Source organism: Alligator mississippiensis, chromosome 1 (assembly GCF_030867095.1).
Source record: "Alligator mississippiensis isolate rAllMis1 chromosome 1, rAllMis1, whole genome shotgun sequence".
Classification (NCBI taxonomy): domain Eukaryota; kingdom Metazoa; phylum Chordata; order Crocodylia; family Alligatoridae; genus Alligator; species Alligator mississippiensis.
The window spans coordinates 216950843-217072738 of record NC_081824.1 but is presented as its reverse complement, the minus strand read 5'-3'; the positions used below and the strand labels follow the sequence as shown (position 1 = coordinate 217072738).

At 43.3% G+C, this 121896-nt stretch overlaps 1 protein-coding gene across 2 annotated transcripts; it reads left to right on the top strand.

Moving 5' to 3' along the window:
- Positions 1-24211: 24211 nt before the first annotated feature.
- On the top strand, positions 24212-67862 carry C1D (C1D nuclear receptor corepressor). Of its 2 annotated transcripts, none has more exons than XM_019500838.2 (5): positions 24212-24318; positions 37257-37403; positions 39050-39116; positions 39607-39662; positions 67606-67862. In XM_019500838.2, exons 2-5 carry the CDS (start codon positions 37257-37259, stop codon positions 67831-67833), a joined length of 498 nt encoding a protein of 165 aa, XP_019356383.1. In that variant the 5' UTR covers positions 24212-24318; the 3' UTR covers positions 67834-67862. The 2 variants fall into 2 exon arrangements, with proteins under 2 accessions (XP_019356383.1, XP_006260751.1); XM_006260689.4 differs by lacking the exon at positions 67606-67862 and adding an exon at positions 44009-44472 and having other exon boundaries at positions 24213-24318.
- Positions 67863-121896: the final 54034 nt, after the last annotated feature.

Below are 121896 nucleotides of genomic sequence, written 5' to 3'. Positions count from 1 at the left end.
GCTTTTGCAAGGTCCTGCAGCAAACATTGCATTTCCCCCTAGCAGTCCCTGGCACAATTGTGTCTGATCTGCCTTGCTTTTATTCCTGGGTCATTAGGACAGTATGAAACACTGGACACATCTACACAAGTGGCAGACTGCACAGTTGTTACTTCACAGCCATTTAGTACTTTCTTAACCAAGTCATTTAGTACTTGGTTGTTACTACTGTGCAGTAGTGTTGCTGTTATGGTTCGTGTCCGGCGACACTATGGTGCCATAGCCATGAGCTACAGTGCAGTAGCTTGTTGCTATGGCACCGTGGCATCTGGTGCAGACATGTCCCACTGATGCTCCATGCCTCAGGGGGATGTGAGGCAGGCTTAGCCAGAGATGACAGGAAGTGACTATCTGACTACGAGTGCCTGGTGTGAAATTGGTTTGGTGGGATCAGTTTAGTTCTTAGTAAACATTTGTGCTAGTAGCATTTGAATGATGCAGTGCGCAGTTACTCAGGCTTTGTGGACGTGGAGAGAATTTCACCTCATGTAGTATACAGGCTGGCTATGCTCCAGGAAGAAAGTTATATCCATGTAAAACCTTGCTTGGTATTTTGGAGCCAGAACTACTTTTGGGCCCCCAGTTAACAGCCCCCAGTTGAAATTACATCCTCCAAATGGCAGTTCAATGCTGATCTGGCCACCTAGACCATCTATATTTTTAGGGTTGGCAGCATGCCTCTCTTTTGTGCCTCCATACATGCCCTTCTCCAGCCTTCATATAACTTGAGGGCTCTGCGGTGTGAGACAGGGAATCATCAGTCATCAGGCCTAGAAAGGGGGGTAGGGTGGTACAAGCGCTAAGGTGTATGGTTAACAGCCCCAAGATTGCAATTTTAAGGCCGTAGCAGAATTGTTCATGGTACGGCCCTGCCAGATCCTAACATATCTGCAAATTCTGCTAAATAAGTTGTCACCAGGACAAGAAAAGGAAGTCCTAGAAAGGAGTTGATTGTAGTTTGAAATTGTTATCATGGCTGATATAGGAATCTTGCTATTATGGGAAGTGCAATGCAGTGCTGGAGGGAGGCAAATAACATCCAGTTAGGCCCATCTTCTTCCACAGGCTCAGCAATACCATTTCTCTTGGGACCCCAGATCCACAGAGTAGTGTATTTTTTCCTGTCCAGAATCTGTGGCCACTCCCCTGAGATTCCTTGGCACTCTGGTGTTTCTCAGTTAAATCATTTTACCTCAGGCCTCCCAGATGTTTAATTACTCTGGAAGGAAAGCAGAATATGTTTTTAATCACCATGAATAACTTGTAGGCAATATAAACAAAATGAGCACAAGCAGCCACCCCTATATCAGTTGTGTTAGGCTTATGAAACAACAGGCATTCTCTGAACCTAGACAGTGCATAGACAACATATCTTCCACAGGTTCCCAAGGACTGCACAGATTGTATGGATAATGTAGGAAGAACATTTTCTCTTTTAAATAGTAGTAGAGATTCAGAGAATGGTATTTCAGTCTGTTCACACCAGTAGGCTATTGCTGTTACCCCACTGTTTGACTGACTGGCTGTTTTAAGTATACCCCTAATGGAAGACCCAGAATGACTATTTATCAAGCTCTGATCTTTCCATCTCAGCGGGCACATCTACACATTCATGAATGCACCATAATTATGGTGCATTAAGTTTAGTACCTGTAATAACAGGTACTAAATGTGATGTAATTGGCACTACTGCACATTAGTGAAAATAAATGCATTTTGTGTGACATTTAATGCCCATTGGACTAATCTACTGAGCATTGGTGCATTAATATGGTTTTTGCCAGCCATGCTAATGCACATTAGAATTAGTCTAATGCGCATTAAGTGTCTTGTGTAGATGCACCCAGTTGCTGGTTAAGTTTTAAAAGCTATTTCCAGGTCTTTTCCCAGTAATTAGTAGTGGCCAATCTCATTAGAGTCCCACTGGGTGCATCTACACATGCACTTTAATGTGCAGTAGCCTATTTTACTGTGCATTGAAGTATCACATCAAAAACCATTCTTATAAGCTAATGCACAGTAAAAATAGGCTACTGTGCATTAAGCATCATTAAAAAAGCATGTGCTTTCACTACTGCACAGTAAGGCAACCTAATGTGGAAGTATTTAGTACTCCACATTGTGGTACTAAATTTAATGCACATAAGGAAAAACACATTAATGAACAAGTGGACACACCCATTGACAACTTCTGTATCCCAAAACTATTGAAAGTAGAGTGCCTGGTTCCTTTGTCTTGCCCTCTAGGCTGTAGACAGTGAACTTAACATGCTCCCTGATGGGGAATTTGCACTCATTTTACAGAGGGGATACTGGTAAATGAATATACGTGGGCCAAGACAGTGGAGAATCAGGTTCAGAGTCCTCATAATTCTACCCAAGTATACTCCTCCCTCTCTCTCTCCTCTCTCCATCAAACAGTGCTATATTAAACTCTTTCTTCGTGTATTACAGCATTTCCTTCCATTTGTCAATATCCACCATTTGTTTCTTGCTTTTTATTGTGTAAGTATTTGGGGCAGGGACTACTATTTTTTGAATGTTTATTCTTGTTGCCAAATGGCTGGGATTCCCAAGCACCATTCAATACAAATCATATATAATAATAGTAGTAGTTCAGTTCCATCCTATCCTAGACCTCCTATTAAATGTATCATCAAGTTTCCTGCCAATGCTGCAAAGTCACTTGTCCCTGTTAATTTCAAATAAAGATCTACAGGGTGTGATTTTGCTGACTCTGTTCTAGGCAGTACTCTGCAATGGCATAGATTTACACAACATTTTTGGATTTTTCTGTATTAAACCACTTTTTTCTGCCAATATTTGCATTTTCTTCTTTCCATCTCTTTCTCTTTCCATCTCTTCTTTCCATCTCATCGTGGAAGTCTGTGGCAGAGCCTAGCATGTATGGAACAGTAGCCTGAATGGCTATGTAGCTTTATTAATGCTCCTACTCCTAAACCACTTGGATGGTAAAGGTTTTCTGTAAGTAAGTTTTAAAACTGGGGCTTCTGGGGAAAGGTGCAGGCTGATGGTTCTTAGTCTTGTAATCAGCAGAGTTCCATTTTTCACCTGGAGGAGGAAGTGGTTTACCCAAGATGTGAGGGCAGATCTTGCATTTCTGTCTCAGTATCCAGCTTCAGAATGCAGCTGAGATGTGCCAGCTGCCTGTGTTTGTGCCTGAAGAATATTTGCAAGAATACTAAGAGAGTTTTAGTTGGTTTGGAACTATCATATTGGTGACATTCCACTAGGGAAAGTTACCTGTGCTCTTCTTGGATTTAGTGTATCTTTGCATTCCTCTAATTTGGAAGACTAAGGCCACTAGCTTCTCCTATGAAACCTATCGAAGTATTTATAAAAGCTTCTATTTGGTTGATATTTACCAATTTATTTCCTGCCATCATTATGTAATAATGCCAGAAAGGCTATTGTTTTACTGACTTATTTTTGTGTGTCACTAGTCAGTGCTACACTGATTTGTTGGCTGAGTATTCGTTCACAGTGATGAAGCTTACTTCCATGGGCTGAGTGGTAAAATGGCCTGTGAGCATTAAGTTTATCAGGCAAACAAAGTGAAAATGGTGTCTTGTGGTTTGATGAATACAGGTCCAAATAAATTACAGATCATTCCCATTCCCATTTGTCAGTTGTCTAGCAAATGACTGTTGTCAAATGCAAACATTCATAGCTTTTTTACACTGTTTTTAACTTTACACATAGTATAGGATTACAAAGTAGATGGAACAAACAGATAACATAAGAAAACACAGGTGTAAAATGATGTGGGAGTAAGGGTCACAGTCAGAAATCTCTTGGGTTTTTTTTGCACAGTTACATTTAAAGAGACTAAGACTGGAGTTCATTCTGCTTAATCTTTCAATTGCCTCCTGATGGTTTTCATATATATACCATCAGGAGGCAATTGAAAGATTAAGCAGAATGAATTCCAGTCTCCTAAGTATCATACATATATTTAGGAAATATATCTATATCTATATATCTATATATCTATATATATATATATATATTTATATCTACCTATTCCCTCCCCTACAGTGCACATATGAAAGAGCTTCGGAGCACTTTGTGTTAGAGCATTTGATGAAAACTCATCTAAAGCTAACAGAACAGACTTTACATTCACTACACTCAAATGCATTAGCTTACTTGGGATAGGAAAGGAGAGCAGTGAATTATATTGCCAGGGAAGAAACTTTATCAGAGCTGAACATCCTGCACATTTTTACACATTCCCAGTGCCCCACCAGTACAGATTACTAAGGCTTCTCCATATGTTTTCCAGAAACCAGCACACTCCCTGCTTCATCTTGTATAACTATTATGCTTCCTCCTGGGCTGACTGACCTAAGTGAAGCTTATACAAAGACCACTCAGTGTTGTCTGCCTACTGTTCATGGTTTCTACAGGCAAGAAAAAGCCTTGTTAGGTGAATCCTTTAGAAAAGACACACATCCAAAGAACCAAAGGGAAATGTGGGGACTCAGCCCTCTAGTGAATGGATGACATCCCTTCGTAGCAAGAGACCATATCATTTAATTTCTTACAGTGTTCACAATTGAATGGCCAAGCTTATTCCTTATGTCTGGATTGAAGTCTACTGTTGTTTGGGAAAGCAGACTCAGTCTCCACCAATGATCCCTGCCCCTGTGACCCAGAGAGTGCTGCACAAATAGGTTGTCTCTAGATGTGCAAGCACATGCGATTTGTGACACCATAAACCTTTGTGGCACCACAAACCACAAGTGTAGTACATTAAAACATGCCCCACCCTACAAATTTGCAGTGCGGGGGCAAAATTTGCTACTGGGGTTTCCCAGTAGCAAAAAGAAGCACTGGGAAAAAAGTGGCGCGGAGCACACAAAAATAGCATGCACTGGGACAAACACAGGCTTGGTCCTCCAGTGAGATTGTCTGGCTGCTGGCCAAAGCATCTCTATGCTCCATTTGTACCCCTGCTGCTCCAGCGTGCTGGGAGCCAGGAGAAACTGGGCATAGGCAGTTGCCCAAAGCAAGACAATGTGTCCCATAACAAAGTGCAAGTGCAGGGGCATGTGCTAAGGCACGAAGTAGCAATACAAATTTGTGCTGCTACTATTTGTGCCACTGCAAGCGCATGCCCCTGCACATCTAGATGCAGCCATAACTTTTGACACTCTCCTGTATTGGCCCTATCCTACTTGAAAACAAAGGTGAAGTCCTGGTCCCACTGAAATCAGTGGGAGTTGTGCCATTGACTTCACTGGAGCTAGGATTCCTCCTTAAGCGTGTTATTAAATTAGTAAAAAGAGGTAGTTAGCCATGTTAGTCTGAAGTTAAACAGAAGTCAGGGTAGGGTGGCACCTCGATGAACTCATTTGGAAATTCCTTTAAAAGAGGCCTTTTAAAAGGATCAGTATTGGAAATGGCATTTGTAATCCACACCCTAGTTTTAAATTAAATTAGTAGATTAAATGATATCAAGAAGATATTTGAAGCTTGGGAATCTCAATGCTCAATGATAAGGCATGTCCTATCACCCATTGCAGATCAGCTAAAAGTTTTCTGACATCCTGTAGGCTGACACTGATGGGTTAGAAATGTTATTGTCACTTAAGAGTCAAGTATTAAAGTGCCTTAAAGCAACTGAAAAAGAAACTTCTAAAAGGATCAGAACTGGAAATGACATCTGTGATCCACACCTTAATTTAACGTACTCCTAAACTTACCCTGGGCTTCATTTTTTATGGGCCTGGGAGCAGAGTCAAAGAATGAATTATGCTATACTACTAAGCTTATGCACAGGAGGTAGTAAGTGGGTACTTAGAATGCTGATTCATTTGGAAAATAATCCTGAGTTTCTAATGTAATTTATTTCCACAAAATCAGTAAGACAGACATCTATAAAAAATTACAGTGATACACTAATTGGGAGAAATGCAGTCTTGGAACATTGTCAGAGCAAACACTATAACCATTATAGATTGCTTTCAATTTATTTCTATAGTTTCCACATAGAGATGTATATAACCTATTAGAAGTATCTGCATTCAGCAAATAAGCCCATGTTCATAAAGTAACTGGATACAGTGCCCAGCACTTCACATCCTGTCATTTAATCTAGCTGACGTGTACAAGTTCTTTTGATCTATCCTAACTATCTTTATCTCAATGGAGATCTCAGCTTCCCTATCTGCTATTTCAAAAAAAGCTTTAATCAGAGAGTACGAGCTAGTCTTATTGAATTATATTATTTTCCCCTCTAAAACTAAACTACATAATGCCAGGGCTCCTTCTTTTCATGTACTTCTGCATCTATACTTTGATTAGAAATGTTATGTTTGTAAGAAGGAAGAGGCACTTTGTTTAGTAGGGTTAGAATCACTCTAATTTAATTTGTGTACTGAAAAAGCAGACATTTCCAAAGCATTTTAAATGAAAGGTGAGCGCAAGTTCACCTAGGCCCAAGCAGCTTGTACTCTGTATCCTGCAACCAAGTTAAATGTCAGTACTACTATACATAACAACAACCGTCTTGGAGGTTACACTTCCACCAGCCACAGTCTCACTGCTACAGTTTCTACAGCTTTTGATGACGTGAGAGAACTTGGAAAGCTTCCACCATAAATTTCAGTTCCATTTTTGCCTAAAGCAGCGGTTCCTGATCTGTGGTATGCGTATCACCAGTGGCATGCAGGCAACCTATCAGTGGTACACGTTAACAGAATTATTATAATTACTTTATATGACAGAAATTTGCTGCTGGTACCTAAGGCTGAACTGAAAAATTTTCTGGTGGTACTTAAAGTTTTATCGTTTTAAATTGGTGGTGCACAATGTGTCAGAGTTTGGGAACCGCTGGCCTAAAGCGTAAGACTGAGAGCCAGAAACCTGTTCTGGTCCTAGCTCTGCCACTGCTAATCTGTGTGATGTTGGACAAGTCACTTCTATCTTTATGCACCTCTGTCTCTCTTCCCACAACGTAGCAATTTAAATTGTGAGATTTTGGTGCAAACACTGGTTCTCACAATGTGGCTCTACACTGCACAGCAATGCCCTGATTCCAGTACTGCTACAATGCTGTTAGTAATAACTAGAATTGAACACACTGGGCCAGGAACTATATTCCCTGAGAAGCTCAATGCTATACTGGTTTAGAGTAATTCACTTTAAACCCAGGCTACAGAATGAATTTGGCTGCAGTGCAGTTTCTCCATGCAGTTAACTATAGTATGACTGTCTACAGTGACCTGAAAAACTTCATCTAAGTCTGTTGGCTTAAAACCATTTAGTGCAATTTGCTCTGTCTTTGGAGGTTTAAGATCAGGAGTATTAGAATAAAAGGAAATATTATCTCAGTTTAGGTGGTGTTTTTTTGTTTTTATAGTCTACTAGTGGATATCACAGAAAGGTATCATAGTTTCATAGTTGTTCGGGGCTAGAAGGGACCTTCCAGATCATCGGGTCCAGCCTCCCTGCACGTGGGCAGGAAAAACTGCTGGGATCAAATGATCCCAGCGAGATGGACGTCAAGACGTTTTTTGAAGATCGCTAGGGTGGATGACTGTGCCACTTCTGGGAGGAGCCTGTTCCAAAGCCTCCGTACTTGGCTCTTAAAGAAGTTTTTCCTTATGTCTAGCCTGAAACGATCTTCAATCAGCTTGTGCCCATTATTTCTTGTCCTCTCCTGGGGGACCTTGGTGTGTAGTTGCTCCCCCAAACCCTGATGTACTCCCCTGATATACTTCTAGGCTGCAACCAAGTCCCCCCTGAGTCTTCTCTTCTCCAGGCTGAACAGTTCTAAGTCCCTCAGCCTCTCCTCATACGTCTTGGTCTCCAGGCCTCTGATCATGTGTGTGGCCCACCTCTGGACTCTCTTGAGCTTCTCCACGTCCTTCTTGAAGTGCAGCACCCAGAACTGGACACAGTACTCCAGTTGCAGTCTCACCAAGGCTGAGTAGAGTGGGAGGATGGCATCCTTTACCTTGCCAGTGTTTGGTTAGCTCTACCAGCTATAGCATCGCATTGGTGGCTCATGTTCATTTTGTTGTCAGTCATGACTCCCAGGTCTCATTCAATTGTGGTGCTGGCAAGCAGAGCACTGCTGAGTCTGTAGGTGTGTTGTGGGTTATTTCTTCCCAGATGGAGCACTTTACATTTCTCTGTATTAAATGACATCAGGTTGAGGTCTGCCCACTTCACAAGCCTGTACAGATTGGCCTGTATAGCCAGCCTGTCTTCAAGTGTGATACTGCTCCCCCATGGCTTGGTGTGATCAGCAAACTTTGCCAGATTGCTTTACCTGAATCCAAATTGTTGATGAACATGTTGAAGAGCACTGGTCCAAGTACTAACTTCTGAGGGATGTCACTGGTCACTCTCCACCATAATGGCTCAGTTCCATCAATCAGTTCCTACCACAAGCCAGTTACCTAGCCACCAGACTGTGCAGTATTCAAAGCCACATTTTCCCAATTTGACCATGAGGGCATTATGGGAGACCAGGTCAAAGGCCTTTTTGAAGTCCAAGTATATGACATCAACCCCATTTCCTCTATCCAGGTGGCAAGTAACCCAATCGTAGAAGGAAATGAGGTTGGTCTGGCATGACCTGCCCATGATAAAGCCATGTTGGCTACCCTTCAGAATACTGCCTTCAGTTAGCCTGTTTGTGATGGTTTCTTTGATTATTTTCTCCAGGATTTTACTTGGGATTGAGATCAGACTGATTGGCCTGTAGTTTCTTGGGTCCTCCCTTCTCGTTTTCTAAAAGATAGGTATCACATTGGCTTTTTCCAGTCTTCTTGGACCTCTCCTGAGTGCCACGAGTCTTCAAATAACTTTGCCATCAGTTGTGCAATGACATCAGCCAGTTATTTTAGCGCTCTTGGGTGTAGTTCGTCCAGTCCAGCTAACTTATAGATATTTAGCCTTTGTATGTGCTCCCCCACAAGATCTATGCCAACAATGGGAGGGTGGTCACCTCCACCATGGTCATCCTGTATCCTGTCAGGCAGGCTAATATCCTTGGACTGGTGGAATACCAACATAAAGTATTTATTCAGGAATTCGGTTTTGTCCTGGGTGGTTAACAGACATCCCATTTCATTTATCAAGGGCCCTATACTTCCCTTGCTCCTTTTGTAACTTCCTATGTATTTAAAGAAGGACTTTTCGTTGTCCTTGATCCTGGTTGCCAATTTATATTCAGTTAGTACTTTTGCTGTCCTGATCTGCTCCCTACAGGTGTGGGCAGCTGCTGAATATTCCTCTTTGATAGTTGTTCCTGACTTCCATCCCTTGTAGGCTTCTCACTTTAATTTCAGGAGGTCCATGACTTCCCTGTTGAGCCAAGGGGGTCTCCCAGCTCTTTTGCTGCCTTTCTTGCAACAGGGAATAGACTTTCTTTGAGCTTTTAGGATTGCTTCCTTGAGTAAAGAGCACACCCTCCTCATTGGATCGTGGTCCTGCCGGGTCTCGCCAACCAATCTCCTGAGTTTATGGAAATCAGCTTTCCTAAAATCAGGGATTTCTACCCTACTGGCTGATTGTGGCTTGCAGTGAATTGAGAAAGTGATCATCTCATGGTTGGTGTCATCCAGTTTCCCTTCAATCTGCAGGTTGCTCACAGGTTGCTCTGCAGGATTATCCCCTTTGGCCAGAACTAAGTCTAGGAACGCCTTGCCCCTGTTTGGCTCATAGACTTCCTGAGTTAAAGCTCCTCAATGCAAGTGAGGAAGCTTTGTGAGTGATCAGATCTAGCTGAGTGCTCGTCCCACCAGGTGTCTGGGTGGTTGAAATCACCCATGATGACCATGCTCCATGAGTGTGCAGCCTCTGCCAGTTCTCTAGAGAATTTTTGGTCGGGCTGTTCCTCTTGGTTCAGAGGTCTGTAATAAACTCCTATGATCAATTCCTCTTCCCTGCGCTCTCCCCATATCTTGACCCGGAGGGTCACAAATCGCCCTTCTTTGTATCCAATTTTCACCTCAAGGAGGGTGTAATGTTCCTTTACATACAGAGCAACTCCTTCCTTCTTCCCAACACGATCCTTCCTGTACAGGTTGTATCTCCCTATGCCTGTGGTCCAGTCATAGGTGGAGTCCCACCAGGTGTTTGTGATCCATATAAGATTGTATTGCTTTTTGGTTAGTATGAGAGCTGGTTTTTCCTTTTCGTTTCCCATACTTCTGGCATTAGTGTACAGGCAACTAAGCTTGCCAGTGGACGTCCTAGGCTTTCTAATAAGTGGTGGAATAACATGTCCATTGGCTGGTGTTGGAGAAGGCTTCCTATTATACCCTGGGATGCTTATTTCATGGTTGCCATTTTTTGAGCTTGTGTTGGTGGTTGATGGCCTATCCCCTAACGATAGCAGTTTAAAGCCATGTCCAGGACGTCCGCCATTCTGGCTGAAAAAAGCTTCTTTCTCTTTGCTGTGAGGTGGATGCCATTTCTTCCCAAAAGGCTGCAGTCCCTGAGGTGCATGCCATGGTTGAAGAAGCCGTCGTGGTAGCACCGTTGCAGGAGTTTTCTGCTTACTTCTTCTATGCACCTATCCCTCCCATACCTGTGACCTGCAACCAGGAGGACTGAGAAGAAAACTACCTGTGCCCCTGACCACTTGAGCCCAGCCTCCAGAGCCCTGCAGTCTCTCATGACCCAGGCAGGGTTGTTTCTGGCCATGTCACTTAAGCCCATGTGGATGATTAACTTGGGGTAGTGGTCAGAGGGCCAGACCAGTTTTAGGATCCTCTTGGCCACATCCCGGATATGGGTTCCTGGACGGTAGCAGACCTCATGGGTTAGATAATCGGGGTGGCAGATCTCTCCCTCAGTCCCCACAGGAGGGAGTCACCCACCACGACCACCTTGCATCTCTTCTTGGGGGTGGTGGGGGCTGGCTGCCTTGCTTCTTCCAGAGTTGGTGCTTCCACTGATGACTCTGCTGGTGCTGTGACGGTTGCATACCTGTTTTGCAGTTCCAGGGGACAGGTAACCCTGGTGTGCACCTTGTGACCAGAGACAACCATCTTCCAGGCAACTACAGGATGGGACACTAGGTCAGTTTCATCGTTGTCCTTCATCTTGCTGATAGGCTTGTGTGCTCTTCCCTCTCCGTTCTTTAGGTGTAGGGCCTGGTAGTAATCATCAATCTCCTATTCATGGGCCCTGATGGTGCAAAGCCTTCTCATCTCTGCCTGAAGCTCCCTCATCTGGCATTCCAGAGACCTCAGAAGGGAGCATATCCCACAAACAGAGGTGCCACTTAGTTTGAATTACAGGATGTAGGGTGTACAACGTAGGGTGGTGCTCTTATATAGTCAAAGGCCAGGAGAACAATGGATGCTAGGAAATATACAAGCTTCTCTTTCTTCCTTAAATTAACTAGAGCTGCCTGATGCATTTATCCTTTGGTTCTGCCACACAGTTTTAGTAACAGATAAGCAGTAGTCTGTGACAACAACCATCTACTCCAGTGTGTCATAACCCAATGATTCTTAGTGCCTGGGCACATTGGAATTTTCCCGCCACATGGAGCTTTCTTTGCACGGTGGATTTCTCAGCTGCAGAGAGAAATCCCCGGTGCAAAAGAGTTCCCGCCACACGTATGCAAATTAGTGTCCCACTATTGGTCAATTCTAAATTATTCCTATGTGGCGGCTAGCAATTGGCTTGCTAGCTGTATAAAAGGTTTCTGCCCAAGTTGGAGGACTCCACAACCATCTCGTGGGGAACTCTGAGCGCGCTGTGGAGCCTAGCAAACTCCGCGTGTGTCTTGGAGGAGGACATAGAGGCCTGATCAGCTCTTAGCCACTCCCCGTCATAGTGGAAATTTGACGTATCCCCCGTGTGAAGCGCTCGTGGAGTCGTACATCGACGACTCATCTCGGTTTGGTGTGGTTCGGAAGAGATCTCACTTGTGTTTGTTTGTGTGCAACTGCAACTCAAGCAAGTTTCCTCCCTGCACTGTGACCATCGGCAGTGTAAGTAAAGCTTTCTTTATAAAACCAATACGCTTCCGTGCCTAACTCTATTCCGTCGTGGAAAAACCCCACCTGACGGTCCGGGCTACTGGCCATAGCCTCAGACCGACCCTCAGTCCCGACATGGCGTCATGAACAAGATGCGGGGAAGACACGATGGAGTTAGAGTTAGTGAAAAACTGCCCTTGGCGCAGTGGAAAACGGCATGTAACAGATGCCAAAGAATTAGAGGCGCATATTGCTTACCATCAGGCGGGCGGAACGGGTGAAAGGCCCATCAGCGGCTACTTTTCGCTGAAGGGAGAAGAGAAGGAAGCACATCTTCACCCCGGAGCTTTCGGGTGTGTGATGGGTGGAGAGCGGGTCCTATTTAGATCCCGAGAGGAAGGGGGCATCGTATCCTCAGCCCGAGTGAAACCGGTGGGCGCAGTAGACCGGACCTTCGACCCAAAGTATACCCGCTGCCTGTGATATGTGCAGGAGACAGAAGACCAGTTTACTCCCCAAGCGGTGTTGTCTAGATTGAGGAGCCGTGAGCTCCCGTCCAATCTCCGTGGGAGTTTGGAGATGGAGGGACGTGCCTCAGCTGAAGGGGCAGCCCCGAAGTGCGACAGGGGAAAAATGTTAAGTGCAATGGTCCATGCTATGACAACTCTCATACGGGAAAATGCAAGTTTGAAAGCCCAGCTGCTCGCAACCGTTCAGGCGGCTAAAGATGTGGCTGTGAAAGAGGATCCTGAGACGCCATTTCAAGATGGCACCGAGCAAGAAGGGAGCCACGCGGAGGAGCCGGAAAAGATGGGCGGAGCTTCAAAAGAATGAGCGAGAATCTGTCCAGCGGTCCCACCCACTGAAGTGACGTCGCGTCCGGCGGCCCTGCCTTCTTGCCACGGGGAGGGAGCATCGAGTGGAGGAGAGCATCTGCCCCTCCTACCAGAATCAATAACGGCTCTAGCAGCAGTTCGCCCTGTGACAACGACCTGCCAGACGACTGATCCATCAAGTGCAGCTTGTACTACCACCTATCGTGCTCGTACTCGAACTGAGTTGCAGGAACTGTACGAGGAGTCAAAGATCAGACCTGAGGAGACCCTAGCCGTGTGGATGGGATGCCTAGTTGTGGAATTTGGGTCCGATCTTTTGGACCTAGAAGAAGCAAGCTTCCTGATCTGGCGGGCCTCGTGGAGTAGAGGGTATGCCATCGACGTCAATACAGTGACGTTCAACACTCATTGGCCCATTCTGCTTCCGGCACTTGCTGCAGGACAAGTCAGTCAGGAATCTCACGCATGGCATGACAGCCGGCTGGAGAAAGCCAGTGTGGAGCAGCTTTTGCTGGCCATGGTTGGGATCTCATACTGCTCCTGGAACCCCAGAGCAGGTGTACTGGGACTAACACCATCCCAGCAGAGAGGGCCATGGCCTCACCGCTATCTGTGAAATCCTAAAACGGTGCCAATAAAGCTGGACAGCGTAAGAGCCTGTGTTGAGGTCTATGGAGGAAAGAACATCGTCCTCCAGGTTTTCCTCAACCCAATGGTTGGTCAACCTGCAAGCAACCTTTTGCGTCAGCTTTCACGATTGCGCATCCTGATGAAGTCGAAAACACCTAGCGACTGGGAGCACTGATCTACTATATACCCGATCAAGGCTCAGGGCTCAAGCCACAGCGAAACTGATTATCAACCGTTGCCGCAGAGAACGCCCGAAGAGCGAATCATGTTTGGGTTCCTCATAAACCATTCTGGGTTCACCAAACGACAACTCCGAATCCTGGGAGACGCAGGCCAATGGCAACTGGCCTACGAACTGGGTTTTCAGTATCCAGACAAGCCAGAGGACGACTCCTCGACGATGTCATCGACGTTTTCGTCTTGCTGAGCGTGGATAGAACCTCGCGGTGTTTGCTATCCACTTCCGCGTTGGTTGTATCCACAAGCGTGCAGGAGAAAGATCGTCCAGAGCAGAGCCGTGTCCAAGCACCTGTATTGTGTGCTATAAAAAGCGGGGAGCGGCGATAAATCTTGCTGACTGCCTTATCGCGTGCGGTTCCCTGTAAATATTGTAATATAGGTTAATTTATTGTTTTGAGGATTTTCTTCTCACAGGTCCAGGACTCAAAGTGCGTGGTGGAAGGAAGTCCTGAGAGAGAGACGGAGAACATCATTAAATTAGCGAGGACTTGACTTGTCACTTCGCCATGACGCCTTCTGAAATCCTGATAGTTGAATTTCTGGTTATGAATATAATTATGTGTCCGTGTGTTAGTGCCGGCTATTATTTGATTCGGTCCTTAGAGGACAAACTTATTATGTTGTCTGAATTTGTGTTTAATCATTTGGCTTACGAACCAGCCGAGAGAGCTCATAACGACTCACACGACGCGCATGTGGTTTAAAATTCCAGCTGTGCCATCGGCAAGGGGACATGTCATAACCCAATGATTCTTAATGCCTTGGCACATTGGAATTTTCCCACCACATGGAGCTTTCTTTGCACAGTGGATTTCTTAGCTGCAGAGAGAAATCCCCGGTGCAAAAGAGTTCCCGCCACACATATGCAAATTAGTGTCCCACTATTGGTCAATTCTAAATTATTCCTACGTGGCAGCTAGCAATTGGCTCACTAGCCATATAAAAGGTTAGAGCAGTTTCCGCCCAAGTTGGAGGACTCCACAAGCATCTCGTGGGGAACTCTGAGCACGCTGTGGAGCCTAGCAAACTCCGCGTGTGTCTTGGAGGAGGACATAGAGGCCTGATCAGCTCTTAGCCACTCCCCGTCATAGTGGAAATTTGACGTATCCCCCGTGTGAAGTGCTCGTGGAGTTGTACATCGACGACTCATCTCGGTTTGGTGCGGTTCGGAAGAGATCTCACTTGTGTTTATTTGTGTGCAACTGCAACTCAAGCAAGTTTCCTCCCTGCACTGTGACCATCGGCAGTGTAAGTAAAGCTTTCTTTATAAAACCAATACACTTCCGTGCCTAACTCTACTCCGTCATGGAAAAACCCCACCTGACGGTCCGGGCTACTGGCCATAGCCTCAGACCGACCCTCGGTCCCGACACAATGGTGCTCAACCTTTTGACCCAGAGGGCCAGATGAGTGGCACAGGGCTGGTTCGCCAGCAAGATCAGGCTGAGCATACCAGGATCAGGCCTCAAGCTGCCTCTGTCTGGCCCTGCACACCCAGATCAGGCCCTGTGTAGACTTGACTGGTCCTTTTGTGCCAGGATTGAGCCCTGTGCACCAGTATCAGGCGCTACCCTTGCCCAGCCCCACATGCTGGGATTGGTCCCATGCACCAAAATTGGACTTTAGGGCTCCACACTGCCTTTACCTAGCCCTGCACACCCAGGTTGGGCCCCACAGCCTTGTTTGGCCTCCATGAACTGGGATATAGCTCCACACCATCCCTGCGCCCAGCTCCACATACCAGGACTGAGCCTTGCATGCCAGGATCAGGCCTCAGGCTGTCTTTGCCCAGCTTTGTATGCCCGGATTGGGCTCTGTGCAGCCTTGGCTGACCCACATGCACTGAGCTCGGATCTGGGTGCCCCAAATACTGGGATCAGGCCCTGTGCTGCCTCTGCCCAGCCCTGCATGCCAGGATCAGGCCTTGTGGACCAGGATTGGGCCTTGGGGCTCCCTACCTTGGCCTGCATGCCAGGATTGGGCCCCATGCTACTCCCATCCATCCCTATATGATGGGATTGGTCCCTGTGCTGCCTGGTTTGGACTCTGCATTAGCTCCACCTGGCTCCGCATGGTGGGATCAGGCCTTGTGCCAACCTGTGGGCCTGATTTAGCACACAGGTCCACACTGTCTGGCCAGCTGGGCTCCCTCCAGGTCTGGAAATTTGTCAGCAAGGGAGCAGAGCCACCACTCCCTGGCTGCCAAATATTAGGCCCATGGAGAACCCTGTGGGCTGGATGACATGATGCTGGGGGTCACATGTAGCCTCTGGGCTAGAGGATTGAGCACCCAGTCTACTCAGTTTTCAATAGTTCAATAAGTCTTTTTCCAGGTTACCTCTCAAGTGCTTTATATGCACTTCCAGTTTACATTAGCAAAACTAAGCCTACTGATTTCTTTAAGCAATCTTTTTTCTCTTTCATGGGCTGCAAAACCTCTTTCAATGGGTGCTGTTAATGCTTAGAAATACTAGGGGCTGGAATTACATTGTATGTGGGAGAAATGCATATTTCTTGCTCAAATGAGCTTTATACCATCTTTACAAGTAAGACTGACTGGAGTCAGCCTGGATTCTCCACTTCTCTGGGGTAGAAATAAATGTTGTGTGTTCTCTGGATGATCTTTCACCATCATCTTAGTAAGGCTGTAAATGCGTGGTGTGGGCTTTGTCTTGCATTTTCAGGGTTGGTAAGTTTATACAAGGATAAATGGATCTGTTGTTTATTGAGATAATAAATGTTTCATTCAGGGGAGGTAGGGTGTTGTATTTCATCCCAAAAAGTGGTTGTTAGATTCGTTCAAGAAGTCAGATCAAGTTCTTTGATGGTGAGGTAATGCCAGTGTCATTTGGAGTCTACAATTTTCCTTTGTTTACTTCATGAAGTACTTGGCCAGAATATGGTTCAAATATACTATTTTCATTAGTAGAAGATCTCAGTTTGGTGATGGACAAAATGGCCATGCATGTTCTGACTGATTATTTCTTATCTGTTGGCAGCCTTAAAGTTAATGATGAAATTTTGTTGAATGGACTAGTAAGTTATGGATTAATTGTTGACTCCACTGAGAACTCTGACAAGTTGAGTGGTTCCCTTCTGTCCTTTCTACCCTGAGGACTTGTGTATTTTATATGTGTAATCAAGTATGCTCTGTTTTGTGAAGCTTTGCATGGTTTTGTTTTACCACTCTATCCTACTCAACATACACAAAAAGCTAGCAAGAGATCTAATGTGAGGTGCCATTAAGCTATGTGGCACTAATTTTTTGTTCAAACTGATGATTCAATTTTTTGTTCAAATTGATGACACTGCAGTGTCTTTGCTTTTTAACAGCCTGACTTAGTAGGGGTTGGACAAGAGGGGGTTAAGAGCAAATGCAGTGTAGTAAAAAATTATGGTGATTGGGGAATGCAGCATGTTGATTATATATACTACAGTTATGGAAAAAGAGTTGTCTACCATTTGTCAATAAGGTTTAGGTTGTGTTACTTCTTGGCCACCAATTGCTTTTAGATGAGATCAATGCCTGAAAGTGCCTTTTCCTTTTTTAGTGGGGACTCCATCATTGGTTTTCTTAGATGTGCACTTGATATCCTTGTTACCCATTTCTTTTTGACCTCTAGGCTGAATTTCTGTAATGCATTTTACTAAGGGCTATCCTTGGAAACCACAACACGTGAAGAACTGTGGTGTTCCAAAGACTGTGTGTCAATTTACAAGATACTACTGGACTATTAAGTCCTGCATGGTTTGAATGCTAAGTATTTGAGTAACCACTTCTTTCCTATGCACTAAAAATAAAAAATGGGATCAGCTGATGAACTTTAGAACCACCCACTGGCCATTCTCTTTGTCCCTTTTAGACTGAAGACTGTTGTCTATCCAGCCTTAGTCTAAAATGTACCAATTTACTGAGACTTTGGTTGGAGGGGTTGATCACTGGGGCATGGTTAACTAATTTTTAGGATTGATTTCTCTAATTTTGTGTGACATCATTCACCTCATTTTGGATTGCTTTAAAGATAATTTGTAAAAAATGTGCCAAGGGGAAAGGTATGATAAATTTCTTTTTTTTTAAATCCAGTAGTGTCCTGTTAAAAGAAAATTCCAGTGGACATTAGTCAGCTTCATTGTCACTGGAATCTCAGCAGAGGGACAAGCCTTTAGTGGATGTGATGACTGGCTTATTCTCTCACAGAGAGCACATCTTTTTGGTAAACTGACATTTTATATAGTCCTTCTTCTTGCTATAACCAAACTTAAAATGGTGGTAGGAAGAGTCAATTTATATTTGCTCTGCATATATACAGTAGCCAGCATAATGAAGTTCTGGCATATAATTGTTTTCCTAGTCACTACCACAAGACAAACAATACATATTAATAATACTAATTGGCTGATGTACTGCATTCTCCTTGTAGACTCACTAATGTTCATTCAGCTAGCATCTGAGCTATTCATGTGTGAAAGAACAGGAGGAAATGACTCCCCAACTTCTGTCAATGAACATGCTAGAGCCGCCCATACCTACGTAATCCAAATGCTGCAAACAGCACATAGAACTGAATGGAATCCTCATGTTATATCATAGTTGAGTTTTAAATAAAGGAATCCTCAAAATTTTAAGCTTCTTATTATATGCCATCTTGTTATTTTGTCATGCACTTTTAAAGGACAGTGTTGTATTTAGGTTAAAGCAGGCTGAGAGCTGGGATATGAACATAGCTTGCACATAAAAATGCAAAGCAAAACTACTTGTGATAATAACTGATGAATGAGAAAAAGAAAGGTTCCAGAGAAATTATTTATCAGTTAAGAAACAAACACACAATTAATGTACAAACGTCTTATAAATGGATGGTTATCGGACAAGTGTTTTCAGAGTGAAGGCCAAATGCCCTCTACATCTAGACTGCATATAGAGAGTGAAGTTTGGAGTCAACTCTATTTCTGTTAGGTATTCTAGATCGACTATGACTATTACGCTTCATACTAGATTTGCTAGCATTTAAGGGCTGTTTTGATGAAACTAATGTAGTATATTAGTTAAAACATGCCAGTTTTTAAGCTTACCTCTCTGGTAAGTGTTTGAATGGTGATGCTTATAAAAGACTCAATCATGTTCATATTTAAGACAACAGCCAAATTCCAGTTGGCTTCAAAGAGAGTAAAGCAGCCTTGTAAACACCAGCAACAGTACACTTAATCCAATATAGTTGCACCAATATTAGCTAAATTTAAAACCAGTCACAACTGAAATCATGTTCTGTGCATAATTCAACACTGAATGATTCACACAAATAAAAATGAGCAATTTTAGTTCCATGGGTGAAGTCTTGACTCTCTCAGTCTATGACAAAATTTTCGTCGGCTCTATTTGAGCCAGGGTTTTACCCCGCTGCCCGTCCCTCCTTGGATCCACAATTCTTAAATTCCTGCATTAGGAATCTCTGGGGAATAGTGTTATTTGCACCGTAGGTGAAATGCAGCCCAGTACAGATGACTGGCACAAGGGCTGTGACCTTTAAATTGTATTTTGAGATGGACTTCAGTGATTCAAAGGTCTTGTGCTGGCTTGATGCACCGGAGTGAATTTCACTCAGTGGGAAGAGTGATGATTGTCCTGTCTTCAGCTGAGCATCCTCAGGACATGAAGCATCTTCCAGGCCCTATATTTGGGAAGTATGAGGTACAACAGTGATTTTGATTTACCAAATGAGAAGACAAAATGGAGGGTGAAATCCTGGCCTCGCTGAAGCCAAAGGCAAAACTTCCATTTGTCTGCTCAGAGGCACCCATTAGTTTAGGGACTGCAAAAACTAAAATGTTCTAGCACTAGCCATTGCTTAGTGCGTTAGGAATAGGAATTAAATCAAGGGTCTGTTCAGATTTACCTGAACTCCTGTAAGAAATTAAAATTCTTGCAGGTACACCAATGAATTGTAAAAACACAAAGATCTCTAAAGAGCTTTTAACTGATTAGTGGTGCATGACCCTGTTTGAAAGAGAAAAAATGCATACACACAAATATAACCATGTGTTAAATACCACATTTTGGGTATTATACTAGCAAGATTTTTTCTTACTCAAAAGTTAAACCTCTACTTGAATTTTATCTTAACAGGAATGTCAGATTGGATCCACCAAAAATCTTTTTTAAAATATCTCATCAATGTCATAACCCTTGATATCCTAAGTGCCCTTGTCTCTCACTTTCTAATATGATGAGAATGCTCACAATAGCTTTTTGTAAACACACCTAACAAACTTGGTCTGTTAATTTAGTTAAAATATAATTCATCATTCTTTATATATAAATTAAAGAGACTTGCCTGATAACAGAAATCTCTGCACCTGACTTGGCAAGGCAACGTGTTTAGGGTGCTCAGCATTTCACAGAATCAGGCCTTTAAATAGAACACTGCTAACATTTCAAGTGTTCCCCTATAAAGTAAGTTTACCTACCACACAGAAATTGAAGAGGCTTACTAACTACTAAATCCTTCCATATGCACACAGGCAAAATGCCCAGTTAGGTCAGGACTACATATAAGATTTGGCCAAAAAAAATTGTTGTAAAAAGAGCTAGCTTATGGGATTCAGCATTAAGTATCCATGATGAATAGACTCTACAGTAACTGTTATTTTTCAGTAATGAAGGTGTAATTATTTTCAACATGTTTGTTATGGCAAACATTTTTGGAGGAAATATTTAGGACAGTTTCCTAATCATTTTGGAAATCACAGAAAAAAAAATCAATAATCATTCCTAATCCTTCATCAAATAAAACACCTTTTATTTAGCACTGACATGCTTCATAGTTTTTCCAAGAATAGATTTCAGACAGATAAATACACCTGAAAACATAGACTAAAATATAATTTAAAGAACATGTCAGACAAAATAGTCACAGGATATGAACTCTGCATCAAATCAGATTTTTGTGAATGGTAAATCATTAACTTTTCATTTTCTAATCTTGGAAGCAAAATGTGCAAAATATATCATTGCAAGCAGAGAATAAATGTTTTTATATATAGATGGTACTACCTCTGGATAGGCTGCCTGCAGGGATAGGATCCAAAGCTGCCAGATCTAAAAAGTATGAACCTCTGTTACTCAAACTAAAAAAATCAAGTTCTATTAGCTTGGAGGCAGTAGCAAACCCATAATAAATCTCTACAAGTGTTCTAGCCACTAGAAGGAGACAAAGAGCTACACCTTTTTAGCACAGGTTACATGCAGCTGAAAAACAATACTAGTCTTTTACCAGTGAGAATTAGTTCAATTTGAATATTCACTTCCTTTGTTCTTTAAAGCACCTGATCTAGCTCTGGCACAAACACCCTGTATTAGTGTTGGCAAGTCAATCAACTCTGTCTCTAGATGTTCCCCTCTCTAATTATGGATAGTAAGGTAAAAAATAATGAACTAGTTACCATGTGTTCTTAGGTCTTTAGTTAGAAGTTAATTTTTGCAGTCCTTAAATGTTCTAGCAGGCAGGGTCAACTGTGGCACCTGAACAGAGTTTAAATTTAGGAATTAAAGTAAGAGCCTGTTCAGATGTTTCACTTGGGAAATGCAAGACAGTATTATGTTAAGATATTTGGCTCTTCTGTCTGTGGTTTTACTTTTCCACCTGCTTATTTTCTGGCAATCAGCTACCTTTTCATTCAGTGTAAAAATAGGATCTCTGGGAACTCCTTTGGAGACCATAATTAAGAAAGAAACAGTGAATCTGCATCTCTCTGAAAACTAAGAAACACTCAGTGAAACAAAAGAATTACCTAGTATTATTAACCCTTAGCTAACCTTATCTCCATCCCCCTCCCTAATGCCAGGCCTATTTGATGCATAGGATTAATGCTGGCTTGATGCAAGCAGAATAATGGCAGGGGGGAACGGGACGGGACTATATGTCAATTGATTTCAGGAGACAACTAAAGAGAAAACAGGGATGGGAGCAAGGTAATAAGTTCAAAATGAGTGTGCTGAGGGGGGACGTCAAGTGCCCACTGGCCCTCAAATGAGTCCAAGGAGCCACTGGAGACTGCCCAGTGAAATTCTGCCTGGAGATGTGAACAGACAAGGGACATGAAAATGGCTCCACAGTCTGCAGGAGTCCAGCTGGCCAGAGACTCCTTCCTAGTGCCTCCCATCCCAGGGCCTATGCTGCTGCCATGGGCCACCTTGCTACTGCTGACAGCCAATGACCCCTTTAAAGGAACTCTTGAGGAGTCCATCTTGCCTTGGCCAGGGGGTTAGACTAGATGACCTCTGGAGGTCCCTTTCAGCCTGACTTCTCTATGGCTCTACTACCATCCTTCTCTGGCCATGTCCAGCTCTGGACACCATCCTACCAGGGGACTTTGGTTACACCCACAAACCAGGGCATCTCCTAGGGCAGCTCTGCCTGGAAGAAAAGCAGCTGACACAAGACTAGCAATGGGATGATATTTAGCTCTGCTTGAGGGTGAAAGTGGGGGGAGAAAGCATGGATTCCCTGCCACACCCCAGCTCAGATGGGGGCTGTGAAGGGTGCAGGTTTTCCTTATCCGGGGGTCAGGCCTGGCTCTAGAGGGTGAAACACCTTTTTTGTTTTGTTTCTTCCCCTTCTCTGCACCCAGTCCTTTAGTGCCAGTCTCTCATGGAAATCATAAGAGAAGTAGGGCTGGAAGGGACCTCCACAGGTCATGTAGTCCAGTCAACTTTTGTTCATTTGCAGACCCCTAAAATAATTCAAACGAAGGTGCTGACCCTTTTGCATTGTAAGTATGGGTATTCACATACTTGTATCATCTTTTGTGGAGCCCTTAGGCATAGTCTGCAGACCCCAGGGGTCTGCAGACCACAGTATGAAAATGCTGATCTAGCCCAACCTCCTGCCTGAAGCAGGATCATCCCTATTATTATTATTCAATTTAGCTTATTTATTTTATTTAGAAAGCTTATTCTGGAGTACAATTATTCTGAAATAAAGTACTTCAAAATAGTTTCCTCATGAGGAGAAACTGGAATGAGACAAGCCTATGAGCTCCATTTCATCAACCTAGATGATACTAGATACTAGAGATCAGGGACTAAACACAGACATTGGATTTTTATACATTACAATCTGCCTGGCAACTGAATCCCCAGCCCAGCCCAGCCCCTGGCTTGTTTACTTTTCATTCCATCCAGGAAGAGCACACAGCAACTGCTGCAGCCTCCTTAGCCTGATGAAGGGTTTTTGAACCCGAAAGCTTGCTTAATAACTATTCTCCAACCATTTAGGTTGGTCTAATAAAAGATATCAAATTCACCCAAGGAACCTTGTCTGGAATGAGATCACTTTAGAGAAAAATTACTCCCTTCTGAAAAAAATGTCCGATTTTCAAAGAGAGCATCCATCTGCCCAGGAGAGCTGCTGTTCGTAGGTGCTGACTGTGTCTTTTCCCAGTGAGTACTTGGAGATGTAAAAAAACCCAACCCTGGTGTAAAACAGTGCCATGCATGCCCAGAAGAGACAATGAAAAACCTCATGCACGCCCAGAAGAGACAGCACATTACTTCAACCTGGCTCTTTGGTGTCTGTAAAGATCAGGTGCAGTAGTGGGCCTTTTTACCTAATAGCTGATTGAATTTGCTTTAGCTAAAAGCACCAAAGGGCACTATACCCTTGCTAATTAGAGCTGCTCTAATTAAAGTGCCTGCAGTGTCATGTGTATTCAGTGTCCTGTGCTTCAAAATGGGGGGGGGGGCGCTTTTACTAAAGCTCCCTCAAGGAGTTTTAAGGCACCTTGCTGCCAGAACTTGGGGACGCTGAATACACAATGCAGAGGCTGCTGGAGCATGCTCCAGCACACTGGGCATTTGTACACGTGCTCGCCATGCAGCACTGGGCACTTTTAAAAGCTGTTGAGGGTACTTTTAAAAGCGCCTGGCACTGCGGTGTATGCATTTGTATAAGCAGCTAAACGCGTGTCAGCTCTGAGAAAATGGTGGTAGTGCCCTTTTGAATTAAAACACATTGAAGGTGTTTTAGTTCAAAAGTGCACCATTTACTGAGTCTGCCGACGCACTGAATCTCCGGACTGAATAAACGCTCCACAACTAGAGTGCTAATGACGGCATGTCGGCACCCTCATGTATAGCTCCGTCATGCGTATAGGTGTCCCGAGAGCTGCTCTAATTAATGCACCCCCACCACCCTGAGCATGTGTATAGACCAGGGCTCGGCCAAAACCAGTGACAGCCTCCACCCGGAAGATGTTGGACTGCCGGGTGCCCGCTCCTCGTCGTGGTGGCACAGCCCTGGCCCCTTCTCCACCATCCGCCCCAAGGCGCGCGTGCCAGGCAAAATGCCTTTGCGTGCCACATGAACGACGCGCTGCTACTTCCACCAAAGCATTTTGTTTTAAATGGTCTTTAAATTAAAAAAAAAAAAATTAGCTCTGTGGAAGAGCTCGCCAGCCTCGTGGGACGCGCGCATCCCGCCCCCAGCACCGCGGCTCCGGGCCCCGCCCCAGGGCGCTTCTCGCGGGGACAGCGGCGCCCCCGCCCCGCCTCCCCCGGTAGTAGCAGCAGCGACAATAGGAGCAGGGCCTGCCGCGCCGAGGTAGCGGGCCGGGCCGGGGTGTGCGGGGGACGGCAGCGGGCGGACCCGGAGCACGTGGGCGAGCGCCCGGGGCAGGCTTCTAAAGTCTCGGTGCGGGGGGGCCTTCGCTCGGCAGTGCAGTGCGCAGGCGCAAACGGGGGGGGGGGGGGTCGTGTCTTTTGTTGCCCCTCAGCTCAGTGCTTGGCGCAGGCGGTTCTGGGGTTGTAGCGTTAGATGTTAGGGTGCAGGAGGTTCCCTCCATCTCAGAGGAGGGGAAGTGTATATCTCCAGCGAGTGAGAGCTCTGCACTGCCCTGCCAGGCCTCTTTCAGGGCAGCGAGGGGCACGGCCTCTGCAGCTGGGCTTCCTAGTCCCTACGTGCTGGAGGCTGTGAGTGGGAGAGGGCAAGGCTCCTCTCCCTCCCTCCCACCCCGGTCAGACTCTGCTCCCTCTCCCTTTTGGCCTCTGCTTACTGCCCCAGTGCCATGCGGCCTGCTGGATGTGCAGAAAGATTGTGGGCTTCCCTCATCGTGGAATAGTACAAGTCACCCTTAACAAGGGAGGTGGCTGGGGACCCATCAGCTCAATGTGTGGGACAAACATATGGAGACAAGAGGAAGGGGTGTGAGGTCATAGGTGAATCGTGAGGGATGGCAAGCAGAGCGCACGGGCTGGTTGCCTACTGAAGGGGTCAGGGGAACCTCTGGACAAGTGCAGTGTGGTGCAGGCCTGTTTGTTGTGTTGGGGAAACAAGTGCCTCGCTCCACCATGAACAACTATGTAAAAGGAGGCCACTGTGAATGCATGAGCAGGTTGCTTGGAATAATAAGAAAGAAAACAGGAAAGGAGGTGAGGTCACAGGTCCAAAACACAAGACTCAGAAGGAGATGCTGAGCAGAGCATTCAGCACCCAGTGCCCACTGAAGGAGTCGGGTGAGCCTGCGGATGCCAGCTGCTGAAGCTGCCTTTTGATGTGTGCAGAGGAGCGAGAGGAAGACAGCCAGGCCCACACACACCTGGGTTCCCCCTGGCCAGAGCTTCCTTCCTTCCTGATCAGGAGGCTGTGGCCAGTTTGGCCAGATCCAGGAGGTTCCAGGATTTGGTGGGCCAGGGACGGGGAGTGCTTAACAAAAACAGTGCAGGGAAGAGTACAGCCAAAACCTTGGCAACAGGGCTACAGCAGGCAAAAAAAGGGCTGCACCCCGGTGCACTCAAGGTAGGCATATGCCAAGGTCTTCCTCTGGTGGGAAAAGGCACAGGTGTCAGAGGTGTCTGTAAAGTGTGCCAAATACACACCCATGGAGGCAGCTCCCTGAATGAGCCGCCAGCTAAGGTCCCCTGTAGCTCTTGGGATTAGAGTGAAATACAGACTTGCCCACTGGGGACCCCTGCCCTCGACTGGGGTGTACCACCACTTCTCTGGAAGGGAGTGAGGACAGGCAAGATGGACCTTCTATCTGACCCAGTGAATGGCAGTAGGTAATGTTTAGTATAGTTTTCCATTGTACATTGGCATAGGTTATGTAGCAACTTCAGGAGCCCTGAAAACTTGAGGCTGGCTGCTGCAAGAAACAGCTTGACTTTAAGAAAGGGGGTGGCTTTAAGCTTGGCTTTAAGAAAGGGGGTGAAGTTTACAAGGAGAGGTCACAGGCTGGTAGTGCAAAGAATGAGATGTGTTAGCTTGGGTTGGTTTATTTTATTTAAATTTTTTTTTTTTGCCGGAAGGGTAAGCAATATTTTAATTTGCTAAGCTGATGTAGTAAACCCTGGATTACAACACGAGCCTCTCCTGCTGTTATAAAATGCACATTGAATTTTAGCTGGAAGACATTCCCTCTCTGCCCTTTATTACAGCCTTGCTATTGCAAATGGTGTTTTGCATTGGTAGAGCAGTTTAACTGGCAAAGTAGTCCTCAGTTCACATACTGGTTTATAATGTGCTTATAGAAATACAGAGACTTAGTTGATTATAATAAAAGCATGGAGGTGTTCCTAGGTTAACAGTTCCTAGGTTAAATAAATTGAAAAAAAGGCCTTAATCAAGGAAAAGATGAAGGATGTTACTGGATCCAGCAGTATAGGCAGGCCTTGGTAAAGAAAGCATAAACCAAGTAATACGGAAGTGTGCGTCCAGGAATAGGAGCAACTTTAGACATAAAAGTGCTTTCCAGAATTCACAAGTTTCCTATTGGAAGTGTTTTGAGTAATTTGCAGAAAGAATGCATAGCTGTTCATAAGGGTATTCCTCTTTTAAGTGGCCATAAGATGTTGAAAATCAATTCACTGCATGTCCATGACTGATTTGCTCATGTGAAATGAAGACCTCTGCTCAGTGTGCAGCTGCAATGAAAAAAGCTGACAAGATCTTAAGGTGCATAAGAAATGGAATACTGAATAATACAAAGAATATCATTAATTCCTTCAGATAAATCATTGGTGCAGTTGCATCTAGAATATTGGGCATAGTACTGTCCGGCATGTTTTGGAGAGGATATTGTGGAACTAGGGCTGGAAGAAGAGTCTCCGAAGGAGGAATGAGAATGATCAAGGGCATATGAAAGAGATGTTTGGAAATGAGAGACAGAAAAGAAACTAAAAACAGGGGGTTGCATACTTTGTAGTTTCTTTGCGTTGAACTCATTGCACAAAACAGGGGTTCCTTGCGTTCTTCATTTCAGTCCCTTCTACACCCCCCTCAGCTCCCCTTCACTCTTCTGGGGAGCTTTGCAACATTTTTATAGTGCTGTCTTCCATACTGGTGGCTCTTGTCTCCCTCACAAGGAATACTCTGTGGCCCACTATTCCTTCCTTTCCCCCTCAGGTTTCCTCATTACCCACTTCCCTCCATTCTCCATGAGCTTTTATTCTTTTTTCCTGATTTTCAAGGGTTCTGTGTGCCTCCACCACATCTTCCTCCAATTTCAGAATCTCTTATACTTTCTACCCCTACCCCAGTACCTTCATATCTCTATTCCCCTTTTTACTGCTTCCCATTATTCTGCCTTTCAGTCATGGTGGGGACTCTGCATTTTCCTTAATAGAGTTCATTATTTCCTTCCTTCTCCCTCTTCAGGAATTCTCTGTGTCTCTTCCATTTCCCCATCACGATAATTTATCTTCTTGCTGTCTAGAACAGGGGTGTCAAGCTCATCCATCCCCATGGGCTGGCTGAGGGGCACAGGGCTGATCTGTAGGCATCTCATGCAGCAAGCAAACTGGACCAGTCTGGAGCTCATGCGTGAAGCCAGTTCAGGGCACTTGCTGCATGAGGTGCCTGCTCCAGACCAGCCCTGAGCTCTGGTTCCAGTGTGTAAGACCAGTCTGTGGGCCTGATCTAGACTGACCCTGGAACAGTGCCTAGGGCCAGTCTGGCATGGGTGCTGCATGCAGCATGGCCCCCGGAGAAGCCCCCTGTGCCACATGCCATACTTGTAGTGCCAAGTTCATCCCCTCATGCCGCATGCAATGCATGGGGCCAAGGCTGGTGCTTGCCACATGCACTGGCAGATATAAGAGATTTTCCCCGTTTTAGTTTTCTCCAAAATCAATAGGATTCTGCCCGTTCCCTGGAGTGTTGGTGTTCAGACATGATTGTGTTACATCCAAACGCTGAAATCAAGATATGCCATCAAGTTGTGAAAGGCCTCAAAAGCATAGCCAGTTCACAAACGGTAAAAGGGAAGATCTGTCAGGAGCTTTTGTTCTCTGTGTTTCATAACACAAGAACAAGAGATGTTCAAGTAAATGAAAACATGGGAAATTCAGTACTGATTACAGAAAATAGTATTTCACACACTTTTTGATTAAACTGGAAGTGTTGCCACACAATGTTTTTGAAGCCAAGAACTTAATATAATTTAAAAAGAGGCTGGATAAAAGCCTGGACTTTTTTGATATCCATTCTATTGGTGATAAGTTTTGGAATGGAAAACTCTTTAGATCTGAAGCCTATCTGTAACCATGAGATACCATGCAAAAAACCTGTAGGGGGCAGGTTATCCCATTTTTTGTGCTTTAAAAGTTCCTGCATTGAAATACCTGATACTGCCTACCATCAGAGATAGGATATTGGGCCTGATCTGGTTTGGCAGTTAACGTGTTGTTGTATGTAAGCCAGAAATGTCACTGTGTGCACAAGAAGTTCCTATCGTTAGATTTTTCTATAAAGTACTACATAAAGTGACCTAAACTTGCTTTTGGTTTCAGAGTTTGAAATGCTTTGTAATCTGCCAGCCAAAAATGGTCTTAATTTTGGATCAAACTATATTAACACTGTTCAAGTGGAAGACTTAATTAAAATAATTGTATAGCCTCTTGAGGAAACATTGCAGACATGCATAAAGAAAGCTAGGTTTATCACTGTGCTTGCTGATGGATCCGCTGACAGGTCTGGAGCTGTGCAAGAGCCAGCGTATATTGGATTTGTTCAGGAGGGGAAACCTATTATGTCAGCAAAAAGAGCACAAGATGTGGAATCTAGGACAGCTGAAAATATTGCACAGGGAATAAAAACAGTTTTAGAAGTTATGGGGATCAGGCTGAAAAGTTCAAATTAGAACTAGCCAGTCTGAATGTAAATGGTCCAGCAGTGAAATTAGGCTCCTTAAGCCATGTTTAGACAATTTCATGCAGTGTCTTCTGCAGGCTCAGGCTTTTCACCTTTCAGTACAAGATGTTTGGTCTGATTATCTGTCCGTTTGAACTTATTGTCAGTCAGTCTTCATTTTTATTTAGTTCCAAAAAACTGAAGCAATTTTGATCCCATTAGTGTAGGCAAAAGCTTGATAATGACAAGATCTTTTGAAGGTATCCTTTGTGGATGTTGGGCTGCTTGGTTAAACCAGAGTTCAGAATGCAATGATGATTTTTTTATTGTTTGGCTATTCCCCATTGCAGCGAATTGCAGAAAGTGACTCAAGGGCTGAAATAGTTTGGGAGAACTCTTTAAGGAGATAAAGACAGAGAATGCTGTGAGCACTTAGTATTGTATGTAATTTACTGATTTTTATGATGGAAATCTTTTCTTGAGGAAAGGCATTATGGTTTTAGAAAAAGCTGGCAGGTGCTATTGATAATTGTATGTGCTTTCCAGTTCCACCATCCTGTTCTGAACTGGTTAGAAAGGCATTTAGAGAAAAATATATTTGTTGCAGCAATGACATTGAGCCATTAACAGCAGGTAGCATTATTTATTATCCTACAGTAATGTCTAGGAATCCCCTCCCCCTCCCCTGGATCAGGACCTGTTGTCCTAGGCACTGCATATACATATATCAAATCTAATTATTGGGGGATTGTCTTAAATTCAGGGTTGTCTTGGATTTGGGCAAATAGGGTATATTATCAAATGTCAAATTGTCAAAGGTGGCCCTTGGATAAATAATGAGGTAAATAGTGAAAATACAATAAAATGTTCGTGTGGTAGAATAAAGAGTTTTATTTTTTTTCTTTTCTATTTGAATGTTACATAGAAAGAACTCATAAATATTTTTAGGCAGAATCTTGTGGCTTTATTTCAGTGAAAAAGGAGAACTTATGAGCCAGCAAAATGAAATGTTAAGGGTTTTCTGTTTTTAGTGTGATGTGGGGTGGAAACATTCATGCATACTTGAGAGTGGAAATGCTGTAACTTTTGTTAATTAGTGTGGAGATAGTATGCTAGATGTCATACAGAAATATCCAATGCCTAATTATGTTTTTATCCTTTCACATTAGAAAGGAAACACTTTTTCTTAAGTTGGCCAGCAAGGATTTGTAGTTCCTCCTAAGCATTTACAAAAGCTGTCAAAGCACTTAGTATATTCAGGGAATAATCATAAAAGATATCTACATATTATATGCTTCCCCTTGCTGTTTACTTTTTGTGCATTAGTCCACATGAGCCTCAATTCATCTTGAAAGTCGTACCTGCAAAGTTCTCCTTGCTTCTCTAGAGGTTAATCAGATTCAACCTTGCCTGCACTTAAATTTGCATTTCTCAGATTATGCACAGAATCATACAATTTTTAAATTTTTTTAATATACAATCAAATCACAAGTCACTATGTCACCTAATATAGAAAGCTAATGTTTGGCAGCATTTAAACTGTAGCAGATGGCTGCTGATTATGACCTGTTCTTCCTTTTGTAGATAGTCCACAGAAGCTGAATTCTCCCTTCTTTCTCCCTCCATTTGTCTTTTCTGCTATGATTTCTTACATTTTCCTCATGCTCTCCAGTAGGCTAAATATAATGCATAATGTAATGTGGCTTTTTAATACTATCTAACTTTTTTTTTTGCTACGCAGCAATGCTTCATTGACTGGGAGATCAAGAAGTGTGTGACCTATTTTTTAAAGTTGGAGTTCTTAGATCTGCAGTGATGTTTTTTGCATAAATGAGAATAACCACCAGGCAGATTTATTTTAATGCACTTTTGTTGGTCATCTTACATATACAAATCTGTTTTCAAGGAGAAACTCTGCGCGCCTCAGTTCTGTGATAGCATGTATTTAGGGGAACTGGAGAGTTTTTTTCCCCATTGGCTCAAAACACCATGTTGCATTTATTCATTTCAATTAAGATTGATTCCCATTATGCTGTCGACTGCATATTAAGGTTAAAGTACTTATGTCACATTTTACATGTGTGATAATCATTTGCTTTAGTGTCCTTAGCTGAGATATTCCTTCTTATCACTGTGGTACAGAATCTCAGGTGTAAGTAGGGAACTTTCTTCTACCCCAGAAGAGGCTGTGTTCTCTAGCATTTTGGTGTTTTGGGACTGTCCGAGTTTAAAGGTGGTATAAATAAAAATCTTGTCATGAACACAGACACATTACCCTTTCAGTAATATTACAACCCCAGTGATTCAGTGCCTTATTCACCTGATATTCCATTTTACCCAAATCAGATCAGGGCAAGGGTAGCGTGGGCGCTAAGGTGCATGGTTGACAGCCCAGAGGTTGCAAGTTCAGGGCCATAGCAGAAGTGCTCATGGCACAGGCGTGTCAGATTCCAGTGAATCTGTGAATTCTGCTAAATACTTTGTCACAAGGATGTGAAAAGGAAGGAAGGACCCAAATCAGGTTTTCCCCAGTTATGAATCACTTGCCCAATGGTTCATTCTCTAAATTACTAGATCCTCATTTATCTGAATGTTTTTATTGCCCCCAAAATATATTTGAAAAATGGGCTTTCTGTGCTTAACAAACAAAGAAAATTAGTGAAAGTCTGAAACTCCACCAGACAAACCTCTGCTGTGAAAATCCCGGACAGGAACTGATCAAGGCTGAGATAAGTTTCTGCTTGTTCTAAAAGAGGTTTTCTGTGTGCTTTGCACTTTGAAGTTATCTTGTTTGTGATTTAATAACTGAAATATTTGGAGTGAGGACAGGATTGCCTCAAGGTATACAGCGTCATGTGGTCTTATTGCCCCCTACCCCCCCAACATTATATATGCATTCTTTAGGTGTGAATGTGCAGCCTGTTTGTTGTCTTTGGCAAAGCCCAGTTTTGTGAGGTATCTGGCATGCATGTTTTCTAATGTAGTGGACATTGTTTCTTGTTGATTGAATGTTATCAAAACCATTTTAAAGCTGTTAACTGTTGCCTTGTTGTTGGCATGTGCCAGCACTGTTACATATCCTGTGCAGAGATTAGTAATGTTGAAAAAACAGTCCAATGAAAAGAGAGAGGTCCCTGCACGGCAGGAGTAGGAACTTGCTAGTTCCTGTTTAAATGAGCCGAAAACACACAGGTTCAACAATCCATCCCCCTGGGGCAGGGAGAGCGCGCTTCTTTTTTCAATGGAGGGTACTGTACGTGGTGTGATACGCAGCTTTGTTCTGACATGACTTTTTTTTTCTTTCTTTTTTTTTTGCATTTTTTTAATTCCTTACCCAACAGGGGTCAGCAAAATTGCTAGTGGACCATATAATTCTGAGTAAATGGGATCCTGGTGTCAGGAAAAAAATATTTTTGGACTGTCCCTGTTCTCTTTTCCCATTTTTCTGCTCTTTAAACTGGGTTATGGAATAGTATGGATTTATGTGCTCTTGTAGATGACATGCTTTACCCATGGCAACTGCAATAAAATAATCCTAGCCAGTTTTGTTCATGAGTAGTACCCATGGGTAAAAGGCTCCTAGGGCAGGAGCTTGTCTGCATTTCCTCCGCACTTGTCAAGCTATTGGGAGAGAAGGTGGGTATGGAGGTGGGAGAGAAGGTGTAGGAGAGAGTTTCTCATTCTGTTAACATGTATCTGTCAAAGGAAGATCATAATATACAAGGACAGTATCTTCGGTGATAAATGCTATAGGATGATGGCTGGATTGCCATATATCCACCCACACAAACAAGCATGTGAAACTTGTGTTGATAGTCGCCTTCTAATCTGGGTTGCCTGTTTTAGCAAACAGTAAAATCTCATTTCCTTTGTAATGTTATATATTAATTGTGCTGCATTATATGACTACCTGCTAATGCTGCTCTAAAAACAGCAGTTCCTTTGTTGTTAACAAGATTTACTATAATGTAATTAGAATGGGAGAGGCTAGGACATAATCAAACACAAATATAATATTGTGGTTAATTGCATCCAGATAATTGTGTCTGATGCTGATGTTTTACCTTTCTGTGAGCAACATCCTGTTAGTCCTCTGTTTTGGAAGTGCTGCAGCTGACTGAAATGCCATGTAAATGTATGATATGATTCCCTTGGACTTGGAGGCTTGAGCATTTTCAGGGTTATGATGCAGTCTATCTTCAACTGCAAAATAGCTCAGAGGTGTGAATGACCATCATTCACCTGAAGGGGCATAACTCTGAAGCCTGCAGATGACAGTTCCAATGTCAGTGTTGTTAACTAACTCATGCGTGATGGTTTTAGCAGAAACACCCAGCTACAGCAGCAACCAGGGGTCTAGGCAGGACCTGAACAGAGTGCCACCACACCTACCTTCCCCCAGATCTCACTTTTACCTGAGCCCTTTAGGACATAAATAAAAGAAACCTGCCTCATAAACCACCCTCCTACCTGTAATCCTTCATCCAAAATAAACTGCAGGTGTTTGTTGTTACCTCACTTTTCATGCCGGCCTGGGTTTGCATTGGCAGATCAGATTTTTAAAGTACAGTTTCTGAAACTACGTGACCAATGCCATCACCAGTAATTAGATATCCAGGTTGTAGCTGTATTGGTCTAGAGGCAAAAGGAATCAGAACTCGTGATGGAGGTGTTATTGTTTATTAGACCAACTAGATCTTTTGCAAAAAAAAATCTTTAATTGCAAGCTTTCAGGCACAAACACCCTTCTTCAGGCATAGGAGAGAAGATTGTAAAAATTCTCCTGGGTAGAAATGAAATTCATATTTCATAGGAAAGTTGAAGGCATGGTAACATCTTCTGTTTGGAACAGTTAATTTTATATGCAGATTAGGCTCAGTAGTTGTTTTTCTAAGGTACTTCTTCTACCTCTTCTCTAAATCCCCCAAACAAATCCTCTTATCTTGATTTCCTAAATTTCACTTGTTTGTTGCTAAAATTGTTTGGCTTTTGTTACTTTTTTCTGAGGTACTTTTATTTTTATTGACCCATTAATGCTTCCCAGGTACTTATGCTCAAGTACAGTCCTGTGTTCCTGTGTGGGAAATGCAGCAAGACTCTTTCAAAGTCCCAGTGCCTCTGTCACCTCAGAAGCTAGTGACAAGCTCCATAGCCTAGGACAACCTTGAGGCATTCATGACAGTTGGTTATTTGGGGATCCCATTAGCACAGGGGTGGGCAAAATATGGCCTGCGAGTCAGATGCAGCCCGCCAGACCATCCCATCCGGCCCGCAGAGCCCTTAAAAAAATTTGAAAATTAATATTTATCTGCCCCTGGCTGCCTGTCATGCGGCCCTTGATGGCTTGCCAAAACTCAGTAAGTGGCCCTCTGCCAAAAATAATTGACCACCCCTGCATTAGAAGCTCTTTTATAGCCTGATCATGTCACAAAGCATCAGGGAGAGGGAATACCTTGCAAATGTCTGGAAAGCAAGGAGGTACTTCATAGGGCATTGCACATTGTGGCACTCCCTTATGAGGCAGATGTGAGGGTCCAAGGTCTTGAAACTGTCAGCGTGAAATTTGACTGGTTAGTCTGTTGCCCTCTTTTGTTGGGTGAGTGCTTAAGGTATGAATGAGGGTTGGGAACAAAAGAAGGGGTTGTCTGCAGGACCACTGCTTCATTTGCTGCAAAATTTGAATGAGGCAAGGAGTTGCAGAAAGAGAAAGGAGGGTCTTCCAGTTATGGAAGTTCTTTGATGCACTGAATAACTGGAATTTGTCTGCTTACTCCAGAGCAGTAGAAGCCAACCTTTTTGCAGGGATATATGTTGTAGCCATGTTGGTCTAAGGACGAGGTTCTTTGGGTAAATCTGATATCTTTTATTAAACCTGCTCAGATAGTTTGAAAAATTCTTCTATATAAGCTTTTGGGTATAAATACCCTTCGTCAGGCTGAGGAAGCATCTGCAGTTAGTGTGTCCTCTACCTGGATGGAACGAAATGTCAGAGGCTGCAATGCATGCAAGAAAACCAGTTAGTGAAGATGTAACCTTTTTTGCAGGCGTGCCACCAATTAAACCCCACCTCCTCTCCGAGTGCCATTCTGTTTCCTTTCCCCTCCTTGATCCGCTGCTCTGCTTTCTGTTCCCTGTGCTGTGTGCTCTGTCTGCTTTTGTGCTGCCTGTTCCTTCCCCAGTCTGCTGCAGGCCACACACAAAGGCTACCTGTGGCATGCATACTGCAGGTTGGCTACCCCTGTAGTAGAGTTCTGTGTGATGCTGGTTAAGTCACTTAAACCCAGCTTTTCAGAGGTCATCACTGATAATGAACTTTTCATTTTCTGGCTGTCTAAGAATCTAGAGTCCAAGAAGCAGAAGCATATCAAAGCACTCATGGCTCCAAAAGAACTTAATAGCACCTGTGCTTTGAAAATGTGGTGGCTGACATAGTGCTAAGGGGTCTGGCATATGAAGTCCCAGGTGTCTCAAAAATGTGGCACCTGGAAGTAGTAGATATTCTTGACTTTAATCTCTGGTTCAGCTTATACTCTCTGATGCCCCCTGGCATCAAGATGGTGTAAAAATAAATTCATTAATGTTTGTGAAGCACTTGGGGACTATGATGATGAATGTCCCAGAAAAGCCCATGTGGAAATGAATAATTCCATAGTCAGCCCAGGGGCTGAATAGTTTGCAGTAAGGAAGGCATGGGCCATGTGTTGAACAATGAGCTGAAAAGAAATTATTAAACAGCTGCACAGTGAGCAAGTACCATCCCTTGTGTGCACAGATCTCGGCAAAGGGTCTGCGAAAAAAGACTATCCTATTGCATAATCTCAGGAGGGCCAAGATAAGGTTATGTGTCAACCTCAGTTTTGGTATTTTCTTAACTTTGGGCTGCTTTGTTTTGTAACCTTAGTAATACCTCATATGATGCAGTGTGTATACACATTATGCAGCTGCAGAAGCAGCTTCTAGGAGCAGGCTATGCATAGCAACTTTATGAATTAATGACAAGTAGAAGATATGCTGCTGACTGCTGATGCCAGGGATTTTGTTGTCTCACTAGGAGTCAGAAAACCAATGCCTCCTTGTCCTGCGTGAATGCAAGGTAGGCCAGGCACATTCAAAATCAAGGTGATAATTCACATTTTTACTATAAAACCAACTGTTGCTGTGTAAAGGAGCGGGAGTAAATACTTCTCTGCTCCTTTGTGCTGGAGCTTTCAGTTTTGCATTCCTGTTCCTAGCTGGGATTTCTGTTAGATAGATGATCTCTGTAAATGAAAGAATCATTTTTTACTTGCAGTGCATGCAACTGCTCAAAACTAGGCAGAGAAAGAAGACTAGTTTGTTGGGTCTGTAGTATTAGCATAGGCATTCACAAAGAAGTTATATTGTGGAAACAGCACTTCAGTAGTGATTCCACATATCCTAATGCTTCCTCCTTCTGTATCAGGGCAGACTGGAACAGAGCTGTCATAGGGAGCTCTGTGTAAGAAAGCTGAAGCTACATGGATACTCCCAGGTCTCTCCTTGCAGCCCACCAGCTGTGCAGAAGACAGATGCACAGATTCTCCTTCTTTCCTCTCCCTATGTCCAAGAAATAAAGGTAGAAGTGCATCAGTAGAAGCCGCGGACAGCTAATATTACTTTCAGCAGCATTAAATAGCATTAATTTCCTAGGATAATTTGTGACTTTACCTCCGAGGGGTTGAAGATTAGCAGTGCCTACCAGCTGACCACAGAATGGCTGTTGGCCTGACCATCCTAACATAGTTGCTTGGGGGATTTTTCTTCTCTTTGCGAACAGCCACAGCATACAGCAGCTTTGAATAAATGACTCCACAAGATGTCAAAGGATTTTGACGTCCCCAAATAACATACTTCATAACTGCTAAGCATAGCATTCAGATTTCTGATTTTTTCAGTAGGTTCTTAAACTGACTCAGATTTAGGATTGGGAGATAAAACTGATCCAACTGAACCACAGCAGAACTGAGGTAGTAGCTTGATCTAAATCAAACTCATCTCTGTGTTTTTAGTGTTCTGCCAGCTGTTGATTTAGCCCTTTACTTTCCATCTGCAGTGTGATTTATGTGGCATTTCTTTTAGCAAGCAAGTATACTTTCCATTATCATTATATAGACTATGGAAGCCAAATATTTGGAGTGGTGCAAAAAGATGTGGTATTAGGATAGTAGTGTTCATAATGGTCGTTAGTGCTATGCAGAGCTACAGTAAAGGCAGAAACTGAAGTGTGATTAATTTTGTAACTATTGACATTAATTGTATGATGATTTCTGCAAAAGGTAGCTGTTAATCTAGTACTTCCTGAATTTGCTGTCCATTTTTCCATATTTTAAAATGTATCTCCTTCACTCCCTCAAAATATTTGATAAAAATATTATTGTTATCTTTGATCTCTCTAGATGGATATGGCAGAAGAAGATATTAATGGAGATGAATACCCAGCTGAAATTCAGGATTATCTGTCAGCATTTGAAAAATCTCTTGGTTGTGTAGATGAGATGCTGAAGACTATGATGTCAGTTTCTCGGAGTGAACTTCTTCAGAAGGTAGAGTCCCTCTCCAACCATCTCTTTTTTCATTTGTAACATGATGACATTTAGGAAACACTGTTAAAGTGCAGGGTCCCATTGTGCTAAGCCTTGTATAGGCTGATAACCAAGCAGACAATTTCTGCTTCAGGCACCTTGTGTTTGAAGTAATATTTTACATTTATAGAAAATGTCTTATCTTAGAGTACTTCACAAGCTAAGCACTGAGTTACCTCTGAGTTGAAATATGGCAACCAACCACCATTCAGCATTGGTGGTTCTTTAGGCCAAAGACATCTCTGCCCTTTGGAAAAGTGCCTTGGGATCTTTCATATTCTCTGGAGCAGAAAAAGGTTCTTTCTTCACAGTCTGTCTAACAAATCTGCATGTAGTAAATTTCAAGGCACTCCATTTGTGCATCTAGGAGGGATGAAAAGGAAAGCAGGTGGTGGTGGGATTTGAACTTTTGGTTCTTAGGTATACTGATTAGCCCACTAAACTGTTGCCTCCAGCTGTGTTAAAAGCAGGTTGAAGGCAGCCTATAAAACTTACTTTTTTTCAAGCTATAGAGACAGGGCAGGCTATTGCCTGAGGACTTTGTCAAGCATCTATATATTTTAGCATTTAAACTCAAGTTGTAATTTCTTTCTTTGGGGCATGAAAAAGCTCATGTAAAAAGGAACTTCTTCAGCCTCTAAGGGTTTCTCTGTAAATAAATTATAAAGAAAACATCTTGACAACACCAGTCCTTTGATAATATCCATGTTAGAGCTGGTGAGCCGTACAACAATGTTATCAGAGTTTCTGGGAATCCTATAGGACTAAAACAATAAATTGACTTTGACAGTCAAGAAAAAAATCTCATTACACATCTTGTTCCTTTTGGTGTATGGCCATCATATACTGAACACAGAGTAACATGTACAGTGTTGTATTCATGAATTCTGTGGCATACTAAACTTACTTTAGAACTTTAAAAAGATTTAAAGAACTTGTTTTTTGTGGGGAGGGAGGAGTAGGAAGAGTAAAGTTATTTTGAGAAAAATCTAGGTGACCAAATACAGGCTTTATCCTGAGAAGTGGGAGTAGCAGGATTGCTAACCACTTGTCAGCATTTGGTTCCATAACATTTTATCAGCCTGTGTCATTTAATACAGAATGGAAAAAAACGTGAATACATATAAATCAGGGAATAACCTTGCACAGACAGAGAGAAAGGGATTAGAGCACATGGTCTGCAGACAGTTCTTGTACTGATGTAACTGCTTCAGGCACAGGTTTTATACTGAAATAGTCAAATTGGTACAATCTTTACTGTGCAGGTAGTTTAAAGTATAAAGCGTCTTATACCAGTATAATTAATTTTTCCCCACTTTTAGGGGGACAAGCTATGCTGGCAAAGTTTGCATCTTCATTAATGGGGACATACTCTATCCCCCAAGCTCTTTTAAGCATATACAGCCGATGAAAGATTGTTTGCAGTTTCTTTGATAACTCTTCACTATTGCCCTAACTAGCAACGTACGTGTCCTATTGGTTCTATACTATAAATATATTCTCATGGAATTATAAAAATAATTGTGTATATTTCTGAAATCCATTGTGCACTTTCGAAAAAGAAACCATGCAGGAGCAAATTGTGGTGGTTATATTTTCTTTTTTAGTTGGATCCTCTTGAACAAGCAAAACTGGATTTGGTTTCTGCATACACGTTAAATTCGATGTTCTGGGGTGAGTATAAGGCAGCAAGGTTATGTTGTAGAAGGAGACTATGTTTATTGTGGACATTTTAACACTTTCTAGGTAGCTGCATGTTTTAAATAATAATGTATTACACAGTCATTTACCTGTCTAGTATTTTGCAGTTACTCTGTTCCCAAGTTTATTGCTATCCTCAGATCAGGGCAAGGACTGCTGAAATTCTACATGAAAATTAATTACATAGCTCCATGTGTGTAAATGAGGGCTTAAGTCTTTTTTCTTTTTTGCCAACTTCTTCCATCTTTTTTCATAGCTATAAAATGTCAACCATGTTTATATTGTTACTGGAAGAGTCAATTAGAGTATTTTAAATCAAACCCTTAAACAGTATAGTTGGGCTCCAGCCCTGCCAATAGCCATGAGTGAGAGCAGCCATTCACCTGTGTGCTATCAGCTGCACAATTGGAATCATAATTATTTGACTAAATAACATTTGACTAAACACATTTTTTTCTTGTAGTATATCTGGCCACTCAAGGGATCAATCCCAAGGACCATCCAGTGAAACAGGAGCTGGTAAGATACTTAAACCATCTGTACTGCAAAATTCTATTTGCCCAGGTCCAGTAATTCTTACATAATTAAACATAAATGAACTTAAAAAAATTGATACAAGTTGTCATGCATGTATTTATTGTATGCATGTTGTTATACAACTACCTGTTTATATACCCTGTAGAGCTTTCTAAATTAAGAGTCATGATAATTTTAGCTCAAAACAGTGTTGCTTGTTGAAAGCAAAGTTGTAGAGCTTGCTCAAATTGAAAAAGCAGAACTAGATACATGGTGTCAACTTATCTTTCCTTTTTTCCACCTTTGTTTGGAAAATTGGACTCCAAGCAGACCAGCTTTTTCACCTATATCTTTTGTATGGAAAAATGTTACATGTCTAATTGTAATTTATAACTTCCAGTACGGTGTTTTTTCCTATAAATACTTGGAATCATGTTAATCTCCGAGGGTGCCTTTTCTTGCTCTTGTATGACTCTAAAAGTATGGTGTGGTTGATTTACTAGCAAAGACGGGAAAGATTTCTCCCCCTTTTCCAATTCCTCCATTAATTCATTTTCTCAGCAGTAAAGAATCCAGTTCAGCAACAAAGCTAAAAGCTTTTTTGGCACCAGTTGTATGTGTACTGTCCAGTAATTCTGCATTAGTGACATATTTACAACCTATAATAAATCTTTTAGGTTTGTCTTTATATTCCATTTAGATGCACGAGAACAGTATATAAGATCTGCTATCTTGGACATTCTGCTGACTTAAGAAATCAAATCAAATAATTTAACTTGAAGAAAAATAAAAATCAAAACTCATCATTACTGTTTTTAATTGCATGTATAAATAAGAACTGTGTTACATCTACAAATAGTAATATACTTTACATATACTATTACTATTACAGTACATCTAAAAGTAATTCTTATATAATCAAGGTTAATAGTATGTATAGAGTGCATTGAGTATAGAAAAGTATAGAATCTACTCTCAATAGCAAATGATCATATTCTGTATTAATTTGGTTTTGTAACATGGAGCACATCATGAAAAAACTAATCCAACTTTTGGTGGCAAAATGGCTACTTTCTGTACCCTCCAATACTGTGCTGCTGCAATAGGGTTGCATTGTTTTAAATGATCTAGTCTCACAACATACAGCATAAAATATAAAGCAGAATGCATTGTTTTACTTGATATTTGTTGATGAGTAAGAGAGCATAACTATCCTTGTATAGACACTCATCTAGTTCTCTCTCTTACATGCATCAGTGTGAATGAATAAATGTTGCTTCTCTCCAAGAGATGTTGATGTTATTATCATCCACGTGGAAAGGGTATAAAAATAGTCACTCTTACTTTTTTGGTGTACGTGCAGAAGGATTCAAGTGGTAGGGCGTGTGAAGCTTCGGTCCCTGATTTGATTCAGCGGAGATTTGGCCTGATTCAGTGGCTGAATCTCTGAATCCGAATCAAATCAGGAGACCCTTAAATTTCTCCAAATCAAATCGGAACCCTCTGGAGAGATTTGGAAGGATTCGGTGATTTGGACATAGACACAGCTTTAAATGTTTTTTTCTACATACCTCAAGATGTCAGGGGGCTCATGAATGCTGCGATACTGGGGTGGATGGAACATCTCACTGGAGAGTGTGGGGCTTCCCAGCGCACTTGGCAGCAGACCCGGAAGTGGACCAGAAGCACATCCCGTCCACATCCAGGTCTGCCAGGGAGCATGCTGGGGGCCCCCCATGCCTCCTTGGCTTGGCGACTGGTGCCTCCTGGGTCTGGGGGGGCACCCAGGGTCCTCCTACAGCCAATTGCTGCGGGGGAGGCCCTGTGCGCTCCCCAATGGCCCCGGAAGTGGACCAGAAGTACTTCCAGTCCACTTCTGGGTTCACCGTGAAGTGCGCAGGGGAGCCCTCCCACGCTCCCAGCATTGCAGCGTTCACGAGCTGCGCCTGGTACTTTGAGGTATGTCGAAAAAACGTTTAAAGCTGTGTCTATGGCTGAATCACTGATTATCCAAATCAGTATCGAATCTTCAGATTCGGATTTGGCTGAATTGAATCGGGGACAGTGATCTGAATCAAGGAATCAAATCACTGTCCCTGATTTGGGCTGAATCCGAATCAAATACAGCCAATTTCGCACACCCCTATCAAATGGTACTAGTGAAAGTTATCAGAGTTTGTTTCTTTTTATCTTCTTGCTGAGATGTTTATCAGTTCCTTTTCCCCGTGTTCAAATGTGTAGGGTTGCCTTCCATTCCTCTTAATAATTTTGGTTGTGTCAGAGAAGTGATATACCTTACTAGGATTTCTTATCTAGTCCAGATTAACTAGTTAAAGATTAAATTCTTTTTTATATGTAAATGGTGGCAAGTGTTTTGCAAAATGCTTCGAGATGTGGATCCTAAACATACTAGAAAAACAAGTCTGATAAATTAATTAATTGACATCACATAGAATCAGAAAAAATTAGGGTTGGCAGGGACCTCAGGAGGTTGTCTAGTCCAATCCCCTATTCAAAGCAGCAGTCCCCAGCTGTGTCATCCCAGCCATGGCTTTGTCTAGCTGGGTCTTAAAAACTCCCAACGATGGAGATTCAGCAACTTCTCTGGGTAACCTGTTCCAGTACTTTACTACCCTCCTAGTGAAAGTTTTTTTTCCTAGTATCTAACTTAAACATTCCTTGCTGCAACTTGAGACCATTGCTTCTTGTTCTGTCATCTGCCACCACTGAGAACAGTTCAGCTCCATCCTCTTTGGAATCACTTTTCAGGTAGTTGAAGGCTGCTGTTAAATCCCCCTGCTGTTTTCTCTTCTCCAGACTAAATAGCCCTAGTTCCCTCAGCCTCTTCTCAGAAGTCATGTGCCACAGCCCCCTAACCTTTTTTCATTGCCCTCTGCTGAACTTTCTTCAACTTTTCCATATCCTTTCTGTAGTGGGGGCCCAAAACTGGACACAGTACTCTAGATGTGGCCTAAACAGTGCCAAATAAAGAGGAATAATCGCTTCCCTTGATTTGCTCCTACTTATGCAGCCCAATATGCCTTACAGTACACATACACATACACACACATTATATGTAAGTATATACTGGCAAATGTAAAATATAAATGCCAATATACACTGGCAAGTTGAGAGCAGGGTGCCCAACAGTCAGCAGATTGTCAGCTGGGTTGTACTGGGACTCAGACTGGCTCCTTTATGGTCTCTGGTTGTGTCAGAGAAGTGATATATCAGCTCATTGTTGGCTTGATCAGGATAGCACTAGGGCTACAAGCAGCTGGGGTGTGATCCCTGGAGCCGGTTGATGATCAGGTGATTGTCAGCTGGTAAGAACTTTATTGGGGCCAGTTTGATTCCTGGTGCAGTGCTGATTGTTGGCTGGCACATACCACAGTAGGGATGGTTCAAGCCCTGGTGCAGTCATAGATCTGGCTGTCAGTCAGCTGATTGTCACTCGGCAAGGACTGTACCAGGGCTAGTTGGACACTTCTGTGCAGTCCTAATCTTGCCACATGTTCAATTTAAGGCGTGATGAAAATGAGCTACAGAAATAGTACACATTTTTATATGATATTTTGGTGGCTGCTTTCCCTTTTTGTGGCAGTCTTAATTGCCTGAATGTGTAGTTGGAGTGCTGTTTAAGACAATTAAAAGATTAATCACACCTTAACTGTAAAATCTGCCAGGGGCAGTCACAAAAAAATTAGTCTTGTTTTAATCTAAGGTCAAACAAGAAGCCTGCAGTACGGGTAGAAATTGAACCAGATCCTCTGAAAAATAGTTGATTCTTGTATCTTATGTGTTTGTATAAAACGTATGTCACAAATAAAAACAATCACATGCTTTTAAGCAAAATGTAATGCCCTTTTCCTTTAATAAATGTAATATAGGAGTATATTATATATAGGAATATATAATTAATGTGCACATGACTTAAGTTTGCACTCGATGTGGGGAAAAGTGATGAGTTCACTTGCAGGGTGGGATTTATCTTTGTAAGGACTTGCTGTGAAGGTCCATAAGCTGTCATGCTGTTAGACAAGAATGTGCGAACATCAAGATATTACATGTGCTTACTAGGAGATGTTTGAAATTGTCAGGTCTGCCACCATAGGTACTCTGGTATGGCAACTTTACATTGCAGAAAACCTACTAAAGCAGAGTCTCCAGTTTGCAAAGAATTTACCAGAAAATGAACAGAATTGAAATATTTTATTCAGCTATATGTTACTATGGTAATATACAATGTTTCTTATCTGGTGCAGTGTTATTCTCACTGGTTTTTATTTTATTGGTGCACATCTTAACAAAATGATATTCAATGTACTTTATATTTTGGTATCTTTTAGGAGAGAATAAGAACATATATGAACAGGGTTAAAGAACTAACAGACAAGAAAAAAGCATCCAAACTGGATAAAGGAGCTGCTGCTAGGTTTGTAAGAAACGCATTATGGGAATCCGCATCTGAAAAGGAGCCTACATCCAAAATTTCCAATAAGGCAAAAAAGAGAAAAATGGACTAATTTTTATCCTTCTTCTTGTTTTATTTATCAGGTATGGGATCAACTAGAACATTATTTTAAAAAGTGTTTTGGATATTTTTGTGGTACAAAAATAATGTCTTGTAACAACAGTTTGATCAAATAAGCTGTAGTGAGGACCTATACTGCATGTAGGGCAGTGCTTTGGCCTGTGGAGCCTGTATTGGGGTCAATGTACATGTATAGCTGAATGTGAAATTTGATGTTGGCTTATTAGCTTTAGGCTTATTTCTCTACATGAAAATAAACTAAGTATTTTTGACAAGTTTTATGTAGTATCATTTTGTGTATTTTGTTTGCTTTTCTTAAATATTTTTTCCATTGTAATTCTGAAAGATTGGAACCATTTCATTTTTGATGTGTTACTGTCCACTGAGTATTCAGTCTTGAAGAGTGGGGTGTCAGTGTAACTGTTGTTTATGTAGGAGCCACTGGCTTTTCAGTACATCTGCATATGAAAAGCTAAATTTTGTTCAATGTCCAGTGTAATATATATACATATCTCCTTTTCCGTCTCAGCTGAATAAAAACCATATATATATGTCCTATATGTCTCCATTGCTTTTAAGTACAGATGAGAGCTTTAGTGCTGTACTATAAGATGGACAGAGTGTCAGCAATACCCTTGAGAATGGCAAGAATTTGGACACTTTTTTTCTTATTTACTCAGAGTCTAGGTGGGGAAAGTATTCCCTATTACAATAAAAGTATTTGACATACTGTGCAAAACTAATAAACAAACTGCCAGTTCTGTTTAATCTAAGGAGAGGGTATATTCTTAATATCTTGGATAATTGGTTCAGAAGACCTTCACTAGTTCATTTTTGAGTAAACTGCAAATTCATTAATTACTGCATATATGTGTGTGTGCACACGTGCATGTGTGCATACACATGCTGAAAGATAGTGGCATTGCCAAGTCAAGTCAATCCTGAAGGTGCTGTGACTGTTGGGGCACCTTAGATACCGTAACAACCCTCCTGGTTTAGTTGAGTTGTTTTGCATCATTGGTGATCCTTCAGACAGAGTAACCTGGTGGCGCCCATCTCCTTTCCAGGTATGGATGACCATTGGCTTGCAGGGAGCTCATCTGTCCTTTGACAGGTACTGTATTGCTTTTAGTCCTGCTGGGTGTACACACACCCTCCTCACCCAGGTCGGGGTACCGGTTTAGTCACCAACAACCCGACCATGGAAGAGGCTGTATTGGTTTACATGGTACCAGATAGCCGACCAAGAGAGGCTTGGCCTGACAAGGGGTATTGTCAAGCATGGAGTATAAATGCATATAATAAAGACCTGCAAGGTAAGAGTGCCGCATCAGAGATGGGGCCCACATATGTGAAGTAATGCAACCTGTTTGCTCATGGAGAATATCATATCAAATACAATCAGTGCTATTGCCTGATGCCTGGTAAATGTTATAGCCATTAAGACTTCAATCTTGAAATTTAATGTTACAGGCATTGGGGCTTGCCTCCTTGGAGTGATGTTGATTAATATGGGTTTTATTGAGATTACAAAGGCTCTTCCACTTGTTGCAAATTGCAGGATTAAGGCTTCGTGGTGGTGCAGAGTGAAAAATTTAAAATCAGAAATGGGGTAGAATTTTCCACAGATGTAAACCACAACACAAGATGCATTGGAAGGGTGAATTGGGCTCATTATCTGAACATAACAACATGCGATTCACATCCTCTTATCTGTTAATGTGAAAGACCAAGATTATACTGAACTACTAATTTAGACCTGTGGCATGCTGGAATTCTTTATTATATATGTGAGCTACAGAATATAAATTAGAAAGTTACTGTCCATGTAATTTTTTGGAATAACTGTACCACAAAGTGCTTTCATAGAATGTTACACTGATTAGAATTAGGTAGTGTAACTGAGGCTCTATTATGCCTGACCATTCAAAAAGTATTTTCAAATGTTTTCATAAACTGCCATGTTTTCACTAGACACAAATGTATTTATTTTATACATTTAGAAAATGCCTCAGTGAATGCTGTGATTGAAGCCCAGGCCTAATTAAATATGTAATATCTCTTATACTTGCAGGAATAACTGTTGATCTTTGTTCCAACAAAGGTCTTTCTCCTGCAAACCATTATGCATAGCTGTACCTTTGCTGTACCTTTGCTGTCCCATGTTGTCTCACTCAGTTACTTGTGGCTGCTCACATGCACGATAGTGCATACATGTTTTGTCAGGTCAGGGTCAGAACAAGGATGCTAGATTTCCTATGCATAAATAAATATATTTATGAATAATGTAACAGAGTGAAGAAAGAAACCCTGTTACTTGTTGTCTGAAGGGAGGACCATGGAACTCTTTTTCCTGAAAGTGGGGAAAAGAGGGTCACACGGAAATGGAAAGGTTTATAGCTGATCGGACCCAGCTGACAAGTATCTATGCACTAGGTGGAAATAAAGGAGATGAAAGCGGCTGCCACGTTAAAAGGCAGGCATCTAGAGGAAGAGCCTTGCCCTCAGGGCACTAGAAGGGAGAAGGAGTTCATGGCGGACAACAAGACGAAACTGGACCATGTAAGCCTGGGGAACTGTGAATTTGCTGCCGACTGGTGAGTGGCAGGGTACTTACCCGAGGGGTTGCAGATGGTGAGGGCTGCTGAAGACTGGTCTGGGGAACCTGTAAGGAGAGAGTTGGAGAAGAAATTAAAAGGGCAGCGGGGGAGGGAATCGCTAGTAATTCAGCTGAGCAGTGAGGAAACCGTATCTCAGTTAATGAGCAACAAGCGTGGCTCGTTAAGACTTTGTAACCATGGTTCAATAAATGAAATACACTGTTAACAGTCAACTGGGTGGTCAGTGATACCACACCTCACTTAGGGAATAATTTTTGTTGTACACAGAGCAGATAGTTAAGTCAGTTTCAGGGCAATTAATCGCCTCGTAGGCAAATAGTTGGTGGCAATGTATGTGTCCTAGGATAACTGATGTGGCATTATTATACATGTATTAGAATATGAGATGCTTTTGTGGGTCTGTAATATTTGTGAAGGCTGGACTTTGTTATGGGGGTCTTTTGGGCACTAAGGCTTGTGATTTATCTATAAGAGTATCAGATCTGCAGAAGTTCATTTTTCTACAAATTGTTTGTAAGGAAGCATTGCTGAAGAGTAGAGATAAAGACACTGTATTTTCAGACAGCCCTTCCTCTTGGAATTCAAGATGATAAAACTACTTTCCATTCATAGCATCCAGGGTCTCAAATGCTTTATGAACAGTTAAGCTTCAAAACAAGTGGTCAACAATATGCACTGGATGTGAAATGACTTACTCAAATTTATACAGTTCTTTTAACAACTGAGGAAAGAACGGCATGCCCGTCTAGGATTCTGGGGCCCATGTACTATAAGATGAAGAGTATTTTGGTCCTCTTTACGCAGCACAGTTTCTTGGGGAGGAAAATGTGGGGGTTAAAGTAAAAGAAATCTTAACCTATCTCCTGTCTAGAAGCAGGATTAGGAAAGCTTGCGGATTCTTGCTATAGCAGCTCTGATTGCCCCTATGGTGTTTGATTGGGAATAGCCTACTGTTCGTGGAAACTGTCCATTCAAACTTGGCCAAAACATGTGGGTTCTAAAAGAGGGAGTGAGCTTAGGAGGCTATGAAGTCCCCTTGCACCTTCTTTCATGACCCTCCGTGTTGCATATGCAGCAGAAACCCAGTATTTGCATGACAAGCGGAGGGTGTTAGATTCTGCTTCCCTGTTGCTCCAAGTGAACACCAGTACTTCTCCACTGACTGTGAAATTTGTTTATGCCAGTGAAATGTAGCCTGTGCCTCAGGTTTGCTCCTTTTGTCTTCTTCTGTCTTCTTTGCTGGAGGCAACTCAACTATCATGTTAAGCAATCCAAATAAGTCTATCACTACTAGAAGGTTAAGAACTCATTTGTAATAATTAATGGATTGTGGTACTAATGAACTATTTCTACAAAAATGCTAAGCATGTAGTAGAAGCCTGGTGGATTGGGAGTTTTGAGCATGCTCAGGGGTTAATATAAAGCAGTAACTTAATGCTAAGCTGTTCCTAAATGCTGCAAATTTCAGATGAGTTTAATTAATTTTAAGTGTGGGGAAAGAGATGTTTCATCTGTTAATTTACTGTGCTGTAATTACTTCTCTTCCACTGCAAGCTGCCATGATTGACAGGGTCTTTGCCAAATAATTTTAGCAGTTAACGCAGAGTTAGCTTCCATCTGTCAGAACAGGTCTTTCCTGAATGAGTGATTGTAGAATTTTAAAAGAGAGCAGACAGCGAAACCTGACTCTTGTTACTGTCCAAGGCAAAGCGGAAACCTTTCAAAAAGTAACCTATGGAATAAAATAATATTTTGATGTGAAATCAAATATTAGGAATTCTTTGTTACATTAACTATACTTAAATACTTTTGCTAACTTGCCTACAATCTCCAGTTGCCACTTACAGTAATTATAAATTAAATGGCTTAATCTTGATATATATAGGTCTTTTCTTCATTTCTAATATGAGGATTATTGGATGTAAATTTCACTTACTAATTTAAACCATAGAATGGTTTCCTGGCCTCAGTGGAGTCAAAAGAAATTCATACTTCATCTTATCATAACAATCATAATTGTAAACACTATGTGATTTTCTCATCTCTGTTTCGGGGGGTTGTAGTTTATTATTATTACTATTGCTACTACTAATAATATACTGTCTTTACTATCATGCTATTTACTTTAAGTGGTGTTATTATGTGAAAATTATATTAGTTAACATAGATATCAACAGATTATGTTATCAACTGACAGGGTCCTTGTAATTGTTTCTTAAGAATATATTTTTATGCACTGGAATCTTAAAAGTGTAACATTTATTGATCTATGGTAAAATTCTGCATGTATGTAGACTTTCACTTCAGGCTGATCAATACGTGATTAATTTGTGCATACACCTAATTTTTCTTTTTCACAGAGCTTTTGTGTATGTATTTTGAAGTTACTGAACCAGGAGTAGCATTAGTATTTCTTTTATGTCAGATTAGGTTGTGTTTTAATGAAATACGTTTTTCTCTTATGCATGCTAGCAGTTAGGAGCTTGACCTATATGATGGCAATGTAAAATATAGGATGCTTTTATTTAGGCATTTTCTTGCTTTTAATCGTTTGTGTTATTAAGGTGATGTAGCTGTTACAGTTGCTTCGTTTCTACGTAGTAAACTAAGTTTTGATATGAAATTGTTTGTATTTTAGAAGGTTTTAAAAAATCTTCTCTTTTTTTTCTTTCTTTTTTATAGATAGGTAGAGATGCACCTTTCTAGAGTTCACGCTAATGGGCTCGATGGGCTTATTAATAATTAAAATAGTGAGTGACAATAAAGCCCTGCTTTGTTTGCTATGCACCTGATGTCATAATATGTTCATTCACTATCAAAAGGCCTAATTCAAAGCTCATGAACTCAATGGGGGACTTTCCTTTGGCAATAGTGGCCTTTAAATCAAGCTTTAAATTCACTAGCTGCAGCGCATAATATGGAGACCTAGCACTTAGAAAATTAAGAATCTGCGACTACAAACTCTGTGTGACCCTTGGCAAGATATTTTAAAGTCACTTATTTCCTGGAAAATAGATCTATGTCCCTAACCACAATATAGTTAGAAAAAATAATAATTTTGTCAGAACCTGGAATCTCTGTTCTGTTATAAACAATAGTCTTGAGCAATGGTGGGATCACCATAGAAAATCATTTTTATCACCATGGAATTCTTTTCAACACCAGTCGCTTTTCACATTTCATTTCATTTCACTATGTAGTGTAAGTTAGCAGATCCAAAAAAAAAAAAAAAAAGCATTGGATACCAATCTAAAAAATTACTTACTTTTATCAAAATACTAAAAAAAAAAAAGTGCTTTTTGTCCATGAAACAGACTAAAAAAAAGTCAAAGGAAAAGCTTTCTATCCTCTGGAATTAAAAAGGGGATCCAAATCAGTTTTATTATGGGACCTTGATAGCTGTCTTCACTGTGGAAGGTCTACCAACTCTCCATAGGTCACCATTCATGTTCTGGAATAGAGAAGGCCAAAACTGTTTTGCAGCTGTTGCCTTGAGAAACAGGCTCTGTCATTTTCTGTCTAGAGAAGGATTTTGTGTTCTAGACAAGAGCAGGCTCCATCATGCCCCCAGTTTTGTCACTGCATAGGCATGTACAGACTCTCCCTGATTTAAAAGGTGCTCATCGTGGGCGCAGGATTTCTCTGTCGAGATCTGATTGCTAAATCTGAGTCATAATTTCTGCTCCCACAACACTGATGCCAAAAGCAAACACTGATGCCAAAGGCAAAGTGTCTCTTTTATAGACATCAGAGAGAGCTAAGCTAGGTCCCTGATTATCCACACAAATAAATTGCTAATAACTTTGCTTAATTAGAATGGTTCTTTTTCTCCCTTCAAACATGGCTAGTGCACAAGCTTTTAAAGGTTGAACCTGATTTGAAAGTTTGAAGAGGTAGCAAGCCATTTTCAGACCAATATATGATGCAAAAAATTGTTACCTCAAAGGAGTTAAACTGGCTACTTCCATAGTGTTTGAGAATTTTTCTGCAAAATTTGCAGAAACATTCCTCTTCTCATACAAAGTTAAATTGGCCAATTTCAGGCTGAGGAAAATTTTCCAGCTGGAGTGTAACAATAGAAACTGGTTGCATCCTGAAGTCTGGAAATACTGCTTTCCATAGACATAGAGATTTTAAGCTGCTTTTGCGGAAAGAAGGCTTAATACTATGCACCTTTTTGTTACTCTGAAGTTACCTCCTTTGCTGCGTTACCATTGTGTTATCAAAGAAGTTACCACTTTTTTACATTGCTTGTTCAGGCTTTAGTAGTTTAAGAGAAATAATCAAAATCTTATTTGCTTTTTGTATTACCATTTTAAAGTCATCAATGACAAGTGTATTAGAAAAAAATACATTAGGCTTCTACGATGTAACATTGTAGATTTTCCTCTTTTTGCTTAATTTGCTTTGGATGATATTGCTTGCAGAAGAATTCCAGTGGAAGAATTTGCCTGAATGCTTTTATTTCTCAGATCATTCTAACCCACCCCAACACAGCAACAGGACTGGTATACTCCTTCTCCTTACCTCCCCCGCTTCATTTTCTTTCTGCTTTCCAACCAGATGCACTTGCAGTTCATGTTTTGATCTTTTAGTGCAATAATGCCTTTTTGCTGAATTCCAATCCCTCCTCTAGGGGTGGATTACAGAGCCATGGACTAGTTATTGCTGGTGGGTCTGGTTAGTGATATAAGGAGCAGACCTCGTACTGTTCAGTTTTCATCAGCTGTATCAATGGGGAAAGAGTAAAGGCTTGTTTTTACTGCTAAGCTGAGTGAGTATGGCGTAGAAATCTTGTCATGGCAAGGTATCAATTTTGTAAAGTGATATATTTCAGAGGAGATACTAAATTTGACTGTGAATAAAAAGCTTTATATATGGAACGTTTAAAAGGCTATCTTTTACTTTTCAGTGTAGTGTTGCCTTGACATGCATCATTTCTATTTGGCAGCCTGAGCAAATGGATGGAGAGAATTTGGTTTGATAATTCAGCATTGCCAAGAGACTTCTGCTCACTCTTCTGTGGACATATTCTGTAGTAGAATATAAAGCCTATATTAAATTGTAGAAAATGGTCCCAATTCAACCTGGTGTGACTCTGGCTTTACACCAGTGAAACAACCTTGATTTTTCAGAAGTCCAATGTGAAAATATGAGATTGAAATATCTTAATTCCGTTTCAAACTATGGGCTTCCTCATATCTTGAACAAGGTGATTCAGAAGAGGTAGAAAAGCAAATAAACTCTGCTTAGGACACAGGGACAAAAAGATATGGTAGAATAGTTGTTGCAAGGCCAAATCCTTTCCGTTGCTGTTAAAAGCTGAAACTCATTGTATTCTGGCAAAGCTCCATTGGAGTTCTCCTGATTTGCATCCATTAAGGATCTGGCCCCTGATGAAATTGTCTTTAGTAGTTCCTCTCCTTTTGCTGTTAATGTCTGTTTTCCTGAACATGCTTAAGCTTGTATCTTCTCCCCATTTTTTGCCTTGAATGTTATTTTTTTCATTTATGGCACTGAGTTGTCCCATTAAGAACAAATTAGTCATTGTCTGAAGCTACAGTTCCCTTCCCCTTGACTAAAGTTGAAGAATGCAAATGTTTCTATAGCAAATGTTGTCAAGTAGGCTAGTTTAACCACCTTTTTAATTTGTTGCCTTGGGCTGATGAAGCTACTCCCAGGCATGAGTATATGAGAAAACATGTAATGTTTTCATGAAAAGAGGGACTTTCATTAAAGTGGTTAGCATTGCACAAGCGCACGCACATGCGCGCGCACACACACACACACACACACACGGATTCCTCCCCCCTGACACACACGTACTCATGGATTCCCCTCCCCCACCCCAGTAAATGTTCATGTATATAATAGTATTGTAACGTATTGCAGTATACTTTCTCAATGTATGAATGAAATGCCAGTTAGGAAGATATTAATTATGTGTGTATTTAGAATTAGTCCAATTCTGAGTTTCTTTCTGCCTGTTTCATACCAACTTAACTCTTTTGGTTGCAGTGGAGTCCTGTTGGCCAAATTTGGGTGTAATGTAGTGATTCCCAGCTTTCCCAGGTTGAGGACCAGATGAATTGTGCAGGATCAGTCCACAGGCTGCATCCACAGGATCAGGCCATGAGCCCAGTCCAATGTGAAGTCAGTGCACAGGTGCGATCTGGCCCTAGCCCCATGTGCTAGATTGGGCCCACTGACCTGTCCCCAAGTATATTGGTTTGGGCTTGCTGCCCCTGCCAAGCCCTGTGTGAACTGAATTGGGCCTGCTACCCCAATTTTGTGTGTTGGCCCAGTCTGGCACATGGGGCCATATCATTTGGCCACAGGGCTTGGAAATTTGGTGGTGGGCAAGTGGTGGCAGTACCAATTGCACTGCTCTGCTGCTACCAAATACCTGGACCTGTGGGGAGACCTCCTGCCCAGATCTGGAGGTTGAACACCACTGGTGGAACAGAATGATGGATCAGATCCAAAGTACGTACATGCAGTGAAAAGTGCATTCAGGTCACTTCCAAAAGCTACCACTCTTCTTCCCAGTCAGAAGAAAACACTTCTAAAATGACCCATGGATCTAGTGAAATTTTCTTGACCATTCTTCAAAGGCCAGTTTCACTATGCAGCCAGTATTTGTTTACTTTTGGTGGTGGTATAAATCAGGCTTCCTTTTATTATGGGCAAAATGGGCAGCAACCATCTATTTCCATTAAAACATGTTGTTTTCAGATGCTGATAACTTTGCCAACCTTCCACTGTTTGGACTGAAATTTTGACCTCTGTCACAGACTGACTTCTTTTTCCTGGGCATGTTTGAGCAAAGATATTACAGCTGTTCCCAAGGATAAGGCTAGTAAAATATATGTACCTCTGCCAATGTTAGCAAATACTTCCTGCAGTGTTTCTGTAAGAATTGTAGAGCCCTGAAGTTTGCAGTGAAGACTTGAACTTTGTAGTATCAAGCTTATGGAAGCATGTCCCACTCCCCCAGATTTGGGGAACAAAAAAGGCACAGTAGATATTTTTCTCTCTTAATTTTCTGACTGCTTCAATTGCACCGTACTTGTTCACAAGCCTTACGGAGCCTCCAGCAGTTTTGAAAATATTATTATTGAACTGTGGAAAAAAATAGCCTGTGATCTCCTGTGATCTTATAGCTCAAGTCTCATTTCTACTAGCTTAAGATCTGACCCTGCATTACACTGGATAGGCATGAAGGTCAGAGCTGTAAATCTTGCATTTCCAAACTTTTGAGTGTTTGACTTCACCACCTTACTATTGTTTAAAAATGCCATTATGTTTTTATTTAATATTGTAAAAGGTATACTTGAAAGGCCAAATGACATTCTCAGACACTGATTAGTCTCAATTCCACTGGTGGCTGGTTGGAGTAACTTTTTTTTTCAAATTGACCTTATCTAGTTAAGGTCAAATCTGGCCCAGTGCGTTTCCTTTAACAGTAACAGCATGTGAAGCCTATTTACTTCTGTGGGTTGGAAATTACAATAACGGAACATGAAATCTTAAATATTTTGCCACTGGTTAAGGCACTATAGCAGGGGATTTCAACCTTTTTTAAGGCATGTACCCCTTCTGGGTACACATCTGGTAGCTGGGGGGTGGGTAGTGGCGGCTGGATGCGGAGTGGGGGAGGGAGGTGGTGGTGGCCAGACTCAGAGTGGGGGGAGGGAGGGGAAGAGCCTTGCATGCGGCGGCATCATGGGGTGGTGGATGGCAGCAGTGGCTACCGTGTGTGAGTCGAGTCCTGTCCCGTCCCGTCCTGTCCTCCATCCTCCCCTCCCCACCTGCATCCAGATGGCTGAGCGGCACCTGCGCGGCCTGCAGAGGGGGTTGCTACCCTCAGCCCCCTCCCCCTCTGGCCCTGCTCCTGGGAAGTGGTGGCGCGGTGTAGTGGGTGGCAGCGCTCCATCCCCACTTGCCCTCGTGTACCCCCCAGCCCCTTTCCAAGTCCCCCCAGGGGTACATGTGTCCCTGGTTGGCAACCCCTGCACTATAGGAAAAAAAATCTACAAGTGTCTGTTTAATTACTTCATCAGGACCATGAAGTTACTCCAGATTAACACTGGCAAAATGGAGATCCGGCTGTGGCCCATAGTATTACTTGGGCCCATTAGACCAGACCTATGACATGCTGGTAGGCCATGCAAAATGAAGTGTCCTATTTTCTGTAAACAGAAAGTAAGTCAAGCCCTTAACAAAATTCAGAATTCAATCTCATCCTTTAAATATGGGTGAAATTCAAAGAATATAGTAGCTAAGGAGTCATTTCTAGGCAAAAATTAATATTTCTGGATATATCTGTTCCCTGTACTATAATTTCTCTTTTGAAATAATGGCAAACTGCCCAGATCTAGACGTGGTGCCCTTACTTAGTTCTTGTTAAACATTTTAAGCTTGCAGAAATCTTTTTCTTCTCCACTTTAATGCCCCTGAGATGAGCTACACCATGAGAGAATTGAAGCCCAGATCTTGCCCTCAGATTTGTGTGCATGTCTTTCAGTGCCACCAGCTGGCCAGATTTCTTCTCAGTTACGCTGATTTACCTCCATGTACTGGGAGTCTGTCCTAATGGAAGCTGAGCTCTAGTAGTAAATATCTGAGACACACCAGTGTCAGATTCTCAGCTAATTTAAACCTACTGAGGATGTTGTATAATTGGGCTGATGTTCAGTGTACTCCATCAGCCTTCATAGAGCTGTGCTGACCTGACCTATATCAACTGAGGATCTGACCTGAAGTAATAAAAGCATTGTTACAAAACCATTTATACAATGGGGCGGATCCTTCTGCTTACGTGAATTGGGCTGATTTCCAAGGGAACTGTGCATACTTGCACCAGCTATGGATCTTGCTGTGTCTTGTAGGTATGCCCAAGGATTTCTTTATGTGATAACAACTAAGGCATTGTGGGGCCCTAAAGGTAAAGGTTACTTTTTACAGCCTAAAACATAATTGAACTTGTCATAACTGTCTATCCAAACTGACGTCTGAGAAACTGGGATCAGAAACTGACCATGATATGTCCCTTTTTCCAGGAATTGTACCCCATCCCTAATTATTTCAGTCATTTATTTGTAGAAATTAAAGACACCCCTCTTCATGCTACGTTTATGCTGCAATCAGCATGTCAATCGTGGCATCAATAGGAAAGATGCTACATATGCACCCAATTTAAGGCACCATAAAATGGGGAACAAGCCACAAAAGTGTTCCACATATAATGTAGAACATTTTTATGGCTCATTTATATGGTGCCTTAAATTTAATGTGTGGCTAGTGGACCACAATCAGCTGACTGGTGGTGCGGGTGGGGGCTGGTCAGGGAGGAAGCCAAAGGGCTTCACCAACTGGGGACTTTAAATCCTGCCCTGGGCAGCACTGCCTGGGTTGCCCAGTGCTGGAGGAGAGAGACTCCTGGCAGGAAGAAACCTTCAGCTTCCCCTACTGGGGCTTGAAATCCCATGCTGAGCAGCTTTGACAATCAGCTGACTGTCGGTTGGAGGGGACTAGATTCTAGTGCAGTCATCAGACCCAGTCAACAATCAGCTGATGGTCAGCCTGATGGGGACCACCACCCTCCCCATCCCTTCCCTCAATGGCTGGTTCCAGACCCTGGTGCAATCCCCAACTGAGCTGACAATCAGTTGATCAGCTTTGCATTCTCTTTTGAAGTTGAGGAAGGGTCTTCTGCTTTGTAGGGGTGTCTTGGTGAGTTTGCATGAAGAACAGTAATCTCAACACACCAAAATTTATTAAAAACAGAGCTTCTCATAATTGACTCTAGATGAGGCATCATCAATTTGGGGTGGGGTGGGGCTGAGGAAGAAAGTGATCCCCACTGCTTACTCTTCCTGTCAGCACCCAACTGTCTAGAGAGAGGTGTGTGTCTCTCCCTACCCTAATTTCCTATGAAGTCTCCTCTTCCCTCTCCTGACCTAGGACAGCTGTTCCTATTTCTAAGTCAGTTTTCTCCAGCTGTGTACATATGCAATAGTAGAACAGATACTTGTATGAGCCCTCAGGGGACATCTTCCTGAGGAGAGGAGCATTTTCCAATGATTTTTAGTATATGTCTTTAATGGGTTAACAGTGTAGCTCAGATACCATCTTTTACAAACTCGGGTTGTGTGGTTGGTGCTAACTGCAGCAGGTTACTCTTATGCCAAGAATTTATGGGCAGGTTCCCAGATCCTCTATCACACGCAGTTTAAGCACATGCAACTGCTAGAATATTTGGTTTAAGAGTTTTTTTTTATGTGGTAATGAACATCTTCTTGAGCCTGCTGTTTTTGTTTATGCTCATCTGCGTAAGTGAGGCCAGGTACTGAGTATAAACAGCCTAACCCCAAAGATCTGGTAGTCTGAACAGATGTGACAAGCAAAGGGTGGGAGATTAGATTTTACTGGTGTGTAAGACCATAGTGGTATTTTTAAAAATACTGTGGCAGGTTAGATGACTAAGTCCTACTGATTTCAATCTATATTTTCAGGTATCTCATGATTTATAAAAAAAAATGTCTAGCCCCAAGGCTCAGATCCTTAAAAGTATTTGAGTAACTATCTGCCTCTGCAGGCACCACTGATCTACTCAAAAAGTGTTACTGAGCCACATTGGTACTTGAGTTTCCACTAATGGACATGTGGAAAACAACTTGAGGCTACTTGCACCTGAAGTGTTGCCCAGGCTCAACCTCTGGAAAATGCCAGCTCTTAGTTTTAACTCATTTAACTCTTTTAACTTATTTTTATCTTTGGAAAAATAATAGATCAACTCTTCTGTTGTAAAGTAGACCAGATCAGAATGTAAGTCAGAATGTTTTTGACACTACAGATTCCTTTTTAAAATCTCTGGGTTTATCTTGTGAATCATACTTGCCCACCTAACAGTGCTAGCCTTGTCTGGCAACCTACAGTGCCTGTGAAAGGAACTCAAGGCACCCCAGAGTGTTGTGGCACTCTAGCTGAGGATTGCTGGGCTAGTGAATAGAGCAGGCACCTGGGCTGTCAGTCATATAGGTTCAAATCTCTGTTCTGCCTGCTTTGGAGAGGGACTCAAATGTTAGCTTTCAGCATTTCAGGGAGGTGCGGTCACCACTGAGATAGTAGATATTCTGGAGTGGGTGTAGGTCTCCTTGTCCAGGGCACCAGGTAAAGTGGCAGGTACCATAGAAGAGTTAGGCACTTCAGTGCCAGACTTCGAAGTGTCTGGCTCTGGAATGACCTATCCCAATCCCCACATGGCCGGGAGAGCTGTCCCTGCAGCCAGGATTGCCCCACGGTTGGGATCTGATCCCCACATGGCTGGGAAAGCAGTTTCCACTCAGCAGGGACACTGCCTGCCAGCCACCTAGGGTTCAGGATCCCTAGGCGTCTGGCAGGCAGTGTCCCTGCCAAGCAGGGATGGCTCTCCTGGCCTCGTGGAGATCGGGACCCTGCTGATCCCCATGTGGGTGGCAAGCAACATCCCATCCAAGCAGAGACAGCTCTTCCAGTCATGTGAGGAGCAGCCCACAGGCACAATTTGCTCCCAATGGGGATGCACATCCAGACATTCACCCCGAAGCACTTTAACGAGCCTGAATTTTCAATGAAGAAAATTCAGATGCATTGATTGCATGGCAGTCCGTGCATGTGCCCAGCCTGAGGTGCCTAAGCTCTCTTAGTGCATAAGGACCTTAGAAAGGGTTTCAAAACAGCCATGATGATAAGGAGCTGTCTACAACTTGCTGCCTATATCTTGTTAGTAGGGGACACTGAACCTTAGGGTATGCCTTAAATCTTGCCCTTCTCTGGGGTTTAAACACCTCATTCAGAACTGCAGGAGGTGGCTTCCAGGTATTTAGCAGCTACAACCTGGGATTGTCCAGGTGCCTGTTTCTGTTTTATTTCAAAGAACTGAGCAGAACTTACTCTTTTAGCTAAGTGCAGACATTTGGGGGGCTTATGGTGGTGTTAGTTCAAAAAGACCACCTGATCTAAGGTAAATCTGGATGGGGAAGTTAGTGGGGAGATGGGGGTGCAAGTATGTTTGGGGGGGATCAGGGGTCCATGGGGAGATCAGAGGAGCAGGTGGGGTCTCTGGGAGCATTTGCGGGGGGAATGGAAGCAAAGTGGTGTCAATGGGAGTGATCAGTGGGATTGTGGATGCAAGCAGCATCCACAGGGGAATGGGTGGGGGGGGGGCATCTAGGGTCTGTGGGAGAGATTGTGGGGGGTCAGGGGTACAGGTGGTATCCACAGGGGGATGGGGGGCAAGCAGTGTCTGTGGGAGCAATGGGGGGACAGGGAGTGTCTGCTACGGGTTGCTGGAGTCAGGGAGAGTCTGGCAGGATCGGGGGACTCGTGAGGTCTGCGGGGGGGAACAGGAGCTCTTTTTAGCCCCCATAACTCATGGAGAACCTACACCTCCATCCCACCCGCCCCTTCTCCCACCAATTTCACCACTTGCTCTGTTCCTGGCAGCAGCAAATGCTGATGAAACCAGCAGCACCTGGACTGGTATCAAGGATAGGGGGTAGGGAGTGCTGGGGCTTGGGGTGAGAGGCTGAGGGATAAAAACAGTCTGATGCCAGGCAGGGGTATGGGAAAAGTGCAGCCCCTGGGCCGGGGTCAGTGGCTTGGCTTTCCCAGCCCTAGGGCTACACAGGTAACTGTACAGAAGCTCCATGCCCTGGTCTAACTTAGATTGAGTAAATCTGATACACATCAATTCAGGTCTATCTTAGACCCAGGTCCACCATTTTTAGACCTGTATGCATGTGCAGAACTTCTGTATTGTTGCAGCTTTAGACTGATTTCCAGTCACTGAGACTGGGCCTGAGTGTAAGGTCCACACATGAGGTGAATCAACTTAGATGGGGTGGCCCTTCTGAACCTGATCTAATCTCCCTTTATCCCTCCCGCCTCATTCCCCCCCCCCCATTTGGGACCAGATCTGCAATGTCCTTTTGCAGATCTGGCCCCAAATACTTCCTCTTTCATTTAAATATCACCACTTGCTAGATTTGGTAGCAGCAAACTTAGCTGGCATTTGAGCATCCTTTTTAGGTGACCAACTTTCCCCATGCCCATTGGGAGTTCACCTAATGTAGTTATTAGGATTACACAAGGCAGCAACATGCCTAGGAGCTAGATGGTACAAAATCAAAATACCTGTGCAGATCTGGCACCATGTGACCGACCAAGGGCACACAGGAAGTAGGTGGCAGAGGCTAGAATTGAATCTTGCTCATACAATGAAAGGAGAGAGCAAAAGCCTGGAATGTCCACTGCTTGCTGCATGCTTTGACCAAAGAGTATCATGCAAAGCCATGGACAGCAGGTATTGTATTTTCTTTCTAACAAACCTTGCTGTGGGTTCAGTCCTGGAGTTCTTATGCAGGCAAAAGTCCTATTCATTTCTATAGGAATTTTATCTAGGAAGGGAGTGCAAGGTCAAGCCTTATATCATTTTGTATTGGATCATCTCAACAAAGCAATATGATGCCCTGTGACATGAACTGAAACAGGAGCCTCTGCATTTAGATTTGCTATTCTGCGTGCTACAACATCGAGCCTTTTGCTCAGGGCAGTAAATGGATAATGAGACATTTCCCCAGCAATATTGATACTTTGTTATCTAGGAACTCCAGATGGTGTTACCCCTAAATTTGCCACCAGTACAGCTCTATCAATGTACCAACACTGGGTGCTCAAGAATAGACATGCTGTTGACATTTTCATCAGACTCCCCATGCTCCAAACAGGTGTGGACAATACAGTAGTTTAAAAGCAGCAGCTGGCAATGCTTTCTTTACACAAATATCCCAGTGAAGGCAGTGAGAGAGGGATCTGTGGAAAAAAAATCCTAGCCAAGTCCTTTACTGCTGTCCTGGGTCAGTTCTTCCATTTGGCTTGGTTACCAGTTCTGTTTTCAAACCTCAGCCTAATTACACTTCATGCCCACTGGGTGGCAGCAAAGGAGCATTGAAAATTCTGTAGCTAACCTTGAGGTCATATGCCTTTTTAAAGCGTTAAAATTTCCTCTTGTGGTTTAGAAAAAATGTTAAAAATACAAAACGATTACTTAGTGAGGGCAGGTGAGCTCCCGACAGTAGCTTCCCCACCTCACAGGTAGCCGGACTTACAAATCCAGCTTCTTGCCTTATTTCTTTTTAACAAGACCATAATTATCGTAGTAGACAGGACTATGGCTTTTAAACTTCAGCAGATTTTAGCAACTTTTATGGGCAAGCAGTTACATTTCCATCTGTTCAGCTTAGCTTTCCTTCAGTATCTCAGAGAAGCTTTAAAATTGTGTATACATGGTGAGCTAATCTGTGCACAGCTGGAAGGCGATACATTAATTTCTAAACTCAGCTGAGTTTATGGACCTGCTTTTCTTCTCACTTACACCTGGTTTATACTGATTCAAGGTTGTTAACTCCAATGGATTTGCTCTTAATTTACACCAGCATAACTAAGAAGCAAAGCAGGCCTCACAGTTTTGTTCATGCTTGTATCTCCATTTGCTGCTCTATTTGACAGAATACAAGCACTAGGGGAAGAGCAATATTTCTCAGGGACAGATCCCCAGCTGGTGTAAGTGAACATAGTACTGTTGACTTCTGTGAAATGTACCAATTAACACCATCTGAATACCTTCCTCTGTATGTGGGAAGGAAAAAGTTGCATGCTTCAATTTGGGTGGCAGCCAGGACAGAATAGCCCCTTAGACACTAACTAGTTCACAGATGAATTAGGTGCCACCCTGCCCTCTCTTCTGCCTGACTTCAGACTAACTTGGCTAACTATCTCTTTATCTGAGTGAAAGGAAGCAGTCATGAGCCAGATCCTTAGCTTGTGTAGGCTGGCATAGCTCAAATAAAGGCAGTGGGACTGAGCTGACTTACAGCAGCTGATGTGCTAGCTCTACTGTTGGGTATGTCAGCATCCTTCTGTCCTGCTCTTTACCTCTCTCACCTCTGTATTGTATAATTAAATTGCAAGCTTTTTGGGAAGGGGCCGTCTCTCACTGTGTTTGCTCAGTTTTTAGCACAATAGAGCCCAATTATGCTTGGTGTCTCTTGGTGCTGATGTATTGTTTTCTCTAGAAGATGTATAGCACCATGGGTGTGCTGGGTACAGAACTAACAAACAGCTTACTTTTCTGAAGAAGGCTGTATTCTAAGGCTCAAATTTTGCTCTTCTGTACACTACATAAAATCTAAAATCAAATCTGTTGATTCCAGGAGATAGATTAGGGAGTAGATTCCTGGGTTCGATAAAGGTCTAGAACCTAGAATCATGCCTGTGGATTTTATTCTGCTCTAAGCCATCCTGATATAAATGGAGTGACTTAAGTGCAACCAGGGAACAATGCTGTTGTAAGAGTGGAATCTGGCCCTATATTGCATCCCTAAACTCTCATTGACTTCAGTAGGTATAGAAGGAACGTAGGGTCAGGTCCTTTCAAAGGCATAGTCCATTGAAAATTGTAGTCGGATGAGGTTGGTAATTTTATCTCTGCAGATTTGCAGCAGAGCAAGTCTCTTTAAAGGTTTCAGGACTGATGCAGCCCATTCATATAAAGTTACAATGGCTCAGTTCCAAGCCAAGTACCCTGTTTATAATGTACACCTCAGAGTACAAAGGACAAAAATACTCGGCTCCCAAAAGCAATCAAATAGAGAATCAATATTTTCTTTCCGTCTCTACAGAAGAAATCTCAGCTCCTTTGTGAGAAATCTAAGGGAAAAAAGAGGTCATTACATACACAAAAATATTTCTATTACCTTTCTTCCTTAGTTTTTATAGTCAGTACATTGGTTACCTTTGTCTCCTTCTGCTTGCTCCTTTTCTGCTAACCAGTCTAATGTTCAAATACCATGTAAGAGGAGCAATATAGGAACTAGTATAGAAGACAGTAGATACTGCTGAACAGAAATATAGAACATCACTATATCGTATAATCTCTTTCAGACATATATCAAACTCCATCTTCAACTAGTTAGCTTTCTTGCCTGCCTCCCCCTCAAAAATGTTCCAAATTTCACTCTTCTAATGGTTAGATACTTTCCTTTAATTTTGAGCTAAAAAAGCCACTTTATACCCATGATGTGTTCTTGTTCCTACACTATTCTGTACTTTAAATAGAAGATCTGATCCTACACTAGTTGAAGTCAACTGGAGGGGAGTTTTGCCACTGTCTTATTCATTCATCCATTACATAGAATTGTTTTTAAGTACAAGATAGCATTCAAATATACAAGGTGCTGGGAATGAAAGTGAACATGACAAGCACCCTGCTATTCTGTGGGTCATTCCACAAGAGTTCTGAAAATGCAATATTAGTTCCTTCCTTGACCTCTCAGAGGGTCTGAGAAAATCTTTTGCTAACTTTGATGGGATCAGGCCTGCAGTGATATGACTTCCAAAATGTCCTTGTGTGCTGGGCTAGTTTCTTCTTTGAACATAGACCCCTGTATATGACAACACAGCATTCTGCTTCCTGGCCCTTTCCTTTCCTTTTTTTGTTTCTAGTAGAAGGCAAGTGTTGGTTCTTCCGATTCCAATGGAAAGACTCCTGCTGGCATCTATGAACATTGGATTGGGTCCATTACCACAAAGGTTTGGCAAAAAGGAGATTAATGAATCAAAGGTTTTTCAGGAGGGGGATAGCCAAAGACAAATAACAGTCTGTCATCCAAGAGTGTAACAAAGTGAGACATACAAATATTATCTACAGGTGTGGAGTCTTGGAGCCCCAACTTGAAACTACAGCAAGCCCTCCCAGGCTTGGAGTTCAGCCAGTGGCATATGCTGCAAAGAAAACAAAGCAGAGGGAAGAAAAAAATTAACTCTTTTGTACTTTGTTTTGCTTAAAGAACACTCCCTGGTCCTACACACTAGTTCTTGGGAGTAGACCACTCCATATATGGGAAGTCCCAGGGACTCTTCCCAGATACAACAGGACATCTCCCTGGGGCAGCTGACAGGGGACCAGAGCCGCCTTCTGCCTTTTCTTCCCTCCTTTGGGGCCATTGTAACTGTGGCTGCCTACACAGATATGCATGTCATTGTTTCAAAACAACAACAACAACAAAAAGTTTATTAAATTAAATCTGTCAAGGCAAGACTGGCAGCAATCATTGAAGTTATATCATTTTGATTATAGGTTTATTATGTCTCGATGATGGATGAGTTGAGGAAATTTACAATTTTTTCACAATGACACAGGTTAGGTTGCTGGTTGTGGCTAAATATAATTTTCTAGCTGTCTTTATTGATTATGGAGATAAGTCCTTTAAGCCCCAGGCCAGATTCTTAGCTGGTGTAACTCAATGTATTTTCACTGGCTGCTGTACAGCTGGGCAAGTCGGTGCTTGCTGAGAATATGGCCCTTAGTATTTAATGTTTTGTCACAGATGTCATATTTTTTTATGGTTATTTTAGGTTTTACAGCAGCCATTTAGCAAAGTCGCTTAAAAAGGCAGGCACTTAAATCTCCCAGAAGCCTCAATCTTCTGCTCAAAATACACAGAACATCTTGCTGCATCATACAGCAAATTCGAGATCGCTTGACATGTGTGTCACATCTTAGGCTAAAACAGACCCTGTGATCCAAAAAAAGATGGCAGATCTGCCATTGGAAAAAAGGAATCCAAGAGAAGCCAGATGTGGAATATTTGCCAGTTCTCCGAGTTAGAAATTAAGGGTTTGTTCTAAATGGTTTTTTCATGCCTTCTAATAGGCTAGAGTAAAAGCAAAAAAATATAGACTTTGACATACGACTAAGCTTTCTGGGTTTAAGCATGAGCTCTCCACTGGATTTTAACTCAGTCAGGTTAACATGTATAAGAAGCACACTGCCTTCCCTATACTTTTAAAGGTGTTAGTATAACTCACTGGACTACGTGTGTGTTCCAAGTTCCCCTCTCCTCGTGATCCCCACTACAAGAGTCTGCTAGTGCTCTAGGTGGAGAACTGCAGCTTGTGCTCTTAGTTCTAGAGCTTCATGGTTCAGTTCCTGGTATGTTGGCTAAGATTGTGACTATATAGTGTTCAAATTCCAGAGTGATGGGAGCAATGTGAGAACTAGACCAGAACAGAGGAGAGATTGGATGAGAAACACAGAAAGTAGGACTGGGATGTACTTCCTGCATCATACAAACCAATCCAATCCCTTGCTACAACAGGCTACTATATCATATAACCCTTTTTATAAGTTTATCACAGAGGTCAGCAATATTTTATAGCAGCAGGCTGAAATGAACCAACTCAGGTCCCAGGTATATTGGTGCTAGGACCTTGCCATTGCCGCTGCCACTGCTTTTCTTACTCATGTTGCAGGTGAAGCTCTTTTCTGTCTGGCTGCAACAAGGTGCAACATAGGCCCCCTGCCACCAGAATGCTGCCAAAATTCCCCAGCTTCACAGGCAGGATTCACTATCTTCATGGGTCAGATCCAACCCATGGGGATGTAGATTGCTGACCTCTGGCATATCAAGATCTGTCTTACAACCTGTTAGGTCCTGTTGTTCCGGAACTTCACTTGTGTGATAGAAAATTACACATCACCATTCTGAGGTAGGTACCTTATGACCCCATTTTACGGATGAGAAGAATGACACAGAGAAGTTGGCTGGTTTGCTGAGGTCACAAGGGAAGTCTGTGACAGAAATAGGGAGTGATCCCAGACCTCTCTCTCCTAGGCCATGTGTAGATGAAATGAGGGGCTTGTGTACACAACATTTTAAAGCAGGCTAAATGCTTTTGTACTGCTTTAATGGTGTCGATGTTTTCACACCTTGGTGACGTATTGCATATTAATTCCAGCTGCTGTAGAAAATTCGACGGTGTAACATGCCTTAAATGACTTGAGGTGCAGCAAACTAAAATTCCTCTGAAGAGTTTTAGTTTGCTGCCCCACAGCTATAGAGTGAAGCACAAGGCTCTGTGCAGCTCCACGGCTATGCAGGAAGCCCATGCCAGGAGGTCAGCCACCTCCAGCTGGGTCTCAGGTGCCAGCCCTGAGCAGACTCCTCTGCCTGGGTCCTGCCACTTGCCTTACGAGCAGGAATTCTGGTGTTCCCTATTTAAAAACTGCAAAATATCTGATAAAGCCCAAATTCACTCTTTAAAATGCCCCAAAATCCATGTTCTTCCACAACTAAAACAAAAGACCACTATCTATCTATCTATCTATAGAGATCGGTTGGGCAATGTTTTATTGATATAGTTACAATTTAAAGCAATTTGGAAGCCTACCATTCTCTCTATCATCATAATAAAATACATTCTAAATATCTATATTTTTTGTTGTTTGCTTTTGGTTTTTTTATCATAGGACAATTAGAGCTCCCCCTGACCCCTTCACTAACTAAGATGTGGGGACAGCTGCCCCTGCAGCCACAGCTCTTGCCAACATGTCTCATCCTGTCGATCATCTGGGCACAATGCGTGTGTGATGGGGGGATGTACAGCTTGCAGGAGTGGGGTAGGAAGGGATGTGAGTGGGTGTGGAGGGTTGGGGGGGGAGGGGGCTGCTCAGGAGGGGTGGATCCCCTACCCCCCACAGGGCACAGCCTCCCCACACAGCACATGGGCTGCCCCCCCCGCAGGACAACAGCCCCCCCGCAGGGCCCCAATCCCCCCACTCTGCAGGGTCCACAGCTCACCCCCACAGCAGCAGCAGCCACGGGGAACTCGACCCGCTGCTGTGGGAGCTCCCTCATGGTGTGGCATGTCCATGGCCACATCAGAGCTGGCGCCGCCTGTGCTGCCTGTTGTGAGTGTGGCTTGGTGCAGTGTGATGCAGGGCTGTGTGCCTTTCTGCAGTGCTGGGCTGCTTGGGCTGTCACCCGGGGGCTGGCACTGCTTGCAGGGACCACGTGGAGGCAGGACTCGGCCTGGCACAACATGTGGTCCCTGTGAGTGGCACTGGCCCCCGGATGACAGCCCAAGTGGCCCGGAGCTGCCAAAAGGCTCATGGCCCCACGCCATGCCACACCACACCATGCTGAGCTGGGTCTCACCCACGACAGGTGGCACAGGTGGTGCCAGCTTTGAGATGATTGGGGCTACGCCACACCACAGGGGGTCTGGCAGCAGCGGGCCCTGAGCGCCCCACAGCCTCTGCTGCTGGGGGGTGTGCTGTGGGCCCTGCAACATTTTACCAACGTGTAGAGGTAGCCACAACATGTTTCATTCTAAACTGTTATAAAGCACTTACAGTCCCTAATTTAGATCTGGGCCCCATTGACTTATGCATTGTACAAATACAGAGAAAAAAGAACAGTCCCTAAAATCATCCCAAAAAGATTATATAGACAAACCTGAAAAAGAGGTTGGGAGGGGAAACAAACACAGAGAGAGGGTCTGGGTGAGAATTTTCCATCACAGCTTTTTTCCAGCAGAAATGGAGGCTGTCAAAGAAACGATATTTTTTCCAAGAACAGGAGCTGCTTTCTGCAGATATGTTTGATATTTAGCTGACAAGCAAAAATATTTTACAAAAAACCAACTATTTTTGCAGAACATTTTCCATATAATGATAATTTTTTTTCTGGAATTTTTTCTAGCCATCTCTAACAAAGAAACAAAGTGACCAAGGTGAGTAGCAGAACCAGGAATCCAATTACCAGTCAAGTAGCTGATCCACTTGATCACTTATATTCTTTTATTTATGCCTTCATACTCTGTTAAGGTCAGCTTTCAGATCTGGACACAATGGTCTTCTCCAGGTGCTTATCAATAAATTTAGTCTTTTTTTTTTTTTGCCTAGAATTGCAAGTTCCATACATGCCTACAGACCATGAGACACAGTCACCATAATGAAGATGTTTGTGATGAGACACAAGACGAGAAAATAAAGAATTTAGTGAAGAATGCAGAGGAAGAAAACATATCAACTCCCCCTCCCAACATGCACATACTCCACACTTACCCTGGAGCCTTCCCTCCTGATCCTCCTGTAATGTCAATTCTGTTTACTCCTTGCGTAAATGTCTAGTGTCACTTTAATAAATCAAATGAACTCTGTTCAGAGAGACATGAAGACTGTCATTTGATCACTAAGATTATTTACTGTATGGTACATAATGGAAATGCATTTCTAACTTCCCACCCAAAATACGGTAGCACACACACACGTACCCCTTCTGCCAGGCACACACCTGCAGCAAGACAGGACAGGTTCACATTCTGGGGTATAGAATAAGTTATACCAGTGGCTTGAGCCCCCATGCAGAAATCTGGGAATGCTAAATTTGACTAGGGTATCCCATAAAGACAAATCTCCATTCTCACAAGCAGTATAAACTAACAAATACAAATTTATTACCAAACACAAAAAAGAACAAAACCTTAAACGCAATATAAACATTATCTCTACAACTACAGTTCATAGGTCGAACTCCTTTAGAAGGACTTCACCCCAGCCCAGGCCAGTCTGGGACTTAGGGCTTTCCCAAAGGGTTAGTTCCAGGGTACACGCCAGAGCTGTCTTACAACTGTGGTTCACCACACAACCGGAACCTGCTTGTGGTCAGCAGTTTGGTTGTGGTGCAGTGGGCCCCTCGCCGCTCCTGGAGAAGTGGTGGAGCACTAATATTTGCTCCTGGGCTGCGTGTCTGGTGGGGGAGGAAGTGACTGCACTCCAACCAGCATACACACATCTCAAAACATCTGGGCTGGACTATACAGCCTGCTGAGACAGAAACTTCAGGACAAACTCAACAGGGAGCCAGGTTGATTACTGGCTACAACTGGTCCCAACCATACAGCTTGGCTGTAGCCAAGGACTGTCAAAAGAAGCAAAGGGAGAAAGCCAAACCTACCCTCTGGTCCTGAGATGCAGGTAGTCTGGGCCATATAGCTCTACTGGGAGCAGAAGGTTACAAACCTCAACCCCAGCCCAAAGCTGGCAGAGCCACAGCCCTCACCAATCTAGCAGAATTGGAAACTCCTGGGTTTCAACCCAGTATAAAAGCCACCACGCAGCCAACCCAAGGAATCAGTACCCTCCTCCCCGGTATTAATCCCTTAAAACCTAAGAAAAAGGAGAAGAAAAGGAAGAGAGAGGAATTCCCAGACACTGGGACAATTCTCTCTCTCTCTCCTCTACCTGCATTTCCCCTTCTCTAGCTCATAGTAGCTTCTCTCCCCTCCAAACCAGCCTAGATGACCTCATATCCCTTAGCATGACATCACCTTAGCCTTGTCCACTCAGGGAGTGCCATGCTTCAGTCTCTCTCTTAACCAATATGCCTGGAGAAGCTTCTGCTCTCCCTGGTCTATCAAACCAGAGGATTTTGCATATCATATCCAGATACAAGGCCCCAGCTGCCCATGTACAGAGCAAATGGCCAGAACAACAGGAGCCATCTTGCCCATGTGGCCAGACCGCATGTTTTCTCCTTAAAGCACCAGGCCAGAGGAGAAAAGGGGGGGCGGGGAGGAAGTAAATACAGAAAAAAAACCCACACAATACACAGCAACCAAAGGCACATACTCAGCCATACACATCACAACAGTGTGTGGGTGTTACGTACATACATACATGCGCACACACACACACTGACACACACACACATATAGACTGTATATTGACCAATTTTAATTTTTTTTTATATATGTTTGTGTGTGTGTGTGTGTGTTCTAATTCACATTAGAAGTGTTGTACACTGTATTGGCACAGCTACATTAGCTGGAGCATTTGCTATCTAGACAGAAGCCAGGTATATAGTACAATATACTATGATTCCTGACCTAAACAATTGGGTCAGAGGAGGCCTCTCATGTAAATGTAGGGCTATCAGCAAAACTCATTGCCTTAAGTAAAGGGATTTGGTTTTACTATGCTGCTACAAAGCTGGCATAACCGGGCCCATACTAGGAGATGATAGAGTATACTAGTATTCCTATACTCCTGATGTAGATGTGTCTCTAGTCAGCACTTAATGCTACTCTCAGAAAAAAGGACCAGGGAAGGATTGGGGGTAGATGATTAACTGGGTGCATCTACATGAGATACTACTGCACTGTAGCATCTGAAAAAAACCGTGTGGTGATGGTACTGCACAGTAATAACTGCCAGTCTGCTGCTCACATAGACACAGCAGCAAGGAATCAAATAATAAACGCTTCTCATCTGTAACGCATTGGCTGCTGGCAGCTTTCCTCCTGAGATCCCAGCAAACAGGATGGCAGGTTAGGTAGTTTCAGGCATTTTGTAGATTATGTTATGAACTCTAGACAAAAGTCCTGGGTGATTAAGCAAGACACAAGACAATAGAGGAAGGCTCTGATGTCCAGCTATGTAAGGAAAATGAGGGAGGAGTACTCTACTAAGTCTGCAGAGGGCCTCCAGGTATTTTCTGGTCTGTTTTCTCTCTCAGCCAGTCATCCTGTTTTTATGGTTTGGCTGGAATAGTTTATTTCCCACCATTCTTGGGGACACACACATTATGTCTGTATAGCATACTTGCCCACATACTTCACACTGTATGTTCCAGTCCTAGAAATTAGGTGATGAAGCCACCAGGGGTACCCCCACCATCACATCTGAGATCTCTCCCTGGTGGGCTGAAGTGTTGCAGCAGGGGAAGCCTTCAGGGTGGCTTCCCTGCTTCCAGGACTGGTGTATGCAGAGCAGGATCAGGTTGATAGGGTGTGCATGGTAGTAGTGCATGACACAAACATACCCTGAGGGGGAAGACACTTATGTGTGAGGATTACATTGAATAAAGACTGAGTGAGTGCTGAGAAAATATTGAGAATCAGATTGTGCCTCATATAATCTCCGTGTGCCCTGAGCCACACAGAAGTGGGTGGAGTGCAGTCAGAGAAGTTTGGTATCTCTGGCTGCAGAGAGATGAGTTTGAGGCTTGCTTCAGACTTGTTCCAAAGGTTGCTTCCAGCTCACACCACTGTAAAGGGATACCTTGTTTTTCAGGCTGGGAGGTCAAATATGGCTGATATGGTGCTGGCCCCATTTTTCCCTTGTATACTAAGCTTAGGAAGACCACAGAAGTGGAAATTACCAGCTCTTCTGGCACTCTCTCCCTTATTCCTGGAGTAGTAAAGGTTTCTCAGCAGGTCTGAGGATCCATGAGTGAATCAGGCTGGAGCTGGGAGGGGAAGGTAAGAATGGAGCAAGGGTGAACAAGCCTGATCTTCCCTTTCACTCTGGGCGCATGGTTCTAGAGCAGAGTTAATTCTGGATCTGTTCAGTCATATCCTTGGCTGTCTATAGATGTGCTCATTAGTGTTCTAATTAGAATGTGCACAAGCAGGCTTGATTCACCTGCATTCTAATTAGAACTCTTGAACGTCACCTCACTGTCACATGTATTAAGCCCCCGCGCATTTTAAAATGGCTACAGAGGAGCTTTATCTAAACTTCATCAAATGAGCTTTAATTAAGACATCCAGCAGTCATTTTTAAACATGCAGGGGCTTAATACACAGGATGGTAAGGCATTTCAATTAGAATGGCTCTCCGGGAACAACTCTAAAATGCCCTCCCCCGACCCCTGAGCAGGTGAATAGGTAGTCTTTATGCCTAGGAGGGGGTCTGATTACAGGACTGAACTTAGCTGTGTCAAGTGTCATGTGAAACCTGTACCTGCCTCCTTCTTAAAGGCTAACGCCCTTGTGCATCAAAGTACCTAAGCATGTGCTTAACTTCATGCAGGTGAATAAACCCACTCTGAAATGAAGAGGTAGACTGTCTGTTACTGGGACATTTAAAATTGGAGTGAACAAAGCAGTAGTAAATATATTGCAAAGAACCATTCTGCACCATCATGAGGCTCAGCTAGTGTCCTAATACGTCTTTTACATCTGAGATTTCTCTGATTTCAACAGTGATGGTCACTGTAAGCAAGCTACAGTAGGTTGGGGGGAAGGAGGAAAGGAGGAAAGCAGCTGAGGTGTTATATCTTATGTTCTTCTGTTGACATTTTCATGTTTGCAAAACCACACAGCTTGATTTGTTGATCCAATGAAATCATCAAGGGAATGAAATAAAAATACCTGGAAGATTGTTTGACATGAAAGCAGATTGTGTGAAATGTACTAGACCACTCTGCTTGTCACTTGAAGCATTAATTAAAAAAAAAAAAGGAGTAGTCAAAAATGACACAGCAAGCATAGGAAATACCATTCTAAATTTGTGTGGCCTAGGGTCTCTAATGATAGGCTTTTATCCTATTAAAGCTAATTGACACAGAACTTATCATTAACAAATTGAGAAGTATTTACTCCCTGAAATATTTTGGACATTATACCAACTTTTTCTGATGGGCTGTTGAAAGGACCATTATGCCTGACTCTCATGTAACCTGGGAAAATGATATGGCAATCTTCAAAGTTAATGAAATATCATTTGTCATAGGATTTGCAGGTGTGACTCGGTTCCTACATTATAATACATGATGAAACTAAGTGGCTGGATTGCAGGCCACTTGCCAAGCCTAATGTACCTTCTGTAAGTGTCACTTGTGCAGCATTCCATAAATCTCGCTAATAGTGTGAAGTCTTGAAATGCGTGATCTTTTTATTCTAAGGTCAAGTGAGACTACTTCACAACTTAATTTTAGCCTTGCTATCTCTGCAGTCAAAATGGTAATTTACAAGGACCCTTCATTTTTCAGCATCTGTTTTGAAGGGTTAAAATTGGGATGTTGCTTGAGGAAAGTATTTGCAAATATGGCATGAACTGTGTTTGTAAAAGGGGGTTTCTGCTCAGCTGCTTAGATTGAAGCCACAGTTGGCATCTCATGTGAGGCAGAGCAGCACATGAAAGTTGGTGAAGTGTTGTTTAATTCAGCAGTGCAACTGGGTATATACCATGTTGGCCAGTATTCTGGCACCCGGTGATTTTTGCCTGGATATTGTGAAGGCTGTAACATGAAAGCTGCTCAAATTGCTTCTATATAGCAGTGTGGCATTTGCTGGAGCCCTCATTGCAGCAGTTGCATTCCTTTCCAGAGGTTGATATGCAGTTGACAAATGTGCAGCTAGTGACCGTACCATTCAGAGGGAAGCAAGCAATAAAGCCTTAATTTCTTTCTCTTTGAGGAAGATCCATCCTGCCTTCCCCTAAAAAGAAAGTTTTCCTATTGTTGAATGCTTTAGAAAGAAAAGAGAAACAAGTATGAGTGTGAGTGCTGGTTCTTCTAACATTCATCCAGCCTATGGAGCTCTTATCATCTGGCCCATAGTGCTGCCCATGGATCTTGGACCGTAGCCACACACCATATGCAATGCATTCCAAACTTGACCTGGCCTATGGACTGGCCCACACCATTCATCTGGCCCATGTGGACTGACCCCAGACCACTCATCTGGCCCAGAGGGCCTTTTGAGCTTCACACACCTGGCTTACACTGTTTGGTTAATCACAGAGTGGTAGGATAATAAATAGAATATTCTCAGAGACCAACAGTTAGTATTTATTAGTATCTTACATCTTTTATTAAGTTTGCTATTTCTTTTGCCCACAATTGTGATGAGAAAACTCTGAAAAGGACCTCCTAAGCTGTTCTCTGCTTTGGAAGTGCCATGAGAGATACTTCTGAATTTTATAGCCTTATTTTATATTGTATATTTCATAAGGTTCACTCATTCACTAATTATTTGTTTAAAGGTTTCACATTGTAGTCAGATCTTAAGTAATACAGTGTAAATGTTAGATGGAGACAAATGAACTAGAACATTTTGCTCTCCAGTCGATTTCACCTCCTCTTTAAAAGCCTTGTGCTGAACATGAAATTAAAAAATATTTCCCCAAAACAGTACTGAGATTTGACTTCAAAGGGGTTTTAGAAAGATATTAGATTTCAGGTTTTGTTTTCCCATAGCAGTGATTCTGGCCAAAATCTTTTTAATCAAAAGAACCAACTGTAACCTTGTTAATAACTAAGAAAACAATGGCCAAAGAGAAAAGACCTGCCAAGAACTACAAGTCACTTTTGTTGGCAGAATAATTGGTATATTGTTATTTTTGGTTGAAAACAATATAATTTGTATTTCTAATTTTGTAAAATGACTTAATTAATAGCATGTGCATCAATGCTGATTGCAAAGTGGCTCTCAACAGGGGACATTTTTTTTTGCAATATTAGAGGGTTAAATGAAGGATTAAGCAATATTTCTAAATAAAACAAAGCAAATCATGTCATAACCAGGGATCCTGGTTTTCCCTCATTTAAAAAAAATCCCCAATTTTCAGTTTAAAAAAGTAACCCCAAAACCACACTTTTCTGTGATTTAAATGAAAACCACTAATAGCGCTCTCTCTCTCTCTATATATCTATATATAGCTGTCTGTATGTATGTATATCATTGTATATATATCTATAGATAGATAGATAGTAGTGTTTCATTTCAATCATGGAAAAATGTGGATTTGGGGTTACTTTTTTTAACTGAAAATTGGGGATTTTTTTAAATCAGAGAAAACCAGGACTCCTGGTCATAACCATTCATGGACAGTTGCTTCTGCTCTTCTGATTCATTCATGTCTCTGTACTTGGCCTCTTTATCCGGAATGGGAAAGCAAGGCACAGGTAAAACTGCAGTGACATATACAAATGGTATTGGGATTTTCAACTTTTGTAAATTGGGTGAATTTAGTTTGTTACAATAAATAGCTTCCCCAGTGCATTGTCTGTGTATGTGTATGTGTATGCATGTAGAGAAGTTGTGGCAGGTTCTAATGGACAGGAAGTCCAAGTACAAAAAGTTCTCTTGGAGATGAGAGTTCTACATGTTTGGCTAAATCAGCAATTCTTATCACTGTATCAGTCATTTTCAAATGGATTTCTATCTTGTGTTCCTCACTAGCTGACTACAGCCTATACCTTTCAATACACCACATCCTTTTGCTTATCTTCTCTCCTTTTCTTTCTCTCTTCCCTCCTCCCCCTGCCAAAGAAAATAATTTAAAGATGGGGCACAGTGTACAAGAGTCTCATTTTGTTTTAGTTGGGCTTCTACAGGGGAACTTGATGAAGTATCCCACAAGCCTCTATACTCTGAGTAATGTGTGACTGTTCACCTCCTTTGTTATGTACTATGCTTGATTAACTATTGTTTCACACTGATGAAGTAGTCTGCTCTCTCCCTGATTCAGATCCTCTTCATAATTCCTTTTCTGCAAATCTCTTCTTTTCATTATAGGACCATAATTATTTCTTTTTGTTGAGTGCATAACCTAACACCTATGTACATTGAGTGCCAAGGTTTGAAACCATAATAGGCTGAATGCTCACCTTAGAAGCCATTATTTCAATCATTAGAACACAGTTTATTCCTTCAGAGAACATTAACATTTGAAAATGTGTCAACTAGAGTATGAAATTTATCATGATCATGGACCACCTGCCAACTAATTAGAATACAACAATCTGATTTCCTGTACTCCAGCATGAATCTAACATTTGACATTGGTTTATATTTTTAAGTTGTTTCAGTTCCTGGCAAATCTCTTGTGAGGGCCAAAGAAATGTGATTTGGAATTGAAAAAACTCTGCTGTCAGGAAGAGGTGAAGAGCTAAGTGCATGTTGAAAAGATCTTATCTGTGTAACCCGGGTGTACCGGAGTGTGTACTCCCCTTTTCAGTAGAAGGGAATGGTCAGCAGGGCGTATGTGCTGGAAATGGAAACCTGCAGCTTGCTTGCAGTTTCCACTTCTCTGGTGTCTCTATAGAGGAAGACCAGGACACAGTAGCTTAACTATATACATGATTTATTCAGGTGCAGAAAAAAAAGGGGAAAGGATACAATAATTGGATAGGTGATAAAGTTAAATATTTACATAAAATATGTTCAAGTCATCAAATAACAGAACAGGTAAGTATAGCAGTCCCCAAGACCCATGAGAGAAACCTTGCCCATGGATCCCTGGAGGGTATGTCCCAACGATTGATGGGTAATTACCCCAAAATATATAGCACAACAGTTAATAAACACTCCAGAATATAAGACACAACAAGCAATTAATAAACACTCCAAAATATGATATGCAGCAAGCAAATAATAAACAGTGCAAACTATATGGCAATCCCAAATACCTCCCTCCTCTAGAGAAGTCTCTTTTTCTCTAGCATAAACCCCCTCTTATGGGGCTATCCACTGTGTCCCTCCCTGGTGGGAAACCCATAGCCCAAGAACTCATGCTACCCGGCAAGTAGGGGTCCAGCAAGGGTTTCTGATGTTTCATCCCCAGCTAGGCAAATGGCTCCTGCAGTGGGTGCTCTGTTTCAGTCCCCTCATGGAGTGCGTGACTGGTTCAGATGCCAGGATGGCTCAGCCTCCTCAGCAGGTTGCGGGCCTTGGCCGCCTCATGCGTGCCCAGGGCTGGGACTCCAGTACAGGCCCACCGCACTGCGGAGCCTTCACTGCCCACAGGCCCTTGTGCCTGGCAGCAGGGAATGGGTCCCAAACCACCCCCTGCCTCTTCCAAGGGCCCTTGGCCCATCAGTGACTCACCATGCAGTGGTTTCTGCACCGGTGCTGGCCTTGTGTTGGGGTTGGAGACCTGAGCTGCTGCAAGCAGCTCCCAAGGTCCCAGTCCCTCTCAGACCTTCTGTGCAGTGATGCCAGCATTGGCTCGCTGCACTCTCTCACAGCGAATGGCTGGGGACTCAGCCACCTGCTGCTCCCGTCCGACGGCAGTCTTTGGACTCTTCAGGCCAACTGGAAGTGCCCCCTGGGTAGCTCTTCTGCAGCTCTTCCTCAACCCCAGCTTCTTCTTTCTTCTCCGTCCCACATCATCTCCTCCGTGTGCTGTGTAATGCAGCTCCTTATATACCCTTTTGGGGTCCGCCCCAAGATTGAAAACTGGCCAACTGGGGGGAGGTGGAGCGCAGTCTTCGATTAGATCTGCTCCTTGCCTTGCCCTGACATAGGGGTAGGGCAGACTCCTCCTGAGGCTCCTCTCCTGCTGCTCTCTGATTGGTGCGTTTGCCCCACCAATCGCTTGGCAGTTCTCTAAGCCCGAGGAACCAGGGGAAGATAGGCAAGCCTGCCACATCTGCCATGTAAACAATGACAAAACTCTTATGGCACCAGTTGTGGGCAAAGGTAACCAAAACTTGCTTTTCTTGAGTTAATCTGCAATTATTTAAAAAAATCTCTCTGATTCCTGAGCTAAAAATCTTTTAAAGTTAAACCACACTGCTAATATGAGGATGAGTTATGTCCAGAGATATCTTGTGGTTGCCCCCACTGTAATATTTGCCTGAGTATCTTATTCAACTATCAGAGGTGTCTGGCTACCAGATAGAATTCCAGGTGGGATGTAACAGTGGATTCAGAGCTAGAACTTCAGAGGTTCATTTGTCATTGGTTGTATTTCTCTGGCAACCTTTTTGAAAAACTTTGTTATTCCATCTATCATGATGCTAATCATGCAGCTGGGTGGTAGAGAGAGGATGCTTTCACCACAGAAACAAAGAATGATGCACTTTTAAAATGCATAAAATGACTTTTGTGAAAGAGTCTGACTCCCTAAAGGTATCTTTGAATGCCTTCTTTGCTAACTGAAATCTTGTGAAAGTTATAGTGTTGATGAGGTCACAGAATGATGAGTTTAGGAAGCTTAATTGAATAGCAGTGTACCAGATGATTTCATGAAGGTGAGGGGAGAAAAAATTCAAAAAGAATAAAGTGAAACTTGGTCATAGACTGAATTCCTCCTTCACCCAGAGCTCAGCTAGTGGGCTCACTGAAGTATATAGTTCCAAGCATAACTTACCTCTCAATTTGCCAAGGCCCAAAAGTTGGATACAATATGAGGCAAAGACACCAAATAAGGCAGCAATTATTTAGGCAGGAAGTGTAAAGTGCTGTGAGAGTGATTCTTTTGATCTGAGTAGCTGTGTCTGCAAACTCAGTTGCAAATTCATAAACAAATTCATATTTTTTAAATTTCTTCCCAGGGTCCTGGGGTGCCTATATGTGTGCTTGGAGGTGGGGAGGGGCCATTTTAATTAGAGCAGTTCCCTGACAAGCACTCTAATACAAATGGTGAGCCATTCAACTGAAGACACATATTTGGAGCTCACTCCAACATTATTTGCTGATGAAAAGCTAGAATTCACTCTGTAAGATGAACTGAAAAGCTAAAGTAAAACCCAAATGAAGGCCTACACAGCTCTTAAGCGTGCCTCATTTTTTAGGGTTGAAATTCATTTGCCTCTTAAATCTAGTTTCCTTTCCCTTACATAAGGGGTGGGCAAAATATGGCCTGCAAGCTAGATCCGGTCTGCCAGGCACTTTCATTCAGCCTGCGGCACCTACCAAGTAAATGAACCCCACCCAGCCCTTCCGCTCACAAGGCATGCATGTATACACCCCCCTCCCCCCCCAACATAACTTATTGTGTCTCATTCCCACCTTCATGGGCAGAAGGGCCTGGCCCGGCCAGCAAGCAGCTTCTGGGCAGGGCTGCTTGTCTTCCCTGGCATTCCACTTGCTTCGGGCAGCAGGTAGGGAAATGATGGGGCAGGGGCAGAGCTGCAGCTGGGTGGGAGTGCAGAGCATGGGGCTGGGGCTGGTGACAGTGCGGAGCCCGTGACCAGGGGGGCAGCGGCAGCACAGAACTCAGGTGGCAGCATGTGGGTGTGAGGGAGGGTGTGGGGAACCCCCTACACTCCACCCATTGCACATACCCCTGGCAGGCAGCGATGGCAGCAGCAGCAGCGGGTTGGGGTGCTGGTGCCCAGTGCAGGTGCTGGTGCCTGGTGGCACATGGCTCTGGCCAGAGCTGCACATCGTGGTGAGGAGCACAGCCTCCTTCAGGCTGTCTCTGTCACCAGTGCTCCATGATTTGGGAGTGGTGAGGAGCACAGCCTCCTTCAGGCTGTCTCTGTCACCAGTGTTCCATTTGCGAGAGCCCGGCAGGACAAATTATGCTGAGGGGAAACCAGCACGGGTTCGTAGCAGGCAGATCATGCCTGACTAATCTAGTATCTTTTTATGACCAGGTTACGAAATGCCTGGACACAGGAGTAGGGGTGGATGTCGTATACTTAGACTTCAGGAAGGCCTTCGATACGGTATCCCACCCCATACTGGTGAACAAGTTAAGAGGCTGTGACTTGGATGACTACACAGTGTGGTGGGTGGCGAATTGGCTAGAGGGTCGCACCCAGAGAGTCGTGGTGGATGGGTCGGTTTCGACCTGGAAGGGAGTAGGCAGTGGGGTCCTGCAGGGCTCGGTCCTTGGACCGATACTCTTCAATATCTTCATCAGCGACTTGGACGAGGGAGTGAAGTGTACTCTGTCCAAGTTTGCAGATGACACAAAGCTGTGGGGAGAAGTGGACACGCCGGAGGACAGGGAACAGCTGCAAGCAGACCTGGACAGGTTGGACAAGTGGGCAGAAAACAACAGAATGCAATTCAACAAGGAGAAATGCAAAGTGCTGCACCTAGGGAGGAAAAATGTCCAGCATACCTACTGCCTAGGAAATGACCTGCTGGGTGGCACGAAAGCGGAAAGGGATCTTGGAGTCCTAGTGGACTCCAAGATGAACATGAGTCGGCAGTGTGACAAAGCCATCAAAAAAGCTAATGGCACTTTATCATACATCAGCAGATGCATGACGAATAGATCCAAAGAGGTGATACTTCCCCTCTATAGGGCGCTGGTCAGACGGCAGTTGGAGTACTGCGTGCAATTCTGGGACCACACTTCAAGAGGGATGCGGATAACCTGGAGAGGGTCCAGAGAAGGGCCACTCATATGGTTAAGGGCCTGCAGACCAAACCCTATGAGGAGAGACTAGAGAACCTGGACCTTTTCAGCCTCCGCCAGAGAAGGTTGAGAGGCGACCTTGTGGCTGCCTATAAGTTCATCACGGGGGCACAGAAGGGAATTGGTGAGGTTTTATTCACCAAGGCGCCCCCGGGGGTTACAAGAAATAATGGCCACAAGCTAGTAGAGAGCAGATTTAGACTAGACATTAGGAAGAACTTCTTCACAGTTAGAGTGGCCAGGGTCTGGAATGGGCTCCCAAGGGAGGTGGTGCTCTCCCCTACCCTGGGGGTCTTCAAGAGGAGGTTGGATATGCATCTAGCTGGGGTCATCTAGACCCAGCACTCTTTCCTGCCTATGCAGGGGGTCGGACTCGATGATCTATTGAGGTCCCTTCCGACCCTAACATGTATGAATCTATGAATCTATGATGTGCATGCACAGCCCTTGCACTTGCACACCACTGGAAGGAAGCTACAGGTGCTGGAGCCAGCTACTTGCACCACTCCCTGCTGCACAAGTCTCAGGACTCTTCCCCAGCCCCTCTTTCCCCATGGACTTCTGGGATCTGCGGGGCAGCAAGAGGTGGCAGGTAGCCAGCTCTAGCACATGGAGCTTCCCTCCTGTGGCGTGCGCGTGCGGAGGCTGAGCAGGTGCAGCGGGGAGTGCTGGCGATAGAGATGACCTGATGGGGGCTATGCTCCTTACCACAACGTGCAGTGCTGGCCTGAGCCGGGCACCAGCTCTGGGCACAAGTGCCCCTGCCTGCTGCTGCTGGTGGTGAGCCATGGGGGGAGTGGCTGCTGCGCTATGGGGATCCCAACACCCCCTCACCCCACAAATGCCACACATCCATACCCTGTCTCCACAACCCCCCATATATACACAGCTCCGCAACAGACCCTATGTCCCCTTCACACTGTAGCACCCCCTCAAAAACCTCCCCCACACCCCACCACATATACACACACACATATCCCCCCACCACACACCCCCTCCCACTCCACCATACACTCCCCCCAACCACAGCCCCCCACACAATATACAAGACAAAGAATTTATTTTTGAGTTATTATGCAATCACCTTTATATACAGTATGCAAACACAAGTAATGACAAAAATATTTTTTGTAATAAAATTAAAATATGTTATAGTAGGTGTTTGACTTTTATTGTATGATTTGGGTTTTTTTTCTGGTTCTCAGATGGCAACTCCCCCTCCCAAAAGGAGTATTTCTGGGGGAGGGGGAGGTGGGAAGCAAAGGAGGGACTTCTGGTGGCAAAGGTCAGGGGTTAGGGGTGGTGCTTCCTGTCCCAAGATGGTGACTAAGGGGCAGAGCACCTGTCAAGGGATGGGGCTACACATGTGGCCCTTGAAAACTCACCAAACCTCGTTAAGAACTCCTCCACCTGAAATAATTGCCCTCCCCTGCCTTACATTGATGAAAAGGACTGCCTATAGACATGCTCATTCATGTTCTAATTAGATAAATTGAGTCTGCTCCACATTCAAATTAGAACACAAATGAATCACCTCATCGTCATATGTATTAAGCCCCCTGCACTTTTACATTTTTTTAAAAGGGAGGAACTCAATGAGTACCCAGGTCAAAGTAGATGAAGGCACACAAGGACATACACCGTAAAACAACAAATTGCTGCACAACTTTGGTATGGTTAGGCCCCTGAGTAAAATTTCAGTCTCCTCTATTTCTTTCTGAGTTGAAAGTGTAGGAGACCATATTTATTCATAATTAATGAATAATTGTTTTACTGGTTTATTTAGCCACATCTGTCCAGCTTTTCCTCTTCTCCAAAACATTGGTTGTACATGCCCTCTCCAACAGGACTGCTTTTCTCCTGTTATTGTTCTGACTATGTGTTTCATATGCTTGGCTCATAAAGCATATCCACCAGAGAGGCAGTGCACGTAGTGTCTGAATGCAGGAAGCATTCAAATGGGCTCTTCAACCTGAGGATTTGGAAGTAAAAGATTTCTGAGACTGTTTGGGCTTTTCACCAGTTGTTACATGTTGAAGAATTAATATTCTATGAATATGAATAAGAATTAAACTAGATATTAAGAGAATAACTTTCAAGGTTGGACCATAGGCACTGAAAGAACCCACAGTGTACTCTGTATAAACTTCTTCTCCAGCTCACATTTTCCTCCAAACCATATTTTTTTTGTTCCTCAATTTTCTTTGCTCTGAGTAATGAATGGAAATGTACAGAGCCTTGCAGAAGAATTAGTGGAACACTAATGTCAATAAGTAGAAGAATCCTATCAATTGTCAGTGTTGCCACTGGAGACTAAACTTTTCCTGAAGAAGGGACAAAGGCAAAAAAATCCATTTCTAAAAGGTTAATAAAAAGGATTTCTAGAATGTTATGACTGTGTTACAAGCATTAGTAAATGGTTATACGCACATCGATAGAATTGGTAATACAGAGCTTTAAGCAACCTAGTGGACTCCAGAACAATCTATAGAAATTGTCTAAGTACTGTATTGTCTATTAACCGTGTGTGACATTTTTATGAAGTGTTTATAAATGGAACTTTCATGTCAATTGTCCTGGAAGAACAAGAAGCTAGGTATGTCAGTCACTTCAAGGCTGTCAGTCCAGGAGTGGAAATGTTCACTTAATGGTAGACTGTACCTAGCAGGCATATCTTGGAGGCACTGTGGAATTGCATTGCTCCAGGTGGAGGTTGTGACCAGAGTTGGCCTTAGGGAAAATGGTGCCCTGGGTGAACTTGTATTTTGGTACTCCCCTGTCCACGCCATTTCAGAAATAAAGCTGTAATCTCAAAAGTTTTTTATAATTTACTGAAAAAAATACAAAAGAGGAAATGACACAAAATTTAATTCAATTTTGTTCAAATAATAAATATGTCGTAAAAATTGACATGAAAGCTGTGACAAATACACTAAACATTAAGTTAAACACTAAACTAATAAATAACAATAACAAATAAAATCTTTGTTCATCAAAATTCCAAGAAGACAACTCTGCGTGCCTTTGCTGCCACAAATTCTGATATTGTTTATGACACATCTGTATTTTGAGCCACAGCATTTTCAATAGACAGGATGGCCAGCAAAGATAGCCTGTCATCTCCCATGGTCAATCACAAATATGTTTTTACGAGGTTCAATTTTGAGGAGCTCTGTTCACTGCTCACAACCAATATCGGCACGGTTAACAGGATCCTGAGAGCTATCCATGTGTTCGGGAAGTGCCATGAAGTTCTTTGCTGTAAATATAAATTGTAGAACATCTTGATGAACACTACAATCCATTTTAATTAGACTTTGGAGATAGCCACATTCTTCACAGAGTCTGATGCCATTAGTCACAGCTCTCTCCATGTGTCAATGCACAATGAAAGTTTTTACAGTGCTTCCTCAAAGTTTCTTTATCAGGAAGTTGCATCAGGTTATATAGAAAGCCCCAAAAGCTCACGTGTTGATTCATTTTCTCAAACTGTTTTTCCATGGACACTCTCATTGGATGTGTCTACACATACACATTTACTGTGCATTAATTTAGGTTGCTGTGCAGTAACCAAAATTTACTGCACAGTATGGGTGCTCATTTACATGTACACACCCGTACTGCACAGTAACTATGGTGACTTACACCATCTTGGGTGTAAATTTGATACATGCATCATATAGGTATCAAATTGACACCCAATTAGTTACTGAGCAGTAATGCACATGTAGACCCCTTACTGTGCAGTAATGCTATGTGTGTGGATTGACTTGGAACTAAAGTTAGCCCCAAGTCAGTCCACACACAGCATTACTATGCTTTAACGGCTACACTTGTAGATGCCAGCCTAAACAGCACTTACTGAACTTGAACTTGGTGACTTGACATGCCAGGGTGAGCACTTCATGGTGGATACCAGTGTCTACTTGCTCTGATTCACCCGGTGCAATGAGGGCATCATGGACTTAAGCTGTTTGGTATTGAACAGCTTTAGCACTTTCAATTCTGCACTCCCAGCGTGTTTCGCATACTGGCTTAGCAGTAACATTGGCATGAACTGTGAGAATCTTCCAACGATGAACAGAGACAAAGAACAGAATGTAGATCCTTTGCAGAACGCTAAGGAAGGACATGGACTCTGTTGAAGATGTTGCAGCATCCACCACCACGAGACTCAGCAACTAACATCCACATGAAATGAAAAATGCTTTTGGGTTCTGATTAAGGATTCTTGCTTGTATGGCCTTATTTTTCTCCTTTATATTTTCATTGTTGTCATAACCCTGGTCCTGGTAGTCTTGGATATTTATGTCACATTCCTTCAGAGTAGGAAGTATAGTATCAGTCCTTCCCCTGTGGACTCATCCACTGTTTTAAGACCAGTAAGTGCTCCTGGATGGTCACTTTGCCATCTGAAGTGTCAAGGAACCTAACAGTGAAAGACATCTTTTCTGAATGGTTCATATCTGGAGTGCAGTCCAATACCACTGAATAGTACTTGGCACTCCTAAACCTTTTAAGAATGTCTTGCAGCACTTTCTTCACCAATAATTCAGTTATCTTATTCTGGATTGTTTTTCCGCCGTAGTGATCCGACACCTACCTGGAAAAGTATGTGTTGCAAATGCTCCTTCATTACTTTTTCCGTACTTTCTTAGTAACACCACAAAACCCAGGAAGTTCCTGTTGTTCACTGTGAAGAGCCTGTTGGATGAGCCTTGAAAAGCCATGTTATATTTAGAAAGATAAAGTGTTATTGTCATGAGCCTCTCTAGAATGTTCTCCCAGTGTTTTGTCTCTTGTTTAACCATACGTTGAAGCTCCATGACAATGAAATAATCCTGTTTTATCCTTTGCTCTGCTTTGACCCATGTTCGGCAGGAATTGAAACGGTGAGGTGACTTTTCATGATGACTCAAGAGAATCTGAGACGTGTACTTCCAATAATTCAATGCCTCAAATGCTAGGGATGATTATGGATTCAAGTCAAAGAGCTTGCAGCAGAAACAGAAAACCTTGTCAGTGGATTCAGAGTAAAGCAGCCAGTACTGCTTCAGACCGTCATGATTTTCAAGATTTCTGGATAAAAATGTCTCAGAAAAATGGTGATTCTGCTCATCCAGCGGAAAATCCACATCCTTTACTTTCAGTGATATATTGGTCATTAGCAGTTCTTGAGTTTGGGTGTTAGGTTGGGCCGTAAAACAGAATTTGAAATGGCATCACCAACACCTATAATGGGAATCATTTCATCTCTATCACATCATTATCATTCTGGTCCAGATACAGAATTTCTAGGGGCTTTTTGGGTCTCTGTTTTTCTTGCGATGATTCTTGTAAGTTGAATTGTGGATCACGTATGTATTTTTCATCTGATGTCTCCACTGTGACCATCTCACTACTCCTGCACGGGTTGTCATTAACAGATTTAAAGTATTTTTTCATTTCATCTGCATCTCTTTTCATTAGTCATTGACTGAGCTTTTCATTTCCTGTTCTGTGCCCCTGACATCCTCTTCTTACATACTCATGACATTTTGTTCCCTTACAAGTTTCACGGCTGCTGAAAGTTAAAATGAGCATCCTGGCACACCCTTGCACACTCTTGCACATGCATGCATGCAAGGGTCATGGCCAGTGAAAATTAAAATGAGTATCCTGACTTTTGGCCTGCTCCTGCTGCCTGTGAGGAGCTGCCCTCTCCCCTGGGTGGTGAAGCTCTGGTATATATTACTATTCAGGCAGCTAAGGGAGTTTATGGTCTGTTAATGACCCATTGTTCTTTCCTTCACAGGTGTTAACAATCATCTCCCTTAGCTGCCTGTCTATTAATACCAGAACTGCACCATACCACTCCACCCTGACCTCTACCTGCAGAGCTGAACCACGCTGCTGGCACCCCTGCTAACCAGGGCACTCTGGTCAGTTGCCTATGCTGCCCACCCTGAAGGGTGGCTCTGGTTGTGACTCTGAAAGGAGTGATACCTTTTTTGACTTCTGGGGAGAATATCTGCTATTTTGCCTCTGCAGAAGGTGTGGCATGGCTAGCCATTTCTCAGGCCCAGTGTTGAATTGCCTCTATCTCCAGCACATGACTTTTGGTAGCTCCTCATATAGCACCAGCAGGAGCTTGTTCCTACCATCAAGCAACTTCAGGAGCTGTGCTGGGGCATGAAGTGCAGAGGAAAACACCCTTTACCAGCTCTGTGATTCCAGGTGAGAGCTGGCCTTAGTGGATAGGAGGTGGAGGGCTGGGGAACAAGAACACATGCTGATCTGTTGCTTTGCTCATAGACAGACAAAACCATGCAGTCTCTAAAGTCTAAACTCTAAGGGCCACACTGTGACCAGCCTTAGTCAGGTATACTTTCTGGGGGAAAGAAGGACCCACCCATCCTCAGAATATGAATGCTGTCTGAGACTACTACTGCTCAGTAGTGTTTTCTTTCCCAAGAGGGCAGTGAGTGATGGGACAAAGAGTTATAAGTAAAACATGGGTTCCCTTCAGGTTGGAACAAGAGTTGTAGAGAGGATGATTTGGAAGGTGACACTAGGAAGCAATAGTTGCAGTAATTCATGCTGAGCCTCATGGCTGCAAGTAACAGCACTGAGAACATGGATGATGGCACTTCAAATACCGATCTGGGGTCTTGTAGTCCAAATGCAGTCCCTTTATTATTGCACAGAACTCTGCATGAAACATAGTAGCAGCAGCTGAGAACTGCAGCAAAGTGTGTGCAATTTAAAGCATCAACTGAGAAGCAAAACAGAGCAGACAGCCTGGAAGAACTCAGAGCCCATGCACATTTGGATTTCCAGTCAAAGAACCTGACAGCATCATGCAAATAGTGGAAGGAAGAGCTGACCTTGTTCACACAGCTGACCAAGGCAGAGAAGGATGAGAAAATTAAGGTAAACCTTTTTCATTACCTTACTGGGACAAAGGGCAGAGAAATGAGTGCTGCACTAATTTCTCTGAGTAGCTCAGTACTTTAGAACAGCTGATAAAGGCTTTTGATGAGTACTGTGACCTCAGAAAAAAAAGAGACTATGCAAAGGTACTGATTTTTTTTTTTTTTTTTTTTTTATGCGGAATCAGGATCCGGAAGAAGGAATAGATAATTATGTTACTGAGCTGAAAACATTGGCATCCGCATGCAATTTTGGAAAGATAACAGTCTCCCTCATTAGAGACAGAAATTATTTGTGGGACATCTGATCCTAACCTAAGGGTAAGATTATTCAGAGAGGCTGATCTGACTCTGGACAAGTGCCTCTAGATTTCATGGGCCGCTGAATTATCAAAGGAAAAAATCAAAACAATAGCTGGTGCAGAACAAGTACATAGGGTCAATTTAAAGGAACCCAGGCAATAGAACAAAGGTAAGCCAATTGAGAGCCCAGTCCCTAGGCTCCAGTGTTGATATTGCAGAAAGCAGCATGACATTCAGAAGGCGAAATGCCCAGCTTGTAGGCAAAGATGGGAAGCAGAACGATTTTGTGTCCCAGTGCTGCAACAACCCCAAGAGAAATGAAGCCAAAATACATGCAGTAGGGGAGGATACTGAATTTTTTCATATAGAAGACAAGGGCTTCTAAGTGACTTTAGCAGATCCAAATACTCTGAGCATACAGGTAGTACAGAAGAAAGCTTCTACACAACCATCTGCCATATTTACAACTATGTTAGTGGAGTAGCAACCACTCAGGTTCCAGCTTGACTGTGGAGCCAGTTGTAATATAATTCCTACAAAACTACTCAGCAATATTGTCAGATTGGGGAGATGTGAGTAAATACAGGTGATCTACAATAAAACAACTACATAGCAGACTATCAGTACAAAATCCACAATACCTCCTGGAATTCATAGTGGGTGTGTCTACACAAGATGCTTTACTGCACAATAGACTAATCTACTGTGCAGTAAAGCATTGCTATTGAACTGTGTGCTAAGCATCATTATTTAACTGTGTGCTAATGCATAGTTATCTACTACATGAAAATACAGGTAGTAGATTAACTGTGCATTAGCTATTGTGCAGTAGCACATATGTAGATGCTGGAAGGAAGCAAGGGGGCCCGCTGCTGCCTGGCTAAACCCCATGTTGTGCGAGCTGTGCTGGGTGCAGGGGCAGCTGTCCCCCTGTCAAATAGGGATAGGGACCATCCTGATCCCTACCTGGCCAGGAGAGCTGCCCTAGCAGCCAGGACTGCTGCATGCCAACAAGGTGGGGATTGTGTTGGGACCCGATCCCCATGTGGCAGGGAGAGGCATCCCCACCTGGTGAATGTGGGGATTGGGAGGGTCCAGGAGAAGCATCCCCACCTGGTGGCGGTGCTGCCTGGCAGCCATGTGAGGATTGCGAGGGTCCCAATCCTCATGTATTTGTCAGCTTCTCTCAGCCAATTGGGGATCAGGACCATACTGATCTCCATGTGGCTGCCAGGCAGCATCCCCAGGTGGATGCCTCTCCTGGCTACATGGGGATTGGGTCTGATACCCATATGGCTGAGACAGCAGTACACTAGCCCCCTGTCCCTTGCCAGCTCCTGGGGGAGCCTGGAGCTCCCCCTATCTGCTACAACAGGGGAAAACAGGTCAAGGGGGCAGGAACATCCCTGGTCTCACCTGGTCTAGTTGGGAGCAAATTTGCTCCCAAGACAGAGCATGTGTAGACCCTATCCCTGGAAGCAATTTATTCCTCCTCTTTTAATGTGTAGTAACTTTTCTATGCACTAATAGCACATGTAGACTCACCCATTGGTTAACACTGAAGAGGAACTTCTTGGCTGCCTAATAGTAGATGGCAAAGTCATGGGCCTGTTCTCAGTGTAACACCAGAATATCCTCTACGTGAGACATCAGGGAGGAAGCACAGCATGATCCTTGTCAGATGTTTTGCAGGAGTACAAAGAAGTATTGGAGGGAGATGGGCACCTGGGGGGTAAGCTCAAATTACAAATAGACCTACAAGTACATCTTGTATGATTGCAAAAATGCAGAGTGCCATTAGACCTGGTACAGCTATTCAAAGAGGAATTAGTAAGCCTAACAAGAAAGGGCATTATTAAACCAGTAGAAATTAGCACTGACACATCTGCAGCTTCATAGTGCTAAGAAAACTATCTGATAAAGTGAGGATCTCTATAAATCCAAAACCTTTTAGCAGATCATTGAAAAGAAGCCATTATCCAGTGCCCGCTATTGAGGACATACTGCCTGAACTACTGAGGGCAGCAGTTTTGGGGACAGAACACTACTGTGATTCACAGTTTGTGATATAAAAAATGGGTTCTATCTAGTATATCAAGCTAGAGCCTTCGAGCCATTTGACAACCTTTGCAACACCCTTTAGAAGATACCACTGGGTAAGAATACCTATGGCCATCAGTCCTGCCCCAGAGGTGTTCCAGCATAAACTGAATCGGGTACTAGAAGAACTTTCAGGAATCAGGATCATAGTGGATGACATCTTGATTGTGGGGGACAGACAGAGCAAGAAAGAGGCTATCCAGGGCCATGATGCTAAGGTATAACTGCTCCTAAACAGGTGTATGGAGCAGAATGTTAACTTGAACTCTGACAAGCTGAAGCTGAGGAGATCTGAGGTCCCTACATTGGACACTTTCTGACCTTGGCAGGACTGTGGCCAGACCCTGTGAAATTGAGAGCCATTAAGGATATGCCCAGACCAAAAGATGTGAAGGGAGTCCAGCAATTTATAGCCATGGCTAACTACTTTTCCAGATTCTGTGTACACCTCTCAGAGTCTTGTGAATCTTTGAGGCAGGTAATGTACAAGGAGGCAACATGGGGCTGGGCAGAAGCTTGGGATTAGGCATTCAGAAAAACAAAGAAACTCCAAGTGAGACATCAGTCTTCAAGTATTAAAACCCAGCAGAGCAACTGCAGCTACAATGTGATGCCCCTAAAAGAGACCTGGGAGCAGCATTAATGCAGAACCAGAAACACAAACATATGCCAGCTGGACCCTGATAGATACAGAAAGAGAATATGCAGAGATAGAAACTTCTGGCTGTGCTTTTTGGAATGGAGAGATCCCAAAGCTGTTCTTTGAACAGATGGTGGATGTGCAGTTTGATCACAAGCCATTGGAAGGCATTATGAAGAAGCCACTCCTAGTATACCACACTGACTGCAACACACGTTTTGTGACTTCAGTGCTATGATGTGGGCATCAGGTGCTGTCCAGGGAAGTCATTGCTAGTAGCAGATGCTTTCAGCAGGGTCTGCCTTCTAAAGTATACCACCTCTGGAGCAGGAGACTGAATCTATCAGTGCACTACAACACCTCCCTATCTCCAAAGGGAGTCTCCTGGCAATACAAGAGAAAACAGAAGTGGATGAATGGGTACAGACTGTGATATGACTTGTACTCCAGAGGTGGCCAGACTGCAAAAAGCAAGTGCCCCAGGAAGTCATTCCTTACTGGCAAGTTATGGATGAGCTACATGAGATCTTGTTTGGAGGTGACAGAACAGTAATTCTTGCCACTTTGAGACAGGATATCATGAAAAGAATACATGCTTTGCACCTGGGAATAGAGGCATGCCTGCAGCAAACTTGGGAGTGTGTATAATGATGAGGTATACATTTCTAGATGATAGCACACATAGAGCAGTCTGACATGTGCAAAGAGGATGGAGACAGGCAACAGAAGGAGACACTGCAGTCTTAAGAGTTCCCAACATGACCTTGGGAAAAGGTTGATACAGACCTGTTTGTGTTCAGTGATTGAAACTCTAAGGTCACAGTAGATTATTACTCCAATAAGCCAATTACTCCACTAGATTTTGGGAGGTGGACTATTTATAGGAACAGTAATCAGGAAGCTGATGGAATCCTCTGCCAGGTATGGCATACCCAATACCATGTATTCAGACAATGGGCCACAGTATACAGCAGAAGAATTCAAAAGATTGAGCACAAAATGGGAATCTGAGCACAAGACTTCTCCCGGAGGGTACCCACAAAGCAATGGGAAGCCCAAATCAGCTGTCAAGACAGCCAAAAGACTCATGGAAAGGACAAAAAGGGCTGGATGTGATCTTTACGTGGCTTTGTTCAACCACTGGAATACCACCAACGTTGCAATACTACTAGAGATCATCCTTGAATCAAGGGATTGCTGATGGTGATTACAGCAATACTACCTCCTGGGGACATGATGGAGACCCAGCCCTGACACTGGTGGGACGAAGAACCAGGATGCCACTTCCCATAAAGGACAGGCTGTTGCAACTGGATGGAGGAAAAGCAGAAAATACACAGAGGCTGCTAAGAGAACATAAAGACAGACAAATATTACAATTGTTGTCAGTAATCCTTGATTTGAGTATGATTTCTACCACAGCTCATTGATAGGTCTTGAGATGACTTATGACTCTGATGATGGCTGAGCCACAGACCCATCAGCAGAAGTTGGAGGTTTTTTTCTCAGGGGAGGGTAGTCTGCAGGGCAAGATACTTTACCTTGAACCAGGCTGCCACTTGCTTCAGGTTGCAATGCCACTGGAGTCAGTTGGCAGCCAGCTTCTCCCAACTCTTGATGTTGACATCCGTTTTCCTGAGGTAGGCCTTCAACATGTCCTCATAGCATTTATTTTGGCCAACATGAGATCTCAGGCTGTTACTAAATTGGGAGGAGAGCACTTGTTTTTGGAGTTGAGAGTGAGGCATCTGCATACAATGTCTAGTCCAGTGAAGATAGTGCTTGAGGATCACTGACACAGTGCTGGTAACATTGGCTTCAGCAAGAATCTGGTATCTGTGTAGCGATCTTCCATTTTGATGTGGAGGATTTTCCAGAGCCACCGTTAGTGATACCTCTCCAGGCTTTTGAAACGGGTGATGATAGGTCACCCATATTTAACATCCATGGAGAGTGGGATGATGACTGCGTTGTAGACCTGGATCTTGTTGTCTTTCCAGAGATCATGACGAATAAAGACATGCCAAAGCAATTTCCCAAAGGAGTCACTTGCATACCAGATCCTGGGTTGGATCTCCTCATCAACACTCACTCTGAGAGGGGTGGCTAGTGAGGTATGGTAAATGCTCGGCTACCTCCAGGGTCTTTTCCTTGATGGTAATTTGGGCAGGGGGGTCACATTCATTGTCTGCAGCAGGCTGATAGAGCACTTTCTCTCAGTATCAAGAAGATTAGAGGCCCAAAGCTTGGTAGGCTTCTCCAAAGTGATCCAGTGCCATCTGGAGGTTTTCTTTGGTGTGTGCAAGGATGGTACAGTCGTCAGCATATTGAAGGTCAAGGATGGTTGTTTAGAGTACTTTGATCCTTGAGTGAAAGCATCCCACGTTGAAGAGTCCTGAATCTGTTTGTTATTCACTGTCACTTCCGGAAGGAAGGCAAAGAAAGTGGGGCCTGATTCTACTGTCAGTTATAGTGGTGTAAATCAGGAAGAACCTTACTGAGATCAATGAAATTACTCCTTATGTGGACATCAGGATTGTCCAGGGAAGTTACTGATAATAGCAGATACTTTGAGCAGGGCCTACCTTACAGAATACAACACCTACAGCTCCACGGAACAGGAGATCAAATAGATTAATGCTTTACAACACCTCCCTTTCTCTAAAGGGAGTCTCTTGGCAATACAAGAGAGAACAAAATTGGACTAAATGCACAGACCATGATCTACACTGGGAGAATTGAGTCTAGTGTATATATCCGGAGTCATCAGAAGGGCATCTTTCCTCCTTTCATTTCTTTGGAAGGAACAAGGAAGCACAGTTCTGTTGTCAGTGAATGTTCTCCAAACCATACTAAAGGTTTCTTCCTGTAATAACTACACGTGAATAATATTAGCATCTTAAGTCATCCTTGAAATGATTGTCTTTGTTTCATTTGTCTTTTGTCATATTTGAAGCACTTGTTTTGTCCCAAGAGGAACATGCAGGACTGGGTTGTCCATGGTGTTGCTCCTTTTGAAGTGTCTTTTCACCTGAGCAAAGTGGGTGTCAACCAGGATAGCATCACTTGTTATCCATTTTGTCCAAAATGGCTGAAAGGGCAAGGCCATGAACAATCAAACTCCTATCTGTTTTAGGGGGGCACATTTGTTTTATGATACTCATCCCATTCACAAGCAGCTTTGCTTTGTATTTTCATATAGATTGTGAGACAAAAGGTGTGGTATAAAGGCAGGTTGTGGTATATAATATCAGTAATAGGGGGCTTATCTGAGTTTGCACAAAGTACATTGCATGATAGGAAACAAATCCTGTTTTCAAGAGCTGACAAGATGCACTTTATATATCAAATACAGACCTTGGTAAGCAGAGTAAATGAGAAGGACTTGGCAGAGGGATGCACTGCTATCACTCATCACTCTGCAGCTTTGCTGGCTCAATACCAGTTAAGTGAACTAAGTCAAACAGAAGAATCCCACCAAAATGTCTGGAAGGGGCTTCTGACATTATTCTTTCACTGCTACCAAGTCTATTGGGGGGTGGAAAATTTCTTCAGCTCGGAAGAATGGCATAGTGTAATGTGATAACAACCTCAACAAAGGTTATCAGTGATATTATCAAATCTATTTGTTGGACAAAGAAGCTCACTGTACAGCTAATTAAAACTTGTTTCTTCCCTGCCTGTTCCTGTTTTGTGGCCACAATTCAGAACTGAGCAGCAAAGCATTGGAGTGGAAACTTGACTTGCAATATTTTAAGACAAGCTCTTTCCAAAACATCTTATTGAAAGATACCACAGTCTGTTTTACAGGCTGCATGAATGGCAGATCATGAAGTCATCTGCAGGCAACTTCTGTCTGCCTATAAGGTCAATTATAAGACAGAAAGGAAAAAAAAAAATCTATTCCTGTCCTTTAAATTTCCTCTGAGGTGGTCAGATTCCTGCAGTGGAAGCATTTAAACTTTCTCTCGTCTCCCCTTGATGTTATCCACATCTGGACCCCAGATCAGCCTCTGATGTTCTTTTCTTGACCTTGGGAGATTGTTTTTGTTAAATTCAAGATTTGTTTTTCTTTACTGCAACTTCCAAATGACTCGGTTACAGGTAAAGCCTTATACAGAGTGGGGCTTCTTCCATTAGCTGGGCTATATTCTCTATGAGTTAAACCTGTGCAGACTTAGGGAGGTGAATTGTGTTGTTCAGAGTAAGATGTGGGCTCTGCAGATTATTATCATTATGGCAGTGTGTAGAAGATTAGCCATGTCCTCCCAAAGCAAGCTGTTGTCTCTCACGTTGGACCAGATAGTCTCCTTGAACTCGCCCGCCACGACTTCGATGTAAAAAGGAAGGAACTAAAGATGAACACAGTTCTGTGAGACAAGGTTGATGTTAGCTTTGTGACTTACAAGGTTTGCTTCTCTTCACAGGGCTCCACCACCGCCATCCCCTGCCCTCCCCACACCAGATGTTATGAGTTTACTTGCATCAGTTCTCTGCTATGGGAGCTTCAGCCCTCGAGTTGTCTTGACCAGGACCTAGGTGCCTAACTCTTTGCTCCTGGTCGTTTGTCCTGTTCTTCCCTACACAGGTTGCAAGCCAACCATCCCACAGTTCATCCCAGCTCTTATCCTTCAGGGTTGGGTCATCTGAGGACAATGCCCCAAACTTACATAAATCTCTGTCTCTTCTCTCTTCCAGGTCCCTAGAATGCCTGCCCACACCCACCAGAATCACACCCACTGGCTGGGACACTGCAGCTGCCTCGTCTCCCTGTCTCCACAAGTAAATACGTCTTCAGGACTCTTCCCCGAGTCCCTTAGGTTGGGCTCTCACTGCTGCCATCACCCTACATTCTTCTGGGGTCCTCTTCATGCAACCTTTCTTCCTAGACCAATGCCAACTGCCTGGTCAGCATTCTTTTAATTCCCCATGCTGATCAGCTGTGTTTACTGTGGCAGCATCCCATTTGCTGCCTTCCTGGCCCTCACAGCTGATCAGGCTAATTACCCTCTGGGTCTTCTGCATGGTTCCTTCCCTGCCTGGGTTTGCCGTGCCTCCTCTCCCTGCCCAGGTTTGCTCCGGTAAGTTGTTCTTCTTCCTTTGGGGTTTTGTGGCAGGGCAGGCTTACTGCCCTGTCACGTAGTGCTAAGAGTCTTTTACTTTATTGTAATAAGCACTGTACACAGAGACAGCTTTTGCCTCAGTTGATTACAGCCTAAATGGGCAATACGGACATAGAATAGCAGGGGATGTGGAGGTACAAGGAAGTGAAATATTTTTTCCAAGGTCATGCAGCAGGTCAGTGGCCAAGCTGGGAATAGAATCCACAGGTGAAACTTTAGTCTCCGTACAAGTCCGTGGCAAAGCTCCCTTTGACTCCACCAGGACTGGGATTTTGTCCCATGCCTCATAAGTCTCGGGCCTTGCTTCACACATGTTCCAGTTTAAGTGCCCTGGCTCTGACCAAGGGTTTTTGGAGAAATACTGTGTATTTCCTCCTTCCTTATATAACACCTGCTTTGTTCATCTGCCATGTGAGTGGACTGAATCCATTATTTCTATTGTATGCCATACTGTTATTTCTCAGATGTATTTTTTATGACCTTTGACAAATAATGTAGCACACATCTCTGGAGTTAATTGTGAAGCTAGAGACTGTTTCCTGTCCTCGTATTAATTTAGGGGATGGTATCTTCCTCCCATAGCAAATGAGCTACCCTGTCCAAAACTATAAGCACATTTACTGACTGTCCCTCTGTCCTGGGTTTTTTTGTTGCTAGTCAAAGCAATATCTGATAGTCTCCAGCAACTGAGTGTTTTCACAGGCATTACTGTTCACTGCTCCCTCTTTTCCCCAGCACCAAACAGCTTCAGTTCAAACAAGGCCGTGTCACATCTTTTGGTCTTCCGACAGCTTGTTTGTTTCCAATAGTTGCATGTTTTCTCAGAGGAAGTGATTAAGGCACAAGGCTGGAGCTCAGGAGTTTTCCTAGATTTCTTTTGAGGCCAAGAGACTGTAATAATCATGCGGTCTGACCTCTAACCTATCACAGGCCATGGAACCATGCCCACTGAGCTGGGATATATCTTTTAGAAAAATTTGATTAAAAGGCATCCATGGATGGAAAACTCACCATGTCCTTAGGTGACTTGTTCTAAGAATGAATTACCCTCACTATAAAGAACAGGCATCTTATTTCTAGTTTGAATTTGTCTAGCATTCAGCCATTGGTAGCTGGATGCCTTCTCTACAAATTAATGAGCCCTCTATTTTCAGACATCTTCTTTCCCTAAATATACTTATAAACAATGAATTAGATTAAATAGGTCTGCATTCAAGTCCACTGACAGAGATTTCTTGCATGGCTGTAGCCAAGTGACTTAATGTCTATGAGCCAAAGCTTCCCATCTGACAAAATAAAGTGAAGGGTGGGTGTGTCTACACAAAACACTGTATTGCATAGTACATTAGTCTTCTGAGCAGTAAAGAGTCACCATCTACACGTGCTCACGTGTACTGTTCGGTAAATTAGTTTAGTGTGCCGTTATCTGCTACCTATAAATACAGGTAGTAAACTGCACAGTAGATAGTGCACAATAAAACCCATGTAGATGCTGGCCAGCAGGGGGCCAGAGAGGACAGGGAGCTCTCTGTCCAGGGTCCTGGCACTGCTTGGCTCCCCAGCTCCCACTGGGAGCTGATCAGGGCCAGAACTAGGAAGCTCTTTGCCCCCTGTCTCTGCTCCCTACGTGGAGGTGGATGCTATGGGGAGTGAGCGGGGGCTGGGAATCCTGTGCCAAGCAGGGCAGCTGCTGGTGAGATCCATGCCTCCCCACCTGGCAGGAGGCTTGTCTGCACCTGCCCCAGACCCCAAACAGCTCCCAGCAAACCCCTGCCCAGTTGGGGACTTGCTGGCAGCTGAGTGCCTGAATGTGCACGGGGCCAGGAGAGCTCTTCCTGCTGTAGGGGCAGCTTTCTCCTGGCCCCATGCATATCAGGTGCCCTCCCAATGTGCACAGGGCCAGGAGACATCTCCTGCTGAAGCTGCAGAGCTCTCCTGGCCCTGTGCCCACTGGGACCACCATGTGCCCCTGGCCGGCCCCCAGACTAGCATGGGGACGGGGAGCATGGAGCTCCCTCTGGCTGCTGCAGGGGGCAGAGACGGGTGGGAGCAGTTCTGTACCAGGCTGTTCCCATTGGGAGCAAATCTGCTCCCCTATAGACTTACTGTGTAGCATTTTTACTGCTCAGTAAGCCTACTTCAAATCAATAACACATGTAGACATGCTCGGTATTTCCTCCTTCTTCTACTTTTGTCTATCTTGTAAGCTATTAGGGGAAGGGACTTCCTTATGCTATATTTTCATGTGTTGTCTATTATGTAAGGTCCTGAACATGGCTGGAGCCTTTAGATGGCTACCATGATACAAATAATGAAATTGCAATGACTGGATAGGAACTAGTTTAATAATTGATATGTTTTCCTCAAGCTTTCAGTCTTATTCAGATGAAATAGCACATTCCTACAGTGCAACTAAACTCAAATGAAAAAAATCACAATGTAAATCATATCTGTGTGAATAATTTAATTTCTAGGGAATGTATTAGGGAAACCCTTTCAGATAAGTTTCCAAATTTGTAGTAGTAATGACCTGAAAGGAAGAGATTTTTTGCCATAAAGTAAATTATGCATTAGAGGAACCTTTTAATATTCTTATTGAACACCTAATATTGATGTGTTAATTGATTGACAGAACTAACAGTATAATAATATGTGCATCAATTAAAAACATAATTAAAAGGTATTATGCATAAACCATAGAAGAGCATTCTATGCAAGCCCTAGGACTTATAATAATATTTCTTATGTCTTCGCTTTTCATTTCCTTGTGTCTCCAGCCTGTGCTGACTAACACTTTTTAAAGAAAAAAAGAAACTTTTCTATCTAGAATAAGATTTCACTAACAGAGCCATTTGCCTCTAAGGCAGCGTGCATGGGGTGGCATCTTCAGCTACCTTTTCTTAAATATAGCTGCTAAAGGTTGGCCGGTGATGTAGGTAGAGAAAAATGGGATTTAGCTATGGAAAGTGTGATTAGCCTGAAGGATACAAGCAAAACACTGTTCAGTCAGAATTGAAAAGGGATGAGAAGAGCTATATTGGCCCACCATAGCTGAATTTTCATGAATGTCAGCACCTCACAGTTCTGATTGAGAGCAATGTTTTGGTTGCCACTGGCTGTCATGCTGGTCACATTTTTTATATTAAGAGCTGAATATAGCCTGCTCCTACTGAAACCTGTGGCTGCACTGCACCCAAGAGCAGCTGAGGATAGCTAGCAGAAGCGATGTGGTCTCAGCTCTTTTCTTGACTACCTCAGAGCATAAGTGGTAAACATACATTTTACTGCAATTGGCATTCTCAACTGGTAAAGCTGCACCTTGAAAACTCTTGAAAATGCACACCTAAGGTGCTATTTGGGAACCTGGCCCTAAGCTGTCATAGAGGGCTTCATGCCCTTCTCCCCTGCTCTCCCCTGACTGTCACAGCAGGTCAGCAAAAGTGCTAGGAAGAAATCTCTTCTTTCTAAGACTCCTGAGCATCTCATTACTCTTGAGGCTATTGCATGCTCTCACCCAGCAGCACTTCCTGAGGGGGCGGCTGGTAGATCTGTGTGATGGTCAGCGGATTGGCCAACACTAAGAATTCAGACACAGGCCTCCAGAGGCTAACAGAAGCAATCTGTACAGTTTGAGGTAAACAATCAGGCTCTCAGCCTGACAGCTGTAATGGGCCCATATATTCTATGCACCAGGCACAGAGGAGCAGGTTATATAAAGTGCAGATTCTTGATGGAGGGTTGGCCCATAAAACGCAGACTTCTAAATGTGCCCAGCATGTGATTCTGGAATCTTTTGGACTTGTAGAGGGTTAGGATTTGGCCATTAGAATCTTCACTCTAAATCTGGAACTGTATAATCATAGAGACTACGGCCTGTAAGCTGCATTGTGATGCTTTTGCTCACCCACAAGGACTCCTTGTCTCTGTGGAAATGTCATTAAAACTGGCTGAGGAAGTTATTAGCTGTAGTGAATGGTGACATTAGAACCAGGCCTAGATGACCACATCCTAATGTCCTGGGCACGGTTCTTTTATATGCTTTCTGTGGGACACTACATGATATGTTACCTTGAAGCATTTTGTTCAGTAAGAAATGCAAATGCCTTTCCTTTCCCACCATAACCAATGGCATCCCCAAACTAGCAGCACGGTATAATTTGTGTAACAAATCTCTCATTTCAGCTTTCTGTAGTATTGTAGCTTGTTTGCTCTTTGCTTTCCTTATCTCATGCTTTTAAGGTATATCTTTTAGTAAATAATGTACTTGCCATACCAGCCCCTGGCCTGCCACAAGCACTTAAAAATGTTAGGGAAATGCTTGTTGCAAAGGTCTGTCAGTGTTGTCCGTTGCTTGATGCGCTTAAGAAACACTGTACGCTGCTGGAAGTGCTTCCTTTCAGATCTAATTATGGGGTTACATATATGTGGGAATGGCTGTTCTCCTGCATTACTGTTCCTATGGTGACAGGGTTCGATTTTGCTCTAGTATCTGAAGGGGGAGCATAGGTCCATCTCAGTCCCATCCTGTGTTCTTTGCACTAAGAAATGTTCCATTATGAGATGTGAGTAAGAAGCAATGAGACTGCTTTTACAGTAGGGTTATGTCTGGGATGCATTTGTCTCTAGATATTGTCCAGTACCTTTTCTTCCCCAGCAATATTGTGAATCATAGACTTGCTGGATGGAGTTCAAATTGAACAAAATAGTGGTGAGTTGAAGATAATAACGTCTCCATCAATTTGTTTATGCATTAAGGGCCTCAGCTGGTGTAAGGCAGCCTGGCTCCAAATGGATATATCTCCAGTGAAATAACTGTACTAGCCAAGGATCTGGCCCTATTTATTTCTTATTTTGTTGCTATAGCTTGTATTCTAAAAGAGTGCTGTTCTATTCTGCACATTCTGATATTCCCCAAGCTTGCTTACTGGAGATCATGCTAACATTTATAGTATCTAGTCTAGAGGTTTCTCTGTAGATTGTCAGCTGTGCCCAAGAACTAAGTGTGGATCGAGAGGAGCTGTGCAAAGATACCACATCTTTTCTTCTTGAGTGTGGTTTCTTGCTTGGTTGGACCCAAGCATAGAATAGGGCAGCTTCGGAGCTGCTCTGAACAGTACTGGTGCCATTTCAGCAGCCAGGGATCACCAAGAAATCAGGATACTCCACTGATTCCCCTTATTCTAGGTGGGAAAGGGCACAAAGATGCATGGGAAACTTTCACTGATTGGATCTGTTTCATTAGCACAGATTTTGATTATGAGAGAGTGGTCTGTAATGTACTGACTTTCTGTGGCCTTTGTTACTGAACCCGAAATGCAAGGGCTGTGGCCACAGCAACTTAACTCAGACGTCAGACTCATAATGCCCTTTGAATCACCATCTCCAAACAAGCACTGTGCGCCATAGGTGTGGTTGTTCCTTTGATTTCCTCCCAGAAATTCAAGTGAGTTCATATTTGAGTAATCCTTGGCTCCCTTCATGTACTGCTGCTTATGACCTCAGTTTTGGGTAACATCCAAACCCAGTTGCACATGGCTTGACATGGCTTCAGGGAACAACTGAGCTTGTGATTTTTCTTCTGACAATCAAGTTGAAATCTTTCGGAATTTCAGGGCTGTCTATTTAAGACACTCCTATACCTCTGATTTGACTAGGCCCAGGTGCTGACTCTGTCCTAATTCCAAATGAATTCAGATCCAAACCATATCTTTCCACTGATTTCCAAATTCTGATCAACTCAAAGAAACATCTTGAAGGAAATACATACAAACCTCAGCCTTTAACTTAGTATGGTAACATTGCAAGAAATATCAGCAAGGGAAGTGAACTTCAAAAGTAAGGCCACAACCTTGTCCTCCTTTGTCTTGGTGTTTGCCTGGATCTCAGGCTGGATGTGATGTTACTTAACATATATGCTGCAGTGTTTAGTCACAGTCAGACAAATTAAGAGTGGAATTTCCTTTCATTTATCATGCTGTGTTGTAGCCATTAATACTGCTTAGTGGATGTACAAAATATGGCACTATTCCCATGGCCCAGTTTTACAAGTTCACTGGAATTAAGCTTGGGAAATTTTTCTGGCCAAAACCCAAAGCTAAAGCTAGAATCCCTTCAAGGAGCACAAGAACAAACAGAAATGGGATAACCTCTTGTCTGAAGCTTGCATTTCAAGCCCATGTGATCCTGTGCTCATTCTTGCACACCTCCTTCAAACCTGCTCTGCAACCATCCATATGAACCACAGACCATTCACCATTTGAAATGCATCCTACTTGTGATTTGCTGATGCCAGTCTTCTACAATAAATAAATAAATAAATAAAATAGCAGTGTAGGGAAAACAGTTCACATGGGGAGCATCTTTGCTGCTGTCTTACATGCTGTGATGGCTGTATGTGTTGTAGGGCTTGCTACCACTGCCCTGAGCTTGTCTGCCTACAAGAAGCGACAGGGTGGACCTCGGCTTTGGATCACCTGGTCTACCAGGAAGCTGGTCTTATGTTTTCTTTCCTGCCACAACTTTGATGAAATATATTCCCAGGAGGCATGGCCCATGGTGATCCTGCTTGGTCTCGATCCCTGTTTCTTCTGTGGGGCTCCAAACCTCCCCTTTACCCCAGCGTAACCTTTCCAGATGGTACTCAAAAAATTTTTCTGCAGCCAGGTTGCAGTGCTGCCTGTTGTGGTATTGTTTGGCCCTCTACCCCCAGGGTGACCTTTAGTCTCGATTTGGGACACCCTTCTAGGGGTGGTCTTGGCCTGTGCTCAAATCTCAAAAGAAAAGGCAAAAAAACCCAAGAAAAACCCCGGCTGCTCTCTGTCTCCTTGTCAGGCTCAGTCCATGCTCCCTTTTACCCGGGATCAGGTTCTCAAAATCCCAATCACAACAATCAAGAAAATCCCTTAGTCCAGTCTTTTGTTATGCTGTGGCCTGCCCTGCACCCCCATGAATGTTCACAGTCTCCTTGGGGTCTTCCCCCATGTGCAGGGAGGCTCTACCTGTAACTGTAGTTCCCTTCAGACCCTCCTCCAGATCCTCTGTTGAAAACTCTGCTCCGGAGATTATCACAGGTCTTGTGGACTCCCTCGCTATGGATCCTCAGCTGCAGCTCTGTTTCAGAGATTACCACCAGCTGCCAGTGTGCAGGCCTCTGACTGCCTCCTGCTCAGGGTCACTGGCACAGCATTCCTCAGGCACTTTCCACAGCCCTTGCCTGCCGGGGCGCTCAGTAGCTCCTCTTTCCCTGTGGCCTCCAGGGAACTGACCCCTCTCTGCCCCTCTCCGAGGCCAAAAAGACCTCTGGGCAGCCTCCTTCCTTCAAGCCTGAGCGAGATGCTGCTCCGGAAGTGGGGTGGGTATTTTCCTTCTCTTCCGGTCTCCAGCTGCAGCCCTGCTGGGTCTCCATGCTGTGAATTTTGTCTCACTTCTTCATACATGCCATCTATATACTAGGCAAAACAGGCTCCTTCTAGTCGCTTCTATATGTACTACAGACATGGAAACTTAGAGCTTTGGCAGCATGGAAGTTAGACTAGAGGGTTTATAATAAAGCAATGAAGGTTTCCTGTGAAGTTAAGCTGCAATATTTTTAAAACTACTCCCCCCAGTTCTGTGGAAAGGGGAGTCTGGTGATGGCATCATTAGCAAAGAGAACCACAGGCTCGTCTGTGTAATGGCCATGTTTTGACTGACACTAAAGGAGACTGATCATTTCTAGAATGAAAAGGATGAGCTCTTACAGCTTGAGCTAAAGAGCCAGTATGTTGCCAGTGGCAGACATCAGTCACTTGTATCCTCTGGGGACTGGTCATGTTTACACCAGGAATAGAAGGTGAATTGAGGAGAGTCAGTGTGACTTGTGTTTTATCCAAGGCTATGCAACTTGGGTGCTAAGGGTGAGCACCCAAATCTGTGTTTGGGTCACTGAGATAAATAGTCTGACTTCCTGAGCAGCCAGAGGTTCTACTGACTTCAGGAGCAGAAGTAGAGTGGTCAGACCTTTGAAAATCAAGGGTAGAAATCTGGAGCCGTCAACATCAATGGGAGGTTGCCATTGAATGCAATAGGTCCAGGATGCTGTAAGAGACCCCAGCTCTCTTATGAAGATGCCTAAATGTGCTCTTAAATGCTTAATTTTAGGCATCTCATCCTCCTCATATCAACTGCCCACACGTATGGCATTGATATGAGTAGAGCTGCTTAGGAAGTGATTTCTTCTGTGAAAAATATGGGTGAAACAGCGTTTTTTCTTGTCATAGAATTTTTTCAGGTTTGCTTTAACAAACCAAAAAACTGAGATTATTTTTGAGGTACCCCAGAACTGAAGCACTTTTTATGCAAAGGAAAACTTATTTCAATTAAATGTGTTTTTCACAAAAAATCCTTTGTAATAGGAAATTATTGTGCCACTTTAGTTGCGAAGATTAATTAATAAGCAAATAAAAATATAGAGTGCCATGAAAGTGCTAAAAAGAATAATTCTGGGGTGGGGGAGTGTTTCAAATGCACTTAAGGGATTTAGGAGCAAGTGCTTCACTGGAACTTGCAATGTTTGTTAATCCTTTAGCCTTTTCTGAAATCAGGGATTTGGATTTTGATTCATGGGAGCTTAGCATATTGCAGGTACCTGTTGAAAGGTAATGACAGAGGAGCTTTAGGTGAAAACTGTACTGCCTTCCTATGCCCTTTAAAGGGAAAGCCAGTGGGTAGTATTTCGGGTTTTTTGGCTATAAAATTAATAGTACCAAGACATAGGAACTAAAGAACATAAAAGCAGATAAAAAGAACCAGTTATTTAAAAAGAGAAACCTGGAGTGTGAGAAGAAAAATCAGAAGGGTAAGTGAAGTCATATTTAGCAGAAGTGGATGACCCCAATAGGTGAGTTGAAAAAACATTTCCTTAGAAACTCTTATTACAGGAAAACACGATTCTTGATCTTTCATAACACTTCTTGATGCCAGCAGGCTCCTGCCATTTGTAGCCTTCCTGCTATTTTTCATATGAATTCAAAGCCAGTTCTTCACAAATGAGACAGTAAACGCTTTTGCTGCAGAGAAGGCGAGTCCTAAATATAGCTTTAAAATCACAATATTACAAAGAAGCAACCATTGTGATGACCTGCCTTTAGGTACTCTGCTCCCTATTATAGATGCAGAAAACTGAAACCCCTTAACTTTTGGACTCTAAGGGTGTGTCTACGTGTGCCAATTTAAGGCGCATTAAGGGCACATGTCTACAAATGCACACCCTTAATGTGCCTTAAAAATGGCAATTTTAGTCTCTTCATACCTAAATTTGATACCTACTTTTGCAGGTATCAAATTTAGGCGTGAATAATTAAAGCACATTAACACACACGTGGATGCATTAAGGCACACTGTGTATGGATTGACTTGGGGCTAATTTTTATTCCGTGTCAGTCTGCTCATACGACGTTAATGTGCTTTAACGTGACCTAAATGTTAAGTAGCCATAAGACAGCAGCCTATATGGAATACTCAGTCCTGAATTTACATTCTTAAGTCATGTCATTAAAGAAATACTTTCAGAAAGATTTCTTTTCTCAATATTAACGTACAAGGAAAGCAGTCTTGTAAGACTCTTGCTTTGGGCAAATAAGTTTTCTCTTTTTTTTCTGTGATGGGTGGGTATCATTAATATTTTCAATATCATTATTCTGATGATAAAGGCCAGGCAGATTTTTATGCCTAATCTGGTTCATTTCCAAGACTATTTTGCAAGGCTGAACAAGAGTAATTATAGGCTTTTAAAAACTCCTTTCAGGTTAGACTTTGGAACAGTGTCAGCCCTAATGGTAGCACTACAAGGAGGGGATCTGTGTTTGGAAATGATCCCAGGACTCCCATGCCTCAGGCTGATGGAGATTAGACCTGATATTAAGGTGCCATGGATAGTCTCTGGGGCAGCATATGTTTCACTTTCATATAAAATATTATTTTTTTAGTACAATGTTACAGGTGTAAGAACTATACACCCTTAATTCTACCAGAGCAAAAGTGGTAAAAATTTGAAATAGGCTGTCCCTAGCAGCCACACTCTAGCATGCTGGAAAGGGGTGCTCGAGAGTGGCTGCAGTTGGACATCCAGAGTGATGGATGTATGTTCACTGATGTATGTATGTTGTGAGTTTGCAGTCTGCATGTAGGAGCTGGGAGGCTGTATGTGAGCTCACAGCTCTCTTGGTTGGGGCACACCATCTCTGTAGCATACAAATGCCCTTAACAGCCAGTTTAGATTAGTATTAGTTCACTCCCAGTTAAACTCCGAACTGCCCAAACATAGGACGTTTGGGCCCGAGTTGTGTAAGCCCCATAAGTAAATTATGCTATTGTACCATGGCCTGTGCCTGGGATGACAGCTTTTGAAATGAGAAGATAATTTTTTCCCTGGAGTCCAGAACTTCCTGACTACTCAGAAGTTCACAGCACTATTTTCCCAAGGTACTGAGTGGCCTTACTCCTGTGGGAATGGAATGCAGGCAGTGCTCCCAAGACAAGCCTTTAAGATCTTCTCAGTTCCAAGGATAATTTATTTGCTGATCACCTGAAGTCTGGAGTCAGGGACAAGGGAAACTAGGGGTTGGTCTATTCTTAAAAGTGTTGCTACTTCAATTATATTATTGTACTTAAAATTGCACAATACATCTCCCCCCGCCCCATGGATGTAATTATATTAGTATAAAAATTATGATAAAGCTGATTCTGGTTTGGGAACTTAGCTAAGATTTATTTATGTAAGGCACTTTATTGGACTGTATCTAGGTCAGTACTATGGCTTTTACTGGCCTAATTACTATATCATCTTGCATAAAATCTGCACATTTCCCCCCCAAACCAGATGGGGGGAATTATGGGTGCAAATTATACATGAGAAATATGGATCCCCAGGGGTCCAGAGATTTGGTGGAAAGGGAATCGTGGCAGTGTTAGTTGCTGTGGCTCCCAGAGACAGTCTGGGAGCCGCAGCAATTAACTCTGCCATAGCTCTCTTGCTGGCTGGTTCACATGACACCGTGCATCACATCAGTCCCCACCATGTGGCCCCAGACCCAGAGACTCTGGACTTCAAGCACTTACCCATACTCCAAGGTAATATCTTGTTTTCCTTCTTGGAACCTTCCAAAAACAGGGTGTGTCTTCTATTCAGAGACATGCTATATGTGAGAAAATGTGGTATACTGCCAAAAAAATGACCCTGGTAACCAAAATAATTATGCCAATCTTGGTGGGAATATCCTTATTCACAGTACCCATGGCTCCATTCCTGAAGAGTTGCAATGTAGCTAAATGCAATTGGGAGTAGGAATGCAGCACATGTAGACATATTCAAGTTAAGTTTAATTTAGCCAGCATGGGTACAATTTACAGTGGAGCTGGGGCACTATGAGCTCCAGTGCAGGCTGTACAATCCCACCTCATGCCCTGGCATATTTACTTGCTAGCAGAGTCCATACTGCCTTGGCTTCACTGCTATTGATAGCAACTATTTTTGTGTAAGTGGTAACCATACCTATGACCCCACTTTAGATACAGCCTTAATTAAGTGTTTATGCAGTATAAATAATATCATTAAAGTCAAGAATACTACTTGTAGGATGAAATCTTGGCATTATGGTAATCAATATTACATCTCCCTTTGGTGTCAATGAATGAGGCCAAGATTTTACTCAGAGAGGGAAACATTAAGCGTGTGTTGAAATCTTTGCCATTTTAGGACCTCATATGACAATTTTTGAGAAAACATTATTTACTTTTCTCTAGAAATAAATTATTAAGGATGCATGGTATACTTACTTTCACTTGCTAACTGTGTTGCTTTGCATATTTTTACAAGCTTATATTAGATCTAGTTGATATTTTTTTAAACTTTGGAATTTCAAATTGAGGTCTAAACCAGGAAAAATATTGATTAAAATTTTCATGAATTCTTCCTTGTTTTAACAAATATGAAATGTCATATTATAAAAAGGGAGGCTTTTTGTGTAAGTTTGTATCCCTTTTTCTGTCAGCTTTCATATATTTTATTACAGACATTTGTTTACAGTGGCAGACTGCTTCCTGGTTGTTGATTCCAAACTTTTCAGCTGCCAAAATATAAAGTAAAGAGAATACATCTACATTGGACATCTTTCAAGTTTCTATTATGCCCTATTTGGGGTTTTTTTTAAACAGTCATCTCTATTTTTGTACTTTGGAGTACTGCTTGGATTGTGCAGGCACTAAAGCACATGTGTGCTTTGTGAGGGAATGACATTTCTTCCTAATTATTGTGGTCTGGAGCTGTTGAAACTTTTTGTTTGATTTTTTTTTTTTTTTTTAATGAAAGATGGCTGCTCACAGGAAGAAACATTTTGATTTCTTTTGAAATTTTCAGAATCCAAAAGCAACAAATGAAAAATGTCTCAGTTCTCTTTTTTTTCATTTAAAAACAAATTCCTACAGAATACTTAGAAAAACATTTACGTTCCATTTCTTTTATATTTTTTTCATAGAAAATACTTATAATTTTTTCTACCAGCTTTAGCCAGTTTATTAATGTTCCATTTTTTAAATAAACGTACCTGAATGGAAAGATAACAAAGTTCACATATGCTTTTAAACGGCTAGATCGCAAACATTTTTCTAATGTAGATGAGCAGTTAGTCAACTAAACCGGGGGTTGGCAACCATTTAGGAGTATCTAGCTGAATTAATAAAGGTTAATCTGAACATAGGTCTTTGCTTCAGATCCAGCTACTGCTGCTCCTACCCCCACCTCACCACACTGCCATTGACTTGCCACCTATGTCTCAGCTTCACACACCATGTGCAATTGCTTGACAAGCCAGATCTGGCCCACAGGCCCTAGGTTGCCAACTTCTGATCTAAGAAGTTCTAATGCTGCTAGGTTTTCTTGAATGACTACTATAAAGCATACATGGGTACAAAGGACTGGAAGGGACCTCCTGACTCCTGGCACCTGGTCGTCTCATGGTGCTACAGGCAACCATGTCATATCATTCTGTTCAGAATGTGACCCAGAGCAGATTAGCACCTGAGTCAGGTATACCCAAAGAAGCACATACCTGGAATACTGGAAGCTGTCAGGAGAGGGGGCAGGGGATAAATCAGACTGGATTAGTCCTGTGTAAATACTTTCCCTCTTAGCATCTGTTCTGACACTGAGACACAGGAGACTAGGCTTGATGGGCATGTGGTCTGACCTGGTATGGCACTTATGTCCCAGTATTTAGCAGGAAAGGCAGTTTTCATATTTATATTTGCACAACTTATTTCTCCAAAATAGCTAGGGATTAGGGACAGTATAGGGTTTATGTAATGAGCCAAAGTAGATAGAAAGAAAATAGACATAAATGCTTGGGAGTTACAGTACATGTAGTTACAGGATGAGGTACACATTTGCTTAGGATGAGGCTATGGACTGAATGGCACTGCTGGACTATAACTGAATCTGATTATAGTAAGAAGAAACATGCTTTGGAAATTGTCCTGTTTATCCAGAAAGGGCAAAGGCTTATCTACATTGTAAATGTCTTTGTGGGAGTGTAGCAAGGCACTGTTGGTGCCTGCCACTTTAAGGGCTGAGACAAGTAGCCAGCAGGCGCTTGATTGCTGTGGCCATTTTAGATCTCTGGCCGTCTATATAAACAGAGCAGTTTGCTGCTGGCAGGCTAGGCAGAAACATTGCCTAGCTGCAAGGCTGTATGCAACATCCTGGAGGTAAGGGCAGGAACTTAAGGGGTTGGTTTGGAGGCTCCTGGTTCTGGGAATGACCTAAAATTGCACCCTGCCAGGAGTGGGTGGCCTGGTGGGGCTCCCAGTGGTGCAGGAGCCCCCAGGAAATACCAGGCCAGTTACCACCCTGGTGAAAGGTAGGTTGGGGCACCTTAACCCCTACCCCCCACAATACTGTGGGTATGGGGGTGGGGGGGCAGGCATGGCTATGGCCATCTGAGTCCAAGGAGAGTGTAAGACCCAGATGAGACCAGGCACAGCTACAACCACCTGAGCCCCCACTGGGGAGGGAAGCCCTATGGTCCCAGTGAGGGGGCAGAGATGAGCCCCAGTGAGGGGGTGGGTGTGAAGCCACAGTGAGGGGGATGGCCCCAGTGAGGGGGTTGGTGTGGGGTCCCAGTGAGGGGGAAACCAGATGGCTGGGAGCCCAGTATATGTGTGTACGAGTGTATAGAGTTGCCTGGTGAGGGGCATGAGGTGGAATTAGCCCACAGTTCGGCACAAGGCTGGACCATGCAGAGTAGGGGAACTCGCAGGAACTGAAGGGGCTGCATGGTGAGGCCAGTTTGTGAGTAGTGAAGCCTGATGGGCCAGAGGGGTCACTCAAGGAGGAGCAGGGTGGTGGAGTGTGGCCCAGTAATGGGCAGTATGCCAGAGGCCCCGGTGAGAGAGGGGCAGAGTTGAAGAGGCCTCCTGTGAGAGGGGAGGTGGTATGAGTGTGTGTGGAGCCCAACTTTGGACTCAGTTTGTTCCGGTCTCAGGCCAGGAGTAATATTAACCTCGATGCCATCTACGAGGCTTGGGCTGCAGTGCAGGGGAGTAATGGAGCTGCAGATAGAGCCCCGCTGGCATCGGGGCAAGAATGGGCAGCCTCCCGCCTAATTAACACCATGATTATATATCATCAAGGCATAGCAGGTGAGGAGGTGGGTGGTTGGCCCAGAAACAGGTGGGTGGGCCAATGACAAACCAGCTTCTAGAAAGCCCCCTGTTACAGGGAGAAATGGAAACCCATCCTGAATTTAAGTAAAATATTAAAAGTTTCTAAATAAAAGAGCCTCATCCAGAAACCTAATATATGGTCAAATTCAGTGTGACTTTAAATCCCTCAGCAGCAGGAGTCCACCCCAGTTAGTTGTTCTAGCTATATGTGCTAATGTCAGCTAACAGGATTATAGAGAACTAGCCAGAGCAGTGATTAGACAGAGGAATTTTAATCCCACATTCAAGTCTTTTGATAGTAAGGACACAATATGCCTACATTAAAAATGTGTATTTTTATCTTATTACTGACTCTAGCCTTAGGAAGGCCTTGTGTACTATACATCTAAAGCCTTAGAAAGTGGCAAAAGACTGAGGTGAGAAACAAAAGTGTGACAGGCTCGTGGCCACAGAAGTGGCTGTGATGCCCCCTGGTGGCCTTGCAGCTCCTGCCTGGCTCGGACACTAATGTTGCTTTCCCTAGATTGCTCTCCTGCCACGCCTTGTTTTTAATATTAAAGGTTGATTAAAGCCTTAGAGTGAGCCCTAATCTTAATAATTTCCCATTGTGTCTCTCGTGAGCCCCCACTAGCCTCATTCTAGCCCTTAGGCCTCATAGGTCCCTTTCAGCCTAACTAGGCCCCTGTAGGGCACCTGTAGCCTTAAGTGTAAATTGCACGGCTCCTTTTCCTCCCCTTCACCATGCCCCACACTTCACAAATGTTCTCTCTCTTTGTTGTTAACTATTTATACACTCATCCTGCTTGGACCCTTGGACCCCCTGGTCCTACATGCAGCCCCTGCTCCGGGCTCCCACACCTGCCACTCTGGGCTCATGGGCCCTCTGGCCTGGCTCAGCCTTCCCCTGGGCATATGGATCCTCTGGTCCAGGTCTTAGCCTTTTCCTGAGCCCAGACCCCTTACTGGGCCCTACTCTCAGTCTGAGGGCTCCTGGGTCATCAATTCTCTAAACAGGCCTTGAGCCTATCACTGCAGAGCTCAAGGCTAAACTACCAGCTCAACTTAAATAAACAAGAAGCATCACAGCCCTCTCACTGATACCTCAAACCCACTAGGGGTTTAACATAAAGCAAATGCCACTTTGTGTAAAACCCCGTCTTTCTCTGCCCAGGGAACTTGCTACTGTTCCTAGGCCTGCAGTGTTGTTTAGCTAAATCCAGGTCACTGCAAGAGCCCTGTAGCCATGAGCTCCTCACTTCATGGTTGCTGGGGAGAGACTAACTGACCAATGTAGGCTCTGGGCTTATATAGCTCCAGCCTGAGCCCTCTTCCAGTCAGGTGAGTCCCTCATTAGCTCCCCTCTGCCACCTGTAAGCTGCTTGCTCTGTCAAAGGAGCAAATGCATCCCAGTGCCCTGCTACAAGAATCACTTCTGTATTCCTTGCTTAGATTATTGACCTGGTGTGTGACCTTGGATAAGTCACATGTTCTCTCTGAAGGGACTATATGTTGTTTTACCTTCCAAAGGGACTTGAACTCCTGCCTTTTATGTTTGTGTGGGTACACACCTCTCCAGGGCTACTACAGTATAACCTCATAAATCTGGATATAAAAAATCCAGGATTATCAAAAATCTGGCACTTCCCCTTGCTGCTCCGGGACTGGTTGGCACTCTCTCCCACCCTCCTGGACACAGATGGGGAAGTTTGAATGTGGCAGCTGCCACTGCCATTTGCCACTCTGCTCTGCCGTTCCACATGCAGCCATTGCTCCAGGACTGGCAGCCACTACCCCATGCCCCACACTCCGCAACTGGCTGGTTTAAAAAAATTGAGCATTTTCAAATTTCCAGCAGGTGCTCAGTCCCAAGCATACCGTATTTATGAGGTTATACTGTATCATCTTGCTTTGGCTTCAAGTAAGTTTCATCTAGATAACTCAGTTTAGGTGCAGATAATAGTGCCTTTAATGCCCACCCAGGGACACAGCACTTTTTCTGTAAAGTATTTTCAAGGAATCCCTAGTGCTGTATGGATATTAAGCTTCAAATGCCTATAAGTAAGTGACTCATGGATAGGAATCACATTGGTTATTATCACCCTCCAATCACCTTTGCAGTGGGACATAAAATGGCTGTTTAAGAGCACAGGGAGAAACTACAGAATAGTTTAGAACAAGATTTGGCAACATTTTGCAGCAGGGAGCAAGTTTAATGGAACTTAGTTCTGAGCATGACTTGCTTCCAACACAGCCTGCACCACTGCCACTGCCAGAAGCACAGCCACGGTCATGCAGCTGAAGCTACCAGTTCCCTCCGCAGTGCAGCTGCTGCCACTTTCCCCTGCTGCCTGGGCAAAGCTCCCTTCTGCAGAAATTTTGCTGAAAGTCCATACAACCAAAATGTCACAGAAGTTCCCTGGCTGTGCAGACCAGATAAAATGACTATTCTGTGGCCTATAGGTTGCTGACCTCTGGCTTAAAACAGACTATTAAAAAGCAAGCAGACAGTAAGCGCCTGTACTAAACTTTTGCTAAGATACACTGGTTTAATGAAAAGTACCATTGGGTCTTGATGGATTGCTTATGTCACAATCTTGGTCAAACATCTCATGTAAAAGATGGAAGCTACTGCATCTGTAGTGAGCATGCTAAGTGATGCACTGGCCCAGGACCATTGGCCCAGGATTATTTTGGGTTCAATAAACACAGGTATCCATGAATCAGCAGAATTAAACAACAACATTTAATTCTGGATCAGTAGGCAACATCTGCAGACCCTTTGTCTCTGGATACAGGGAATAATAGTCTAGAACTATTAAATAAGTCTTTGAATTCCACATAAATAAATCATTGCTGACCTTTTCATATGCCCTGGATGGAACTGGAAGAAGCTGTAATCGCTCAGCCTGCCGACGTGTCTGAAACTTTAAGCAGGTGTAACAGTTTTTTACTATGTTTGCAATGTCATTATTGATCCTTGGCCAGTACATCACTTAGCATGCTCACTTTTTATATTTCTCTGTTCCTACATGGCCCTTATGGATCTTCTGCACCATGTCCTTTTGGAGGCTCCTTGATATCACCAACTTACTGCCTTTAAAAACTTTTTCTTCTACCACTGAAAGTTCATGCCTGCAACTCTAGTAATTTGTTACTTCTGTGCTGCAGTCACTTTTGTACTCTGGACAACCTTTAACTATTATTTCTTTCAAGAGATCCAGTGAGTGCCTTGGCATTTAAGTCTAAATAGGCTTTCACTTCTGCCTCAAAGATCTTTTCTGGTTTCACAGCCAGATGTATAGCTTTAGAGAGTGCATCTGCAGTAAACATAAATTTACCTGGTGCTTAGGTAATAACTAAATCATTCTTTTGCAGCTTGATCATCATTCTTTGACTCTTCAAAGTATACTCATTTAATAGCTTGTTAAACAATGCTATCAGGGGTTTGTGGTTTGTTTCCACATACAGTCTGGCCATAGATATATTGGTGAAATCTCTCAGAGGCAATATGTCCAGCATAGGCGACACGTGCCTCCTGAGGCTGGGGTGACACGGCAACTGCCCGCAGGTGGTGATGCAGGAGTCGGTGGTGAGGGCAGGCCAAGCAGGGACTGTCTGCAGGTGGCCGTGGCAGTGTCAGTGGTGGGGTGGTGTCCCCCTGGAGCAGATTGCTGACCGGGGCAGGGGGGGAATCCCCCTGCAGCTGGACGCTACACCCAGAAGTGCCAGTGGCACTTCTTGGGAGGGGCACCAGCGCTCTGCTTGCCCCCCCTGCCCCATCGCCTAAGCCAGTGCTCTCAGGGGTTGCATGTGCACCCCCTACGCATGGGAATTTCCCTGTAACTTCCTCTCAATCTGTGCATATTTGGTTTCTGCCTCAGTCATCAATTTGGAAGCACAGGCCACCAGTTGTCAATTGTCATATTCTGCACTATCGCTACACCAACCCCTCACTGTGATGCATCTGATGACATTTTTTAGGTTTTCTAGGTGTACACAACGTTAATACTGGCTCCTGCAACAGCTGTTGCTTCAAAGCAGTCATATTTCCTCCTGTTCTGCATTCTAGAACCATTTATTTTTAGTCTTGAGGAGCATCCTCAATGGCATTGTTTTTGATGACTAATTAGGTATGAACTTGCCCCTAAAAATTACCATTCTAAGAAACTGTTGTACCTCTTTCTTTGACTGGAGACATGGCATCATTTCAGTGGCTTTAATTTTTGTTTTGACAGGTTTCACTCCCTCAGCAGAGATTATATCCTCTATAAAAATAGGTTTGGTGACACCCAGCATGCACTTCATTCTATTCAATTTCAAATCTGTAACTCTAGTAGCCTCCAACACTGCCCAAAGCCTGTGAACATGTTCTTTGATGGCTCTCAAGATGATAATATTGTTGACAGAGGTGTCCATCCTAGGAATATGCTCATAAAACGTGTATGGTTTTATGATATACCTCAGGAGTGGAGGTGAAACCAAAAGCTAGATGCAGAGATATTTCCGCTCCAAATGGAGTATTAAATGTACATTATGTAGAGCTTTTCTCTGGGTGCGTGTTCACAAGATGCTATGGCACCGTAGCATTCATTGGCAAAAACCATGATGCTGCCACTATGTTATCCAAAAGGAAGTACTAAAAGATGGCACAGTAACAGAGGCACCTTACGGCCATGTGTAGACACACCCTCTGTGAATTTCAGCTGCCAAAATCCTGAGAAGTCATCCAATTTACTGAAAAATCATGAATTTGTGAATTGGACCATAATCCCTTCTCTAGCTGACAGTTTAAAATGTTCTTATTTGATAGCCATGTTGAGGTGTCTTGGATCAGGCATATATGTAACTGGCCATTATTTTTCTCCCCTGTAATTATGGAGCTTATCCATTTTGCAGATTCCTGGATTTTCTATATCACTTTTAAGTTTTCTGTTCTTGCTAACTCCGCCTTAAGTCTATCACTAAGAACAAAAGGCACTTTTACGTATGACTGAATAACAGGAGGCACTTGCTTATTTATCTGATTAGTATGTTCACCTTCAACTAAAACTTTGTACTTTGACATGAGTGAGTGTCTCATACTCTGGGCCTGCATCTTCTTGTACTGAAAGAATGAGCTTAATGAGATTGTTTTTCACAAGTTGCCAGACCCAAAATTGGTGTCACTCCCATAGCTATCACAGTGAATGGGAGTTTGTATACTCTATTATTTATATTGGCTGCTAGCAATGCATCTAGGACTGTGCGAAACGGCACCATTCTGTTTTGCCTTGAGTTTTGACAGTTCGAGGGAACAGTGTTTCGTCTCAAATTTCATTTAGGGTCAAAACAACTGTTCTGTTGTTTAGGGTCAAAACAACTGTTCTGTTGTTTAGGGTCAAAACAACTGTTCCATTCCATCAAAACAGAAAGGCTGTTTTGACGCTGTTTAGAGTTTCGCTGGGGATGGGAAGTCAGACCAGCTGGGCTGACTTCCCATTTCCAGCACTACATCGCACCATGGTGGGAGCCAGCCCAGCTGGGTTGCTTTCTGGTACCCCCGCTAGATTGTGCCAGGTACAGGAGGCAGCCCAGCTGCTAGATCGCGATGGGGCGGGAGGCAGCCCAGCTGGACTGCTTCCTGGGGCCCCGCACTTGATCGCGCAATCAAGCCTCTGGTGCGATCAAGTGGATGGGGATGCTGGATCTTGCGCTGGGGATGGGAAGTCAGCCCAGTTGGACTGACTTCCTATCCCCAGCCTATGGTCAAAATGTTTCGACTAGCCTCAATTAGTTTTGAGGCTATTTCGACTGGTTTTGTTTTGTTCTGATTTTGCTGTTTTGACCTCGAAATTGGTTGAAACAGAGTCGGAATGAAACGGCCGGCAAAATTTTGCACAGTCCTAATGCCATATCCCTTTTACTGGTATATTTGTTCCTGAATAGCTAGTCTTTTGGGTGTTTGTTAGCTTCACTTTTGTTTTCAATTTTAATTTTCTATATTCAAGTTCGGGTAAAATGTTAACTTGAACTCCAGTGTCTAGTTTAAGTCAAATCATTGTTCCTTGCACGTCCACTGGCAAAATCCAGCCCTTCTCATTGATTTTGCTTGAGTCTATGACATCGATAAAAAACCACAACTCTTCCACTTTATGCTTAACTGTATGCACTTGAGGTTTTTGTGTTTGGAATTTGCAGCATTTGCTAAAAGGTTCCTCTTATTACAATTAAGACAGAGCTTTTCATATGCAACACATTTGGGGCCATGTTGCTTTCCACACTTGCTGCACATCTACCTGTTTGCTCTCTCTCCCGTAGCATTTTCTTTGCCAATTAAAAATTCCGCCCAGTGAGACGGCTTTTCTGGCCTCATTCTTTCATGCCTAGTACATGGATGACCCTCTTTGGTGTATCCCACTCTGAAGCCTGGGCCTTCACAGTCTATTCTAGGGGCAAGTCTCCCCCATGCAGTAGTCTTTCTTGTGTCTCCAATTCCACAGAGATATCACCAATCAGAGGTTCTATAAAGTTCCCAAAAGCACAGTTCTTACTTAGTCTCTTTGGTTCAGTGACATACTGATCTATACTTTCTCCTGCTGTTTGTCTGCACATGAGAAATCTGCGTATTTCAAGGTTCTCATTCTTTTTTAGCATGCAATACTCCTCAAATTTAGACAGCATTATGTATAACTTAACTGAATATTTTAGCTTCCTTCTGCTTATTTTAGCCTGTCCTTCCCCACACAATGCAAGAGGATAGATGATTTGACTTTGTCATTTTCCTCTTATGCCTCTGTGGCTGTTAGGTACTACTCAAACCTTGGTGTAACTTGGGGGCGGGGGCGGGGAGAGTGGGTTGGGGAGTATTAAGCAGCACAGCTGTGGCTGGTTAAAACCAATAGCCTGCCTGCTGCAGTGGGGTGGGAGGCAGCTGACAGTGATGAGTACCTGGCCTGGAGTAAATTAAAAGCCCCCAGGGAGCAGAGTAGGAGGAGAGAGGGAAGAAGGTGGTGCTGAGAAGGTAGCCCTGAACTGCAGTGTCCCCTCGCTAGGTCCAAGGGAGACCCCTAGCTGTGAGTTAACTCTTTGTTGTTTGTATGGTTGTTTGTTTAAGTGATTGCTTTGTTATAGATCTTGTTTTCCTTGTGGGGACAAGTTTGCCCCAGGAAAAATAAAGAACTGAGCGACTACATGATATACTTTATCTGAATGCCATCCAGTTCTGTGCGGTCTTGCCTTGGAGGTAGAAGGGAAGGTAGAAGTTATAAAACTTCCATTATTATCTGTCCTTTTACTTAAACTATAACTATGCAGGAAGATTACTTAGGGTGACCCTTGTCTTTCCGTGTGGCTGCATTGTTTCACTTGCTTTCTGTTTCAGTTTTTAGAACTAATATTCTTTCAAGCTCTTTCCCACTTATGACACCAGGTAGTGATCACTGGGTTCAATAACACAGGCATACATGAATGACAAGAACTAAACCACAAACTTTAACTGTGGAGCAGTAAGCAACCTCCACAGACCTTGTCTCTCTCTAACTAAATACCTTATCTGAGGAATCATCTCCCAATTCCCTGCTTCTGCAGTCTAAGTAAGGGAGTGTCTCTAAGTTATAACTTCTTTCACTACAGCATCCTCTGAGGTTATTGTCAAGCACTGAGTCAGAAGAAAGAAAGACACCTATCAGTAACTATATCAGGAGCTCCATTTCTTGCTGTACCCCTTCTCCTGACCCAGCCAGGTATGAGCAGGCCTAAGCCTATTTTGCTTGCAAGATCTCGAATGATCAGTTCATAAGTACTTACTATTACATACCAGTAACAGCGGTCACATACCAGTTACTGTTAGACCAGGAAGTCAGATTTTCACTGTGATGGACATTACTGTTATTTTATCACTTTAATACTGTAATGTTTCACCTGATGGAAGGAGAAATAAATAAATGCATTTCCTAGCTTGCTGTGCCAGCAGAATTAGGATTTTCAGAGGAGAGAAATTCCAAATAGCACCTGCAGAGATAGCCCAAAAGGAAAGTACACATGCATGCATATACAATGTAGGAGAGAGACATAACTCTACCTCTAAGATGTTTACTTTTCATTGTCCAGGCTTTTTAAAACAAGCTCCAGTTGATTGGTGGCCAAAAGGAAATAATGTATAATAATATGAAAGAGGCATATTCAGAAGATTACCAGGAGAATGGGATGGAGAAAATGAGTGCTTCCACAAGTTTGACACTCTCTACCCTCCTCCACATTAATTTGCTTGGATGATCAAAAGTAAGAGAAGAAAGACAATTGCAGCTCTTGCCAGACCCAGAAATAAAAACTTGGCAAAATGAGTGACAACCCAAGCAAAAAGCCAACAGTTAGCCTCTGGCATTTGGGCAGGTTTTGTGAGCTTTCTTGTAACTCTTGGCTTTAAAATAAATAAATAAGCCAGTCCCATTAACAAGGAATAGAAATCTGGTGGTTGTAATAATATCCAGCCTCACCTAGAGCAGGGGTTCTATTCTATTTCCTTTCACATGGATGGCAAAGGTCAGCTATTGAGAGAGACTTGTCATTGCTGCTGCTGCTTTGAGCGTCTGTGTCACTCTATTTCTTGCTGCTACTATTTCAGCCCTGAGTTTTATTTTTAAAAGCTTCACAATCCCAAGCTATTGGGAGAGGAAATATAAAAAAGGCACCCAGGACCAAGGTTAAAAGCAAAAATAAAGAGGGGGAAAAATAGAAAGGGGGAGGAAAGGGGGGAATCAGTCCAATTTTCTTTGGAGACATATCGCATTGTTGGGGCTGTCTGGCAGTGCTCCAATGCTTCAATTGAAAGTGAATTTCTTTTATTGAATTCCATCCAGAGATATCATAACCTCAAAAGGCTACTATTACCCAGAGGGTTTTAGATGAAACCATCTGAGCGTGACTTTTGAAATGCATGGAGTCACAATTGTCATTTGACAACATGGGACCTGTCAAGGCCCCTTTTTCAGACAGACAAGTTGTTTACATAATCTGTCCCCACCCGAGCATCTTGAGGTAAATGCCCCTCTGACACTGGAGCTTGCTTTCTCAGCACGTGCAAATATGAAGGAAGAAAAAATTGGCCAGCCCCATAAAGTCGCCCTTTACCTTGTCATGCAAGATTTAAACATCAGAGGGGTTGCAGGTCACTGCAATACCTCTAGATTCCTGTGGACCATGTTTCCTGCTTACAGTAATAATCCATGGTTAAAATAGCAAAGTAAAGGGCCAAATAATGGGAGGAGCATGAAGTCTGCTCGGGATAAGAAAAATATTAACTCTAGGGGGAAAAAAAGGAGGGGGGTGGAAATAATGTTTGGGCATGGTCTTGAAAGGTGCTGAGAATACCCTCTCCAAAGATATTAGTGAGATGGAGGGGTGTTGCTCACCTCCCAGGAGGGGCCCTACAACTTGTAGAATAAGTTTAGTGTGAACTTTGTGTTTTGATAAAAGCTGCCTGACCTGTAGGGGAAGATGGAGATTCTTCCTCAAACATGCAAGGAGGAAGTGCCTTCTTTTCCCCAGTCCACAAAAGGACAGTCACTTGTGTACGTTAATGTGTCCTAAACATGGCAGTGCTAGGGTGGAGGAGGGACTCAGGGTAAACCTTAACTGACCCATTCCTGATCAGTAGCACTACTGCTCCTGTAGCCCTTGCACAAACAACTGTATGATAAACTCCACAGCTCAACAGCTATCAATGCCACCTCTGCTACACAGGGAGGGCAGGCTCTGCTAATGCCTCGGACCTGGGCTGGTTTTCCCATGTGGCAGAGGCAAAGAAAGTGGGGAATAGGATTCTCTGAGGTTCCTCCCATTGAGTATCTTCAGTATTCTTATGTCACTTGCTCTATTACCTCTGCCATGGAAAAAGGAGGAGATTGTTTTGAGAGAACTGCTATGGGCAAGGCCCATCTGTGGGATGTTTTTGACTCTCCATCACTCTGTGCCTGTTTTAGAGTGGGACTCAAATGCTACTACATGAAATCTCCTTTCTCACTTACACTAGTGGAACCAATTGACACTTGCTATATGCTCACTGTGTGCAGGTAGCAGTGATGGCATGAGGGGAAATCAGGCCCTCTCTCTTTCATGCTGCTTCTTGGCACCCTATGGCTCTCTCCCAACTCCCTGTCTTCATGGCCCCGTGAACCGACAAGTGCTTCCCTAGCTGGTGGCTACCTCAGGAAAGTCATTGCAGTGACTTCTGTTACTCCACAGTTAAGCTGAAGGAAGTGAGAGCAGAACTGGCCCCAACAGGAGCATCAGGAAATTCAGTAAATGCCCAACATCACTCAGGAGTTGACTATCTTGGTAATGAATGAGAATGTGCAAGGCATGTAGATACATTGCTGGAGGTGCTTAGTACCACCGATGACAGCTAAGATTAGGAAAAAGTGTCTAATACAATAATCCCCTATCTTTCACACCCACATTCCAAAGCATGTACCTCCAGGCCAAAACTCTTAATGCTTAGTCCCTCTTTCAAGGTTACCAATGAACATGCTCCTTGCTGTCCACTTCCTCCATCCCTTTCAAATCCCTGCTCTCCAAGGGGGTTCTCCAGAGCACTTGCTGCAGCCTCACGGCAGAAGGTGTGCAGGGACTTCTTTTGGATACTGCTCTGAACTTCTGCTCCCACAAGGGCCAGTCCCTCTATAAGCTTCTATTGTCCTTGCTGTCTGGCTTAGGGGTTTGTATGCTGAGTCCTCCATCAGGAGGTTATGAGCTTAAGGCTAGGTGCATATCTAGAACCTGCCCTAGACAGGGGGCATATAAAATTCTCCTTCCAATGGTGGTGTAGTCACCTACCCTGGAGGTTTTCAAGAAAACGACTGGACAGTCACCTTGCTGGGGTCACTTGACCCCAGTTGTCTTCCTGCTGGGGGGGAGAGCTGGACCCAATGATCTGCAAGGTCCCTTCCAGCCCCCAACCTTAGCTAACAATGCAGATGGCCTCTGTGACTACACTCTGTTAGGTTAAAACTAGTGTAAGGAGGAGCCAGACATCAGGGGATTTATATGCTTTGTGCCATATTTGAATGTAAAGGGAAAGGATGCAAGGAACCCTTCTTTATTAATCTATGCCAAGGGGTAGACCTGCTCTATAGTGCAGGGTATGGCTCTCTTCCTAGTATCATATGAGCACTTATTAACTTGATTACTTCTTTGGCATCTGGGCAGAGCCCTTATCTCCCCTGCATTTTACTTGTGGAATGTTAAAGGTTTTTTTGTTGCACTTCTACAGTGCATTGTGGCTGTGGTACATCTGAAAGGCTGAGTTTAAAGACTTTTTGGATAAAGGGCTGCCTGAAAATTCAGGCATCTGGACTTGATGGCCTCTCTTACAAATCAAGAACCTAAGGAAGTACACACAATAGTGATGCCAGATTCTCCAGAAGGGAAAACAAAGCATGTTGGCCAGCTAACCAAGGACCATGTGGTAAGAGTGCAGGGTTCACACTAAATGAAAGTAGAAATGCCTGCTCTGGGAGCCAAAATCCCAGAGACATTTTAGCTTCTCCAGCTCTTAAAACAGCCAGAATGCCTTCAAGAATAGCTGCTGTGCTGGAGCTCTGCCCCCTTCCACTGTTCATCAGTCTGTGGCACTCCTAAGCATGCCCTGCATCAATGCTCATAATAAATAAGATGAACATAATCATACCAGAAAGAGACAGAACAGAAGAAATCCACTGCTATGAGACACTGCACAGCTGTAGCCAGAAAGCAACTCCTTCCAGGAAACCAATTTCCTCAGTCCACAATGAAACGTGGAGACTCTGAGGTAAAGTCAAATGAAGTAAATGCAGAACCAGAGTCTAGGGTCTATCTTTAATAAAGGCAAAGAGAAATGAGCAAAAAATGTGAAGCAGCCCTTAATGGCATGGGTCAGGGGCCGCATCTACAGGAGATGCTACTGCACAGTGGTTACTGTGCATTTATTTAATACAAGTGCTAAATAAATGCACAGTATCCCAAGTTACTGCACAGTAGCACCAATAAATATCTTTTTTGTGCCGCTACTGTGCAGTAGCCTTGCATCACAGTTTTTGCCATGAGGTGCTGCTGCACAGTAGTATCAGGCTATTGCTCAGTCAGCGTCTTGTCTAGACGCACCTAGGTTTACACAGACTCAGACAATTGGAGATCATAAAGTGCAAATAATTAAGGGGAACAAGTCATAAAGCATGCAGTAACAAAGGTACATGACAGACGGAGAGGGGGAGCAAAAAGCAGTTAACAATCTGAAAGAAAGAAAAAGTAATGTGACTAATAAAAACAACTTAAAACCCCCAAACAATGAACACATACACAAACAGAAGGGCAGTCACATTACACATGTTTGCAGCACTTGGCATCTCTGAGGATGAAGCAATGGATCAACAGTGGCAGCAGTGGGTGAACTGGTTCAGAAATCTTTTGGCTATAGCCTGAAACTTGAGGTCCAAAGTGACAAGTTGTACTGTGTGAGAGAGGAGGTAAATGTCATTTATGATTCACTGCTTTCCAGCACCCCTGGCACAGATAAAGA

Bases quoted from the DNA above. Each gene is read 5' to 3' on its own strand.
- C1D (XM_019500838.2), top strand. From the start codon at position 37,257: ATGGATATGGCAGAAGAAGATATTAATGGAGATGAATACCCAGCTGAA. The intron at 37,404-39,049 runs GTAGAGTCCCTC...TTTCTTTTTTAG, and splicing joins GGAGTGAACTTCTTCAGAAG to TTGGATCCTCTTGAACAAGC. The intron at 39,663-67,605 runs GTAAGATACTTA...TTTTTTGCCTAG, and splicing joins ATCCAGTGAAACAGGAGCTG to AATTGCAAGTTCCATACATG.